Raw genomic sequence first — 144,179 nt, forward strand, 5'->3', positions numbered from 1 at the left:
TTTAGCCTCCATACCAAATAAATCAAAGTTATGGAAGATTCCTAAAAATCTTTTTTTGAGGTCATGCCCTATTGATTTCATAACCAAATTATCATCACACTAATTTTCCACATCTGTATTTCTAAAAAGCCAAAACCCCAAATTCCTAGAAAATAATATTTTAAACCCTAGATATTTCTCTTAGAATGACAAAAGATAAGTGATAGCTTTCTTAGTTTTAGAATCTTCAGCATTTTACCTCTGATAAGTTTGGATATGGTCAAATATTACAAAGATCTTCATCCAAGACAGAAGAGTAAAAATTTCACTAAATACTGTCTCTAAATATAGATATCTTTTTACTGAGCCCTTGAAATCTATAGATATTCCCTTTTAGGAATCGATTTTTGTGACCATGGAAATATTTTCTTCTATGAATCACTGAAAAGATGGTATCTGTTTTCCCTAGTTTATCAACTTTTTCTAACAACTTCAAGTTATCTTGAATATTCAAAATAATGCTGAACTTCTAATATTATTTTAGAACTGTACTATAATAATGATACTATAATATATTAGAATGATAATGTCATTTCTCTGAATAAAATGAGGTCTTCTTATTTTTAAGAAAGATCCACATTATGAATTGTATATTCGTTTTAGTAAATATTATGCTTGATTGTGAAAAGAAATGAAGAGTTAACCTCAACTCGAGAATTTTCAAGATTATTTGACAAGGTTTCTAAAAGTTGCAACTTGATGGAGATCACAAAATACACTTTAGAAATGTGAAAGAAAATGAAAACAAATGGCACTTGTCTTTTGGAAACATAAAGCAAAAGATTGAAATTATAGATGATCAGGTGATCTCTTGGCTAACTCCAAATAAATATTTTATTTATTATTCAGTGAGTACTCACTCTATTGCTATATCTCACATTCATTTCTTCACCCCCTTTTATTCTGGTATATCTCCTGAGTAGATAGCCCAGAGATTTTGCAGGAAGCCACAGAGATAATAGTGGCAATTATAGAGATTCTAAGTGAGTTTTACCAACAACATTCTGTCAGATGGAGTCCTTTCACCCTTTACTACAACTCAGTGAGAACTGGCTCCTAGAGATGTTAAACAGCCTTAGGCAGTCTGACACTTAATGTCAACCAAAGACTGAGGATAGCCATTCCGACCATAAGACTGTGTTTTGCCCTTAGAAACAATGCTCTGTGTATAGCCTGTCATTATTAAACTTTATGGTAAAAAAAAGAAAAAACATAAGAGTGTATGCAAGCTTTTATAAAACAGCAGTGAAAGTCTATATCAATAGTTTTCTCTTAAAAATACTTCAGATTTATAGGTCGAGATCAAATTCATGGGGCTAAACAAATCAATATTGAAAAACCCTTTACTTTTTTTTCTTGTTTATTTACTTTTATTTTGGAAGTAGAGTTGACAGACAATGCTATATTAGTTTCGGGTGTACAACATGGTGATTCAACAAATCTGTATATTGCCCAATGTTCACTATGGTAAGAATAATAACCATATGTTTCCATACATTATTACAATATTTTTTACTATATTTCCTAGGCTGTACTTTTCATCTCCATGGCTTATTTTATACCTGTTTGTACCTCTTAATCCCTTTCATCTATTTCACCTACTCCCACTTATCTCTCCTCTAGCGACCACCAGTTTTCTGTATTTGTCAGTTTTTTTTGGTTTTATTTTTTAAATTCCACATATAAGTGAAATTATATGGTATTTGTCTTTCTCTATCTTGACTTTTTTCACTTAGCATAATATCCTCCAGCTCCATCAATATTGTCACAAATAGTAACATTTCATTTTTTTATAGATATATATCAAATTTTCCTTAAGCATTCACCTACTGGTAGATACTTAGGTCATTTGCATGTCTTGGCTATCACAGATAATGCTGCAATAAACATAGGCATGTATATATCTTTTTAAATAGTGTTTTCCTTTTCTTTGGGTAAATACCAAGTGGTAGAATTATTGAATTATAGGGTATTTCTATTTTTAGGGTTTTTTAAAATTTTTTTAGTGTTTATTTATTTTTGAGAGAGAGCGAGAGGGAGACACAGAATCTGCAGGAGGCTCCAGGCCCTGAGCTGTCAGCACAGAGCCCAACGTGGGGCTCGAACCACAAGCCACAAGATCGTGACCTGAGCCGAAGTCAGATGCTTAACTGACTGAGCCACCCAGGAGCCCCTATTTTTAGTTTTTTGAGGAACCTCCATACTGTTTTCCACAGTGACTGCACCAATTTACACTCCCATCAACAATGCATGAGGGTTCCCTTTCCTCCACATCCTCACCAATATTTGTCATTTCTTATCCTTCTGCTTTTAGCCATTCTGATAGGTGTAGGGTGATATCTCACTGTAGTTTTGATTTGCATTTCCTGGATAAGTGATGCTGAGCTTCTTTTCATGTTTCTGTGGGCCATCTGTATGTCTTCAAATATCTTCTTCCATTCAGTAGTTTGCTTTTTTGTTTTGTTGATGGTTTTCTTAGCTGTGCAAAAGCTTTTTATTTTGGTGTAAACCCAGTAGTTTATTTTTGCTTGTATTTCCCTTGCCTCAGGAGACATAACCATAAATCTGTTTCTAAGGCTGATATTCAAGGGATTACTGCCTATGTTTTCTTTTAGGGGTTTTCTGGTTTCAAGTCTCACATTTAGATCTTTACTCCATTTTGAGTTTACTGTTGTGTGGCATGTAAGAAATTGGTCCAGTTTCTCTCTTCTGCCATGTCACTTTCCAGTTTTCCCAACACCATTTATTGAAAAGACTGTCTTTTCCCCCATTGTATATTTGTGCCTGCTTTATCATAGATTAATTGAACATATAAGCATGGGTTTATTTCTGGGCTTTTTCTGAAAAGCCCACAGGATGAAAGCCTTCGTTGATATTCTTCTCTTAAATATAGTTTAGATTTATAAATCAAGATCAAATTCATGGAACTAAATAAATCCATATTGAAATATCTCTTAATTTTTTAAGTGCTATATTACCCTAGCCAGTTTTGCCACATAACAAATATTCCAAAATCTCAGTGGCTTCCTAAATAAACATTTATTTCTTGCTCATTTTACATGTCAATGACTAGGGTTAACTGTTGGTTCTGTCTCTGCTCCATGTGTGTCCCTATTCCTGCAGCCAGTCTAAAGAAGCAGCACTTTATGAAACAATTTCATATATACTTGCAGAAGAGAGAAATAAAAGGCCTGCCTAACTTAAGCAACACAGTTGCACTTAAAGCTTCAGTTTCGGGGCGCCTGGGTGGCGCAGTCGGTTAAGCGTCCGACTTCAGCCAGGTCACGATCTCGCGGTCCGTGAGTTCGAGCCCCGCGTCGGGCTCTGGGCTGATGGCTCAGAGCCTGGAGCCTGTTTTCGATTCTGTGTCTCCCTCTCTCTCTGCCCCTCGCCCGTTCATGCTCTGTCTCTCTCTGTCCCAAAAATAAATAAACGTTGAAAAAAAAAATTAAAAAAAAAAAAAGCTTCAGTTTCTATGTGGCAAACATCATATTACATTGGACAAAGTAAGCAACATGGCCAACACCAAAGAACACGGGGAAAGGATGTACACTCCTCCCACAAGAGCAAGCAAGTCACACAGTAATGACAATGATATATAATCCTCTTTCTTGGAAGGAGGGAGTAATTGTGAATATGATCTATCTCAGTTCACCTTCTTGGTCAAGATACTCACTTTCTACACTTCGGCATACAAAATTCACTCACACCTATAAGGAAGGCATCCTAAAAGCTTCAGCAAATCAAAACATCTGTCCTGAAGTTCATGATTCTTGTTTTTTTTTTTTTTTTTAAGTTTATTTATTTTGAGAGAGAGTGAGAGTGAATGGGGGAACGGCAGAGAGAGAGGGAGAGAGAGAATCCCAAGCAGGCTCCATGCTGTCAGCACAGAGCCAGATGGGGTGCTTGATCTCACGACGCTGAGATGACGACCTGAGCTGATATCAAGAGTGGGACACTTGACTGACTGAGCCACTCCGGCGCCCTGTTGAAATTCATGATTCTATTTACAGCAAGTCGAAATAGCTCCTCTTGATTTGGACACATGAACTAAGTAGACAAATTATCTTCTCCACATGCACTCAGCATACAATGGTGGAAGAGAGGCAAGATAAACACATAAGCATTCCCATTTGAAGGATGGAAAAGTGGAGAACACACAGCCCTCGCTGGCCCATAAAAGCTCTGAAATCCCACTGGGCAAACAAAAGGGCATTGGAGATAGGGAAAACTATTTTAAGAAAGTCTTTGATTAGAAGTCAATAACCTGAGATTACCTCCTCAGAGAATTGTTTCCAGGGCAGCTGATGCCAACTTCTTCGTTCCTTTTCCTTTACCCTCCTGACCACATGTGAATAGAAATTTGGAAAATACGCCCTCCTTAGAGCTGAGCAGCGATTTTGGCCCACTTCCTGCCCAGAGAGAGCTGGGAGTCCACATGTCATTTTAAGCTATAAAAAAACCCATACATCTGCCATCTCAGGCTGGCAATAATTTTGGCATTAAAACTTTTTAACATTTTATCTAGATCTATATATCTATATCTTTATTTTGTTTGTTCTATTGTATTCCATGTACTAATAGACACACTCATCTTTAAAAAAATAAAATCTGTTTCTCTCTCTAAACTTAAATATAGGTATTTGAGCTTATCACGCTTCATGAGATCACTCTTCTGTTTTCTTTTTTTTTTTTTTTTTTTTTTGAGCCATTTTGTCCAATTGAAAGGATTTACTGAGGGACACCTTAATCCAATCAAGTTTTGTGCACAAGCCAGTAATTTGGTCTTTGTCCCTAAACTGAGTCCTAATCTGCATCTTAATTGGCCTTGGTGGCTCACAGAATTTATCTTTTAACCAGTCAGAGATGAGAAACAGTTTGATTTTCTAACCCTTAGGTCCTGGACTTTCTCAGCTCTTTAGTTTCCTTTCATCTTTTATGTGAAACAAGTCACTTATGCTTGAGCTCATTCTCCTCCTTGCATTACTTTATCAAATGCAGCTTCTAACAACCAATTCACATTAGTAACATTTCAAATCCTCTTTACAGAAAGCTTTAAGTACATTATTATGTAAGTGTATGCCTTCCAAGTTATCTCAGGTAACAGTCTGACCAAATGTTTTGCTACTGCATAAAATGTGTCACCAATTTTTCAGCCTCCAGCAAGTTTCCCAACTGCTAGCTGTCTGGGCCTAAAATCAATGCCACATATTTTAAGTTTGCATTATGGTAACACTCCACCTCTAAGTATCAAATTCTGTACTTTTCAACTTTGCTGTCTAACAGCTGTAAAAATCTCATAGGCCTTCAAAAATAAGCATTTCATTCTTGTAAATGTTTCATATAGGCAGCTAGTAGACAGATGTACCTACATTGGCTCTGTTTGGCTCAGCTGTATGGATCTTATTCATAGACACAGGCTGAGATTGAAACCCTTATGTGGTGCAGCATACCATTTGGGGGGCTGAGAAGAAAAGCAAGAGGTTGAGCCAATTCTTAGAATTTCCTTTAGGGTCACCTGGGTGGCTCGGTTGGTTAAGCATCCAACTTCAGCTCAGGTCATGATCTCATGGTTCATGGGTTCAAGCCCTGCATTGGGCTCTGTGCTGACAGCTCAGAGCCTGGAGGCTGTGTTGGATTCTGTGTCTCCCTCTCTCTCTGCCCCTCCCCTACTCACATTCTGTCTGTCTCAATCAAAAATAAATAAACATTATTAAAAAAATAAAAAGAATTTCCTTTAAAGCTTCTAACTGGATGTAACGTAGTCACATCTGTTCATATCCCAGTGGCCAGAAAAAATTACACTGTTAAATCCAAAATCATATGGCAAAGGAGCGAACATATATACTCCTCACAACAAAAAGCAGGCAAGTCCCGTGGCAATGAGCTGGGAGGTATAAACCACTTATAAGGAGCAGGCACCATGTACAATTGTAATACAGTAATACAACCTACCAAATGCATATTTAGCAACTTCTTCAGATGATTCCAGTGATTTTTTTTTTCTTTGATGCAAGCATCCTCGATAAAAAGTTTAAAAAAAAAAAAAATACACGCATGCCACTTTCCCAGAAAAGCAAATTGTTTATGGAGCCTCTTAAATAGCCTATGTTTTCAAAAATGGTAGTGAGTCTTGTTTTAAGTTTCTATCATTAGTAGGCACTGTTGAGGAGTTTATTTCTCTGTGTAATAAAACCTCCTTTTTCGTTATCTCCATCAGGTCAGGTCAGCATAGCTGAGACTGTAATTACTCCTATTTGCAATGATCTCTGGCACACATCTGGAAGACTAGGGCCACCCAGCAGGAAATAAAAAGGAGTTCAGCGGTCATATCTTGTCATTGCTGTTCATTCATGTCTTTGCAACTATTGCTGACATTATCAACATGGGCACTGCAGTAAGACATGTCAAGACCTCTGAGGCCAGCCAGTGGCTGGGATAAAACAGACATTCTAGAACTATCTGTGGAATGCTATTAAATTATCTAACATTACCAGAGTATGGGATCAAATCTTTAACTGGTCCCCACCATAATGCCAATCTGGTGATTTGAGTATATAAGCAACATAGTTCTATCATGGCCCTCATCCCCTTCAGTCCCAAACCATTGTCTAAAACTCTAATTATATTTGATATTGTTTATTTTAAAAAGTAATTCACTTTAATATATAATTGATTTCACCTTTTTTTTTTTAAAGTTTATTTTGAGAGAGAAAGCACAAGTAGGGGATGAGCAGAGAGAGGGAGAAAGCAGGCTCCACACTGTCAGCATGGAGCCCAAGGTGGGGCTCAAACCCATGAACTGTGAGATCATGATCTGAATAGAAGTCAGATGCTTAGCTGACTGAGCCACCCAGGCACCCCTCATTTCATCCTTTTAAAAGATGTTTTATTTTATTTTACTATTTTTTCATGTTTATTTCTTTTTTAGAGAGAGAGAACACACGCGCGCACACGTGCGCGCAGGCAGGACAGGGGCAGAGAGAAAGGGAGACACGGAATCTGAAGCAGCCTCTGGATCTGAGCTGTCAGCACAGAGCCCGACGTGGGGCTCGAACCCACGAACTGTTGAGATCATGACCTAAGCCAAAGTTGGATGCCTAACCGACTGAGCCACCCAAGTGCCCCAAAAGATGTTTGATTTTAAAGGAAGAAATCTTTTTATTCAAATATGTTTTCCTGGTAAAGGAAATATTTTGGAGAGAGAGAGAGAGCTTTTTTTCCATCCCCAGCTTCAGAGTTCTGTCCCATCAACTTGTTCACGGTACAGGATGTTTGTTTCTGTCTCGACAATGTACATGAAGTTCTTCTGTGTAGAGCATTCTCCTCCACACACCACACTTCCTCAAGTAGTTAATTCCTAGTTATTTTAGAAAGCAAAGTCAAGAGAAGATTTTCATGACCGCTGGATCAGTTTATGACCATCTGATGTAAACTTTGACAGAAACATGTACTTCTTTTTCATAACCCTGAACATACTTGAAAATTTTAAATTATCTCTGTAATTGGTTAGTGATTGATTATCTCTCCAAGTAGAGTTTTAGCTCCAGAAGAGTAGAGTCCATACCTAACTTCTTCACAACTGTATGCCCAATGGTTATTCTACCTGTTACACATTACATGTATCACAAATATTTGATGAATGTATGACTATATGAAGAAATAAATGGGGATTTGGGACTCTTGTTACATAATTCCTCTATTTAAAGAGAGCAGCAACTTTCTATATAGTGTCCTGAAGTGAAGCTCCAAAGAGCTTTCTTACTTCCCTTCTGAATGTGGTGGTCTCTTCCTGTCAGTCTACTTTCTTTAAATACCCTTTATTTTCTGAACTTTTAGGACTTCATGACCGCCCATGACCAAATACATCCTTAGAAATTCCTCCAGTTACATGACTTTAAGTTACATTGTGTGTTTGTGCATGTGGGTGAGTTTGCACTCACATGTGTGCGTGTGTGTGTGTGATTTAGGAACTATGTCTTGCTTAATCAGGACATGATAATGTTAACAGAAACAAATAAATACAAGGGTAATTGTGTTTTTTTAAGGTTTGCAATCTGGGAGGTATTGAAAATGATGTCATTCCCTAATGACCTCATTCATGATGGAATTGTGAAGTGGGTTATGACAATGAAAGCATTACTGGGAGAGTTTCCAAATCCATCTGGCAAGCACAGAACATATATTTTTGAAAACGATTGCTCAGTTTCTAAATGTAATATGCTAGGATTCAATGTCAAATGAGTGGGAAAGTAAACATAAAAGACAGCAAACATAAATCATTAATATAGACCAAAAGCAAGAGAATATTTTGTATTTTGTAACTTGGTTATCAAGGCTTTCATATATGAATATCATGAACACACATTTACACGGCACTTCTGAACTATGCTTCAGGAACTCAAATTATTCTACTCTGTCTAATAACTTTTTAACAGATTTTTCCCCCAGGAAATGTATTTTTTAAATCAGGTTTTGTAAAGTATAAATTATATACAGTAAAATTCACCAATTTTAAATGTTTAACTTAATGACTTATAGTTTTGACATATTTTTTATTCCAACTAAAATTTCAAATTTCATGGAAAAGAAAAATGTATATTATACAACGTCATTCTATTTAAAATTATTTAAGATGTGTGTATACATTTTTATTTCACCTTACTTTGAACATAAATGTTACATTTTCAAATAAAACTAAGAGTGTTAAGTCTCTCATATCAAAAATTCCTTTTTAAAGTGAATTTTCAAAACCACATAGGTCTTTTCCCTATTAAGAGGTTTCCCTAGTACCTCAGAGAAATAGTCAAAAGAGAAGATACATGGAGGAGGTAGGAGAGCAAAAAAAAAAAAATGTTTTTCATTAAAAAAATAAATAAAATGTAGCTTCTGTATTTAATTTCTAAATACTGAATGTGATATTATTCATTATTCATCATGAAATCATTAGTTTTCATATCATCTTGAAAATCAATTGTATATACTAACTCCAAGTCACCTAGGACATCTTCAACCGATTTATCAGACTTGACCCCTTACCCACTAGCTTGCTCAGGCACGGGTCAGACCTGACCTAGCCTGCCATGCCCAGCAGACAACCAACACTCAAAGGGTCTTTCCAAAGCCCTTCTCCACTGACTATGAAGGGGCAAACACCTCCATCCTGCCCACCATAGGTTAGGAGAGTTACAGCACCCAAATACTCCCCTCTCAAAATCTTCCTCTTAATCTTTAATTTTCAATTTTCAATTTTTTTTTTTAACGTTTATTTATTTTTTTGGGACAGAGAGAGACAGAGCATGAACGGGGGAGGGGCAGAGAGAGAGGGAGACACAGAATCGGAAACAGGCTCCAGGCTCTGAGCCATCAGCCCAGAGCCCGACGCGGGGCTCGAACTCACGGACCGCGAGATCGTGACCTGGCTGAAGTCGGACGCTTAACCGACTGCGCCACCCAGGCGCCCCAATCTTTAATTTTCATAAACCTTTTATCTCAGTGCCTCAGACAAAATTCCAATCGAATTTTAGTTGTTTTTGCATACTGCTACAGCTGAGCATCTTACTAAAGACTTGACTAATACCTCCTAAGGACTCAACCAAAACCTTTTTTTCCCACTGCTGTAAAAGAAATCTTACCTGACTATTCTTGAGAAGTTCAGGGTAAATTATTAATGGTGGTTAACTCTAGGAGGTGGGAATGGAGAGGATCAGAGAATCTTCACTTCTTTACTATAAAGTAATATACATATTTTTGTATTTTTTAAATTTGCCTCCAGAAGTACATCTTACTTCTCTAGTATAAAACATGTTGGAGACTTGAAAGACAAGTAAAACATAATAAATGTTTTACATAATAAAATGTTCACAAATAAGGGGTACCTGGGTGGCTCAGTCAGTTAAGCATCTGACTCTTGATTCAGCTCAGGTCATGATCTCATGGTTTGTGTGTTCCAGCCCTGCATCAGGTTCTGTGCTGACAGCATGGAGCCTGCTTGGGATTCTCTCTCTCTTCCTCTCTCTCTCTCTCTGCCCCTACCCTGCTCATATTCTCTCTCTCTCTCAAAATAAATAAAGAAACTTAAAAAAAAAAAGTTTGCAAATAAAACAATAAAGGAGAAAGTAAAATTTTACTTGCAAGTAAAGCATGGAATAGGGATAGAAGAAATAAAAGGGATAACTTTTGCTAATAAAAAGGTGGAATTTTTGTATTTTGAGAGTCATTTTGATGTGGCTTCACCAAAACTACCTGATGAAATGTTCCTCAGTCAAAATAACTGCATCAATATGAATGTTAAAAGTGGTTACATCAGAGTGGTCTGCTTCCCTCACTGTGGAAGCATCTCCCATGAACAAAAGTCATTGGTAAGGCAGCACACCCTCGGACAAGTTTCTCAGAGCCATCCTCGCCTACTTTTAGCCTGCTTCTTTTAATACACATGGATGCCCACTCAGTTTTCTGATGCAGATTTCACTTATCTCCCTGGGATTTGTTCTTGTCTGGTACCTGGCTCCTCTATCTGATAACAAATTTTGCCTGACCCTGGCACAAAAAATCCAGAATGTTGCTTCTATATGTAAGTGCCTCTTATTGCTCTTATTGGTCATTCCAAACAGTCTCTTGAATCTTGAAATGTGAGCCTCCCTACCTACTTCTTTTATTGTCCATACATGGCCCCAGACTCCTTTTCTAAAACTGTTATATCAGTCTTCATCCCAGCTTTTTTCTACCTAAGCAAGGGCACCTAGATGCTATGCATATTCCAGTGTCTTCTTCATAATGTTAACAGGGACATTGTATGATGTGGTCACCAGGCATTGAAATGATATTGCCCATCATTGTTGTCTCCTGAAGATTTACTGCCATTACACAGATATTGTCATGGCCCTGGCCACCAGTGAAGACATTTCAGATTAGGTGTCAAATATAAAGTGAGTCCCACTGAAAAGGACTTTAAAATATCCCTCCCACCACCATGACTCAGATACATATTTAGCCTGACAGAGACCCACAACCTTCAGAGACAGTAAGCTACTGTGCTCAAGTGAAAGACCAAAATCTCTCCTACCTAAACCATTCCAGAATTACACATAAAAAGAACAACCAGATTTACAAAGGATATTAGAAGAAAACAGCACCTTGCTAGAAACCGTTGATGAGATTCAGGGCTTAAAGCGTGTGCTTTCTTAAGCAAAGCAGGTCAAATGTACACAAAAAGATAACTGGTGGTGCTCGATAACTTGAGACTTTATTGAGAATGTCTGAACCCATGCTCTGAGAACTCCCCTTAGGCAACTACATAAATGTATATACCAACTCTGCTATCTTAGCCAAAGTGCCGGAAACTAGAAATAACCCACCTCCTATTACATTTCATGAAGAATTAAGATTTTTTTTAGGGGTGCCTGAGTGGCTCAGTTGGTTGAATGTCAGACTTTGGCCCAGGTCATGATTTCATGGTTCTGAGTTCCAGCCCCACATTGGCTTGTTGCCAATGTCAGCCTATCAGCACAGAGCCCCCTTTAGGACCTTGTTCCCTGCCCTCCCTCCCCCACCCACCCTCCCCTGCTTACACACTGTCAAAAATAAATAAAACATATAAAAAAAAGTATTAAGATTCTTTTAGAGAAAACAATCAATTGGGCAGGAAAACAAGTTTCATTTGATATGGCAGTCACAAGTTGTTTTTTTACACTGTGATGTGAAAAGATAGATTTGGTGAGTCTTCAGTTAAATTAGATTAGAATTTTCATCTCATCTACACTTATTTCAATGTAATTGCTACCAAAGGCAGTTAGTACAGATACAGGTATGCACGCCACCCATCAGACTTCTCCTTGAGTGCCCAAAGTACCTTACTTCTCCAATAGAACTGAAGAATTAAAAAAAAATTCATCTTCACCCCAGTGTAGGAGTGAGGGGAGACAAATAAAACTAAAGATCTTTATGGAGCTCAGTTAATAGAAACCATCCAGTAGAATCCTGAATATGCTCCTTATTTCACAGGCATTTAAGGTATATCCAAAATGTTTAACCTGGCATCTTAAGAAATCCTACTGCTTCCACGCTCTGGAAAATATCAGAGCCAGGACTCTTCACCTCCATCCCTGGCAATTCCTTCAGCCTGCCATGCCAGAGGAAGAGAGACACGGTTGACTGGCCTAGTAGCATGACAGTTTATCTCAAGGCTATCAGACATTTTCATGTAATAAAAATGCCAAACAATTTAGGAGCATCTGCTTTGGTATCAACTCTTAGATCTTTATTGAATCACACTAAATATATAAATATAAGTATAAATATTTAACACACAGAATTACCATAATCTCCAGGGATATTTGGCTAGTCGATTTAATTTCCTACCTTTACAGCCTACTCTGTTTATTTGAAAATGTTCTGGATTCATAGCGGGACACACACAAACCCCAGGAACATGTACTTGTTTGGTGTGAGTTGGGGTGTTTGATTTCCCCTCTGAAAGATCCACAAGCAGCATGAGGAAATAAACGTAGGCTTGCGGAGACCCACTGGGGACTTTTTTTCTGTTTGGTCAGTCATTTCTCTTGTTGGCATATGGCACTACATGTGTGAATTTATTGCTTTGTTGTTGTTGTTTTTTTCTTTTCTCTGGATATCCTCATTACATGAGAAAATGTAATAAAAACCTTTGTTTTCCTGAGAATAGTCCTATCCTTCACTTTCAACAGCACCTGAGGGCTCTTCAAACATTCTAAAGGAAAACTTACAGCCCGACAGATTTCTGAGCTCACACATCCCCACAACACATAGTGGCCACAGAAGACAAATATTTCTTGGTATGAATTACATCCAACAATTCATTTACAACAGCATGCCTAATGAGGCAAAACAGTCAACACGGACAAAGAAAACCCCATGCCACAAGGTGCCAGAAACATAGTTCTACATAAGTAATTCTCCTTTATAATCCACTGACAATATGTAAGTAACCTCCTCAATCACCACACAAACAAAACTGAAACATTAAATTCTAGAAATTGCATAAAAATGAAAAAATTATAATATTATAACTTAACAGGAATTGATAACCAAAAGGAGGAGCTAAAAAGAATGTTCCATATTCAATTATTTTTTCAGTTAGCAAGAATTGAAAATAGCCTATATAATGACTGGATATTTAAAAAGACTCTCTTTGAAATGATGATCAGTCAATTCTTTCTTGATTTGAACTACAGGTTAAATCCATACGAAAGACTGAAGATGAAATAGCGTGTACAGTTTACGTAGTTTAAACATCTGTAACACTACACAAAGGAAAAGGAGAATAAGAAAAAAGTAGCAAGACTAAAGAAGTACTAATAGAAATGAGGCAAAATATTTCACTGCAGTTGACTAAGCTTTTTGGTTTGGGGTTTCAGGCTTTTTAAGGCTAATCTTCAGTAGCAGTCTAAAACATCTGTGTATCACCATTTTCCCAACTCAAAGGGAATCATAAACAAATTGACTGCAACAGTACATTGGGTTGGGCTACCATAACAAAATACCATACACTGGGTGACTTAAACAACAGAAATTTATTTTCTCACGTTTCTGAAGGCTCTGAAGTCCAAAATCAAGATGTGGGCCGATTGGGTTCCTGGTGAGAGATCTCTTCCTGGCTTGCAGATGCTGACTTCTCACTGTCCTCACACAGTAGAGAGAGGGGAGGTAAGCTCTCAGGTATTTCTTCTTATATGGGTACCAATCCCATCATGAAGTCTTCACCCTCATGAACTCATCTAAACCTAGTTACTTCCCAAATGCCCTATCTTCATATAGCATCATATCAGGGGTCATGACTTCAACATATGAACTGGGGTGAAAGGGGGACACAATTCAGTCTATATGAAGCAGCAACAGTTGCTCTCTTCCCACCACACACACACACACACACACACACACACACACACGCTCACACTACAGGCACAGCTCCAGGAAAAACGACTAGAGTTTATCTTTCCTACCATCATCATCACCCCGCAAGGTGTGTAGGCCCTTATCTTCCTTCTCCTGTCTTTACACGGGTCTTAGGCTGCTGCAACAGTATAAGTTAAGGGGGTTTGTGGAAGATCTTGAGGCACAGATGGGCAACACTCCATCTGGTCAGTCATCAAAAAAGTTCTAAAGATCACGGAGTGAAAAATATATTCACGGGACATAGATTGGAAAAACAGCCAGTCTACTTAGTCCCTGGGCACAAGAAATGGACAGTATTTGGAGGCAAGAGTACAACATAAGGAAATAATCAGAAACACAGGCCAAGAATTATGTACCAGGATGTTCATAGAAGCATTATTTAAAATTGCAGAACAGGAAAAAAAAATTGGACTCAAACCAAATAGCTCAAAATAGGGGATGGTTAAATAAGATGGACTATGAAACAGATATTAAATATTATGTTTTCAAGATATATTTAATTAAACGGAAAAACACATATGATATACCGTAAAGTTAAAAAACATGCACAGCTATATACATAGTATGTTTTAAATCAGTGTCAAAAGTGCTATATTCAAAATAAGCTGAGACTTGTGAAAAATACTTAGGACAATATAAGGTATCCATCATGTTTTAGGCAATGAGAAAAGAAAAGGCAGGAAAAGAAGAACCCTACTTCTTGAGGAAGAGAGCAATTGGCTAAGAGACGATAGATTTTTTTTTCTCCAGCAAAGGAAACGAGCTACAAGTTCTAAAAATAGAATATACAGTGAAAACATAAATTTCAACCCAAAGTGGTAAGAAAGGCTAGTCAATAGGCTAGATAAGGGGAAAAATCATATCCGTTTTTGTGTACCATCACATCTATAACACCTGGTACATTGGCACATAGTAGCATCTCAGTTAAAATTGTGACAAAAAATTAAATATAGAAGTGAATACACACTAAGAAATACCCAAAATTGTGGTTATCAGTAGCTGGGGTTTGGGGGAAACACAAAGGTTTTAGTTAAAGGCTGTAAACTTTTCTTACAAGATTAACAAGTTCTGGGACTCTAATGTAGAACATGATGATTATAGCTAATAATACTTTGTATTATTTATATATATTTATATTTATATTATTATCGTTAATTATATACTTTAAAGTTGATGAAAGAGTAGATCTTAAGTGTTCCCACTACAAAAAAGAAATAGTAACTATGTCACAGGACAGAGGTGTTAGCCAATACTATGGTGATAATCATTTTGCAATATATAAGTGTATTAAATCAACACCCTGTATACCTTAAACTTACACAATGTTATAAGTGAACTACATCTCAACTATGTTTAATTTCTTAAATATTTTTTTTAAAAAAGGATTAAGGAATTTATAAAAAAAATTTCAGGGATATCTCAAGTTGCTCAAAAAATGTACAAGTATGTCTTCAGTATTTGTAGATAAGTTTCAAAAGGTCAACGAATCTCTTGAGTGGTTTCAGAAGAGTGTGTAGAGAAAATTTTCCAATAATTTATCATGGAAATTAAAATTGATGTATTTGATACATTCAATCCTAATGCCTAAGGAGATTTTAGAGTAGGTTGCCACATAGATGATTGGTCAGAAAGGCTTTAGGTGTTTAATGTTAAAATAATTACAAATCCTTTTATCCATATGTGACCAAACAGAATTCAGCCTCCACTGGTAATTGTATTTCATTATTTAGTAAAAAAAGAAAAAAGTAAGAAAAAATTTTTAAAACAAAAAAACAAAAATAGGCAACCACTGAAGATTTTTGAACAGGAACTTCACTTTGAGAAGATTAGTCAGTTCTGTACCTAATACACTGGAAATTGAAGAGACTGGAGGCCTAAAGATCAAGCATATGACAAACTGGAATATTCTAGGCAAAAGCAGTAATAGAACAAGAAATACAAATTAAAGTTAAAAAAGAGGGGATTAAGAGTAGAGATGTAAAGGGAAAAGCAGAGGAACAACTGACCTAGCTGAAGACAGGAAATGGAGAAAATCACAGACAATGCCAAGGTCTCAAAATTTGATGGCTAAGTGAATAGAAAGAAGAATGTAGGGTTTCCTAACATAGAGTGAGGTGATGCTTAAAATTCAGTTATTGATGAGAATACGTTGGAACTGTCAATCAAATAGGGCAGCAAGCTCAGGCACCCGCCCCTCTGGAGGGAAAAAAAAAGGGCACATCTGAGAGAGTTCGGCACCTGAGCAGGTGATACCGCTGTCCCCCGCCCGCCCCGGCCCTACGCCGCACCCTGCTCCCAACAAGAGGGAGCCGGGGGCCAGGCAGAGCAGGCCCTCTGCTGTGACTGATGGTGGCAATATGGGTTCATATGTTCTACCAAAGGCAAAAGTCCATTTAGTTTTGAGTGTAGTCCACCTCTCCCAACTGATTCCTCTTTTTCCATTTTTTACTTATGCTAAAAGACCTATCAACAACTAAAGCAGTTTCTCTCTAGAGATTGTTGCATAACACAAAATTTTAGAGATTTTTTTTCAGTATTCTGTATATAAGAATAACAGAAAGATGTGCTGTAGAAATATTTCTATCAGAAATAGTAAAAAAAAAAATTGGTTTGCCATTTAAATGTATATGCTTCAGTTATTTGGGAAATTTACTGACATGAAACATATCTTGTTTGGGCAATGCTGGGAAAATGAGGTGTTGCTGTCTTGATTTAGCAATATTAAATCACAGATTATATCTAGACAGTGAAGTGATTGAGAAGTAATTTTGGTTTCCTCTTCAGAAAGGGGGATCAGAGAGATTTTTTTTTAATAACAATCATCAAGTACAGTAATGGCAAACACTCTGAAAAATATTGAGTGTTGCAAGCAATTTATTATGCCTATGACATTTTTTAAAAGATAATCAGTCAATATTGCAATCTTAAATATAAACTTGCAGAGTGCTAAATCCTCTTCCAAACTAAACTTCAAAACCCTCAAAGATGATTGTCTATAATAAACAAGACAGAGTAGTTTACTTATGGCCCAACGTTAGACTTTGAAGTTCACTTTTAAAGAATGTATTTGGAAACAGTTCTCCAAAAGAATGTTAATTATGAGAATGAAAGGAAATTTAAATCCTTTAAAATTTTATTTTTCAATCTCTCTGAGAAATGCTTCAATTCCTCCTTTGATATGATTCATATCACCCCTTTAAAAGACACAGCAACAATAAAAACTTCTTTAAAATTAGCAACTCAAAAATTCTAACATTTCATAATGTATGTTCACTTCACAATCATAATACCATGATTGTAAGGATGTGCCACAAAGAAAGGAAAAAAACACTGCTATACAAGTTATAAAAGAATGTTTTCTGTAACTCAGAACTTGAACTACATACTTATTGAAAGGTCTTTTTTAAAAATTTTTTTAAATGTTTATTTATTTTTGAGAGAGACAGAGTGTGAGCGGGGGAGGGGCACAGAGAGAGGGAGACATAGAATCCAAAGCAGGTTCCAGGCTCTGAACTGTCAGCACAGAGCCCAATGCGGGGCTCGAACCCATGAACCGCCAGATCATGAACCAGGCCAAAGCTGGATGCTCAACCAACTGAGCCACCCAGGTACCCCTTGAAAGGGCTTTTCAATACTTACTAACCTTAGTAAGTTTAGTTAAGTTTTTTTTTTTCCTTAGATTTTTATCTTGTGTCATTCTTGAGTCTATATAAACAAATATAAACAAAACAAGTTGGTTAGGGTATTCCTAAAGCTTACTCATGTCCTAAGTCCAACATTTCCAAATATTTTCAACTAGACTCATGGGTGACCATGTTTTCCCACATAGTATTATCATCTATGCCATCAAGAGTATTGATGATACAGTACTGTCTCTGCAATTTTATTCCAAGTTGCTGACTTTCATTCCGTAGGTCTTCTTTTTTTTTTTTTTTTTTTAATGTTTATTATTTTGAGAGAAAGAGAGAGAGAGAGAGTGCACACACGTGTGAGCGGGGTGGGGCAGATCAAGAGAAAGAGAGCAAAAGAGAATCCCAAGCAGGCTCCACACTGCCAGTGCGGAAACCCATGCGGGGCTTGATCTGACAAACCATAAGATCATGACCCGAGCCAAAATCAAGAGTCCGATGCTCAACTGACTGAACGACCCAAGTCCCCCTATTCTTCCGGTTTTTATGCGTGTGAACAAACAATGACAACTATATCAGAACCACAAGACACAACCTATTTCCAGAAATGTTAAAATGTAAAATGAGATGTAAATGGTAGAATCTTTGAAATATGATGTATCTTAAGAATTAACATATACTAAAGAAATTTGGTTTTCAGATCTAAGCACCCCCCGCCCCCCCACTCCACAGAAGCAGAGTTGACACACTGTTACATTAGTTTCAGGTGACAACATAGTGACTGGACAACTCTATATATTATGCTGTGCTTACCACTCAGCTCTAATTACTTGTAGACTCTTGGAATTTCTGCACTGTTTATCTTAAATTGTAAATCTGACATTTGAAAAGTGTTAACTTCACTTCAAAGGGTTAATTTAGAACTTTAAAAAAGTAAACAGTGGCCTTCCTGCTGCTTCTTTTACTGTAGTAGTGATGTCAGCACCCACAAAGGAGCCAGCACTGACTGGCATCTTTACCAGCTACAGCAAAACCATCTACTTAGTGACACCTTAGGAGCTATTAAATTTACATAGAACTGAACTCATCCTATTCCCATAGCCCCAAGATTAAAAGAAAAAAAAAAAATCCTTGCTTCTCAGAGGTTATAAATAAATCTAGGAGAGATGGTGTTTTTGTTGGGGTTGTTTGCTTGTTTTGAGAAAATATTTTCTTCTTATTTCAAGTTATGGACTGATTCCTGGAAATTAGATTCAAAATTTTTGAGACTACAAACACTGAGTCAAGCAATACTCTTGAAGTAATCACCCTAGCAGTCAGACTAGTATGATACATATGATTAAGGCATTGTGGTGCTGACTTTTGCAAGTTTATACCTAAATCAGAGAAAATCAGCTACAAGATGAATCTAAACAAATAGTATGCCTAAATACGTACACTGAAATTTTAGTTTTTCAGATTTCAAAATTACTCAGGTCAGCTTTGAGTTTTTTTTAACTTACCAAATATCTCATAAAGTAGGAAACACAGAAATGGCAAAAGGTTTTGAGAATTTCAATGTAAAATGTTTTTAAATGCTAGACTCTGATCCATTTGCCACTGGGAAAAATCACATCATTTGCAACTAGATTTTGAATAAGGAAGATTAGGAAAAAAGGAAAGAGCAAACAATACATTTTACTAGGCATTTTTATTTATGCATATGTTTATTATTTCTTTAAGAAACGTAAGTCTTATCAAACTTTAGTTAAAAGCATGAAAGAAAAGCAACCTAAAATGGGTCAACTGAAAAACACATATAATAACTACAAAACACTAAAAATAAAATTACATTAATGTGTACCTTTAGTTCAAATAAGAAAATAATTTAGCCTGAGATGATATTCAAAGTATATAATAACTGCCGGGCACGGACCCAAATCAATTAGAAAGACACTGTTGTCAACAAGGACAACCATACATACATCCAATCAACTGGATACCGAGCCAGCAAGTCAGTATGTGGTGTGCTCCACAAATTGTTCAACATCTCAATCTATGAAAAAAATAATGAAACATTTCTATTACTTGTTTTACTTACTAGAAGAGTTCTGTATTTTCTTGTACTAAACAGTTAATGTGGGGGGAAAAAAATCTTGATTTTATTTAGAAAAAAATTGTGCACTTTTTCCATTGATAGGAAAGAGATGATAGAGATATGGAGGCCAGTTACTTGAATTACTAGAGATGACAGAGGATCTGACGAGGGAGAAAAAAGGAATTCAGAAAACTGACAACAAAGAAGAAAGATGGCCAAGGAGAAATTTCTAGTAGTCAACATGGCCAGAGGACTTTTAAGAACTACTGTCCTGGGGGTGCCTGGTGGCTCAGTTGGTTGAGCTTCTGACTCTTGGTTTCTGCTCAGGTCATGATCTCCTGGTTTGTGAGTTCGAGCCCCATGTAGAGCTCCGCACTGACAGTGCAGAGTCTACTTGGATTCTCTCTCTTTTCCTCTCTTTCTGCCCCTCCCCCAATACTCTCTCTGTCTTTCTCTCTATCTCTATCTCTCTGTCTCCCCTCCTTGTGTGTGCACACTCACTCTCTCAAAATAAATAAACAAACTTAAAAAAAAAAAACTACTGGCCTGATTTAATTTGCTTTTTTAATTCTTTCTGTCTTTAATCCTCCTATATTAACCATCAAACCTAAGCCACTTACATATATACTCTTGTTGTACTATAGCTTGAGGAAACTAAAATCCAAGGTTGAGTCCTACACTTCAGAGAGAAGCAGAGTAGAAAAAGGACAGAATCTAAAGAAAATGATAGGAATTGAGAAATATACAAGAGCAGTAATTTAGAGCAGACTAGAAATTATCCCACCCAAACCAAGAATCAGAAGAGATACTGAGCAAGGCAGTATGCCTCTCACAATACTTAAAATGGGAATTCATCTATTACATTTGGATATAGAAAAAAATAAACGTAGGTGATATCAGAAAGCTGGAGTACTTGGGACACCTTAGCTTCACTACATAACATTTTACTATATAATAATGGTTGTCATTAGTTTCTTCTCAGTGTCGAAGAATGTGAAAAACTATTTTAGAATAGGTATATTGGGGCTCCTGGGTGGCTCAGTCAGTTGAGCCTCTGACTCTTGATTTCAGCTCATGATCCCAGGATCAAGCCCCACATTGGGCTCTACACTGACTGTGTACAGCCTACTTGAGATTATCTCTCTCTCTCCCTCTGCCCCTCTCTTCTGCTCACATTCTCTCTCTCTCTCTGAAATAAATAAATTAAAAAGTTCAGAATAGGTAGATTTATGAATTACTTGGTATAAATGTTGCTTTTCTTATTTCTATTCTTTCAGAAAAATACACTTCTAAACTATTCATATCTTTGACTCATTGTTTTCCACCATGTTTTATCATTTCACAATATGAAATGTTTCCATCAAAAAAACCTCAAAAAACCCTCCTCTCTCATCCTAAAAAACACAGACAAATAAATCAGTGCTATTCTCACTCAAATGCATGGATAGGGTGTCACATATTTATGCACCATTTGGATGGAAATACAGAAAAAGAACATTCTTAATGTCAGTTAAGCATAATCACTCGTATGGACCATAAATGACACTGAAACCAGTTGCTTTGTCAATGTTTGTGTAGGAGATGTCTTGGAAATCAGCCAACTTTTCAAGGCCCACCTGTGTCAAATCAGACCCTGGGAATTGGTCTAGAGGTAACAATTATGCAATGCAGATAAAATTTTATTTACTTCTTAGAATTCTATTCTACATCTAAATATCTGACATAAAAAATCCTGGAATATTGCTAGTTAGAATATTTGAGTGAAGTAAGCAAGTTAAGACGAAAGATTGAAGGAAATTATGAAACTCCACATCAGACGAGGTCTTTGATTTTTGTGAGGTAATATATTTGCCAATAAAATAGCCTGGAATGCAAGAATTAAGTATCATAAAAGAAGAATAGAATAAATGGAACAAAGTTAAAGAACTGAAGAGTCCTTCCTAGGTATAACTTCAATCACTGCTGTTTTAGAGGACAAGCAATAAACTCAAGACAGAAAACAAAGTAGATTTTAGTCTCTATATGGATGTTAACAGCTTGGTATCCATGAAAAAGTGATATATACAAATAGGGAGGTACCTGACTTTCAACTAATCCTAAAACAATTCAATTTAGCAAAACTGTACTGGTAGAGACCATTTTACAATTGATTTTTTGTGTATTGATTTCGTGTCGTATAAGCTTGCAAAATCCACTTACTAGTTTGAATAAGTTTTTGTAGATTCAATTGGATTTTCTATGGAGACAATCTTGCCATTTGTCAATAAAGACAATTTTACCTCTTTCTTCTCATTCTGTAGGCCTCTGGATTTGAGGAGGGTTTTTTTCTCCCTTTATTTGCTGTCTAGAACCTACAATATTGAATATAAGTGGTGAAAGCAGACAACCTTCACTTTTTCCTGATCTTAGAGAAGAAAATACCCAGTCTTTCATCATGGAATATAATTTTAATTATAAGTTTTTTAATAATTCTTTATCAGGTTAAGGAAGTTCTCTTTTATTCCTAGCTTTCTAAAAGATTGGACATTGGATTTTGTCAAATGTTTTTCTGCATATATTGAGCTTATCTTTGGTTATTACATTGAGAGATTTTCAAGTGTTAAACTAACCTTGCATTCCTGGGTTTATCTTGGTCATGACATAGTATCACTTCTTTATATTGCTGTAATTGATTTTTTTAAAATTTTCTTTGCTAGTTTATGTCTTTCAAGAAATTTTTCTACATCAATTAAGTTATCTTAATTATTAACATGAAATTACACATAATATTCCTCTATTATCTTTCTTTATTGAGATAAAAATGACATATAACACTGTATTAGTTTTAGGTTTACAACATGACTTGATATATGCATATATTGTGAAATGACCACCACAATAAGCTTAATTAACATTTATCACCATACCTAGGTACAATTTTTCTCTTGTGATGAGAACTTTTAAGATTTACTCTCAGCAACTTTCAAATAAACAGTATAGTATTATTAACTACAGTCACCATGCTATACATTACATCCCCAGGGCTTATATATCTTATAACTAGTTTATACCTTTTAACCACTTCCAACTATTCCACCCCCCCCCAACATCTGGCAACCACCAATCTTTTCTCTATATTTATGGATTTAGTTTAGGGGTTTTTTTGTTTTGCTTTTTAGATTCCTCATATAAATTAAATCATACAGTGTATGTCTTTCTCTGCCAGTCTTATTTCACTTAGCATAATGCCTTCATGGTCCATCTATGTTGTTGCAAATTACAAGATTTCATTATTTTTTTATGGTTGAGTAATATTCCATTACTACATAATGTATAGTACTACATAATGCTATATATATATATATATATATATATATATATGCACATACATATAGATACATATACACTACATCTTATTTATTCATCCTTCCATAGACACTTAGGAAGTTTCCATATATTCCATAATGCTACAATGAACACAGGAGTGCATATATCTTTTCAAGTTGGTGTTTTCATCTCTTTTGGATATATACCCAGAGATTAGAACTGCTGGATCATATGGTAGTTCTATTTTCAATATTTTGAGGAACTTCCACACTATTCTCCAAAATGGCTTCACCAATTTACATTCCCACCAACAATGCATGAGGGTTCCCTTTTCTCCACATCCTTGCTAGCATTTGTTATTTCCTGTCTTTTTGATAACAACCATTGTAACAAGTGTGAGGTCACTGTGGTTTTGGTTCACATTTCCCTCATTATTAATGATGTTGAGCACCTTTTCATTACCTGTTGGCCATTTATATGTCTTCTTCCCTATTATCCTTTTAAATATCTGTATAATCTATAGTGATGTCACTTCTCTTATTCCTGACATTTACAATATGTGTCTCCTCTCTTTTTTTTTTTTCTAACCAGTCTGCCTAGACTGCTCCATAGCAGTTTGAAACCTCAATACCACTATCAGATTGGCCTCTCCAGATCTAATGATCTAGCACTGACAGCTGGATTTCCTTGACCTATAACCTCCTTCACCAACCAAACCTAGGGTCCAATGAACGAATGAGTAATAAGCCTGTGGTGATCAGGTAGCCAGATCCTGTTGGCCTAATCCATTAGACTGAGTGTCTGGCTCTATCTCCCTCTCTACTTTCTGTCAGATTAACTGGCCTAGAATTCCAGCCCCACGTTTACCCTATTTCATACCACCCCCCACACAAACTGTAGAATTGGGATGCTATTTTGAACTTCAGCAAGTCACAAGGGTTCCTTAGTCCTTTGCCTCAATTATGATAAGCCCTCTTCTTTACCTGATTACTACACTCTGAACTTGTCCGCCTCTGGCAGAGGATATGCCAAATGGGAAGATGTGGAGGCATGCACTCCGATTTTCCTGACTTCCAAAATTGCTATTTAATATTCTTTATTGCTACTCTGATGTAGGACACAAAGGCAGAAGAAAAAAAATTAAATTTCCTTACAACTGGCAGCCCCTTGACAAGTCCTTGAGGCAGGCAGACTGATTTTCCTTTGAGAGCTCAGCTGCCTCCATGTTGGCACTTTGCTAAGGGCAAAGGGCAATCTTTTTTAATGTTTAATTTATTTTTGAAAAGAGAGCATGAGTGAGGAAGAGAGAGAGAGGGGGGGACAGAAGATCCCAAGCGGGCTATGCTCTGAGAGCAGCAAGCCTGAGGTGGGGCTCGAATTCACAGACTGTGAGATCATGACCTGAGCCTGAGCTGAAGTCAGATGCTCAACCCACTGAGCCACCCAGATGCCCCAAAAGGCAATTCTAACCAGACCCCCCAGGATCCTGTGAGTCTTCTTTAGCATATGAAAATCCCTTTGGAAATTTCCTTTATCTCTACCTCCTCAAGGTACATGTTAGCAATCATCCTACAAACATATTGCCCACTAATAAACATCTGAAGGGACTCATGACTAAGGTTTTACTACAGTACTAAATGACCTTATCTTAACAACACCTAGCCCCTCAAGTTTCCCCTTGTTTCCAAATTCCTTAGAGACTTACACTATCCCTAACCCACTCCCAACCTGAAAGTACATAATCAGTCACCAGTCACAACCCCAGTACACGCTCTTTCTGCCCACAGGTCATGTCCCCTATGCTTTAATGAAACCTCCTTTTTGCACTGGAGACATCTCAAGAATTCTTTCTTGGCCATGGGCTTTGAACCTCACCTCTCCAAACTGCACTAATTCTCCATATATAATACATAAAATCCATACAACTGTCCATTTACTGATGGAACTTGTATGCTTCCATGGACCAGACAATACATGGGGGTCAGCTTGCCAAAGCTGTTTCTACTGCATTTTCCTCCTTGCCTCACTGCTGTCCCAGGATATGTCATACCTATGCCCATCCAAATTTAATATGGCTATTACCCTGCCATTTAAAAGAACTCTTTATTAGCCTCAATACATACTGAATAAAGTCCAAACAACTTGCTCCAAATTGAAGTTTCTCAACAATCTGGTCTCAAGCTTCTTTTTTCAATTATCTATCACTATCTAACAAAGCTGATCATTGAGCTGCTCCTGAAATATTACTGACTTCTCCGTACCTTTGAGGTTTCAGCTGACAATTCTTTCTTAAGCAAGCATAACCAACCACCTCCCCTTCTTATATTAAAATTATATTCAGAGGCAGTGGGAGGTTCAGTTGGTTATAAGCATCTGACTCCAGCTCAGGTCATGGTCTCACAGTTCCTGAGCTTGAGCCCCGCATGGGGTGAGCTCAAGCCCCACTTTGGGTGAGCCCTGCTTCTCTCTCTCTCTCTCACCCTCACTTAACTTGTACCTTCTCTCTCAAAAATAAATAAATAAGTAAATAAATATATAAATAATAACATTATAATCCTATTTCAAGACCCAATTTAAATCCTACCTTCCCTCCAAAGTGATTGACCTAAGGGTATCCTCCTGGTCTGAGGCAACCACAGAATGACAGGTAATAGAAGCTACACTTAAAAGAAAGTTTCCCAAGGGTGTGATCTCAAACATCATAGACTACAAGGCCTCTTGAGAACCAAGTCATAAAGAAAATATCCTTATCCTTTATCCAAGAGGCCTTATAGACTTTTCTCCTTTATCAGACAAGAAATAGCTGTTAGTATGGCCAAAAAGCATTGTTTACATTACCCTAAATTCCCTTTTTTAATTAGTGATGGCAAGATCAGAAGCAGTGCAAATGAAAATGGCATAAAGACACAGCCTGTCACTTTTAGAAGTGTTAATGAATGCCCTGTGGATTTTTTTTTTTTTTTAATTTCATGAGAACAGACAAGGAAATGTCTCCATAAAACTGTCGATTCTCAGGGAAAAGTGTTAATGTTATGTAAATTAAAATTTGAAAGTCTACTTAACTGAAATCAGCAACACCAAGGGCTGGGCATATGGAAAACACAATTCCTCTGTCCAATCTGCTGAGAGCTCTACATTATCTGTAGCTTTGCCATTTTAGGAATTGTTCCCATTTTATGTTACTATGTAAGCAAGGAGATCTAATTGGCTTCAAAGAGATTTTTCCCTGGTTGGGAACTGGTGGGGTGAGGGTGTGTCAGGGAGCAGAAGACAAACCTGATTTCTCTCTGAGAAAATTTCATAAGGGCTAAAGAATTCTTGAGAAATGGAAGTAATTGCACTGCCCTGCATGCCCAGAAGACACTTTTCATCCACTGTGATTTCTAAATTTTTCCATAAGGTAAATAGAATTTTTGTTAAAGTTTGAAATGAACTTTTGGGGGGCATTTGGTTATCAATATTGAAAGATAAATAGCATTCCTACTCTTTCTTTATTTTATTTAAATGTTAAAATGGCAGTTGTATTCCCATTCTTTTTCTCATTCCTTACCAGCTTCAGGCAAAATGTTACCCTCTGGTAGCACAGTTAAAAGAAATCATGAAATTATTAGTCATAGTGCATATAATATTTATAAATTTTTAGCTTGACATTAGCTAAGAAAAAGTCTGAGGCTTTCCAACCTGGAAAAGATAGATTGCTCTGTTAAGAATTAATAGATACAAATTGTGGATATATAATTACTTTGGATGACCAGCTACAACAGGGAAGAAAATCTAAGAAGGGTAGGATTATTTTACATAAAGAAATGCAAGATCAGTAGTTTGAGCTAAAACAACAACAACTTTTTTATTTACTTGGAATAATATTTGCTATACAGAGCGATTCACCACTTTTCAGAAGTACACATCACAGTTTAATTTATTCCAGAAATAGCTAGTGAGCAGGTGCCCTTTGTTCAAGGAGCTGTGCAACTTATTGAGAAACAGAGTCACAGCGCTTGACCTCAAAGAGCTCTGTCCAACAACGAAGACGACAATCTAATATCAGCTGCAGTGCAAAATAATAGGTGCCGTGATAAAAGCTATTTACAAAATACTATGGAGAAGGGGGAAAGCAAACAGTTGGGAAGCTGTAGTGGTGAATGTAATGGGTGTTTGAAGAAAATTTCATAGAGGAAGTGACCTTTGAGCTACATCGTCCTTGAAAGATGAGAATGATTTCATGAAGCTGAGAAATAAGGAAAGGTCACTCTGGAGACAGTAAGACCAGACTAATGAGAAAAGCCAAAATTACAGAAACCCAAAATAAGCTTGCAGGAATGTTATGTACTCTACTGCTATGATTCTCAAAGTGTGGTCCAGAGACCAGCAGAAAAGCATCCCTGGGAGCTTATTAGAAATGCTGAACCTCAAGCCTCACCCAGATCTCCAGAATCAGGGTCTGCATTTTAACAAGATGCCCTGGAAAGCTGTAGCCACATGAAAATTTGAGAAGCACTGCTCTGGAGCCAAGAGTAACTGGGGGAAGAATGGTGTGAGAAATGAGGATGCAAAGACAAATAATGTCGTTGGTGTGTGCCACGAAGTTTATAGTAATCAGAAGGACTGCAGGAGCATCTTAAGCAAAGGATTGCTATCTTCTGTAACTTATAAAAATATAGTTCCAGTGGCCCCATGGAGATATGTTTGTGTGAAGAGAGCACGGGACACAGGAAAATCAGTTATGGACTACGACGACATGATACGAATGACAGCTACTACATACTGAGTACCTACTACATGCCAGACATCGTGGTATAAATCTTACATTTTATGCGTTGTTTTAAACTTCCTATAATCCCCATTCTGCAGGTGAGAATAAATATAAGAAAACTTTTTAAAAAAAATTTCCAAAGTCATATGACAAGATGCAGAATTCTAACTTCAGTCTAATATCAAAATTTGAGTTCTGTCTCCAAAATATACCCCAAGTTCATCTACTTCACTTCATCTCCACCCTAGTGTAATAACACCATCTTATGAACTACCTCAATAGTCCATGAGCTTCTGCTTTTGCTTTCTATAATCTCTTTTATGCAGCAGCCTAAATGATCTCTTCTTATTATTTTTTTATTTTTTTAGAGAGGTGCACACGTGTGCAAGTGGGGGGCAGGGGGAACAGAGGGAGAGAGGGAGAGAGGTGGAGAGAGAGAGAGAGAGAGAGAGAGAGAGAGAGAGAATGAATCAGCTCCTCGCTGAGCATGGAGACTGAGGCTCGATCCCACAACCCTGGGATCATGACCAGAGTCGAAGTCAAGAATCAGACCCTTAACTGACTGAGCCACATCCAGGTACCCCAAATGATCTTTTAAAAACAGAAATCCTTTATTTATCATCAGAAACAGAATAAAAGGTCAAATTTTTTAACCAAAACCCACAGGTCCATAACAATTTGGTTCCTGCCTATATCTGAGATCTCATTTTGTGACACAATCCCACATCACTGTACTAATCACACTGTACATTAAATAATATCAAGCTTTATTCCCCTTTCAGGATTTTTCCCAGGTCACTCTCATTTCAAGTTTTTTAAATTATTACTTAATACTTTAAAAATACAATCAACTACTCAAAGTAAAAAATGACAACAATGTATTAGGGGCTTAATAACATACGTACAAGTAAAATGTATGACAGCAATAGCACAAAGACAGGGAAGTAATGGAAGGACACAATATCCAAAGTTCTTATTCTATATGTGAGGTATTAGAATATCACTTAGAGGTAGACTGTGAGAGGTTACAGATGTATAATATATACTCTGAAATAACCCCAAAAATAAATAGCAGAGAGTTATAATAAACTGACAAAAGGAAGTAAAATGAAATTCCAATAAATTAAACTATTAGAGTAACAATCTATTAGATTTTTAAAAATGGGGAAAAGGAATTGTATATATCTGATATAACCAATTAATTTTGGAATTTATGATATTAATTTTTTGCTCCTAATAGACTGAATTATATTTACAATAATATAATTTTCTCTTTACCTATTATATTACAATCACTTCAAATGCCACAATCAGTTATTTTAAAATGCAAATTAATACATCTTGTTATGGACCACATTATATTTTAAATTGTAATATTTCTTTCCAAGTATAACCAATGGTTCTTCTTTTTGTCATGATTTTCAAACATTCTTAAACAATTCTTAAGTTATCTCTAAAGAAAATGAAAAATATAAGATAGATACGTCAATGCCTCATAAAATAAGAACATTTTCTCCAAGTTATACCTACCTTCCACATAATTTGGAAGGAAGATTCCTTAGTGGCATGAAGAATGCTAACTGGTTGTTCCCATTTCTTTTTCTGGAATTCAAACTGGAGAAAACAAATGAGAGTCAAGTGGCAGGAAATTTGCTTTGACCTTTCTAACTAAACCTTCTGTTACATAAATTTGAACTTTTCCACTGACTGGTAGGTTATATATATATAGAATATCATCAACTGTCATTTCTTTTCAGGGATGAGACTAGATGTGTTCCTGGTACATTCCTCTGAGGTCTGCTCAATCTACTGAATTAGTTACCTTTATGCTGATTATCCCAGAGTTAAGATTGGGGGAAGGTTGCTGAAATTACCTCTCACATATTGATAGAGAATATATCTATCGGGAGGAGAGCTCCATTTATCTGGGTTTAGGTTGCATGTGGAAATTTATCCATTGTAGGAACCTGACTGTTGTTCCAACCAGATGAAGAGTGACTTACCTGATTGAAAATTTTAGGAGAATGAATTTATTGGTTCAATATAGACCACTCCTCTCTCAGAGGCAACCTGACCTTGGAAAGTATACATTGGGGTCAACTTTCTGTGATAGACAGTTTTCTGCCATAAGAAGGAGTTTGTGCCTGTCTAAATTAGAGGTGCATATACCTGTTTGGCATAGATTATAAGAAATCCAAATTGTTATTTTACCCAGGTAGAAGTAGTTTAATGAATAAATAACAATTTATGAATGAATAAATAACAATTAGGGAAAGCTTATACTATGAGAAGAATAAATTACATTTTGGGGTTAAGAAAGGTAGAAATACTCCTCAATGAACATATGGAATCCAGAGCCTAAGAGTCAATTTAAAATGCCTATGCTGGAATACTCTGATTCTAAAATTCAGCTTTCTCTTTAATAAAAGTGATATATTAAGTGATTATTTTCTTCTTTCAAAATCCTGCATCTGTCTCTGGATTGGTTCCAGACTTAGGGTAAGGACAAAAGAGTAGTACTTATTGATCCAGTAAACCCCAACACCTTGGTAAATGGGCACGAAACCTTGAGAATTAAGTAAGAGATGGATGAGGGAGGGGGCAAAATTACACCGGAAATCAGTGTTTTGATCAGGGCTGGGATATAGTGTATTGAGCTAAGTGAGCTTTGGATCCTGGGTGAGACATGGAGTCAGGCAGGTAACTTGAGATTCTTTTGACAGTGCTGGCTGAACTTGCAGGTGTGGCTGAGGCAGGGATTAGATATTTTTAGGCATTGTTGGATGTAATAATATTTGCAGCTTTTATTGTGTCTTTGAGTCAAGACACAATTCAAACTTGCATTTTAAGATCCAAAGGCAGATGTGTGGCATGGTCTTAACATGTGGCTGCTTGCTGGGCCTTCTCTGCTTCTGAGATGTGTGTCACCAGCTCTGGGACCCTCAAGTATATAGTCACTGTTCTTGGGATGAGCACCATATAGTTGCAGAATGTGGGGAGTGGAGGAAGCCCTTTCTAGAGAGAAAAACTGCATCTTTTCACATGGTCCACTCCAGTCAAAGGGTCTCTAGCAGCAGATGCAAATGAATTCCAGAGGGTTCTGTTGCCTACACAGCAAGTAAATGATGAAGGTAAGCAAAACAGAAGAAGTTATGGAGAGTTCTTTGATGATAATTATGACTACTTACAGTGTCAGACTAAAAGGCTGTGTGTGTGTGTGTGTGTGTGTGTGTGTGTGTGTGTGTGTGTAAGTTTACTTATTTTGAGAGAGAGAATTAGGAATGGCAGAGAGAGGGGGACAGAAGATCTGACGTGGGCTCTATGCTGACAGCAGGGAGCCCGATGTGGGGCTCAAACTCACAAACCGTGAGATCATGACCTGAGTCGAAGTCAGACACTTAACCCACTGAGCCACTCAGGTGCCCTATTAGACTGAAAGTTTTTAAGAATTGTGTGATTTAGAAAGACTACTTCTGTACTAGTGTGCATGATGTATTGAGGACAAGAAAACTAGATTGTGGAAGGAGTGGAAAGGCCATCACAACAGAGCAGACATAAAACAGCCAAGGTGTGAGCTAGAGTGATGGTAATTGGGATGAAAACCTGCATCCTGAGTGAGAGACCTGATAAGACTCAGTGACAGCAAGGAGGGAGGCAGAACAAAAGTTGGAAGAGCAGTGCTTCCATGATATAAAGAGCAAGCACAAGGGGTCAGTTTGGAAGATGCCATAGACCTATGGGCTTCATAAAGATAGCCATCTGATTGGAAATGTACAGAGAATACCTGGAAAATGCAGAACCATAGTGTAAGGGAGAGACTGGGATTGGAAATTTAGCTATGGAAATCACAGAGGTTATGGCTAATTGAGAGAAAGTATGTAAAAAGAGAAAAATAGTAAAAGACAAGACAGAACTTCCTGCTGGCCTTAAGGAACTAGAAATTAGAACAAAAGGCCATGGAAACCAAGAAACAGACTCTTAACTCTAGAGAACAAACTGATGGTTACCAGAGGGGAGGTGGGTGGGGGGATGGGTGAAATAGGTGTTGGGGATTAAGGGATGCACTTGCTGTGAGGAGCACTGGGTGATGTACGGAAGTGTGGAATCACTATATTGTGCACCTGAAACTAACAATTCACTGTATGTTAACTGACTGGAATTTAAATAAAAACTTTAAAAATTAATAAAATAATAAAATATATGCATAAGGGGGAAAAAGCCATGAAAGAAGACAAGAAAGGAAGAGTCAAAGAGATGAGAAAGAAACAACTAAGATTTGTCACAAAATCCAATTAAGAAGGATGGAGAATCTCAAAATATAAAAGGTTCAGGAAAATATTCTGGAGAATCTAAAGTGCATCAAATGTTCAATGGCATTCATTTAGTCATGTAATCAGCAACTGTTACAGAATTCTTAACAGGTGCCCAACACTGTGCAAGGTCCTGGGCATAAAATAGAAAAGCCTCAAACTCTTCCTTTTTAGATCTTACAGTGTAGTAAAAGAAATGGCTATTAATCAACTTGACTGTATAAATAAATAATTACCAACTGCAGTGAGTGCAATGTATGGAAATCCAAGGCTGTAGAAATGAGTGTGCACAATAGGGGAACCTTATCTACTTGGGGAGAGTAAGAAAGATAAAGGATGGTTTCCTAGGATCTTGAATATATTTGATACCCACATGTGCAGGAATCCTCTGGTACTGCTATTGGGCTTGCAACCAAAGAGTGACATCATTGTTCTCATCATTAAAAAAAAAAAAAAAAAAAGAACATGAAAACATATATACATTTCCTAGTGGAAACAACTAGACCTCCATTTTGAAAGAAAAGCAATATTAAAGAATTTTTATAATTCATTCATTGTTAAGACATTTTGCACCAATGTTTACAAGGAAAAGACACATCATGAAAAGCAATGTGTGGGAACATTCAAAATTATTTTTTAATAATATGTGACATATTATATGAGTGCCATAAAAGGAAACGTGTATTTTGGCTTTGATTTCTGCATAAAAATTTACCACTGAAACAGATATTTTCATTTGGAAATCAATATTTTGGTTCTTAGGGCTAAAGCAAAGGCTTTGCTTGGAAATTACTTTTTTTTTTTTTTAATGTTTGTTCATTTTTGAGAGAGAGAGTAGGGGAGGGGCAGACAGAGAGGGATCTAGAATCTGAAGCAGGATCTGGGCTCTGAGTTGTAAGCACGGAGCCCAATGCAGGGCTGGAACCCACGAGCCGTGAGATCATGACCTGAGCCGAAGTCAGACACTTGACTGACTCAGCTGTCTAGGTGCCCTGGAAATTACTTTCTTTTATACTTACTGTGAGGACAGAAATCTAGGAACATAGAGTGCCATGACAACAACCATTGATCAAACACTGATATTCCCATGCAGTTCCTATCTGTTTAATTCATAAAGTTATCTCACAAAATTTGAAAAGCAAAGGCTGTAACACCTCATCCATGCAGTAAAAGTACTGAAAGTTGATTCACCTAAAAATTAAGAAATCAGGTTCAGAAATTTGAGCAGTACTTGTCAGAAAACAACTTTGATGCAAATTATACCATTACCCTCAGAATGTGCTGAAGATTGTGTTCTTAGTATTGCAATATCATAATTTATTTTTTAAAAGCAAAGTTAGACTCCTTTTAGAAACTTTCTTGCGAAACAGATATTAAAAGTTTGTTGATGGAGTTTCAGATTTCACATTGCATGTGATGTTCAACAGACTACTACTTGTTGAGATTTGGTGTAATATTAAAGAAGAATATCAACAATTACCTGCAAAGGTTATTAAAATGTTCCTCTCTTTCCTAACTATACATTTGTAGGAAGCTGAGTTTTCTTCATATACTTCAACCAACATAGCACATTGTAACAAATTGAATGCAGAAGCAAATAAAAGAATCCAGCAGCCTTCTGCTATGCCATACACAAAAGGCGTTTACAAAAATGGAAAACTGTGGGGCACCTGGGTAGTTCAGTCAGTTAAGCATCTGACTTCAGCTCAGGTCATGATCTCGCAGTTTGTGGGTCTGAGTCCTGCATTGGGCCCCATGCTGACAGCTCACAGTATGGAGTCTGCTTCTGATTCTGTGTCTCCTGCTCTCTGCCTCTCTCTCTCTCTCAAAAATAAACAGTAAAAAATATTTTTTTAATAAAAAATTGTGCTGTCCTCAACAGATCTTGTTTTGTATTGGAAAAACTATATTACTTATGTTAATATATAATGGTGATTCATCGTTATTTTTAAATGAATTAATTTCTCAGATTTAACATCTAATGTAATAACCATAGATGTAATATAAAGAAAAGGCCTTTGAGAGTCTTCAATAATTTTTGAGACTACAAAGTTGTGCTGAGATCCTGGATAAATACATGGTTACTATTCGTTATTTGGGATCATTCTTGGGATGCTTTAAACACAACATACTTCTCACAGTTTAGGATGAAACTGTAACTTTCAGTGAGTGGTTTACTTCAACAGCATGGCCAAATTAGTAGTGCCAAGGAAAGGACAGAGGATTTGTCCTTGCAGGTATTTGCCTTTACAGAGATTTCAGAAGACAGGGAAAAATCATTGTCAAACTACACATTACCTATGCTGGGATTGTGAAGTATATGTTGTTTGAAACTGAAAATAGCTATATTTCTTCCTAATTATAAAAAAAATCATTAAAAATGTAAGCCAATTCCATAAAAAAAAAAGAATTTATCCATCACCCAAAGACAGTGTTAACATTTTAGTATATTTTCTTTCAGACACGTTTTTTCATATTAGTGTTTGTGTGTGCATGTGAATGTGTGTGTATGTCTAAGGAAGAAATAATCCATGTGCAAACTTAGCTATAAGAGTTCTATGATAAAAAATTTCAGCTTGGAAATCTCTGGATTCTGAAAATCACGGGGGGTTGAGTAAGAAAGCTATCATATAAAGTTAAGTGTTAATTCCACTAAATCAAATGGAAACTGCCTTAAATGCTACAATAATAAAATTAAGTTTTAAAACTAAAATGTAGCTGAGTAACATATCTGGACATTAAACTACTTTCCAATTAGGGGCGCCTGGGTGGCTCAGTCAGCTGAGCATCCAACTTCGGCTCAGGTCATGATCTTACAGTTCGTGGGTTCGAGCCCTGCATCAAGTTCTGTGCTGACAGCTCAGAGCCTGGAGCCTGTTTCAGATTCTGTGTCTCCCTCTTCCTCTGGCCCACCCCCACTCATGCTCTGTCTCAAAAATACATAAACATTAAAAAAAAAAAAAACTTTAGGGATCTTAATATACAGAAGCCATTCTAATCATATTTAAATGCTATTACAAGTTAGAATAAGCACAAGTGAATTGTCACAGTATTATTCTGGTATTTGGTATTATTAAGAATGCATATATTAAAAAAAAAGAATGCTTCTATTTTAAAAATCTTATCTCACTGGATCTCTACCTTATCTACCAAATTTAGCTTTAAAATCTTACTTAAAAAAGTAATGTAACCCTATACATTCACCGACATTTAAGTCATGTGAAAGGTAGGAAGTAATTAGTATCAAATGTTTCTTAAATTAAAGACCATCTGCTTTTAATTTTTCCTCAGATGTCTTATCCACCTTCACTATGGAAAATATTAACTTTCTACAGATTAAGCATGATTGAAACAATTTCTAAGAAGGAGAAAAACTGGTAGAACTGACCATTATACACTAAAGTCGAAATGATAACATCCAAAAATGTGCAGGTGAATGCTTTTTTCTTAACTACCTGGCAAATGTTTCAACCCAAGGACTGCACTCCTAAAAAAGGAAATACTCAAGTGGCCTTCTGAATTATTTTATGTATCACATTCAGGTGTTACTGATGAGTTCCAGTAATCAGATTTTGAAGAACAATTATCTGAAATAATTTACTGAAGAGATTTTTTGGTTATACCATAGTAAAAAGTATCATTGTATTTCAATATATCTTAGATTAAATGAGTTGTTTTGAGCAAAATAAACTCAATTCATAGTTTTAACTGAATACAAAGTTTATAAATTTTAATTTTAAATGATTTCTTCTTGGGGCGCCTGGGTGGCTTGGTCAGTTAAGCGTCTGACTTCGGCTCAGGTCATGATCTCACGGTCCGTGAGTTCGAGCCCCGCGTCGGGCTCTGTGCTGACAGCTCAGAGCCTGGAGCCTGTTTCAGATTCTGTGTCTCCCTCTCTCTCTGCCCCTCCCCTGTTCATGCTCTGTCTCTCTCTGTCTCAAAAATAAATAAACATTAAAAAAAAATTTAAATGATTTCTTCTTGATTTCAAAGTTGTCTTGCACATTGCTCATTTACACATGATATGTATATGAACCGAAAAGGCATCAGACATGAAGAAAGGCATTTACAGACTAATGTAAACAATAAAATCAGAATCATGTTAACTTGCCATTGTATTTTCAGCTTAAAAAATACTAACTTAATAATTAAATTATTGTCATTAAGGAGCATATTTAATTAATATGAAGAGCACTTACTAAAAACATTCACTTGTTTTAGATGTTATCAAAATCACAGTTTAATCCAAATGGACATAAAAATGTTGGACTTCAAATAATGCCATTTATATGCATGTAGATGTTCTCACAGGCTGTATAAAGTCCCCACCATGTTCATTTTAAGATGGATATATACAGCATTTACTTCAGTTCACAAAGTGTGGGCATAAAACAATCTACAGAAGCTTTTTATAGGGTTTAAAAGAGTTCTAATCACCCATGCCAACTGCACTCCTCTCTCAACACAAAACTGCTTTTGAAACCAAGCATTCATTTGCTAAAACAAGGCATCTGCTGTTAAAGAGATTGATTATCCTGGGGCCTGACCTAATTGGGAGATTAGATATGCTTCTCTACTATGGATGGCATGGTTTATAAAGAAAAAAAATTAGACCCAAAAAAGAGCAAACTTCTTTTGGACTCCAGTGTACTTTTATTTATTTCTAATTTTCTTTAAACAGAAACAAACAATATTGTGAGTATCAGGTTGGTGAAATTAGTGTGTTATGAGTTAAAAATTCATTGAGTCTACCGTGTTGTTTCTTTAGTAACAGGTACACATTCACTTTCACCACAGAAACCAAACATTACCAAAAAATGTCATTTTGGTCATATCCTACTGAGTTAAGATCATTATACAATATAGCACACACACACACGCACACTCACACAAAATCTGGCCTTTTACTGATGCTATCATTTCAGTGTTTTCTATTGCCAGTTAGGTGTCGGTTTTTCCCCCAAACACAGACATCACCTCATTGCTGTGGCTAATTGCATTTTTCTTTCTAGTCTTTGACAACCAGACCTTTGTTAATGCTATTCACCAATATATCAGACTCAGGTCATCCATCCAAAACATTACAAAAGACCCAGATGCTCATGTAAATTGCACTCCCCAAAAGTACTGCCCTCTTCCTCCATGCGGATACAGATCTGTGACCCCCTCCCATTTTTGTACACTCCCTTTGTTTTCACTCAATCTTTCGTGGTTGGAAAAAGTGGTTTGTATAGGCTTTAAGAAACACTATACTTTGTTTACAAAATAAGTCAAATAATCAAGTTAATCCTGAAATTAGATAAATTTTCCATACAAAATTTAAAAAAACGCTTATTTCAGTTGAATTTCAAAATGGGGATTCATTTTCCACAACGAAGACATTTTCTATCCACTTTTTAACCTTTCCTGAGCTCTCAAGATAAAACTAAGTTTGATTGTCCTCTTTCACTGAATAAAAAAGTTTTCACGTAGAAGTGTCCAAGCAGAAGTGCAGGGCTAAATCATTTCCAAAATATCTCTTAATTGAAAAGTCAATCTTATGTACTTGATGCTTTCTTATTGCCTTCAGCATAATTTGCATCAAGCATTAATCACTCAAAATTTCTACTTTCCTAAAGCCTTAAGTAACTCAAAAATAATTTTAAGATACTTAAAAATTACTATAATTCTGCCTTTAAAGGAAGATTATTAGGGATTCAAACGGCATAGGCAACACACTGTGTGTGTGTAGATACATCCATATTTCAGACTCAAGACTTCTTTCCATTCCTTTTCCACCTTTTATATATTTTCACCTCATATACTTAAATGCTCACCATGTTTTAGATATGAAGTCACTGGAAGAGAAAGCAGAAACTGGTAATTTATTAAGTAGAAAAACAATGTATCCAGATAGGAACCAACAGCAATATTCAGTATTTTAAGGACAGCAGCAAGATCAAGTTAATATATATGATATTCTGACTTTAAAGAGTTTCAATTTGAGTAAAATTGAGTGAAACTTACTAAAATGATAAGAAATCTGCAGGGTTACTAGAGCTACTACTATCCTTACCTTCTACTCACAAATACAACCACACTAAATTGAACATGCTCATCTGTTAGTTATAATACCAAGGGGAAAAAAAGGCAGAAATACTTTACGGAATTTATATAATAAAATGACATAAAACATTAGTAACCATTAAACCTTAGCAAATACAATGAAATATGGCAGTAAAATTAGGAACTGAATGACTCAGGAATGACTCAGGAACTGAATAACATGAGTTTATTGGAATCTTCCATGGTAAAGCTGAAATGTGCAGGCCTACTCTTTGAATCAAGTCAGAACTTAGCAGGGCTCACACAAAAAGAGCAGTGGGAGACAAAATAAACAAGGCCAAAAGGAAAGAGTAGGAACTAAGAAGAAGACTGAACGTTTGGGGGAATTAAAGAACCAGAAATCAAAGTCACCAAAAATAGGGGAAAAGACAGGGGAAACTGATGAATCTAAGAAAATGAGGCAAACCCAGGGATTCTCCTGATAGAGTACTCACTGCAATTTAAAGTGAAGAAAATAGTCTTGAGTTCTTCTCGCCTAGACTGTTACTATAGCTTTCCAATGTGTATTTCACATCAGCTACCATCATGTTACTAAAACATGACTTTAATTATATTTTCCTCAAAATATAAAACTTCAAAAACTTCCAGTGGCTTTCTCATGTCTCCTGGGGAAAGCCTCAACTTGTCAGCCTGCCACACAAGACTCCCTAGAACCCAGATGTGATTTAAGTACATGAAGACTGCGTCCTGGGTAAAGTGGGCTAGTTTGGGGCTTACACACTTTTGGTCTATTAAGTACTGTGTCTGTAATGTCTACATCCAATGTCTACCTAGATGTCTATATCCAAAAACGTTATTGTCCTACGTTTTCTTTATGACCCACATCAGACTTAATGTTCTGCATTTAACCTTGCCTTACCATCACCTGTCTTTGTCTGATGAAGTTCCAAGTACTCTTCAAGTTCTATGTCCTTCAAGAAATATTCCCATAGTTATCTTTGACTTCATTTTCTATTTACTGCATACATTCACTTGATTTATCTTATACCTCCTTGTTTGTAGCTATTTTAGTGTACTGGCTCTGCAACTAGATTTGCCTGGAAAAGACTGTTTTTCCCCGTTGTCTCCATACAACTCTACATCATGAGGTAAGTAGTACTCAGTAAAGCATCCTTCAAGGAACAAGGCTCTGTACTGTTATTTCTCCTTGGTTGATTTCTCTTTCAATTCCCCATAATGGCTGCTCCAAAAATCTTTCCAACCCTTTTTTCTTGTCTGCTTCTCTTTGCTCTTCCCCACTTCCCTATCTTGCCTCCTCATCTGTTGAGAAACTGAAGGCTATTTCTCACTTCACTTAAAGTTCCATGAAAAATAAGAATTTACTTATATTCTGCCTCTCTTTTCTTGAATATTTTGATTTTGAAAGAGGGAAATGTCTCTTTTAAGGCTTATTCTCCACTTGGGCCCTTGATGCTACCGCTTTCTGTGGTCTCCAATGTCTGGCTCTATTAGTTACACCTTTCCAACTTTCAACTTCAATTTTTATATTTCTCTGGCTCTCCCTTCCTCTTTATTTTATTCCTAAAAATAAAATTCCCCACACCCAGAAATCACTCATATTATTTCCCCACTCTCCAATTTTCTTACCAACAGACCTTTTGCTGCTGTCTCCTTATCCCTTCCAAACTCCTGGTGAAAGACTTCTGTCCCCTACCATGTGACCCAAATTACTTCCTCTTAGTTCAACAAAGATCTTCTAAGTATAAAATCTGATGTTTTCCCAGTCATTATTTGTGGTTTGTGTACTAGACTACTAAAATAGTATTTTTTCCCCCTAACTCAAATAGGTATCCCAGGTTTCTACAGCATTCATTCCTCTCATGATTTGCCTTCTACTTCTCCACTTCTGAGTTTCTGTCATTGTCTCTTCTTTCTCCACATATCATTTTATTAGTCATTACTCCCAGATCCTTCCCGGAGTCTTTTCTCTTCCTGACGTAAACTCACTTGAAGGAAAACTAATCCAACTGCACAAACCTGGTTATCATCTCCATGTATACACTTCCTCTATGACCTCTAAGATTCCAGACTTTATTCTTCAGAGATCAACCAAACACATCTGATCACATTTTCAAAATGCCTCTCAGATTTGTCATCTCTTTGCATTCTTACAGTACTGGATATTCTTTCTTGTTTCCTTTTGTCAGGATTATCCAGAGTTGGTAAGCTGAGCAGTGGGCTGGATTTCAATTACCATTCTGTCCCTTGGCCAGAGCATTTATAAAGTGCACAAAATATGAAACTACTTCTATTGTTGTAATCCTAGTCAGGGTACCCATTTTGGCTGCCTACTCTTAATCAGAAGAGCCAGTGCTCTACCCTGGGCCCTACCTCTTGTCTCTCTTCCTCCATTTTTGGCCTCTTTTCTTGCTTCAACCTTTATCTTAAACTGACAGTCTTCCCTCCTACGTTGAGTATCCATTAGGTTTCCAGCCATTCAGTTACACTGTATTCCACTGTTAGATGAATCCTAGAGTTTCACATCAGGAATGGAGGGAGGGTCAGGACATAAGGACCCACTATGGATTACCTCAAGGTAGATTATCTAAAATATAGCCCAGTCTTTTACACTTTCAGAACTCACATCCTGCTACAGTCGCTGGCAGAAAATAAGTGCTCAATGAATGTTAGCTATTATAATTATCTCTTGCTTGCGCTAATGTCAACAGAGTGTCTGTCTGTCCTCACCTTTTCCTTAAGCTGCATTAACTAAGGGCTTCTTTAGTTATCCTAAACCAAACATGTACCAGACTCAAGAAAGGTGCTTGGGAAAGTGGGGGAAAGCTATCTAAATAGTTATAATAACAATCATTAACACTAATTTAACAATAACAATATATTAACCATAAACCAAATTTTTGGTTATATTATCTCATGTAATCTTCCAAAAACTTTATGGAACAAGTATTATTGCTACTTCCAGTTTACAGATGAGGAAAAAAGTCCTTATATAATCCTTCTTAAATTGTCCAGATATTCTGCCTCTAAAATGTTTCTCTAGAACATGAGAGGATGATGACGTCCTTTTCTTGCACACCTGTCTGTGAACTCTGCTTATGGTAGATTGGTTGGACACTGCTGCTTCCTCAGACAATTCCATGACTCTCCACCTCTATGCTACCAGTAGTAAAGTTTTTTCATGTGATCCAAGGGGACTTTTACCATATACGAATTTGTTGAAACTCCTTAGAGCGCTTTTATTCTGTGCCTTCAGCAGGTTTAAGTGGAAAATGAATGGTGTTCAAAAGTTTGGGGCACCCCTTCCCAATGAAAATAATGTATTTTCCTCACAGATTTGGTGTGGCAGAAGCCAGCATGGAAAATGATAGTTCAAATTTCCACACAAGCAAGTCAGCCATCCAAGCTACATTTATTCTATATCTACCTGGGAGAGAGGGCAAGCCAGGAACACCATCATCCCCAATTCAGGGTGCCTTATCCTTCAACCAATAGGGTTTATGCACACATACTTTTTTTTTCTTTTTTTTTTAATGTTTACTTATTTTGAAAGAGAGAGAGAAAGGAGCACAAGCACAGGAGAGAAAGAGAGAGAGGGAGACAGAGAATCCCAAGAAGGCTCTGCCCACCAACTCAATTCATGAACCATGAGATCATGACCTGAGCCAAAACTAAGAGTTGAACACCTAACTCACAGAGCCACCCAGGCATCCCCCTGCATACATACTTTTAACTGATGATTTCCAGTGGAAAATGTGCACAAAACAATCCGTTGGGGGGCAGGAAGAACTGTTAGAACTTCTATTTACATTGACTTTTTTAATCTAAGAAAACGAGCTGTGGCAAAATGTAGCAAATGGATTGGCACCACTACCTTCACACGGTCTACATATCAGAAAGTCACAGATCACTCACTACGGGTATATCTTGAGGAAATGAAGGCCAACCAGTTCAAATTTAATTGCCCTCCCTATGCGGGTAGCACTCAGTACTGTGCTAACAACAATTTCAGAAAAATTAACACTCAGGATGTTCTTTCGAAGAAAGAGTGACTTTTTTACATGAATAAGCAAATGTTTTTCAAAAGACAGTCACACTGCTGAGAGAGCATGTTTGTATCAATTTTTTAAAAAAATATCTATACAATTGAAAAACTTGGAAACCAATTTTTCTAATCTATTTATAATTTTTCTAAACTACAAATTAGTTCCGAAGGCTATTAATTTTTTTTTTTCAACATTTATTTTTTTGGGGACAGAGAGAGACAGAGCATGAACGGGGGAGGGGCAGAGAGAGAGGGAGAAACAGAATCTGAAACAGGCTCCAGGCTCTGAGCTGTCAGCACAGAGCCCGACGCGGGGCTCGAACTCACGGACCGCGAGATCGTGACCTGGCTGAAGTCGGACGCTTAACCGACTGCGCCACCCAGGCGCCCCCTGAAGGCTATTAAAAGATAGAAACAATTACTTCAATTAGTTCCAAACTAATAGGAAAATGAGTTTTCGTATTTAAGAAATGGGTCAAAACTGCTTTAAACCTTTGTTTAGACCCATTTATTAAAATTATAAAAATACAGACAAATTAAAATAAATAGTAAGTCAACAATGAACTTCTTCCATTTGCATCTTCATGTTTTTGTGATATATTCTTTTTTAGCTCTGATGGTCAAAAAGCCAAAAACAACAAGCTCAAAAACAAACAAACAAACAAACAAAACCCCAAGTATTAAAATAAGCCGAACTAAGTATCAGACTATTATTTATTTTTTAATTGTTTTTAATGTTTGTTTATTTTTGAGAGAGAGACAGAGAGCAAGCAAGGGAGGGACAGAGAGAGAGGGAGATAGAATCCAAAGCAGGCTCCAGGCTCTGTGCTGTCAGCACAGAGAGCCTGATGTAGGGCTCGAATTCACGAGCCATGAGATAATGAGCTGAGCTGAAGTCAGATGCTCAACCAACTGAGCCACCCAGGTGCCCCTAAGTATCAGACTTTTAAATCATTCTTTACAAAAAATTAAACTAAATTTTAAAAAAATAATGAGGCGTATTAACCACATAAATTTTAAGTCATTAATACATTTAGTGAAAGTAAAATAATTTATGTTCTAGTGATATAACAAGAATAATTTTATTTTTTTAAGAGAGAGAGAGTGCACGTGTTTAAGTGGGGGAGAGAGATTGAATCTTCAGCAGTCTCCATGCTCAACAAAAAGCCCAACATGGGGCTCAATCTCATGACTGTGAGATCATGACCTGAGCTAAAATCAAGATTCAGACACTTAACCAACTCAGCCACCCAGAAACCCTACAAAAATCATGTTTAAAAGAAACATTTCTTTATCTCATCTTTCTTAATTTCTAACATCTGTGTATGTTTTAAATATATATATAAATATTTATTATGCTTATATACATAAAATATAAATATAGCTTAGAAAATGTTTATAATTTAGAGATAAATAAACTTATATTGATGAGTATTCATCACTTTTTCGGTTACTGATGCCATACACCATAAACAACAAGATCTTGGAGAAAGAGGAGAGTACATGCACATTTCCAGAGTCCTTCAAATAACCTTGCTTCAAGTTCAGATATACTTGAGGCATTAGGTAACTTCCTGCCCTTCCCACACTCCTGATCTTTTTCCTAAAGTGGCAACCATCCTAGGTATAGAAACACATAACTTCGTAAGTCCTTAAGATGTTCAACCATATTACAACGGTATATTTGGCTGCTTTTATGAGTTAAATATTATAATTTCTTATTAACCTAATGGAAACTAAAGATAACTCAAATTTAATAAAACTCTTAATGTAAAATTCCAGAAATAAAAAGGAACATATCTTATTAATAATTCTTTAATTATACAAACTCATAACCACACCTCACTTAAGAATAACAAAATTCTGTGAATACATTTTAAAATATCTAAATGCTAGTCTGTTGTTCCTCATACTAGGACTGCAAGAATACTCTTGGAGATACACAAATGAAACTTCAAGTTTCCTTTTATTTTGATATCAATGTAACACAAGCTTAAAAAGGTACATTCTGGGGTGTCTGGGTGGCTCAGTCGGTTGAGCTTCTGACTTCGGCTCAGGTCATGATCTCACAGTTCGTGAGTTCGAACCCCACGTCGGGCTCTGTGCTGACAGCTAGGAGCCTGGAGCCTGCTTTGGATTCTGTGTCTCCCTCTCTCTCTCTGACCCTCTCCCATTCATGCTCTGTCTCTGTCTCAAAAATAAATAAATATTAAAAAAAAAATTAAAAAAAAAAAGGTACATTCTGGATCATCCAAAAGACTACACTAAAAAAGATAATTGCCATCTATTTCAGTGTGAAAAGTTAGCACCTTTATTTACAACTATACTGAGACTCAGCAATAATAAAAAGACACCATTTGATTTTTAATCCACTTGGTCTCTAACACTAAACCTGCAACTCTAGAGTTCAGGAAGCTTTTTTGTTGTCAGTTGATGTTAAATAGATTATGTACCTTACTCAAGAATAAAAAACACTGTCATATTCAATTTATAAGTGGGAAATCCCAGCAGAAATAATAGAATTAATGTGCATGACTGATCTGTAACCTGATAAATATGGCTTGACTACTATATTCTTTGAATGAGCTATAAACACAAGATACAAGTCAGGTTATAAGAGAACTGTTCCAATTTAAAAAGCCAGTTTATCTAAATAGAAAAATATAACCAAATTTAAAGTAAGGTGATTTTTCATGCTTTCACAAAGCTTTTTCTTCCCATAAATACTTCATAAATTGATATTCATAAATATTTAAGAAAGATCCAAACTTACTGTTTATTTATTTTATTTTGTTTATAGCACTCTTCAAAAAAATATCTTCCATTTAGTTAAGTAACATCGTGGTCTAATTATCAGTTGATAGATTTAGCACAACTAATTCATCTTTATTTACATATTAGACAACAATACAAATAACCCTACATACAGAATATTCAGAAACAACAAACTAAAAATATACAATAGGCATAAAATGTTAAATCAAATTTGATATATAATTATAAAATCATTTAAGAAATTAAATCTATTTTTATTAATTTAATAGCAACCATGGCTTTTTAATTCTTCACAGAGGCTTTGTGTTGGTAGTTTTATATCTGAAATTGTTCTAAGTTGTTTTGAATTTCAATTATTTTTTTTTAACTTTTTTTTTTTTTTTTTTTTGGGACAGAGAGAGACAGAGCATGAATGGGGGAGGGGCAGAGAGAGAGGGAGACACAGAATCCGAAACAGGCTCCAGGCTCTGAGCCATCAGCCCAGAGCCCCACGCGGGGCTCGAACCCACAGACCACGAGATCGTGACCTGGCTGAAGTCGGACGCTTAACCAACTGCGCCACCCAGGCGCCCCTCAATTATATTTTAAAATACACTGTGCTATCAAATCTAACCGATTGCAGAACTCATTCTTCATATATATATTACACACACATATTCTATCAAACAGTCTCTGGGGATTAAATATGAGTAAGATTATCACCTACCTTTCAAATTACACCTTTTGTTACCTAATCATGATTGAGCCATGAAAAGACTTCCAAGTGACTATATGCCATTATCATTAGAGAATTATAATAAAATACCAAAACAAAATCATAACAAAACATGGTAATACTTTCTGGTAAAAACTGCTCATAATTTTCATTACAAGAACTTATGGAATTATTAATATGTTTCAGTAATATTTTTTCCTAACTTTTACTAAACATAAGATTATAACATTCTATATGTACAACTGGATCATTAAAAATTATAAATTACACCAGTATAGAGATACATATGTTCACTTTATTAAGCCATTGCTTATTAATAAAATGTCATAATTCAAATTGTTGTGTTATCTTTTTGAATATATGAGCCAACAATCAAAGAAAGTCCTTAGGAGGAAAGTATGTGACGAAAATGGGTCTTTATGACAATATCCTTTTAAAAAAAAAAAAAAAACAAAGCCAGTTCTCCAAACTGACATAATTAATAATTATTACCTATATACACAATAATTTTTTTCTCAAAATTTAAAGATTTTTTTTAATGTTTATTTATTTTTGAGAGAGAGAGAGAGACAGAGCACAAGTAGGGGAGGGGCAGAGACAGAGAGACACAGAATCCCAAGAAGGCTCCAGGCTCTGAGCTGTCAGCACAGAGTCTGATGCAGAGCTCAAACTCACCGACCTGGGCCAAAGTCCTCTGCTTAACCAACTGAGACACCCAGGTGCCCCAGTTTTCCCCAAAATTTATTAAATGAATTTCTGATTAAAATTATCATAAAGATAAGTATCCCTCACTGTTTTATCAGATTTAGAATAAACTGTTCTGTGTCAAGATATTGGCCTCGAGAATAAAATAACACCTAGTGATTTGAAGGAAAACGCTCATAAGTCTGTGAGAATAATGATTCAACTATTTAAAATGTTTTCTTTTCCATGTACAAAAATACACAAGTTAAATGTAAATATGAATAGTGATTTATTACTATTACTGGTTACTATTTATTACTGATACATTAAATGTTTAAAAGAAAGATATGAATTCTATAATATATTATGATTTAACACTTCATTCTGATGTATTCCACATATACAAATACCTTTGAAGCCACTGAATACATTTTTCTTTTATTTTACTTTGAAAAGAAGCACAAATTGAAGCATATTTACACTGAATTTTTAAAAGGTATTATTTCATATGCAAACAGTGCCATCTTCTGGCAGCTGAAACTATGTGTATTGACATAAAATTCATTATGGATTGTAACTGCCATTTTCTTGACAAGTTATGTGTATAGCTTATTGAATAAAAACCTTTAATCTAAAATCAGTTGGTTTTTGTAAAAATAACCTTTAAAAACAAGAGTATTAATTAGCATGTCTTCAAACTGATAAAATTTTAAAAAAAGACTAAGAACCCTAGATTCTACCACTCAATCTTCTAACTAGATATTGAATCTTAGACTAACCATGTAGCCACTCAGGACCTCAGTTTCCTCAACTAGTAGATTGTTTAAATCATCAAATTACTTTCAGTTTAAGGTTCCATTTGATTCTAGCTTTAGAAATGTTTATTTCTGGTTTTAGCAGTCTAATATGGACTATAGGCCTGTTTATGACACACTTTTTCATAGGTATCTCTTTTATTAACATGTGTTTGGTTATGCTCTCTGCTTGAATTTTCTTCAGAAATAAATCTTAAGTTATGTTTATACTTCTCACTGTCCAAATAGCTTTCCTCTAAACATCAGAAAGACTTCATTGAATTGTAAATAAAACTAAACTCAGGTAACTGAAAATAAGGGTTTTTTTTTTAAGTTTATTTATTTTGAGAGAAAGAGAGGGAGCATGTGTGTGCCAGAGAAAGAGAGGGGGCACTAGACAGAGAGTGGGGGAAAGGCAGAGTGAGAGGGGGAGAGAGAATCACAAGTAGTCTCCTTGCTGTCAGCACTGAGCCCTACATAGGGCTGGATCTCATGAACTGTGACATCATGACCTGAGCTGAAATCAAGAGTCAGACACTTAACCAACTGAGCCACCCAGGCACCTCCCAAAAGCAAGTTTTTAAAAAACATTCTGTAAAGATAAGATGGTTTAAATAAAATAGGTCAATATCAAACAAAACACTCAAAAATTAATAGGGGGACTCTTGGGTGGCTCAGTGGGGTAAGTGTCTGACTCTTAGTTTCTGCTCAGGTCATGATCTCACGGTTTTTGGAGTTCCAGCCCCACAGCTGGCTCACACTGAGTGTGGAGCCAGCTTTGGATTCTCTGTCTCCCTCTCTCTCTCCCCCTCCCCCACTTATGCTGTCTGTCTCTCTCCAAATAAATAAACTTTTTTATAAAACTATTTTTATCATTTATTCATTTTTGAGAGACAGAGACAGAATGTGAGCAGGGGAGGAGCTAAGAGAGAGAGGGAGACAGAGAATCCAAAGCCATGGGATCATACCTGTGCCAAAGTTGGACGCCTAACCGACAGAACCACCCAGGCATCCCCAAAATAAATAATTTTTTTAAAAAGTTAAAAAAAATTAATAGGAAATAAATCTCTCCAAAGCTTCTAGAATCTTAAGTGTTATTGTGTTAAATAAATAGAATAGGCTCAGAGTTTGGGCAGCTCTTCCTAATATCTCCATAGATTTGACGAACACTATCCTGTTGGATTTATCTATACTCCCAATTCTTGCCTCCAAATACCTTGCTCTGATATAGATCTTCTTATTCAAACTTTTACACATCCATCTAGTCCAGGGTCTCAACTTCCTAGGCCTGCATTACTAAAATATCCATTGTGGTCTACTGTTTTTCAAAAAGTAACATAAGGATCATTTGGGATGCTGATTAACATATGTCATCTCCTAGAGCCCATAGAGTAGACTGTCCAAAAGAAATCTAACATGAGTCACACATGTAATTTTAAATGTTCTTGTAGTCAGATTAAAAAGCTAAAATGAAACAAGTGAAATTAATCCAATGCATGTAAAAATATCATTTCAATATGTAATCAATTGAAAAACATAATATTTTACATTCTTTTTCTTTTATACTAAGTCTTTGAAATCAGGTATTTTTATACTTATAGCATATCTCAATTTGGATAAGCACACTTCAAGTGCCTAAGAGCCATCTGTGGCTAGTGGTTATGGTATTGGACTGCATTAGATTTGGAGAAGGTGGAATAAAAGCCAGGAACGTACATATAGCAAAATACCAAAGTGATTCTTTCACACTCTCAAGTATGAGGGCCACCACTCTAGACTGTCCTGTACATAATCCATTCTACAACCACTACTGAAATTTACACCTGAGAAATGCCCCTTTAATTATGTCAGTTCTAAGAAACTACATATCCCTGGTACCTCCAATTTAATCAACTCATGTGGATATTCAAATCTCCCAAAATGTGGCCTCACCTCATTCATCCAATCGGTTCTCCAATTTGAAAATGTCTTGGGCTCTTCCATGAAATTTTCCTAGGGAAATATTAAAATGATCATTCAATCAACAAATATTGATGAAGTACCCATAAAATGTCAACATGGATCCTCCATGGTAAAAGGGAAGATGTAACACAAATCGTTACATAATTATTACAATTCCACTGTTTTCATTGTAACACTGAAAGCAGTGCTCTGAAATAGTGCTAATGAGATGCTAATATAGAGCAGGACCTTACAGAGAGGTCAAAGAAAATTTCTAGAATACAGTTACATTTAAATAAAAAAATAATATAAATATAATTAGAAGTCTGAACAGATAGAAATTTCTAGGCAGAGAAAAGCACATTATGAAAAGCCCTGAGGTGGAAAAGTGACTAACAGAAGAGGCAGATTGGGAAAATAATCTGAAAAGGGGCTGCTGAGTTAGGCAGAAGGCTGATAAGGCCAAATTTATGAGACTTCAATCTGTCCCGTCCCTTCCCTTCCCTTCCCTCCCCTTCCCTTCTTTCTTTCATTTATTTAGAGACAGGGGAGAGAGAGAGAGGTGGTGGGGAGGAGCAGAAGTTAAGGGAGAAGAGAGAATCTTGTGACTGTGAGATCATGACCTGAGCTGAAATCAAGAGTCGGACCAACTACCACAACTGCCACGCGGGTGCCGCCTTTATTTTTTCAACTATGCATTTTTAAACAAAACTAGATTACAAAGTCCTCAAAAAGTACAGACCTGGCCTTTTTTCTTTTTGGAAAGAGAGACACAGCGTGAGCCAGGGAAGGGAGAAAAAGCAAGGGAGACAGAGAATCTGAAACAGGCTCCAGGCTGTCAGTGCAGAGCCTGTCTTAGGGCTTGAATCCATGAGCCGTGAGATCATGACTTGAGGCGAAGTAGGACGTTCAAAGAACTGAGCCACCCAGTGCCCCACAGACTTTACCTTCAAAGGTTAATTATTTCTTACATCTCTTCATAGAGCACAAAAAACGTATTTAATAAATACTTCTATACATGGAAAACATACATTTTTCTAGCCATTTGAATTCTGGAATCTCCAAAATTATACCAACAATTATTTGCATCTTCAGATAATTTAAAAACTATATTACTATGAAACTGAAGGAAGTCTTACCTGAAGTGCTGAGTATTAATATAAAATTCCTTAGAAAGACAGACAATTTTTATTCGTAGTAAGGTGGGCATCATGCTCTACCAGTCTTATCCCAGAATTCTGACTCTAAGTTCCTGGTGGAAAGAGTGAAAAGTTGGTGATTTAAACACACAGATGAATCCTTAAAAGGGATCTCCATGAAGTCAGAGACTGTAAGTATGAGAAAGCTTATAGAAGAGCTATTTGGCAAAAGCCTCTGGCCAACAACTAGCAAAACAAAGAGAACCTCAGACTAAGAAACACAAGGACATTAATTCTGCTAACAGCCAGGGGCTTGGAAGAGAAACCCAGATCTTCAATGAGATTCCACTTGCAGACGCCTTTACTTCAACAGTGTGAGACCCTTAAGCAGAGCACTCTGCTATACCATACCAACTCCGGACCTACACGACTACGATAACAAATGGGTGATATTTTAAACCATTAATTTGTAGTAATTTGTTACAGAACAATAGAAAAGCAACACACTCAGGCACTTCTCATATAATTAAGTAGCAAAGTATGTCTGGAACAAAGTTTTTGAGACTTCATTTTACAAATAATTTTGCTAGCTGCTTCAAGGCGGATAAAATTTTTGCGAAAATTGTTTCACAATTGACACGAACATTAATTGTGCACTCTCTGAAATATTTCTCATCCTAATGTAAAGTCATTGAATTTGTGAGTCAAAATTCCCCTGAAGGTTCTTCAGTGTAGATGGGCCTTTTTGGTGCAATGAACTTACTCCTCACCACCTTGCCCGTGGGTGCAAAGTGCGCGGGATGGACGGAGCACAAGCTAGACTGCCAGATGCAGCCTCCAGCCGCTCCTGACCGCCTTACAGTGAGGCCGGGTGGAAGTAGGCTGAGCCCAGGACAGACATAGACACAGGACAAAAAAGGTTGCGGCTCATCCCTTTAACCCTAACCTAATTTCTCGGGAAAAGCCGCTCTCTCATACAGTAATCGGGCTCTCCAAGGCCGTGGCTTGGCTACCGCGCACACGGTTTCTTTATGAACTGCCAAAGCGTCTCGCAAAAGTTTCAAGCACCACTAGGGATCACTGGTGCCACTTAAGGTGCAGCTGGCGAACGGTTCATATCGCTTTGAAAATATCTATGAAACTCAGAAAAATTGTGCTCCCTGGCAGGCCTAAGGAGTGGCAACTAAAACCATATCGCCTGCCTCCTTCCTCGACGCAGTCTAGATTCCCACAACTAGAGGAGCCAGACCGGGACACTCCAGACCCGGACTACCCGGAAATGCGTGACCACGCCTACCTACTGCGCCTGCGCGAGGAAACAGCTCAGGCGAGCGCAGACAGGCCCGACCCCGCCCCGTGGGGCGGGACCTAGAGGTTTGTCACGCCTGCGCAAAGGACCCGACGGCATGCTGCGTCGTTACTTTTGAAACGAGTGGCGGGGAAGTGTTGTGGAAGTCCCTGCTGTAGCTGTCTGCCGGGTGGAAGCGCGGTCCTTCGCTGTAGGCCTGGCAATGGCGCTGCAGCTCTCCCGGGAGCAAGGCATCACCCTGCGCGGCAGCGCCGAAATCGTGGCTGAGTTCTTCTGTAAGTCTTCCTCGCGCAGGCCGGAGGGCGGGAGAACTGAGGCCAGGCCGCCCGGTAGGCCCACGGCTCGGCCACGGAGGCTGGGTAAGCGCGGGGGCGAGGTTGCGGGGGTGCCGAGAGGCCCGGAATTCAAGCCCTCTCTGCCCCAGCCTCCTGCCCGGCTAGAGAATCTAGGAGGAGGCGCATGCAGGCGCCGTTTCCGGATGCGTTGCTAATGGAGCTGGAGGCCTAGGTACTGCTGAACCGAGGCCTGTCTCTTGTCGTAGCCCCATCACCTGCCGAATTGCTTTAAACTGCTGATCATACGCACTTCCTCACCTGCCCCTCCCACCCCACCACCACCCAGGTCTCAGCGACTTGAGACGGAACACGACCGGGGTGGAGACCGTGTATGTTTTTAAGAACCCGATCTTCACGCTTTGATTTTGGTGTTGGGGTGATGAACTAGACTTTAGGAGGCTCGCTGTTCTGGACCAGGCCACTTGTACCTTCTGATAGAAACCGGCAGGATTTGTGAGGGGAAAAGGAAAAAGAAAAGAGAGGGTTGCCTGGAGCATTGGACCAGTAAAATCAGTTGCTAACTCAGACGCAAAAGCCGATCTTGACATCCTCTAGCCCGAATTTGGACTTGGATTACAGTGAGCTGAAATTTGACGGTAGTAGATTAATATAGTTTGGCGTTTTTTTATTGCCACATAAGTGCAGGTATCGCGTTCTTTTACTAAGAAGCAAGATTTTAAGGATTTTTAATTCCACTTTTTACCTATTCTAATTTCAGCGACACACCCATAAACACGTGTCTAGGCATTTACAGTTTTATACCATTAATGAAATCATAGCCACAGCTAAATATGTTTTATTTTACGGAGTTACAAAGTGATAATAACTTTTCTTTAACATTCCTTTTGTTTTCAGCATTTGGTATCAACAGCATTTTATATCAGCGTGGCATATATCCATCTGAAACCTTTACTAGAGTGCAGAAATATGGACTCACCTTGCTTGTAACAACTGATCCTGAGCTCATAAAATACCTAAATAATGTGGTGGAACAACTAAAAGGTATTTAACTGTTGGAAACAATTTTGAGTTTTGCAGGCCTTCTATGACCCTTCCTTCCGGGCATCTTGGTGGTCGTTTTTTCGCTCTGTATATAAAAGTGTAAAACACTACAATCTCAAATATAATGACTCTCAATTGGAAGAAAGCAAAAATATATAAATTGAAAGAAATTCCACTTTTACCCTACATTTTGAGTGAGTTGAATATTTTGATGTTAGGTATCTGATACAGCTTCACAAAACAATCTCCATCAAGTCCCTTAGAAATGATTTTTGCAGTTCATGTGGCCAGATGGAACAAATTAGAATTTAATGTACTTATGATGGTGTTCATTGTCTGAGAAAAATCCACTGTATTTTTAACACGATATATTTTCTGTAGCTGCCTGGAGTTTAAAGCCATCGTTATGTTAGAATAAAGGAAAATAAAATTAGATCCAACCTGGGAATTAAACTTAAAAAAGTACAACTACTAAGTAATAGGACACCCAGTAGAAGTTTCTTATTTTTACCTATTTCCATTTGTTTTTGTTTTTGTTTTTAAATCCTGGGACGCCTGGGGGGCTCAGTTGGTTGAGCATCCGACTTGGGCTCAGTTCATGATCTCAGGGCTCCTGAGTTTGAGCCCTGCAATGGGCTCTGCTGTCAGCACAGAACCCACTACAGATCCTCTGACTCTTGTCTTTCTCTCTTTCAAAAATAAATAAACATTAAAAAAAAAAAAAAAATCCTGCCTGTAAGTCAGTAAGCCTTTTCTATCTGAACAATCATTGTTTTTCCTTAGCTCAAGAAGTTACTGTATTGGATCACAATACTTATTCTCCATCTATTCCTTTTTTTTTTTTTTTTATCTTGTTTTTCTCCACTTAGGATTCTCATTTCTATTTTTTCTGTGTTGTAAGATGTTTCTCCCTACCTCCCCATTTGACCTCCCAAAATAATAGTTCCAAAAAACACTGCAGTTAGTCACCTATTTTTTTCTTTTTAATTCATAAGCCATCTATGTTTTTTCAAGTAGCTTTATTTTTAAAATTACATTAATTGTGGGGAGCCTGGGTGGCTCAGTAGGTTAAGTGTCCCACTTCTGCTAAGGTCATGATATCATGGCTTGTAAGTTCAAGCCTGCATCAGGCTCTGTGATGACAGCTCAGAGCCTGGAGCCTGCTTCAGATTCTGTCTTCATCTCTCTGCCCCTCCCCTGCTTGCGCAGTGTTTCTGTTTCTCAAATATAAACAAACATTAAAAATTTTTTAAAAATAGCATTAATTATATTTCTATTGCCTTTAGAACTAAATCATCTGTAATCCTGTATTAGGGCTGCCCTCAGATTATTTAGCCTGAAACCTCTAAGTAAGTATGAATCTATGTCATCTTAATTTGATAGAGAAGCAAGCCTGGCCTAAGCTAATGGTTTTGGGTTTTCTCCTTTAAGATTATGCTCATGACATTTCACCTCAGATGTAGGTAGACCTTTCTATTTAACTTTTCCCATTTATTTTAGTTAACATGGAGGAATTGTTCTTAGAGGCAAATTGTTCTGTCTATTTGAACCCCATCCCTCTTGCCTTCTTAAGGACTTTACCCTATTTCTTCTGTGATATTTTTGACTCCTTTGTTTTGAGTTACTTTCATTGGTTTAGTCAGTCTTTAGTTTTAAAAGAAAATAATTCCACCTACTCCACATCTTTAACTTACTAACCAGTCTCCTTTTCAGAACTAAATTGATAAAAAGTTGTTGATATATGCCAAGGGGTCAGCAATGGTGCCAGGCCATATCTAGCAAGTGGCCTATTTTTGTACAGCCTACAAAGAATATTTTCAAATTTGTAAAGGGTTGTTTTTTAAAAGAGTATGCAACAGAGACCTAGGTGGCCCACATGCCCTCGATACTACTAAATTGTTTTGTCTCTTAAAAAACAACAACAAACTGCTGATTCCTGAGTATACTGCCCCAATATCTAAGATTAATTCAGGGCTCATTCTGAGGCCTTCTCATTATAACCTCTAGATCTCTGACATACATAGATAGCTTCACTAATCTTTGTGTAGTTGACTCACAAACGTACATCTAGCCCAACTCTCCTAACTCTGTGCTCATATATTAAATGAGTCCCTTGATATCTTCATGTGACTATCCCAGTGATATTTCAAACTCAGCATATGAAAAATGGGGCTCCTGGCTGGCTCAGTCAGTGGAGCATGGGACTCTTGATCTTGGGGTTATCTCAGTGAATGTATCAGTAATCCAACTAGTGATAAAAACCAGAAACTTAGGAGGTATCCCTGAGTCTTTCCTCTTCCTTACTCTCAAGTATTCAATAAATCGTAACAACTTTAACCATGAAATCTCTTGAATGTATCTACTGATCCATCTCTACCAGTTTATCCTTCTATAAGCCTTCATTACTTCTTACTTGAATTACTAATTAATTTTAGTGACCCTAGATCCCCTCTTTACCTCCAGTCTACTTTCCACTTCACCGCCAGAAGGATAGTTTTGAAATATAAATTTAATTACATCACACCCTCCTTCAAACACAATAATGACTTCCCTCATTCTTGAGATATAACTTCTTTAATTTGGCCCATGTGGCCTTGAATGGTTTGACCCCTATGTGTCCTGCTAAACTTGCCTTCGTTCTCCCTGTAACTGCAGTTGTATTGGCTTTTTTTAAGTCCTCTAGTCAGATGCTCTTCCCTTTTTAATATTTAAGACCTCTACCCTTTTCTGTATATTTTTGCATATTTAATAGTATTTATTCTTAGAACTAAACTCAAATGAGAACTCCCTGAGTGAACCCAATTTTCCTGTATTCACTCTCTGCATCAAATACCGCACCTTCATAGCATTCATCACAATTATAATCTTACATTTATTGGCGCAATGGTTAGATTAATCCTCCACTCCTACATTTTACCTTAGATTAGGATGGAAGTACTGCATGTTCACTACTCTGTTCTCAGCACTCAGTACTGTATCTGGTACAAATACGGAGAATTCAAAAACAGGAGCTAGGTTATTGTGGGGCAAGTTTCCTGTACAGGTTGGAGGAGTTCCAAAATACTAGGGGTAGGAATTTGCAGACAATAGGAAGTGAGACCTGAGAAGAGAACTGCTTTGTGATGCAGTGGATCAAAAAAAGATGCCTTGTTATGTATTCCAGATTGGTTATACAAGTGTTCAGTTCAGAAACTGGTGGTAGTCATCTCAAATATTGAGAGTGGTGAGGTCCTTGAAAGGTGGCAATTTGATATTGAGTGTGACAAGACTGCAAAAGATGACAGGTAAGTATGAATTAAATTACTTCCACTTTTATATATTTTTTGCAAAATTTCTTTTCCTTACTAAAGGAGTTCTAATTATATTGAACTTAGTTTTATATAAGGTAATTTGTTTCTAAGTATGCTTGATTTGACCTAATCCCCTGTGGAAAAGAATAGGGCTCATAAACTGTGCTCACAAAAAAATTGTGCATATCATGGACATAATTGCCTTTAGTCTAAATCCATGAATTACAGACTTTAGTGTTTATGATGCTATATGAGAAGCTACACATGATGGACTAGGTGGGCCATTTAATGAATTGTTTAAAGGTACTTTTAAGACCAGGAAGTATTATCCTAGACTTTTCTCCCAGCTTAACATGCAGCTCTACTGGGGCGCCTGGGTGGCTCAGTCAGTTAAGCATCTGACTCTTGATTTCAACTCAGGTCATGATCTCATGGTTTGTGAGATCAAACCCCATGTCTGGCTTTGCGCTGACAGTGTGGAGCCTGCTTGCGATTCTCTCTCTCTCTCTCTCTCTCTCTCTCTCTCTCTGTTCCTGCCCCGTTCACGCTGTCTCTCAAAATAAATGAATAAACAAAAAATAAATAAATAAAAGATGCAGCTCTACTGTATTTCATTTAATGCCACAAACTTCCTGCAACACTTCATAAACTGAAGTTTGCGGATCCCCCAAATGGGAAATGCCCATCATTATAGGCTAATTTCTAGCATTGTCTTAAGCATGCTTATCTATAAACTGAGAACTGTTTCTCATAATGAAATATAGATTGTTTCTGAAACCTTTGGTCTATTTTAGAAAAGTTTTAACTTATACAAATAATTTGATGCCCGATTAACGTCTTTTTTGAGGCAGTAGGGAATTAGACATTTAGGCAATACTAAAAATGCCAAAATGATTATACTGATTAAATATTTTAGATACTACTTGTTATCTTTATTTTAGGAAGTACTGAAGTTTTTCTAATTTGAAGCACTTGACAGGTTTTCTAATCATCTGCTACTGAATAACTTGATACTAAGATCAGCCCTAAAAACGATTGGGAGGATAAATGAAATAACAGAGATAATACTGTGCCTACTAGGTTAGAGATTCTAAGGATACATATTATACTCCTGTATATTTAAACATTTAAAAAAAAAAACCTTTTGAATGCATTACTTATTTGATTTGGGAAATATTTAATCAGTTAAATAATCTTACCAATGTTTTAAATAACTTGTTAAAACTTAAATTAATTGATTTGGTTCCTTTGATAGTGCACCCAGAGAAAAGTCTCAGAAAGCTATCCAAGATGAAATCCGTTCAGTGATCAGACAGATCACAGCTACAGTGACATTTCTGCCACTGTTGGAAGTTTCTTGTAAGTATTATACAAATTTCACATCCTTTTATTAAATTTTTTCTTAATTATCAGTGTCCTGTAATACAAATGAGAAAAATGTTATAAAGCAAAAGTAATGCTATATGCATCTTATTTAGAAGTGCGGTAAAGGAATGAAAGTAGTCTACACTACTCACTCTAAAATATTTTGATGTAATTCCGTTCATTTTTATTTTCTACACATGTCTATGTATATAATGAAGACTTTTAGCTATAATTGTGTCTTTTTTTTTTCTAACTTAGTTACTCTTTCATTCATCAAATATATCCTGCATACCTGCTATCTGCCAGACACTGTTCTGGGCACTGGGATACATCAGTCACAAAACCAAGATGTTACTATCGTTTCTATGGCTTACATTCATGCTACCTCGTGATTAATTCTTTCTGCAAATATTTTTAACGGTTCTCTCATTAAAGGAAAAAAAATTCAATTTTTTTTCATAAGATAAAGTAAAAGGAGTACAATATTTTCTGTAAAATTTCCATTGAGGAAAAGCAGTTAGCTAACAATTAACTGATTAGAGATCCGACTAAAGTAGCTTTTCTGACACTATAGGTGGTTCAAATGTGAGAGGAACACGGAGAGTAGTTTTACTTTTGAAAAAATAATGGTACTTTAATGATCTTGTCCCCAATTTAGGTTCATTTGATCTACTGATTTATACAGACAAAGACTTGGTTGTACCTGAAAAATGGGAAGAATCGGGACCACAGTTTATTACCAATTCTGAGGAAGTCCGTCTTCGTTCGTTTACTACTACGATCCACAAAGTAAATAGCACAGTGGCCTACAAAATTCCTGTCAATGACTGAGGATAAGGACTGTGATGTACTTGTAATTCTCAGATGTGGTTTTCCTGGAACCGAGTCAACTATAGTTGATACGTTTTGTTTCATTGGTTAACTTTTAGATGGGGAAAACTTAACATTACGCTTTCACTGAACTGTGCATAATTGTTCCATTTTTTGGTACCTGTATGACTTTATACAGGGTTGACCTACATTATTGCACACTATTCAAAAGGGGACTAGGAGATTACATCAGCATTGTTATGTCAATTCCTTTGAGAGTGGTAACCATAGATGGCAAACTTTTGTTATAAAGCTAAATGCCTTCTTAAATCAGACCTTTTTTGGTCAAGTACCTTGACTCAGAATATAGGTAGGGAGATGTTTAAATATAAAATATAGCAAAATAAGTCTGAATATTCAAAGTCTTTGTTTAGATTCTGAAATTACCCAATAAGAATCTGTAAGTAATGAAATATTGCTCCTATTAGGTCCTTTTGCCATTTATTTCACTTGTATAGTTTCCATATTGAAAACATTTCCAATTATTTGATTTTAATTTATATAACCTGAGCCTACAAAGGTATGAATATTTCTACTTCAAATTCCTATGATACAGAACTCTTAAAAAGTTTTTTTTTATGGTTTATAAAATCAAGCTTTAAATGATGATGAAATAAATGTGTATGTTTTAAATTTGTCTTAAAATATTTTTATTTTCATATTGGTGTGAGTGCTTAGTCTAACTCTTTACATGTATTAACTTCCACTATTAAGTAAATACACATAGCATCCATTCATTCAAAAATTATGGTGTGGACCTGTTAATGTGCCAAGTGGCCAGGATGAATGAAACAATCCTGGATGCTCATTTTCATAACAGTGCTATTCACAGTAACCAAGCAGTGGAAGGAACCCAAATGTCCATCAGATGAACGGGTAAACAAAATGTGATGTATACGTGCAATGAAATAAAATTCAGCTTTAAAAAGGAAGGAGGGGTGCCTGGGTGGGCCTGGCCTGGACTCTGATTCAGTTTTGCTTACCATAGAGGAATGAAAAACAGCATGCTCTAGTAGAGCCTATCAGGGTCTGAAATAGAGCCTCAGAAGGGACTGAACCACACCTGGTCTTCAGGATCCTTCTCCCAGTGTCCCCAGCTGGATAGGGAAATCAAGCTTCCGTGATTACAATGTTTACGATAGAGGTAACAATCTCCAGTATTAGTTGACTTTTGCTGCTTGGCAAACAACCATAGAATAATGATAAGCACTTTTTCCCCTGTAAGTCTGGGTCATCTGGGGTGCTTATCTTATTCTCAGGCAAATCTGCAGGTCACATGTCTTACTCAACTAGTGGAGGAGCAATGGCTATCCAGGATTCTTCAAGCTTAGCTTCAGAACTTTAACGCTGACATTTTTTCCCACATTCCACTATATGGGCAAGTCTTATTGGCTAAGCCAAACTTCAATAGGGCAGGGAAGTATGCTCCCATGGAGTTGGAGAGAAGGGTGTGTGAAAACCTGATGAAAGTGATACTATACAGCAAAGATCAGAATAGCTATAATAATCCTATATTGTAACTCCCGTTTTCCACCAGATGTCACTAATGCTGCAATACTCAAGGTGAATTTCTTTTGACTCTAAAAAACTAGACTATTCAGCTTTTCTTATTGGAAATTAACATTGGGATTTCTGGCTACAAAAATATAAAGACATCAGAGGAAGAAAGCACAGCATCTGTTACTTGTTAGGCACTTTACATGAATTCTTTCATTTAATTTTGACGATTTAGTGCACAAGTAGAATTGTGGGTTTAATGAGCAAGCAAACCACTACCTTTAAAAGTTTAGGTGGTCTCTTCTGACCATGACCAAGGAAGCTCAGCTGACCCCTCAGCAAGCACATCAAAAGGAGTTCCTTCACCCTTTTCCGAATGGCTCTTACCTTTCATTTATTTATTTTTTAAGTTTATTTATTTTTGAGAGTGCACGAGTGCAGGAAGGGCAGAGAGAAAGGAGACACAGAGAGAGGAGACAATCCCAAGCAGGCTCCGCGTTGTCAGCACAGAGCCTGATGTGGGGCTCGAACCTACTAACTGAGGTCATGTCCTGAGCTGAGGTAACCACCTGAACCACCCAGGTGCCCCAGCTCTTAACCTTTTACATCCCTTTAGCCATTGAGTGTCCAGAACAAATTGGTTTTCATTTGTAAAACTCCATGTTTCATTGGGTGTATTTGTATTTACACTTTCCTCAGATGAGTGACCAATGAATGGTAGGAACCAAAAGATAGAGGGCTTAATCCTCTAACTTAATCTATATAGTTCAAAGAATAAATCAAGTGTGAATTTGCAAGCAGTTGTGAAACAGTTTTCCAGTCAATCAAAAGAATTATTAAGTGACCTCATTTACTCTTTAGGGAATTAATTTTGGGCTAAAGTTGCAAATAATTTCTTATTCCTTTTTCATTAAATATGTGAAATTATAAATTATTTTGTCCAATGTAACTGATAAAAATTTGTGTTGGCATAACTGTGGAATAGAAATGCTACTAAAGTTCAAACTTTATTAGTTATATGCTCTAAGAACAGATCTTTAAAGATCTTTCCATTCTTCATGAATATGGCTTTTAAAACTAGCAGTATTAACTGATGCTTATTAAAAAAAATCTAGTTGGGAAAGCTACTTAATCTTCATTAGAGTTGACAGTCCTATTCCAATCTGGCAAAAACATTGTAGCCTTAGCAACAAAACTATTAGAAAAGGCCTGGAGAGGAAAATGTCAGGAGTTGACCCTCTGATTACACAAGTCCGTTTATGTTACCATTTCACCTATTTTTTGCTCTTACTATTTGATCTATTTTTATACTAGAGAAACATAATATAATTTCATTTATTTGTATAAAGTCCATTTTCATCTGCGTTTATCTGCACCATTTTGCTATGCAAGCTTGTTTGCACAAAGGAACTTACATCAGATCAAAATCTTTATTGTTTTGACATTTTATCTGTGCTAAAAAAGGCCTCTGAGTATAAGCACGACCACTTGTGCTCCACTTCCATGCAAGGGAAAGATCTCAAGCCTCTTTAAAAACTATCTAGATATGGACATACCCAGTGGATACCTACATACAGATGGGAATTTCTTTATGGATGGCAGTCTCACTGACCAAGTCTAGGAGTTAATGGTCTTAAAGAATGAGTCTGTGCTGTCCAAAATATTTAATGTCAAAAATACAGTTCTTGGATAACTGTGTACTTAATCATAAAAATTCTTTTTTTTTTTTTAAGTTTATTTATTTATTTTGAGAGATGCAGAGACAGCACGAGTCGGGAAGGGGCAGAGAGAGAGAGAGAAATAGAATCCCAAGCAGGCTCCACACTGCCAGCACAGAGTCCGACGTGGGGCTTGAGTCCGTGAAGCCATCATGACCTGAGCCAAAATCAAGAGTCAGATGCTTAACCAACTGAGGCACCCCGGCACCCCATGTGTACTTAATCATAATAGCCAATACAACTCTGCAAAAACAGAGTCACAGCTTCCAGGACTGGGAAAGGAAATTTGTGGGTAACGATCATCTACTGAGTGGCAAGCACCAATTAGGTGTGTTATACCTGTTCAACCTGGTTCCTTCTAAGTGAATGGGGGTTGGGGGTTGGTGGGGATGAGGGAAACTTGGGCCACAGCCTATCATCTTAGAAACTGGTGATGGGACGTGGGGAGAGCGAGGAAGCAAGGAAAATGATGAAGGCTGAGTCCCCAAATGAGACCTCTGGAGTAAGGAACAGACCCCCCATACCTTAGTTCGGGGCCATGAAGGGACAGAAGGTGGAGATAGAAGGACTGGATTCAAAACACAAGTTTTACAACTCTGCTGATGCCTGCTGAGTCTCAGAGGATAACCACTAAGGAAACTTTTCATTCCTACCTAGGCAGGTTGAGTAGGACCCAGCTAGGCAGCAGTTGACCAGAATCAAGATTCTAAGAAAATAAAATACCACGATCACAGTAACAGCCAACGAGTCAGGATTACTCTTTGTCAAGAACAGAAGGATAACAAAGTTTAGCAAAACTTTAAGGAGAGTCTAGATATCACAGATTAGTCAAAAGTTAGTATTCCAAAGAGTTGGGCCATTGCAAAGATAGAACACAAGCGCAAACAAACAAACAATATTCCAGAACACTTAAATTTCAGAGCAGAAACTTTTCTGCTTTTACTCCTTCCTGTCTCAGTAGGATCTGACCATCGGTTTAAAGAGAGAGACTGCAGCTGGGAAGGAAATGGTGCCAAGAGCTGCAGCTGCAGAAAGTTGTTGTTTTCTTTTAACTTTCAGAGTGTAAAATTAATGCATATGCGAATTTTAAAAACCAAGCAGTAGACAGTGGTACCACGAAAAGTAAATTCTCTACCTGAACTCGTTCCTCCACTCCCCATTTCCACCCCTCTATTTTTAAGTAGTTTTTGTTCAGCGGGTGGTTATCGCCATTCCTCTGAAACATATGTTGATACTTTCATTTCTTGTTTATCAACGTGAGATAGTATCTACTGAAAGATGAGAAACTTAATTTCTTTTATCCATCCACTTCTCAGTTTTCCCAGTTGATACTGTTTTGGTTTTTCTGGTGATCATGTATAATCTTAGAGTATGCTTCAACTCTATATTTTGTTCCATCAATTTTAGGCAGTATATCTTGATCTTTTTGCTATATTGAAGTGAGAAAGATCTGTGACATTTTCTTCCACGTCTCTCTGCTGCCTCAATAGTCAGACTTCCATTTTTTTTATATTATCAGTGGTAATATTAGTCAGATTCTCTTGTATTGTTGTCTTGTATTGTTGTCTTCCAAGTTTTGTTTATATGTTGATTCTACAAATTAAAACAGCATTTACATTATTCCAATTATTAAATTGCTTCTTACTGAAGAACTGAATAGCTCTACTTATTGACAAAGAAAGGGTAATCTTATGTTATTAAAACTGAAAGATGAATGTTCCAAGTGTCAAGGTCAAATGGCTTCCTTAAACTCCATCTTCAAGACTTTCTATTAAATTTAATTTGGTCAATGATACCTTTAATTTCCAAGAACTCTTTATTTGTTCTTGTTTCATAGCCACCTATTCTTTGGCTTCTTGACTCTGAAGATGTTAGTTTTTTTGTTGTGGGTTGTTGTTTATTGGTTTGTTTGTTTGTTTGTTTTCCCTCTGTTCTCTTACCTGTTTTCTTCAGGAGTTAATTGTTAAATCTGTTCCACTTGGACCTTCTCATTTTTGTTGTTGGTTTAATGTAAATTTTCTGGGATTTTTTTTTCCCGTATGTGTGAATGATGAAAAAGGTTGGTCAATATTAGTAGCATGATTTTCCACTGTAGTATTTGACTTCTTTCTTGAATGAAATGATGAATGACAGGGTCTATGTACATATGAGCTATTCTAGGGTACTATTTTAGGTACATTTAGATATTTTCTTCATCATGTATTGTTTGAAATTTGGCTTTTAAAAATATTACTTTAAAATATCATATCTTATTTACTAAGTGTTTTGGTGCACCCTCAAATTTTGTGTGCTTGTTTTCACTGTAGTGTCTGCTTTGGGCCAGGGGCCTGAACGGTTACATGTAATTTCCAGATATGGTCAGCAGAGGGCAGCAAAGGGTAGTGGCGTGAGCGCTTTCTGCCAAGGTCTGGGCATCCCTCTTTTACCTTTCTTTATAGAGGTAAAAGTCAATTCGTGGTAGAAAGTCCAGAGTGCCAGAGTCAGGAGAGAAATTACCTATAGGGATACTGACCCAGGATGGGGATCGAGCTGAGGAGGCACTGGAAAGATTTAGCCACAATTCACAGCTTTGGTATCATAGAGATTAGAACCACTAGACATCTGGAGAACCATTAGAGAGCACTTTCACAGTCCTGATCCTACTCCCAGTCTGTCTAAAGCCCAAGGTCTCTCTCCTTCAAGTAACAGGAATCTCCTATCCACCTTGAAACTGATGCACACTTACTGTCTGAGAGTTAATACATGCTATGGGCAGTGGTTATGAGTTCACAACTAGCCATTTCAGGGAGGAGAGATTGAATGGGTTAGGGACACTATAAATATGCAAATGTAGGCAGTTGATGAAAACACATATGTGTCAATTAAGTAATTTGAGAGCCAACCTACATCAGATGTGGCTTAAAATATATTTTCTTTCCTCCTCCAGAAGGGAAACATTGTCTAGGCATGGAAAAACGATATGACTTTGAAATTAGACAAACTTGACTCTATGAATTATTAGGTATGTGGTTCTCAGTTACTGAATTTTATTGAGCTTCAGTTTCTTTATCCATAAAAAATGGAAATAATGATTTTTATCTCATAAATCTGCTGCAAGGAAATGAGATGATGTCCGTAAACTGCCTGGCAAAGAACTTGGCAGTGTGTAGTTATTCAATCGATATTAACACCTGGTGTCTCTCCCAGGCTTTGGTAATGGCAGAATACATGGATGGACTAGAGGGAATAATGCTTAGTGAAATAAGTCAGAGAGAGACAGAGAAAGACAAATACCATATGATTTCACTTATACATGGAGTTTAAGGAACAAAACAAATGAATAAAGAAAAAAAGACAAACCAAAACACAGACTCTTAACTATAGAAAACAAACTGATGGGTTACCAGAGGGGTAGGGGGATGGGTGAAATGGATGAAGGAGATTAAGGGTATACTTCTCATGATAAGCACTGAGTAATGTAGAGAATTGTTGAAGCACTATATTGTACAATTCAAACTAGTATAACACTGTATATTAATTTTACTGGAATTGAAATAAAAATAAAATAAAATTTTAAAAGAAAGAAAGTAAATTAAGAAAATAGTCCTGTCTTTGCAAAGTGCTTAAAAATGTAATTATTGGCACAGGGTCACCTTATACTATGTCTTCTATTTGATATTTAAGATGAAAAGTTAAGTGTTCGAGGAAATAAATGAAAACAGACCCTATCAATGTTATTCTGTTTAGAGCTCATTCGTCATATTAAAATAAATAGCAATGGTATTTTGGAAGAAATTAAGCTTTAGCTATTCCATGTACGGGTAACTATTACGTGACTAAGGAAAACTCCCTCGATCGTTGTAAGAAAAACTTTTCTCGCCTTTGCGCCACTACAAGGGGGAGATGGTATCAGAACACTACATCTGTTTCAATGAGTTCCTAAAATACTGTCACTCACAATCCTGGTTACATAAAAGAATCACTCAAAAAAAGTTTTTAAAAATACAGGTTTCCCAGAGCTGATGTGTCAGAACCTCTGGGGGGGAAGTGCCTGAAAAGCTCCCTCAAGCGAGTCTAATGCATATCAGAATTGATAAACAGGGACTGGATTCTAGGAGGAGAGAAGTTTTCCTGGTCTTTAAATCTCTAAAATCTCTGAAGGGGAGAAGCAGGAAATGGGACGTAATCTGGGAGTTGGGGAAGGTGCAGAGATAAGTCTGCCTATGTTTCTTACCTTAAATAGATTTTGACAGATGCTCGAGGAAAGGCCAGAAAGTGTTGCCCAATGAGCCTCCATGGGTCTAAATACAGCCAAGCATGCCCAGACTAGCACTTGTTGCCTGTAAAAGTGGTGAGAAGTCTGGATGCCACTATCTACGTGCCAGTTTGGTTTTAAGATAAGAGGCCTTACCACAGTCTAAAAGGACCACAAGGACCTGTGCTCTGGCCTCGAGCTACCTCTGCAGGCATGTCTCACTCTCCTGTACCTTCTGCCTGTGTCTCCAATCTAGCAAACTCTTTCGTGTCTCTGAAACGCATATATTTGCATTCTGTCCCTTCAGCTGAAAAACGAACCTTACCCTCCAACATACTTCTCTTGTCTCCTCTTCCCTTCCCCCTTCCTTCCCCTTCCCTGTCCTCTCACTGAGTAATTCCAAATTGTTCTTTAAAGCTCCATTCCAAAGAGCTCTTGCTTGCCGTCTTCACAATTGAAATCAGGTGGTTCGAGTCCCTCTTTTAATTTCTCATTTCACTCTTTTTCTCTGTGGTACTTTCCAGAGTCTGCTGTTACACAGTTATTGTTGGGATTCTGTTTAATTTCTGCTCCCCTGCCCCCTCATTTAAATCCAGGTTTTGTGAAAGTTGGGCCTGGGTCCCTATTGCCCAGACCTATCAAGTGCCTTTCTCCTAGTACAGGTTCAAACACTAGCTGTTGAATGAATGAAGTAAATGAGAGACAGACTATTTTAGGTCATGCTTTTTCCCCCTCCATCGGTGCCAGAAAACTATTTCATTCACTCATTCAATAAAATGTTTGCATTGCTCCAATGTACCAGTGCTCGTGAGAAGTAAATGATAAATCAGATATAGACTTTTCCCTTGGGGTCCATAGAGTCTAGTGGGGAATAAAAGACATGTATTCAAATACCTGTCATAAGACCCTGTAAGGGAAACCATAAACTTTGTCAGTAGGATCAAATTGCAGTCTTCCACAGTTGTCAAAGGAAAGAGACTGTCCCTTTGAGAAGACATTGGGGGAGGAGGAGCTTACAGGAAACTGTGTGACCTCCTGAGTCAGCTGGATTTGAATGCCTCATGTTATATCATGGCTGCCTGGATTTAAAGTATCTAACCTGTCTGTGCAGCAGCCTCCTCACCTGTAAAATGGTCAGTTTTCTAGTGGAAAGGGAACACCATCTTTCATAAAATGTTTTTGAAATTTAGAACTACAGGTTCTTATGGCACTCAAGATGTCCAGATGGCAAATACACACATGAAAAGATGTTTAGCATCATTAGCATCATTAGAGAGGGCAGGGGGAGGGGATACAGGGTTCAAAGAACCCGGAGACCTGAGCAGCCTCCAGCAGCTGGGGAGGGGTCTCATGGCAGGTGGAGGTTTGCTATAGCTCTGACTCCAGCAACCAGTTGTAATACCAGTCGTGAGGTGGGATGCTTACCCTGTGCCCTGCAGACCTTAGCTGTGCCTTTGAGTACCCCGTTGTCCTAGTGAAGCAGCTGAATTAGTGATAGCCAAAACCTGGAAACGATCCAGAACTCCTTCACCAATTGGCTAAGCAAACTGTGATACATCCATATCATGGCATACTACTAAGAGACACAAAGAAATGAACTATGCCTCCAGCCATCTGGATGAATCTCCAATTACGTTGAATGGAAGGAAGCAAATCTAAAAATGTTACACACTATATGATCCCCATTTTTATAACATTCTTGGACTGGCACAGTTACAGAAATGGAGAACGGATTTGTGATTGCCAGGGATTAAAGAGGTGGTGGGCATGGAAGGAAGTCTGTGTGGCCGTAAAAAGGTGACACGAAGGACCTTTATGGTGATGGAAGTGTTCTGTATCTTGATTGTATCAATGTTAATATCCTAGTTATGATACTGTACTATAGTTTAGAGAGATATTACCATTAGGGGAAAATGAGTAAAAAACTGATACAATCTCTCTGTATTATTTCTTACAGCTGGATATGAATCCACAGTTAGCTCAAAATAAAAAATCAAAAGGTAGAGGCCAAATCAGGGAAACAAGTGTGTCAGTTTGTCAGTTATGACCTAAGCCTTAGAACCGTGACATCATAATGGCAGTGATCTTGACTACTGTGGAATCCTCAGGCTTCAAGCATTTTACAGTACTCCGCCACGTGCTGTAGACTCACTTCGATTTTCAGTGCCAAGAACTGAAGAAAAATGGATGTTCACATCAATCAGAAAGCATGCTGAACTTTTAGGTGGCCATTCAAGGCTTCACCTTATAAGGTAGTCTTTTAATATACTATTTTTGATCATCAAAACAGACTGACAGTAACTGGAAGTGTTGTGCTCTTTTGTTTCTTCTAATGCATATGGACTAATTCGTAACTTCAGCACTGATTTCATGAAAAGCTACTCATGTTCATAAGATTCAGTGCTGCTGAGCAGAAGGGAGGCAGCTTTACATTCTGGGGGGAAGACACTTTCTTGGCTCCATGAGAGAAAATTTTCTGGTCTGTGAAATAATCTATCCTATTTATGAAAGAATTTTTGCGTTCTGTACAATTTAGCTGTTTTACCCATGATGACCAGAAAGTCCTGTCAGAGTCATAGCTCAACCAAGTAGTAGCTAAACTCTTATGTTTAGAAACTTTTTGATGTTTCCGTGATTTTTGCTGGTGTTTGAGAATTTCCCCCAAAGTTTGAATGTTGATTAAGGTAAGGCTGGGGTCAATTTTCCAGGATCTTCAGTTATCTACATTTTATGTTAACATGAAGCCAAGTTGTACTTAATTCTTCACAAACATCATTTTGTTTTATATTAGGCCACAAATTGTCTTGTTTTTTGGTAGTGGTCTACCTTCTTATAATACTCTCTACCTTTGGCCTCTTGGTTCTCCCCTCCCAAATAACAGCTCGTGATTAGCTCTGTGGCTTTCTCCTCCCCACCTCTAAAAGTTGGCATGCCCCAAGGGCTTTGTCCTTGAAACTGTCTCCATCTGTATCAACTCCCCAAGTGATCTTATTTATTTTGATAGCTTCCTATAACTTGGTGATTCCTGAGTTTGAGCTCTGGAGTCTTGCTTTGGAGGTTGAGACTAATTTTTAGTGTTGTGTGAACCCTGACATTTAGCATAAAACTATATTGTATGTATTTGACTCAGTAACTAGCTGCTCCATGGTGTTTGATTTATTTGCAGGGAAAGCTCTTCTGTTGACATGGACGCCCACAGCGAAAACACTACATCATCTGAGGGTGCCACCCATACCCTGCTTATCCATGGCCCTGTTGAACTCAAGCAAGGCTGGAGGAGGCAGAAACGGCACCTCTTCTTGTTCAATGATTTGTTGCTGATGTCTAATACGGAGTATGTATACTATGCTATACACCTTTCTGATTATCATAAAGTTACATTTCCATTAGCCTTTACTGTAAGAAAACATTGTGTTTTTCTTTTGTTTATGCAAGTGTTTTGATCCTTCATTCATTCAATTATGGAAGTCTTGTTTTGTACTGTGCACCTGTAGAGAAGACAGTTGAGAACGTGACAGGTGGTGTCTCTCTTGCCTGGGACCTACAGATAAATGATAAAAATAAGAGGGGGGGATGTATAGATTGTGATTAGTGCTTCCGGCAGAAGGGTGCCACGTGGAGAAGATGGGAAGGTATTAGTGAGGGGTTGTCTAGGAGGACCTCTCCAAGATGGCAGCATTTAAACTAGATTAGATGAGAAGCAGTCACAATCCTAGACAAGATGACTGAAACTTCTAGGATGATGGGACTAAGCGGGCCTAAGTGGGTGCCAAACTGGTCCCTTGCGGGGAGCGGCTCAGGGAAGGTGGATTTGACTGGAGCCTAAAGTATGGAGCATGAGATCAGATGTATTCAGGGATCCAGTCAACAGGGTCTACACAGGCCATGGCAAAGGGTAGAAATATTATCCCAAAAGATTTTTTGTTTAATGTTTTTATTTATTTTTTGAGAGAGAGAGAGAGAGAGAGAGAGTACATGCATGTGTGTGGGTGCGTGTGTGTGTGTGTGTGTGTGTGCGTGTGTGCATGTGTGAGAGAGAAAGAGAGAGCAAGCAGGGGAGGGGCAGAGTGAGAGAAGGGGACAGAGGATCCTATGCAGGCTCTGTGATGACAGTAGAGAGCCCAATGCAGGGCTCGAAGTCACGAACTGCAAGATCATGGCCTGAGCCAAAGTCTGGCACTTAACCATCTGAGCCACCCAGGCACCCTGACAGTATATATTTTTATTTAAGGTTGAAAATAACTTAAATATTTCTGATGCAAGCTTATGTTTTGTTTTTGGTTTGTCTCTTGTAGGAAAAAACTGTATAACTATTTTTATCTGGGAAGCCTCAGTGGCCCCGTTGGTTAAGCATCCGACTCTTGATTTCAGCTCAGGTCATGATCTCACAGTCATGAGATCAAGCCCTGAGCCAGGCTCTATGCTGGGCATGGAGCCTCCTTAAGATTCTCTCTTTCCCTCTCCTTCTGCCCCACTTGTGTTTGTGCACTCTCTCTCTCTCTCTCTCTCTCTCTCAAAAAAAAGTAAATAAATAATGTATTGTGTATTTTTGTTCAGCCCTCAAATACTTTTTGAAGTAAGCAAGACATAAATGAATAATTAACTGTAACAATAACCATAAAATTATATGTAATAATAAGTCACAAATCTAACAATAATAAATGAATTAAGGGTTTTCTTTAAGTGCTTTAAAATACATACTCTCTACTTAATACTCAACATTCAGAAAAATGGCTAGGGAAAGTGTTTTGAGGGTTTTCCTAGGCCAGACTTTGCTCAACACACGCTTCGTAAAAGCCCATGTAACCATTTGCTGGGCTGTGCACAGAGGGTAGTAGAGATGAGGGAGGCACACCGTGCCCTGGAGCAACGAGCCCTGGTGTCTCACGAGCACAGCTGCCCCCATCACATTTATGAAACAAACTAACAGACGTCTTGTGTGGGTATTTTTTTTTCTAGTTATAAAAACACCTTTAAGATAAAAAATCAAATACCACTGAGCACCATGTGGATAACCAACTGTACGGACAAAGTGGGAGATACCAGCATCAATGCTGAGAGGTCCTTCATCTTGGGCTGGCCCACGGTGAACTTTGTGGCCACCTTCAGGTAAGACTTACAGCTTGGTCTTGTATTTACATGGGTTAGAAAGGAAAACATTTTAACCTGATTGTCTATCAAGCCAGTGACTCACTTTTGAACCTCCATCAATGACACTTGTTTGCCTTGTACTTTCTCCAAAAAGGTTTTTATGTGCAAATGTAAGGAATAAGATAACATAGAGTGGGGACTACTGGAGTCACTTCCTTTGGTTTTTATCAGTGGTCTTTCAAGTGGGCTCTAGGAGCCACTTGAGGAGTTGGGTGTTCTGGGTATGTGGAAAGAGAATCAAGAGAGTGTGGTTCTAGGGCCTCACTCCAATATCCTGCCCCCTAATTCCCAGGGAGTTCTCTGTGTTTGTAAATCACAGGAATGTTTCTCTTGAGCAAGTACTATTAAATAGTCCAATTAAATTTGAAAAATTGCTTTTATATTCCCAAGTTAATCCATTTAAAAATAAGATGTAATTACTACAAATAAATTAATTATGCCATCGAATATGAGATTGCCTGAATTGCCGTGTACAGATTATCTTAGTTGGTATCTATAGAGAGGTGACAGTCTAAAGCAAAAGTTTGATTTCATGGAGTAGGGATTAGTTGTGCAAGACACATTTTCAGGCTGACATGAGGATGGGGAATGTGGCATCCCAAGAGACATTCCTGGTTTTACAGGGGTCATGCAACATTTACATCTGTTGTTTGAAACAACCACACCCCAAGTCTCATTCTTGCTTTACACAATGAGTGTTCATCACATCAACACATCACCCTTCTTTCTTCTCCTCGCCCCACTCCACCAAAATCTCACGTGTCATCATAAAGATGAGACAACGAAAATGTTTACAAGTTGTTAATATATTAAATTCCATAATGCAGCTGTTGACATAATGAAAAATTTTCAAAACTTACTGGGAAGAAATGTGAATGTATATCATCTTTGCATGTCTTCTTTTCCATGACATATTTCTGAAAAGATTATCAGTTCCTATTGCTTAATGGCCTCTCCATGTTGCAAATGGAAGGAAATAGTTTCAGTTGATAATATATAAAGTCTTTGATTAGGGAATTTCCAAGAAACTTTTTTTTCCTAATGAGAGAGAAAATGCGGAAGCCAGGTTTGCACGTTAGGTTAGTTAAAAAGCTGTATAAATATATATAAGGCATTTATAAGAATGCCTGGCACCTAGTGCTTTTGTTACTTGTTATTATTACTGTTCTGCAGATTGGCATACATATTTAGAAGCTATGTCCATGCAGGTTGGGATGCTAAATGGGTGTTCCATTTTTCTGATGAAACAGGTCTTGAAAATGGTGATGGAGGGAGTGGGGAGCAGTGTTGCTGGTAGGAGTATAAGATGTGGCAGCCACTGTGGATAGTTTGATGGTTCCTCAATAAGTTAAACAGAATTATCATATGACCCAGCAATGACACTTCCAGATATATACCCAAGAGCAATTAAAAACATGTTCATACAAAAATTGATACACAAACGTTCATAGCAGCATTGTCGATAATAAGCAAAAAAAAAAAAAAAAAAAAAAAAAGGAAACAACCCAAGTGTGTATCAGCAAATAAACAAAATGTGGCATAAGAGCTGGAGACAGTGGGAAATGGAGAGCGACTACTTAATGGACACTGGGTTTGCTTTTGGGTGATTAAAATGTTCCAGAACTAGATAGTCATGATGGTTGCACAATAGTGAGAAGGTACTAAAGGTCACTAATGTTCAATGTTATGTGTAATTTACCACAATAAAAAAAAAAATGCTAGTAAGTGATAAGTCCACATATGAATGGGGTTTAAAACATTTGCATTTTTTTGCTACTAAATCCTAGGGAAACTTTAGCACAGAAAATAACCTTTAGTAATTTAGCCGTAGATGGACTGATTTTCTCAGAGGATCATAGTAATGAAGAATAAGTTTTCTAGGAACTAATTTAACATATTACAATATGCTAATATGTATAAAGAAATAAAATATTATGGGTGTTTTTTCCTAAAAAGATATTCTTATTTCTAGGCCAAGATAGTTCCATCCAAATGCCAAATTTCTTAAGTACGATTTAATTTGAATGATAATGTTTCTTTATATTTGAATAGCACTTGCAGGGGCAGGAACACTCTGAGGTAAAATTAACTTTTTCCAGTTCTGGAAACTGAAACTCAGAGTGGTTAAGCAACACGCCCATGATCGCATAGCTTGCATCACATAGTTACAATTAAGCGTTTAGATTAGAAACCAACCTTTCTTCCCCTTTAGGATCTATTTCCCATTATTGTAATACTGCTCATAAATGAGCAGGGTCCATCAAAAGCTCGATTGTGAGGAGAGTACAACTTACACATGCAACCACATCAATAATAACTGGCTGCTGCTATTTTTGTCTGAATGGTGATCTTAATAGTTTGAGTTTGATTTTTATTCCCATTTCTTAAATTGCAGGTCTTCCGAACTAAAGGAAAAATGGTGCTCTTTCCTTCAAAGGTATTTTGTCAGTATACATATTTTAAATCTTTAACCCATGATAAAAGAATGCAAATTTCTTCAAAATCATGCCCTCAAACTCTTCTCCTTCTCCTTAGTATTATTAGACTATTCCAAATAATTTCTTATTTAGATTTACCCTGGCTGCCACTGCAGATAATGTGCTCTCATCTATGTATATTTTGCTTATTTTTGATGAAGTTCTGGTTATCACTCTCATCTTCCCCTTCTTTCCAACCTAATGATTGGAGCTAGCATTATTCCCAAAACATACATTTCCTTAAGTGCAGATTACTCACTGATTGTCAAAGCAACTGCTAATTCCTGCCCTGGAGCCCAGGAAGGGGCTGGGCCCTCCAGTCTAGGTAGGAAAGCTTTGACCATTGGATCTGCTGCTCAGATCTCACATCATGACAGCGATCTGTTGTTTTCTGAGTCATGTCTCATTTTCCTGAAATATTTTTGCATGTTTTCTTCCAGCCCATAATTTGATTTGGCTATTTATTTATATGCTTTTTTTTTTAATGTTTATTTATTTTGAGAGAGGGAGAGAGAGAGAGAGAGAGAGAGAGAGACAGTGAGTGGGGAGGGGCCGAGAGGGAGGGAGAGAGAGCATCCCCTGAGCAGGTTCCATGCTGTCAGCACAGAGCCCAATGCAAGGCTTGATCTTATAAACCACGAGATCATGACCTGAGCCAAAATCAAGAGTCAGATGCTTAACCAACTGAGCCACCCAGGTGCCCCTACATGCTTTTAAAAAATGACACAGTATGTTGAAAATATTAGCAACATAGATTGATTTGAAAGTAAGCTAATAGCTAATTCATCCTACTCAATTTGGGTTATTATTGAATTTGATTAGGTACATCAATCTAGCCAAGGAGAAGGACCAGCCAAAAAGCATTCCCCTCCAAATCTTCACTGGAGACATTGAGAACTGTGGCGGTGTAAGTGTTTTTAAGACTAAAAATTAAATTCCAAGTTCCTGATTCAGACAGAATGAAAGAGATGGAGATGGAGGGGTAGATAGGGAGGGAGGGAAGGAAAAAAAAATGAGGTAGAAAGGAGAAAAGAAAAGAGAGGAAGAGAGAGTATTTAAAAAAGTGCCATGTGGGAAAATGGATTTCCCTGTCTACACGTATGTCTTTGTATACATAAAAAGTGAATCTTAAGTAATATGAAGCAAGAGGAATCCATGCTAGCTACAGTGCATAAGCATGGAAAAATATTGCATGTTAAATGCCCATAATATTTCTCTGAATCCTTCTAATAGCAATTACAGTGGCTTCTAGTAAAGTGATTTTCACACGCAGGTATATCTTACTAGAATTAAAACATTTTGTTCCAATGGTCACTACTTATGTACAGAATGGTTTGGATTGTTTCCACAGTTCTTTTTTCCCCATGATGTTTTATTTGGTATAATTGTAAACTTACAGAAAAGTTGCAAAAATAAAAATAGTACAAAAACCAACCCCTGTACTCTTTACCTGGATTCACCTATCAGTAACACTTTACTCCATTTGCTTTACCATTTCTTTTCTTTCTCTGTCTCTATTATGTGTATGTATACACTTATTTTTGAGGCTCATACAAACACCATGGCCCTTTATCCTTAAACCTAAGTATTTCCTAAGAATAAGGGTATTCTCTTCTATTACCACCCTGTAGTTATCACCTTTAGTAAATGTAACATTGGTATAATGCGTTACCACGCCATTAGTGTTCCCATTTTGTCAGTTGACCTTGATAACGTCTCCTTTCTAGTACAGGATCCACTCAAGAGTCAGGTATTACATTCAGTCGTTATGTCAAATGCAGGGGAGCTTTGAAAGGTCTTTCGTTCCAAGGAATATCAGGATTGACTTGAGCTCAGAGGGATGACACTTTTAAGGGATCAGCAGATTTCTATCTCACTTTTTTTATGCTACTGGAGAAAAAAAAAAAATCAAACCAATTGCCCCAGTTATTTGTATAAAGTTTGATTTCTGAAATTGTAGTGCAGTAGCCAAGACATTTACAATGATATTTTTGGGTATTTTTAAATGACACTTTTTTTTCTGTAACACTTTACAGTAGCTCGAGATCACACAAAATAATATTTGAAGGTGGAAAAAGACGTAGTTGAAGACAGTTACTTCCTGGCCAAAGGAAAGGCCATGCAAATATTTTGATCTGTTTCCAAGCACCAGACAGATGCACTGAATGGAGAGGAGAGCAGAGACACAGCAGAGCACATTCTCGTCTCTGCCCGCTTTGATTTCAACTGTGGGAGTGGGTTACACTCAGAATGCTTCATGGAAAATTACTTTGAAATTTTTTAAAAATCAACTTATGTATAATTTACACAAAAGAAACATTTCTAATGGTCTTCATTCATTCCTGAGATCCAAGTTTCCCCCTAACACAGTTTCATTTCATCCTAGAGAAACGATCCTCAGCATTTCTTGTTGTGCATATGTGGTGTAGGCAGATTTCCTTCTTTTATCTGAAAATGGCTTTATTTCACCTTTACTCTTGAGAGATAGATTTGGGGATACAAATTGTTTGCAAATTGTTTTCTTTCAGCCCTTTCAAGGTTTTGCACTCTCTTTTCATTTCTGTGCTTTCTGATGAGTAGTCTGGGGTCATTCAAACACCAATCCTCTGAAGGTCATTTGTCATTTTTCTTTATCCACTTTCAAGATTTTCTCTTTATTTTTGGCTTTTCGTAGTGTGGCTACGAAGTATCAAAGCATGGTTTTCTTGAATCTGTCCTATTTGGCATATTCTGAACTTCTTGAATTTATAAACTTGTCTTTCATCAAACTTGGGGACTTTTAGTCATTATTACCTCAAATATTTTCTTCCCCATTTTCTTTCTTCTCTCCTTCCGAGATTTCAATTATATGTGTATTAGACCCTTTCATACTGTTCACAGGTCCCTCAGACTCTGTTAATTTTTTTCAATCTTTCTTTCCCCTTTTCTTCCTCAGACTGGATAATTTCTATTATCTATTTTCCAAAATCACTGACTGCCATTTGTCGTCCCCATTATACGATGTTCCCTAGCCAGTAAATTTTTTCTTTAATATATTTTTCAGATAAAAAAATTTCTATTTTTAAATATATTCAATTTCTATGCTAAGATGCATCCCTTTTTGTGTATTATGAGCATATTTTCATTTGTATCATTGAGCATTATTGTAATTGCTGTTTTTGCCTAACAATCTGAATATCTAGATCACCTCAGAGTTGGCTTTAGCTCTTGAGAATTGATCACATTTTCCTGGTTTTTCATATGAGAAAAGAAGGCAACATTTCCCTTTCTTTTAAATAATTTCAAAAAACAGTTTATTTCTTTAAAAGTTATTTGTTTATAAAGAGCTCTATCTACTGAAATTTGTGTTTTGGAGAACATATGACATGCAGGAAAATTTACATACATCCTTGGAATTACTATTTTGAACACAGTGTGTTCCTTATGCCTTGAAAACCATTATCTGGCAGACCAAATAAATTAAGGAGTGATATTAGCATTTCAAAAGAGATCTTTTTTTTTTTTTACATTAAAAAGATTTCATGGGAGACTTGTTAAGTTGTATTGAAAGGTTTTCAGACATCTTAAAAAATAGCAAAACCATTACTTCTAATTAAATCTCAAGCTAAGACCCAGTCAGACTTTTGAATCCTCCTAGATAATTTAGCATAGGAAGCCCCTTACATCCCTGACTTTGAGTGCTCTGATCTCTGCTGCTGGGTTCTAAACATTTTTTTATACTCCTTAAAGCTACAGGTAGTTTGAAATCAATGAATGCTTTTGTTTATAAAAGTCTGATTACCAACTTTCATGGCCATCTGACATATCAAATAATTGCATTCCATTCATAAGAAGAAAAATACAATGAAAGGCCAAGTAATGAATTATGGAAGGGTTTCTTTTAACTCTGTTCTTAGTATTTTTAAGGCCTATGAGTGTCCACTTGTGCTGTTTGCCTTCTTTAAGCACTCTTTATCAAAGGACATAGGCCTCATTGCCTAATAATATTATATATTGTCTTATTGGTTACATATTGTCTTATTTTAAAAAGAATTTTTTTAACATTTATTTATTTATTTTATTTATTTTTTTTTTTTTGAGAGACAGAGCATGAGCTGGGGAAGGGGACAGAGAGAGAGGGGGAATCACAGATTCCGAAGCAGTCTCCAGGCTCCAAGCTGTCAGCACAGAGCCTGATGCAGGGCTCGAACCCATGAACCATGAGATCATGACCTGATCGGAAGTTGGCTGCCTAACCGACTGAGCCACCCAGGCACCCCTCATATTGTCTTATTTTAAAATGTCTTTTGGAATTCAGATAGTCTTATAGATAATATCTCAGAATCCCATTAATCCCTTTCAGGTAAATTTCTGTAAACTGTTTTCCTAGTTTTGTAGAGCAGTTTCTCAATGTAAGGTATGGTAGAGAGCTATTATAAATAATAACCCACTCACTGGCAGAGTTGGGAATGGAATGTAAATTTCTAAACTTTTCAATCTCATCTCCTAGACTCCTTGGTTTTATTTGTCTCAACAGATTTCAACAATGAAAACCTTAGTAACTATGATGCCTGACACAAAGAAAGTACTGACCAAATAGTAATTTTTTAAAAATGTCTTTTATAGCTAGTTCTTATTGTGATTTTAATGAAACTGAGTGTGTAATTGCAAATGAATAAAGCCATACTATATAAAAACACAACTCAGGAAGAGAGAAAAACATCCAGCTCCTCTTTTTTAAACTATCCACTCTGCTCCATTTTGGAACTAGCTTTATGGAGCTGAGGATCAGCCCATGCATCTTCTTGGGATTCTCAGTCTTTTTTTTTGTTTGTTTTGTTGCTTAAGCTGCTGTATTTTGTGTGCCACAAATCCGTTAAGAGAAATATATGTTTTACTGCTTCCCACTAGCTTCATGTTATATAAAGAAATGAAAACATAATTAAGAGTGTATGCTCTTCATGTGCTTTATTTTGTCATTACCTGAAAGCAAGCTTTGCCTTTAGAATATGGGTAATAATTTGACAATAGTCACATGGTTTCAATTTTTTTCAATTTATAGCAATTTTTCTTTATTTCTTTTCTATAGTCTGTAACTGTAACAGTGGCAAATTCAGACACAGCGAATGACATTATCAACATGTCACTACCAATGCTAGGAATAACTGTAAGTTGCCTGCAAACTATTTTTAGTTAAAAACCAACCTTGACCTTTGAGATTTGTGTGTATGTATGTGAGTGTGTGTTGTGCATCTCCCATTATAAAGCAGCTGATTATTAAACATATCATAGCCATATTTTGCCCCCCACCCCAAATTGAGAAATTGAAGGCAGTGAAGCTATATACATGGGCGCTCTTCTGGTATTTCCATTTTCAATTTTGTGCAAATTCAAAATCAGAGCAAAAAATTGGGCTATAATTTTAGAGTGCTAATAACAACATGCAGTTCACTGTAGACATTCTATACATAGACAGTAAAATATTTCAAAATTTCTAAATATTTCCTTCTCTAGTGGACTCTTCTTTCTGTGTCATCTTTCCTGATTCCTCCTCATCACTATTTACCCTGGTCATCACCCAAGGACTCAATCTCAGCTTAATGAGTCTTAAATTACATGTTTTGCTGTAAATGTTGACATGAAGACCACATGGCTAGAAGCTACATCCCCTTGATATAGGTCCTAAGGATGAGACTGCTAATGCCCCTTTGGAACTAGTAAAGAAGACAAGTTCTGACTGAGACCATGGATCTGGGGGCATCTGTGTACACATCACTTTCATCCAGTTTTGTTTCAGCTCCTTACGTTTTGATGGGGCTAGTATGAGTTGCTGATTTTTTTTTTTTTAATGAAAGAAATGGGTACATATATATTTTTTAATTTTTGTAATGTTTATTTTTGAGAGAGAGAGAGAGAGAGAGAGAGAGAGAGAGAGAACATGAGCAGGGGAGGGGCAGAGAGAGGGAGACACAGACTCTGAAGCAGGCTCCAGGCTCTGAGCTGTCAGCACAGAGCTCGACATGGGCTGGAACTCATAAACCACAAGATCATGACCTAAGTTGAAGTGGGATGCTTAACTGACTGAGTCACCCAGGCACCCCAGGGTATATTTGAGGGGATGCTTTGTAAGGGAAAAGAGAGGGTGACAGTCAGGTTGACAAAACTGAGGGAGCACTTATAAAGCACAGCTTCTTATATAAAATCCTCTGTAAGTGTGAAAGTGTCTTGCTATTGTGACATGACACAATTACAAGATTTGTATTGAAATTCTATCTGAACCAATGGTATAATAAAGGCCCTTAAAAATTCAGGGCAACCAGAATTTGGCATAAGAACTCAATTATTTCTGTAAAAACAAAATTTAATAATACATTTGAAATAAAATTGAATTGATATGTAGTGAGTAAAACACATCTCTACATTGATTTCTAACAATGCTTATGATTGTATATCATACACATCTCTGTATGATATATACACCCTGCATAAGAATTAAATCTTGGAAAGAGAGTGAGTGGTTTTAGAGATGAAGTTGGGAAGACTGATTAATGATATTGTTCATTTTATTTCATGTTTATGATTTTCCTTTGCTTGAAGTGACCCATCTCACTAGACAACAATTTCCATTTTAATGAAGAACTGGGGTTATTTGTCTTATGTATGTCTGATTTAAGGGATTCCAACATATGTTTCTGAACCCCACCTTAACAGAAAAGATTCTTATTAGCTCTTACTTCCTATTTGCAATACAATTTTGAGCTGATTTAGCTGTGTGCGTGTGTGTGTGTGTGTGTGTATGTGTGTGTGCTTGTGATTGTTTCCATACCTCTGACCCTCCTCAAGGCAAGGCCATGATTTTTAATCAGAAGTCAAAGACAAGCATAGTACCTATCATCAACAACTCCATTTCAAACATATTTTACTTTATCCTCCTAGAAGACTCTTTAAAATAGTTCAGCAATCTTTATAATTTAGACTTGTTAGTTTCAAGTGGGATTTCCAATATTATTGGGCAATAATTCTTCACAGAGTAATTGTTTTCTGCCTCTGATTTGTTCTCTAGGTTAGAGTTCTTGTCCCTTCTCTCCCTGTAGTGGGGCTTGACTTCACTTCCTATCTCCTCAAAGCTTCTTGGGCATTTGTCTGCTCAGGGCTGTTGAGCTATTATGGCCTTTCAAGTTACTTTGCTCAGGAATCATCATGGCAGGGTGTGTGGCTCTCTGGACAATATGCGTGTCTGTGCAGGGACATTTGGAGGCAAAAGCCAACATTATCCAAGGAGTCTAGAGACAGCAGAAGGCAGGACTTCTGAGATTAGACTTTTCCTCCTTGGTGAAGGGGCACAACTGTGGTTTCTTATGCCAAGGGCCACCCACAAAGTGAGGGCTGGATTGCACTGTGGTTCTCCAGCCTTTATCAAGAAATGACAAGAATCTGAGAAGGTCTACTGGAGGCTGTGAGGGGAACAAGTTAACAAGTGTTGTTAACTCAAAAATTGCAGCTACCTCCATAGACCAAATAGCATTTATACTGGCCCTAATTCTTTCTTTTTCAAAACATAGAAATGCTAAGAAAATGTGTTCTTCAAGTACTGTGAAAGATTTGTTGTGATGCATAATCTTTTTGTTTCCAAGGGCTCTGAGAAAGACTATCAGCTGTGGGTCAGTTCTGGCAAAGGAGAAGCCCCACAACCACTAATTGGTAAGTGTCAGGGACAATCTAAGATGGGATTGAGTAGGTTCAGAATTGTAACTCAAGTCTCAAGGTAATGATTGTTCTGTCTTTAGCTTAAATACCCTTAAAAGTGAAAATCACATGCAGTATTCACTCATACATTTATCAAATAATTCCTGGGTACTTACTCTTTAGCAGGCACTGATAACATGTCTTCATTCAGCAGCTTATGGTCTAGTTAGGGAGAGAAATGTAAATTTTTCTTCTCTATCGTTTTTTTACCTGACAAATAGACATGTATTGAAAGTTTTTGTTTATTTTTTATTTACTCACTTATTTACCCACTTACTTAGGTATGAAATCAAAATGGATTGGAATTTCTTTTTCCCATACATTTATTTTTCATATTTCAGTCTTGAATTCCATTTCCTAACTACTAAGTAGCCTCTATTTTGAGAGTCCTCTAAAATCCAGTCATGTCTCTGAATCCAGGTATAAATATGTACCAAACACTTGTCCTGTGCCCATAAGTTTTTCAGCATAATAAAGAAAATGAGATAATCACATTTAAACTCGTCCAGTCTTCACTGACTAAACCACCTGTACTTTGCTGTTTCTCAAGCTTTTTCCAGCATGGTTCTTAAGGTTGTTGATAAACACATTGCACCTCTCCTAAAATAGTGATTAGCATGAGTGATCTAAAAAAGAAAAAAAGAAAAGGAAAAAAAAATCTTTGGATTAGCAAATTTATTCAGTGTTTACCAGAAATAGAAAAATTAAAACAAGAAGACAGGATCTGTAGCAGACCTTGAAGTACAGTAATGTATAGTAATAGTGACAATGATTTCTGCTTGAAATCTTAGAGCATTCCCTCTTATATGCATTTTTTATCCTTTTAATAATCCTGTGAGGCTATTACTCTTTTTCAAGTGATCTAAAGAATATCTTCAACTGACCTGGAAATCTAAACAAACAAATTTTTTCTATGAAACATATATTCTCAGAGAATCACCAACCACATAGCTGACTCCACCATTTAATGTTTTTGTGTTAACGTTGACATCTTGCAAAAGTAGTTCAGCAATAAAAGGGGAAAAAATTAAATACTTAAATATATTTATCTTAATAAAGTGCATTGATTTAGATAAAACAATGTAGATGATAACTTTTGAGACTTGGAACAGCTTCACGCATGAAGGCAGCTCTAAGGAATCCGAAGAGCCTGTCATTCATGATAATCCTTTAGCAGCATTTGAAACGTCTTTCTTAACATGCTCTCAATTCTCAATTGCGGATTAACTCCTGGCTATCTTGGTGATTTGGTTGTACTGCTGTCATAGAAGCTTCTTTTGCCTTAAAGGAGGGAAGTCACTGTGGTTCTCGTGAACCGAGCATTGATGTTTCATCTGTGCCAGATGAAAAGGAGCAGCAAAAGCTCCCCAAGTTACATACAATAATAAATCAGAAATGACAGAAAGAGAACTTTCATTCTATTCTTAAAAACTGAAATCTGTATCACAGCACAGGGTCTTTTGAAAGTTCTATGGAGAGGAAACAATTTAAAACATGAAAGAGCAAAACAAATCCCTTGGCAGGCAACTGTTCATGATTTGGGGTGTGGTTTTCCACTTTGTAAACACCATTTTGCACTTTGCTGCTGAGTTTCCAACACAGTACAGCCTTCCCTCTGATCCTTGCTTGCAGGACAGCCCTGGTAGGGAGGGTGGCAGTGGGAGGGAAGCACAAAGCATAAAGGCCACCCATCCCATCCCATCACCCTTGAGTAGCTCTGGCTCTAGAACTGACAAAAGGAAATGAAAAATCTGTTTGACTGATATCATGTGTGAGAGAATAGTGACCATAGCAAGTCTTAATACTGTGGCCAACTGGGGCACCTGGGTAGCTCAGTGGATTAAGTGTCAGACTTCAGCTCAGGTCATGATCTCGTGGTTTATGAGTTCGAGCCCCGCGTCGGGCTCTGTGCTGACAGCTCAGAGCCTGGAGCCTGCTTTGGATTCTGTGTCTGCCTCTCTCTCTACCCCTCTCCCGCTCATTCTCTCTCTCTCTCTCTCTCTCTCTCTCTCTTTCTCAGGAAATGAATAAATGTTAAAAAAAATTTAAATACTATGTTCAATTGTTCAAAAAATATTAATCACCAATTTTTATTAATATATTTACTCATTTCCTTATAAGTTTGTGGGTAAGCATTTCAAAGGATGAATGTAAGACTCAGAGGGGTCAAGTAGTTTGCCTAAGGTGTACAGATCTAGTTAGTGTCAAGGCAGAAACTAGAAGGCCTTAAATATTCTCAGATGGAAAGAGCAAAGCCAACATTGTGCAGAGCAATGCACTGATGAATCTATGTATTCCAAGCAAAGGAACATGATTTAACTTTTCTTTTCTCTTTTTAAAATCTTCTCCTTGAGCACCTGATTTCTGTAGCGTGTCCCCCATAAGAGGGTATATGGTGTATATGGGTATATGGGAGAGGAATCCCCAGGAGAATAGCAGCATATACCAATGTGATGCATACACTCATGTTAAGGTAGGTTTGATGACAGCCATCAGCACCAGCCTGAATTTACATTTAGACTTTTCTCCATTTAGGACATGAACATCCCTATGGAATTAAAATGAGCCATCTTCCATCTACTCCACTGCTGCCACAGGGACCAGAGGCCTCCATCTCTCCTTCCACCCTCCAGGAGCCCCTCCTTCCAAAGGAGGGGTTCCCAGAGATGCAAGGCCAGTTCATCCTGAAGCCCAGGCACCCAGTGCAGAACCAGCAAGGGAGAGGTGAGCCCCTTCCCTTCCTTCAAGTGCCTTCTTTTAGCTCATATCTCCACTCTTGAACACAAATTCATGACACAGAGCTTATTCTCCGTGTGGGGGTGGGGAGGGACAGTATAGGCAAGAACCCAATACCCACCCAGAATCAGGCTTAGAGAAACTCCAAAAGGTCTGAAATCAAGACCTGACTCACTTCTCGGAAGGCCGTTTGTTTTAATTCTTCTAGGTAGACCCTTACTCTTTTCTCTGTATCCCCAGAGCACTTTCCACATAGTATTGTGTGTGTGCACATCTGTGTGTCTTCTTAGAGCACAAGATTTTTATGGTCTAGAAACATGTTTTCCCTATTCCAGGGTTTTGTCTAGTATCTCAGGCCATCACAGGAGGTGTGATGTCTAGTCTATGTGGCTTAAACACACCTGGAACAGAAGAACTTCAGTGGAGTAAAGAGTTACAGAATTGAATTGCATTTATTCTGGGCTTAGGCTGAAGTGGCCTTGGGTTCTAGTTAGAACTGAACTCTTAATTCTACCCCCACTTGCCACGTCTGTTTCAGACCCATGTCAAGACTGGAACTAGATGATCTTTATGGTTAGGGCTTTTTAATCTTCTGTCTTACTATTTTTCCCTACCATGCCAATATTCCCTCATTGATATTTCATTCTCTGATGAAAATGTGATGTTAACCTGAGAAGCACTGGGGTCAAAAAAGGAAGTATTTTTATTGTTATTATCATTATTCTATAACCTCAAAGTTTCAAAAATTTTATTTTTTAATATTCATACTCTAACTCGATCATTAGGAAGTGCTAACCCAAATCTTGCCAGTACTGTTTGAGAAAGGATAGATTTCTATCGAGTTAGCTTGTTTAATCATTCCCATATTTTTCATGTCTATAGCATATATTTTTATTAGTCACAGAGGCAACATGAACTCTAACACCAAATAATGTACATTACAAAAGGTCCAGCTAAGCCCAAAAATGTCTTTGAGAAAGTATAGGACTTCAGATATACTTGCTTTTTTGTTTTTAAATGTTTGTTTATTTTGAGAGAGAGAGAAAGAGAGAGACAGAGAGTGACATGAATGGGGGAGGGGCAAGGGGAAAGGGGAAGAGAGAATCACAAGCAGGCTCCACGCTGTCAGTGCAGAACCCCACATGGAGCTCAGTCCCATGAACCATGAAATGACCTGAGCCAAAATCAAGAGTCAGATGCTTAGCCACTCAGACTCCCCATGTATTTGCTTTCTGTATATACTCATGGAGTAGCTAGATTTATGGCTTTGTATTAAGGGATACGACACTCTTCTTAAAAGCATTCTTAATTAAAGCTCAATAATGGAATATATTTGGATAGTTTTCCAAAAAATAAAACTAGGGTAAGAGTAGGGAAACCAGGTTGCATACAACAACTCAATTTATATATTAACTTGTATCTTAAGCAAACATTTGTACGTTTTGATGTACAGGAATCTCCTTCCAGATTTAAGAATGTATTTGCTTTCTTCCTTCACTCCTTTTAAAATGTCAGGGGTATGGACTTCAGGGTGGGAAGAGAGAGCCTTAGTTAGGCAAAGTGGTGGCATTCCTTCATGATTGCATACCTTCTAGAGGTTGCAAAATGAAACCGAGAATGGGAGTGAGGTCTCCTTTGGGGGGAAAAGACTGATATCTAGACTGCCCTAGGCCCTCTCAGCAAGGAAATTACTTTTATTAAGGCTGCCATGAGCCAAGCCTTGTGCTGAGTAGTACATTATATTTAGTTCAATGAGTTGTAGGTAGCATCATTTACGTTAAATTTCAGCAACCCGAAGCTTAAAGATTTTTGAGCAACTTGCCTAAGTGGCAGAACCAGGACACTTCTGGTTCTTAGATCTGGTCTCTCTGATCGAGCACCGTGAGTGTTGCCACCCATGTAAGTGGACATGGTGATGCCCTCACTACATCCCAGAGAAGCCAGTGGATGGGTGTTTAAGGGTATTTGGTGAAATGTTGCTCATCTGTTTATCCAAGTTGTAACTTGACTTTTCTCTGGACTTTTAAAGAGCTCAGTTATTTAAGCAGATTATTTAAACAAATGTTAAGGTACCTTATAAGGAAAACATTGATAGCTGAGCAGTAGAAACTTTGAACTCAGCTTTTCCACTGCTGATCACCTTTTCTTTGTAAAGCTCTTCTTCTGCATGCCTTTGATAGGGAGTGTTGGATAATTAAAAACCATCTCTAGGTAGCTTGGTGGGGTGTCACAAGAAACACAGCCACCTGGGGGCGCCTGGGTGGCTCAGTCGACTAAGTGGCTGACTCTTGATTTCGGCTCAGGGTCATGATCTTACAGTTCAGGAAGATCGAGCCCCAAGCTGGGCTCTGTGCAGGCAGCGTGGAGCCTGCTTGGAGTTCTTTCTCTTCTCTCTCCCTGCAGCTCCCCCTGCTCACATGCACTTGCATACACACACTCTTTCTCTCTCTCTTTCACAAAATAAATAAACTTGAAAGAAAGAAAGAAACAAACAAACACAGCCACCTGGATAATCTTCCCACATAGCCAGCGTGTAAAGACTACTTCCCATGGACCCCCTCTCCTACCCCCCGCCCCCGCATAAAGCCATCCATGGAGATGGCTCAGCGTAGAGGAGCCTCAGGCTGGCTGAGAAGTGGGGTCAGGCAGATTGTGTCATGAAAGGCAGATCCTTTTGATCAGAGACAGTGGAACATTCAGAAAACCAAAGAGGAAATCTAAGTCTGGGAGAAGACTTACTGTGAAAGCAGATGATTACCAAACTCTGCTTGATTTGAATACTCAATCTTTTTAGCTTTTAAAACTGGATCTGACACTTGAATCCACTGATCATACTTAACAAGAGGACACTAACAACTACAGGCTAAGTGCCCCATGATGCAGTATAATAGGTAGTAAATGGCACCAGAAGTATTGACCCTGAGTCTGATCAAGTCTCCAGTTTTAACTATCAGTTTGCTGGATATGGGGAAGAACACAGTAGCACCATAAGGATGGTATTAGCCAATTTCAGAATGTGGAGAATACTACACAAATGACTCAATTTCCCTCTTCTAGCCATAGCAATGAACATGCAGTAAAACATAAATGGAAAAAATTAAGGTTAATTAACTTCTACTACTACTCCTCTCATTTCTTCCTTAGGTTCAGGCCAGAAGACAGTTAAAAGGAATCCTTTCATAAACTGGGCCTTTAGGTGGGGCCCCAGAGCTTGCCAGGACAGCCAGTGCACAGCTCCACCTTCTGCAAAGCCAGCACAGCTCTTCGGAGTTTCCCTCATGGATGTGTGTGATAATGACCACCTGCCCTCCCCCATTCTGGTAGGTCTCATTTTGGTCTCTTGTTAGCCCTCCTGAGGAGGGGGAGCCCTGAGAGGCCAAGTGTTATCATCCAAATCTACAACCAAATGGAAAAATAATTAGCCAGTTCCTGGATTTGGCTGAGAAGCTTTGTTTCTATTACTTCAAAGAATAAAATCTGATTTAGGTACTGCAAAGTCATGAGGCAAATACAACAGGAAAAGATAACTCTTGTCCATTCTCCTTGTTTCCACAAAGATCCACATAGGCCTGTTCAGACCAGCCAAAATATGGACTGTGTGCATGAATCTCTGAGAGTCTATCTCATCTTCACATTCTCTTTTCATTGCCTTCCTGAGCTCATATTAGTCTCCTTCAGCTGAGTCTACTCAATCGTACAACTCAAAATATCTCACGAAGCATAGTGACTCATCTTCTGGCAAATATGAATCTGTTAATACTAATAGAATATGTCAAATGAAAGCCACAGACTTCGGCCTGTCCTATCTCAAATTGGTGTACTGAATTGTCAATGTTAACATTTATTGAGTATCCAGGGTTTCTCTGAGCACTATACTAGATGTAGGGAATGTTATGCTACATATGAAGAAATTTATGATGTTACTTACATGCTAGGTACTACCCCAGTCCCTGCATTACAGCAAATTTAGGGGGTAGCTATGAATATCATCATCCCAACTCACAAATGAATTAGAAAAGCCTCAGTAAAAATGTCTGTGCCCTGGGTCACACACCAGATAAGTAGCATAATAGAGTTCAGATCCTTTGGATTACCTGGCTCCAGCCCCTATTATCTTTCTACACTGCAGACAGAGGACATGAAGGTACAACTAAAGGCAATGAAAGACTCATGGGAAGGGAATGTAATCAGAGAAGGAGGAGAGAGTTTTTGAGCCTGATTTTAAAAGAGGGAAAGAAGGAGAAGAAGTAGGAATGGAGTATACAGTCACTTAAAGAGGAATAAGCAAATGGAAAATGAGCGTGGCAAAGAGATTCCCACACTTGGGGAATAGCATGTATGTAAGGGAACAATGGAAGAAGAATGGCGGGGTAGGAGAGAGAAGGGTGACACAGAGACTAACTTTTTAAAAGTATAAATTCACTGAAAAGGAAAAAATCTGATTAAAACAAGTGTTTAAAATGGTTTAGTGTATGACTGTAAAGTGTATTTTTGGGTAGACAATATATTTAAAGACACTGAAAAAACAAATCCAAATTTACTTTAGTCCTTCCAGCTCTAAAACACGGTACGGTCACATTCCCTAGCTCTTTCAAAAAGGAGGCAAGCTTGTGTTCTGAACTTATGGATATGAAATGTCATGTACTTTTCATTTCTTTCTATAGGATATGCTTTGCTTTATCAATCAAAAAGGGCCATTCACAGAAGGCATCTTCAGAAAATCAGCCAATATGAAATCATGCAGAATCCTGAAGGAGAAACTAAATTCTGGGGACAAAGTGAACTTGGACAGTGAATCTGTTCTTGTGGTAGCATCTGTCTTAAAGGTAGGGAAAGTTCTAGCATTATCTACACACGAGTAACTGAAGCTATTATTGGTGTCCTTCATCATGATTGCCCAAGAACCATAATAGGCATAATAGATTAAGTATCTGACAAACTGAAATACACGTCACAAAGTCAAAATTTAAAGAAGCTACTTTAGGAGTTAAAAACCCCATATTTCATCACACCCCACCCTCCCCACCTTCACTCCTGAAGACACCATGCAAAGTACTAATACTAGTAATAATAAATTTAAAAAATATACGCTTACACACACAGAATATTTACCAAAGCAAATGTCCTGCTTTTGATGACTTTCTCACCACCCTCATAACAATGAAGGCAAAGTTTCCAAAAGAAAATTCATATTAAACATTTGAAAATAAGTTTATGATCAAAAAAGGCTCAATGAGGCCACCAAAATTTCTGTCCACTTAATCACTCTTTCCCATGTTTTTTAATGTGTTGTACTTTAAAAGCATAGGAACGACTTTACCAATTGTGCCTTTCACCTTTACCATCCTTGGCATCCTTTGTTAATATTTGTCATGTTTTATCCACCATCCCAAGGTTAAAACTACATGATAACCATTTCCTGCCACATGCCTCTTCTTATAAATCTAACTTTTAAACTGGGTGCAATAGACAAAATTAGTTTGGAATTCTGAAAATTCAATGGATTTACACAAAAAATAGATTAATTTTGAAATGCTACAGCTAAATCACAAGTATCCAGTTACATTTCTATAAGAGGAATAATAGAACAGAGAACAAACTTAATCCATCTTGACACTTGTTAACAGCTCTGAACAAAAATATGTTAATGTAGTAATGACTACAAACAAGTTACTAAAATTATCTTAGAATCTCAGTCACGTTTGGTCTTTCCTGATCCCCCATTAATGTTTGACCATATGATAAATAGAAATAGTCCAGAAATGACTTAGCTACCACAACTACACTGGGGCCATAGTAATATATACCAGTAATATACATAGAGGCATCAAGAAACAGGGGAAAGAATGATGATACACCAGGTATGCAAATAGTAAGATGAGTGTTGCCTTGCTTTTCTACCAAGAGTTTGTAGATTCTTTCCTATTTCCATGTTATAAGCACAGACTAGGAAGGGGGTGGCCACTTATGGATATGGTTCATAGACATTTCTAAAGTTTTTTCTTCCTAAAGTTGACTGATCTTGGTGGAGAATCAGGCTTTGCAACCTCGACCTTCATAATATCATGTCAAACTAACTGGAGAATTGGCCTAAACTAGAAAGGAATATATCACAAGGATGACAATGAGTTTGCCATTAGACTGTCTACTTTTATACAGTTAAGAAAAGGAAAAATGATGCAAGTATGAGAGTAGCATTCTCCCAAGGAGCACATACACCTCAAGTCAGAAGACTTAGTTCTTTCTTGATATGTATGCAAGAGCACACGTGTGGTTTTTTGTTTGTTTCAGTACTTTTCTTGCTAGAATTAGGAGCTAGCACTGTGTCTAAAGAGCTAGCACTGTGCTATTTGCTATTTGCAAAAATGGGTATGTGTATTTCTGTACAAGAAGCAAATAGAATTTAAGATGGTCTATCTCTGGACCTGTCACTTTGTAGTAGTTTGTTAAAATGTACACAAAAGAGTAAATTACAGATGATAGAAGGGAGCTTTATCTTCATTTCTACCAAAGCCTCGGCTCTGCTTTTATGCTCTTAAGTTTTAGTTGGGAAAAAATCCAAGCACTGCTTGTGTGTGTGCAAGTCAATGGAGAGTGAGAACCGAGCTCTGTGTGGGTCACAGTTTGGGTATCTGTGAAGGAATGGGGACTGAACTCAATTTTTCAACTAAATGTTTTCCAGTATATATTTTCTATAAGAATTATATTTATTTACTTATTTATTTTTATGTACGTAAGGATTTTCTTCGAAATATCCCAGGAAGCATATTTTCATCCGATCTCTATGACAAATGGCTTGCTGTTGCTGATCAAGGGAATGAGGAGGAGAAAGTAACTGCAGCCCAGAGGTAATGATGTAGTAATTACTCTACTCTGGGCATGTCTGAAAAATACAACCAACGTACTATTAGAAAAATATTGGCTTATAGTTTATAGCTTTGTCCACTAAAATAATGCCAAAGAGTTTCAATTCTTCACACCCATGGAGGCCAACTTAAAAACAGAGGCATGCCTTAATGCTATTATTGAATTCTTATGTTTCTCCTGATCTTATTAATGTGGAATCCCTGACCATGTTATAGCTTCTGAATATATGAAACTGGTAGACAAAATCCACTGAGCTAAAAGGGCTGCTCCAGCATCAACTGCCAGTGATACGAACTTCAGTTTGTCAAACATTTAACCAGAGAAGTTTTATCTGGTTCAGGAACTGAATTCAGTGAAACATTATTGTATACGTTCATGCCTGGCACTCCGTTACAGTGGGTTGTGTTCTAGATACACAATGAAGTACTCTGTTCCCTGTCTTTATATTTCCAACTTCCTAAGTGAAATGACTTGCCTTATTTGAAAGTGCATTTTTCTAACTTTAGGCTGTTAGACCAGCTGCCAAGAGTGAATGTTGTTCTCTTGCAATACCTTTTTGGAGTGTTATACAATATTGAGCAGCATTCCTCATCCAATCAGATGACAGCTTACAATTTATCAGTGTGTATAGCCCCAAGCATTCTTTGTTCATCTAATTCCTGCAGCTCGGGATTAGAAAGCAACTTCATAAAAAAGGTAATGAGAGCTTTCATTTTTATCCTCTGCTGAGTAGAATCCCTACTTTGAACCTGAAATTTGCAGTAGCAACTCTGATGGATCAGTTTTGTAAAGTGCACATTTTTGTCATGCTGCCCTGAAGTGGCAGGGTCCATTGTCTTGCTCTGGTGGGGTATGGCAAGGGGTGTTGTTAAGTGGGGAACTCAGAGCAGTTGAGTGGCTTTGTCCCCATCCAGGAGACTAAACACTAGATTGCCTGAACAAACCAGAGAGGAGTGCCATGATACAACAGAAAAGAGCCTGGGCTTTGGAGTTTGACAAGTCAAGGTTCAACTTTTAGCCTAATCCTTGAGGGACATGCAACCTTTGGGCAAAGCCATGGTTTCCTCAGCACACAATGGTGACCACATCCAGCTCCTCTGGTCATTACTGGCACATCTTAGGTGGCTTGGGCAACATGAGCACCCATGGCTCCAAATACATCGGCCTTCCTCTGCCAGTTGTGGTTCATTTAGAAAAATACATGGCTACTATTTTGCATCTGCTATGTCATAAGGAAACTGGTAAAAGATTCCAGAATATCCTAATGGAGCCACAACATGCTTAATAAGATCACAGCTCTTCCCCAAGCTCACCCAGAAAGTGAGCGTGAAGCAAGGTGATACATGAGGAAGTACTGCAGTTAGACAGACAGCCATGTTTTCTCTCCAGCTGCATGAGTTTTCCTTCACACACACACACAAAAAACGCAGAAGTCACTGCTTCCTAAGTTTAAGATACTTCTTCATTTAAGAAGTGGATTTCATAAGTTTTTGTCAATGCTTTGTTGTTTTATTTTTTTAAGGCTTATTTATTTATTTTGAGAGAAAGAGAGAGAAAGAGAGCAAGGCAGGGGCAAAGAGAGAGAGGGAGAGAGAGAATCCCAAGCAGGCTCCTCACTAGCAGTGCAGAGCCTGACTGGGGCTCAAGCCCACAAACTGAACCATGAGATCATGACCTGAGTCAAAATCAAGAGTCAGACGTTTAACCGACTGAGCCACCCAGGCACCCCTGTCTATGTTTTATAAATTTTAATAAGATGTTATATATGTCAGTTACAGCTCAATAAAACTGGAAACAAATTTTTTTGAAAAGAAAAATTTAATAAGGTAGGTTATACTTTGAAAATTATCCTAGTTTTCAAGATGTAACCATTGATATCAAAATGTTAGCTATTAAACAAGGTCACAAATTATAACTTTAGCCCACTTTTGAACAGCATTTTAAAATTTGTACCCAAATTATACTGGAAAGTATCACAGTTATTACTTAGAGAACTCTGCTTTCTATATATTTTTATCAACTCTGAATTTTTCCTCAGAATTCTTTCACATTTTTTGTTAGAATCCAAGATTCACATACAAAATGTGACTTGTAACTATGCCATATGAAAAAAAGTGCCTCATTTTTGTCTTTTTGTGTTACAGGTTTCTCTTGTACAATTTCTCATTGAAAACTGCCTCAAGATATTTGGGGAAGACATCACTTCCCTCTTGGGAGAGAGCTCAACGAGCTGTGATAACAGCGAGAATGCTGTAGGTACCGTGAATAATTTAATTGGCTTTGGTAAGAAACAGACAGCAAGGTTGTCAGGGTTCATGGGAGATGCTTAGCCAGTGCTGTTCTAGAGCCCAGAGCACATCCCCAGGGCAATGATTTCCATCTGCGCCTTCTTCCGAAGTCTGGTTCACAGGTCAAGGGAGGTCTCACCTTGTTGTGAGACCAAAGAAAGGATAAGATGAGGTCTCTGGCTTCAAGAAGTTTCTACTGTGGATCATGATAGCATTAGGAGACATGATGGTATGATATAGTGTTTGGGAATTTTTTCAAACAAAATTTTAAATGGGTCCCGTATATATATATTATATTTTTATATATGTAGTTATGTATAATACATAATTATGTATTTATATTTATAATATATAAAATATAAAAATATTTTACACATATATACATGTGTATATATATGTGTAATATATATGTAGATATAAAATAGATGTGATTTGGTCAAAACCAGAGTGAGTGGCACGGAGCACTGCCTGTTTTATTCCCTCCTCTTTCCTTTTTCTGCCCAGTGATCCCTGGGGCACCACAGGATTCCAGTGCTCTTTGAAACAGGTTGGAAATAACTGGCATCATTGAGAAAAAAGGACTTGACTTGATGCTAAACAGCCTTTCCAAAGTATAAATTCCTGTGCCCCTGTTTACCAACTATGTTACCTTTGGCCAATTATACTAGCTCAGTATCAGTTTATTCATCTCTAAAATGTGGATGGGGGCACCTGGTGACTCGGTTGAGCATCCAACTTTGGCTCAGGTCATGATCTCATGGTTCGTGAGTTCGAGCCCCACTTTGGGCTCGCTACTGTCAGTCTGTCAGCACGGAGCCCAATTCGGATCCTCTGTCCCCCTCTCTCTGCCCCTGCCCCCTTTGGCTCTCCCCAAAATAAAATAAATATTTAAAAAATAAATAAGTAAAGTGTGTATGAAAATAATGTCTAAATCCTAGAACTGTTCTAAAGATTAAGTAAGAGAATGGATGCAAAATAAATTTGTAAATAAGGAATTAACAGGGCTAGGAGAAGTTCCCCTGAGACTAGAGCTAGTATTATTTTGAACCTAGTGAGTCACAGCTACCTGGCGGCAGTCCATTTTATAAGACTGCTTAATTTTATATATATTTCTTATATTTCTTTAGGAACATACATGTCTTCAGTAATTACGATGAGTCTAGTGTCAGGTCTGAGAATGTACTTATATAAGACAACTGTGTGTTTTTTATTTCATCAGTGACAGCACAACAACCTCTTGAATCCAAGCCAGCGGCGGTGATAGTGATTTACAAAAAGGCACAACTGCAGGATAATACCAAGACTTCATCTGGCATGGATCCACATAGCCACCTGTCTACAGTTCTCAAAGTCACTGAAGACTAGAATCTCCATAATGACACTTGATCCTTCCTTTTCCTCTATTTCATATAAAATAGGAAATATAAAGAACTCTTTCCAATGAATGAAAAATGAGCCCCTTCCAAGGCCCCAGTTTATCCCGTTTGAGTTTTTCTTTTCCTCGATCCCATTTGTCCCTATTGAGGTAAGCTTCCCACAAAATATCTCTTCTATCTTCAATGCCTACCACATCATATTATATATTTATTGTATTGTTTTGCATTGTATAGTTTTATATTAATACAATAAAAATCACTCCCTAACTCAGTGGATCAAATGACCGTTTTATTTACTTATGATTCATATTATGAATTCCATGTATCTAATGGATTCATATTAACACTTCAATGGAGGCCATCTGAGCAGTTCTGTCTCCTCTAAGGTCATTTGTACACTTGAACTAAGCTTGCAGTTCATCCTGAGTTAACTTAAGTGTCTGTATATTGGTGTTGACTCTCATGTGGTCCCCATGTCTTCAACAAGCTAGCCTGGCCTGCATATGATAGAAAACGAGCTTCCAGAAGCAAGAAGCTAATGTGGGAGAGGACTGTGCAAAGGATCATGCAGAAGACAATGATTTTCAAGACAAAGAGGCATTATTTATTGAGATCACACATGAGCATCAAAACTCAAGGCAGCACCACTACCACTCACATCCTTTTATCCGTCAGCTTTTTTTTTTCAATCTTTATTTTTGAGAGAGAGAGAGCATGAACAGGGGAGGGACAGACAGGCAGACACAGAATCTGAAGTGGGCTCCAGGCTCTGAGCTGTCAGCACAAAGCATGATGCAGGGCTCGAACTCCCGGACCGCGAGATCATGACCTGAGCCGAAGTTGGATGCTTAACCGACTGAGCCACTCAGGCACCCCTACCCATCAGCTTTTAATCAATTCTGTACACTGGAATTTCCTAAAGGGCATTCCAAGTGTAGTAGGAAGTATCTTTGAAATAATTGATTTTTACTTCAAGTATTCCTTGAGTATATCCTTCCCCCTGTCCCAAGCTGTCTTAAGAGACATTTCCCTAGGGAATAGAACCCTAGCAGAATATGAGGAAAAGGGAGCTCTTTGTTTCTTCTGAAATTTTAAAAATATAGCTTTTTAGGAAACAAAAATGACTCATGGCATAGAGTAAAATATTTGTGTGGAAATCTCATGGGAAAATCCCCAAACCATTAGATACATGGACATCAGCCCAATTTCCTAGAAACCTAAAGAAAGCAGGAAGCACTCATAGAATAGCTAAATTTCATGATAAGAAAGATGGGGCCCTGTATATTCACACAGTTTCTTGTATATAAACATGGAACAGATCAGTAAGTGGTATTCCCATCAATCTCAGAATACTATGAAAGAAATAGAACCACTGGATTTGAAAGACATGTCTCAGCAACAATAGTACAAATCAACTCCCCAGGACCAGATAGCATTTAGGACATCACAGCAGATACTAGCATATATCAATGACACTGAGCACCAGATACACACCACCCCACCATTTCACAGCCTCCTAAAACCTTGGCACTGGAAGACCCCAAAACACAGACACTCACAGAGGAAATTAAGAGATCCTGAATTTCTACCAATCTGGGAACAAAGGACCAAACTAGATACGAAGTGAGTTACTTAAAAATACAAAACTGTACACTTCTTAACATATTGGTCAATGTATAGACCAAGATTAGTCCCAACACATATAGAATAATTGATCCATGCATTGTTTTCCCAGAAAGGGTTCTCTGGTCAAATAAGGTTGGGAAATGCTGGATTTTCCTTTTGGCAGTCAAATGTCCATTAACATATTAAAGTCTTAGAGAAGACCCACAGTAAAAGCAAAAACAAAAACAAAAAAACAGCATTTTCCACATTTATTTGATAGTACTTGACCCTTTTGGAGGAGCTCCATTAATTAATGATGCTGGGAACATACATTAATAAACATTGCACTAGGGTCAGCTGGGTGGCTTGGTTGAGTGTCAACTCGTGATTTCAGCTCAGGTCATGATCGCAAGGTCGTGACATAGAGCCCTGCATCAGGCTCTGCACTAAGGGTGGAGCTTGCTTGGAATTCTCTTTCTCCCTCTCTGTCTGCTCCTTCCCCCACCCCCCCCCCCACTCTCTCTCTCTCTCTCTCTCTCTCTCTCTCTCTCTCTCAAAATAAACATTCAAAAATAAATAAATAAAAATTGCTCTAAATTTGTTTCTCCTTAAGTCACAGATTTTATCATTTCACTCTACTAAGAAACCATCAATGGACTTCAAATAATCTTTAGATTTTTTTCTTTTTTTCAGAAAAATGTCCTTTCAAAGAGCCTCCACAACGCAACCTCCTCTAGTGATCAGTTTTGTCTTTACTCTTTCCCTCTGTAAATCCTTTGCTTTAGCTAGGTCAGACACTTCACTGGTCCCTGAGCAAGTCACACTCATTTTCCTAACTATAATTCTCACCTCTCCCTCATCTCTACATTTCCACACACTAGCTAGGTAGCGATTTGGGTTCTCCACTCCCAGAAATTTCACAAAGCCTTCCTGATTTCAAATTAATTGTTCTTTTATAACACATGAGCACTTGACCCTACTACATTGGCTCATATGCTGCTTTGCACCATCAGGATTTATGCTGGTAGGTTCATATATCATCCAGCCAATCCAAATTCCTGTGGTAAACAACTGTATTTTGTGTTAGTTTTATATTACTTTTAGGGACACCTGGGTGGCTCAGTCGGTTAAGTATCGACTCTTGATTTCAGCTCTCTTATGGTTCGTGAGATTGAGCCCCATGTCAGACTGTGCCGAGTGTGGAGCCTACTTGGGGTTCACTCTCTCCCTTTCTCTCTCTGTCCCTTTCCCACTCATGTTCTTTCTCTCAAAAATAAAAATAAATATTACTTTTTTAAGAAGTTTATTTATGTTGAGGGGGTGAGAGTACATGCAGTCTCATGCGAATGACGTAAGGGCAGAGAGAAAGGGAGAGAGAGAATCCCAAGCAGGCTCTGCCCTGTCAGTGCAGAGTCCAGTGCAGGGCTTAAACTCATGAACCCTGAGATCATGACCCGAGCTGAAATCCCAAGTCAGATGCTTAGCGGACTGAGCCACCCAGGTGCCCCAATATTATATAACTGTTAATGCCTGGGTTTATGTCTACTCAAAAAATGAATGAATGAATATGTTCAATTCTCTAAGTGTAGAGATTTTACACAGATTGGTAACAACTGCAGATTTTTAAACTGAAGAGGTAGAACACAGCACATATGAAATTTCAGTGGGTGGCAATAAGACATCAGTTTGACTAATTTTTTTTTAGCTATGACTTCACAGCCTTATTCACAAGTTCTGAGATATACTATTTTTACTCATTATGCAAAAATGTGATATTGATGTAATATGTTTAAGAATAATTGCATGTTTGTATGAAATCTCTTTTAAACATCGATAATCCAGAATAAAAGGGGCAAAAAAACATGAGTAGGTAATGTATCTGTGAGTTTTTAAGCCCAGGAAGATATAAAAAACATTGAAAAGAAGACATACAAACAACAGGAAATAAATAAAAGCTGAAATTTAACTGATTTGTCAAATGCAACTCATAGAGGAGATTCTTGACATGGGGAAATAGTTCATAAATGTTAGTTTTTCCCTCAGGGTACTCAAACATAGTATCTCTCTGAGAACAGCAATTTCTTTATTTTTTTATTTTTTTAATTTTTTTTTAAACATTTATTTATCATTGAGAGACAGAGAGAGACAGAGCGTGAGCAGGGGAGGGGTAGAGAGAGGGGGAGACACAGAATCTGAAGCAGGCTCCAGGCTCCAAGCTGTCAGCACAGAGCCCTATGCGGGGCTCAAACTCACAAACTGTGAGATCATGACCTGAGTTGAAGTCGGTTGCCCAACCAACTGAGCCACCCAGGCACCCCACAGCAATTTATTTCTTAATTTTGAGGAAAGACCCTAGAAATGCCAATAAACTGTAAAAGGACTTACCTGCCTAATCTAGAATGAGTACAAGGCAATTAGACTTCTGATATTGGCCTTTACCATACCTGGAAGTAAGATCTGTGTCATCATCAGTCAGTCTGCACTTAGTGATGTAATTAAGGTCAAACATCTCCAAAAGTAAAATAAAGGGACTTAGCATGACTATCTTATTCCAGAAAGAAAGCTACTCACAGGCTATCAATATCAGAAAACGATTCTCATGGATGGTCAGGGTTAATTATCATGATAAAATAAATGGAATATATATAAAATCATTCAATTTTTATTCCAAAAAAGCAACATGTAAGAATTCAGTAAATGGAGTATAAGTACAAGAAGCCACCTTTTTTCAGTGAGCACCAAGCAATACCTTTTATATTTTTCTATAATTGTTTCCATGCTAGCTGAATCATCCAGTAAATACTTGAAAGATTTACAGTGGATGGTGACTCTATTTTCCAGTTTTGTTTTCTTTTGCTCATCCATAGCATAATTGGTGCTAAGAAAAAAAATTGGTTTCTTTATGGTCTGGGCCTAAATATCAGTATTAATTTAATTGGCTTAGTTTTTTAAAGAATGAAATCATTCTTTTGTCAAGTAAAAGAAATGACTAGAAAACCAAATTGTAAATGGAAAGTTATAACTTCCTAAAATGGAAAAAGAAACTGCTTCCTAAGAATGGGAGTTTTTCCAAAATGTAAAGGTATAAAACTAGTTGGGAAAGAAAAAACAAAACAAAAACAACACTGTCTTCAGGATAATGGTTACCTCTGTGGAAGGAAGGGAAAGAATGGGATAGAGGAAAGGTGACAAACTTCAAGCACACATAATATTAATTTATTTTTTTAATATAATTTATTGTCAAACTGGCTAACATACAGTTTCTTGAGAGATTTGAAAATGCTAACATTTTGCCATGTGTTTCACATTTCTTAAGATCTTAAGAAAATGTTATAGGTAACTTTATTATGTAAATATCCACACATACCCATGCATACACACACACACACACACACACACACACACAATTTGTAGATATAAACATACAAAACATTTTGAAATGAAGTAAACTACAGAAATTTTTATCATTCGACAATTTTCTTTTTAACATGTTTTTGTGATTCCACTATACTGATACATGTTGACCTGGTTCACCCAATCTAGTCACTGGATAGTATTCCATTATGTGATAATGCACTTATGTATGTACACATCTATCTTTATCAAACTTTCTAGAGGCTTGCCTAGTTTACTAGCTTTCAAGTAAATAGATTTTAAAAATTATCTCCACTGATGTTTTTCCTAAGTCATTAACTTGTGTTTTGTTTTTATAGTTCTGTTGCTTCAACTTTCTTACTGTTTTGATTTCTTCATCTTGCTTCTTGGATTAAATGCTATATTTACTTGTAGTAAATGTATTTAAGACTTCATAACTTCTAAGTACTGACTGCTTTAGCTATATCTCACAAATTTATTTTTAGTATTTTAGTTTTTTGATAAAACTATTAGTTTATGACTTTCCTTGTGAAGTATTTTTGAACCCATTCATTGTTTAAGCTTTTGTTTTTTTTCAGTTTTCTATCTGTAGGATATTACTATTTGTAATAATTAATTTCTAATTCAATTGCATAGTAATCAAATAATATGGCTTGAATAATTTTGACTCTTTGTTACTGAATTACACAGTTAATTTTATAAATATTTTAAATGTTGCATGGACACTCTAGGAGAATGTGTATTCTCTGTTGGGTTCTCTTTTGAGTGCAGGGATATGTAAATTCACAATTATGTTATATGTGTTATTCAAATTCTCTATATATTCTCCAAATATATAGTTTCTGAGAGAGGTGTTAAATTTGGCTATTATGTTTATATGAACTTCTTGATTTTATTTTGTAATTCTGAGATTTTGTAGTTGTTGGCTTTTGGTGTTTTATAGTTTAAGTCTATATTGTTAGACACATATAAATTTATAATTTCTATAGCCTTTTCATAAATTGTAGCTTATTTGATTTATTTATACTAATGCTTTGACTTCATATTCTATTTTGACAGATATTGTTGTACCAGCTCTTTTAAGGTTCATATTCTTAGTATATTTCGTTTTTTTCCTTTTTATATATTCTGTTTTAGGGTGTGTGTGTGTGTGTGTGTGTGTGCATATGTGCGTGTGTAGCAGTGTTTCTTATAAGCAGTATATGACTGATTTTTTATATTCATGCTGATAATTTCTGATTTTTAATATTCATTTAACCTATTTACATTTATTGTCATTATAACGTGCTTAGAGTTACACTGACCACCTTATTTTGTTTTTAAGTTTATTTATTTTGAGAGAGAGTACAAGTGGGGAAGGGTCAGAGAAAGAGACGGAGAGAGAGAATCCCAAGCAGGCCCCACACTGTCAGTTCAGAGCCTGACCCAGGGCTCAATCTCACAAACCGTGAAATCATGACCTGAGCCAAAATCAAGAGTTGGATACTTACTTAACTGACTGAGCCACTCAGGCACCCCGGTAATCACCTTATTTCATATTTTTGTTTCATCAGAGATTTCTCTTGGTTTCTTTTTTCTTCCTTTCCTAATTTTTGTTGGATTGGTAAATTATAGTTTAGTGTTTTCTCTATCAATTTTTATTTATATATGTTAAAATTTATCAGCCATTATCTCTTTGACTATGTTGCTCCAATATTCCTCTATTATCTTTTCCAGACTCCTATTAAAATTTTATGAAGAAATGATTCTCAAAGAATACTCCATATAAGCAACTCTTTCCATTTTTCTTCTTACGCTGCATTCTGGGTAAAATTCTCAGTTTTGTCTTCCATTTTATTTATTCTTTATCTTTGGTCATTCTAGAGTTTATAATTGCAGTTTCATGTCTTTTCCTTCTTTTTTTTTTATGCCTATATGTTTTCTGGGATTACTAATTAGATCTTTTTCCTATTTCATATAGTTTTATATTTTTTTTCAATACATATCATTCATTCATTTTCCTCTCAGATTTTGGTACCAAGAAGTGGGGTGCCACTGTGATAAATACCTAAAAAAGGTCAAAGCAACTTTAGAAGTGGGTAGTGGGTAGAGGCTGGTGGAGTTTGGATGGGCATGCTGAAAAAAGCCTGCATTGCTATGAAGGGACTATTGGTAGAAATATAGATGGTGAAGGTGATTCTGGTAAGTGTTCAGAAATAAAAGTGGAGAGCTTCAGTGATAGACTATATTTTCTTGGAGAATACATAACTAGTCAGAAACTGTTAGAAATATGGGTGTTGAAGGTCTTTCGGAGAGATCTCCGATGCAAATGAGGAACGTGTTACTGGAAACTGGAAGAAAGAAGATCCTTGTTATAAAGTGGCAAAGAACTTGGCTGACTAGTGTTCTGGTGTTTTCTGGAAGGTCAAACTTGTAGGCAATAAAATCAGGTATTTACCTGAGGAGATTTCTCAGGAGAGTTTTAAAGAAGATCAGTTCTTCCTGACTGCTTATAATAAACTGCAAGAAGAGAGAAATGAGTTGAAGAAGGTATTAAACAAAAAGAAATCAGAACTTGAAGATGTGGAAAATTCTCATTTCCCCTAAACCAGGTTGTCATTTCCATCCAGCATTGTGCTCATGCTGTTGCTGCTCTGAGATGGCTCCCTTCTTGTCCTCTTCCCTGTCCAAACCCAACCTATTGAGTGTCTGCTTCCCAACAAAGTCTGTCTTGATTTGTTCAGTCTTGTTGCCATTTTCTCTTGTGAATATCTATAGCCTTGTAATCATTTTCATATAACTTTTATAAAATGTAGTATTTAAGGCATGTCTTTTTATTAAATTTTACACTTTCTGAAATTGAAGTGCCCCTTTCTTTATGTATATATGTATATGTTCTTCAGTGATTCTCTGTCCACTTCTAAATGCTTTTAAATGGATACCACATGTATAATCCATGGGTTATAGAAAATGAGGAAGTAGGAAATCTTGACTTCTCCATGCTTCTCAGATGGACCTCCATGGCACTTCTGGAGCTACCAAAAGATGGCTGATGTGGTGGGAGATGTAAGTAAACCAGAGGAGACCTGCTGTAGTCACTCCTACAACTTTGAACGAGCAGCTCAATTTTTTTTTTTTTTTGGTAAATTTTGCTTTATTATTTTATTTATGGATCTGAACAAAAAGTTTTGCGAACCTGAAAATATTAGCATAAACGCGAAGTACATTTTAGACATTTGTCTCTCTCACTTAGACCACAGGATTCTGCACCCAAAGGGACAGGCACAGTTATGGCTAGATAAATGGGTCAGCTTGTTCTTGATTGGTTTGTGTGCAAACATGCAGACTACATCCACAGTGATCATTCCTCTTAATCTTTTCAAACAATCCTGTGCCAATCTCCTAAACGTTAGTTCCTGTCTGTGTCCTCATTTTCTTAAAAAATGTTGCCTTAAGTCTCCAAGAATAAACACGAATTATAGCTCTAGTATGTCTTTATAGACAGCAAGTTTTAAATTTCTTTCCAAAGCACATGCATAGATTTTAAATGGCTATAATTTAAGATCAGAAGGTATTCTCCTTAAGATAAGATTAGAATTTGGAAGGAGAAAAACACAACCTTTATTTAAAAACTTTTTATTTTGAACATAAAATTCTGTTCCGGCAGAATTTCAAGTTATACATCTAGTTTGGATGCAAGAAGTAAATGTTGGAAAACTGGAAGTAGGTGAGGTTTAAAAAGACTACATGGTGAGTGAGTTTACACTGTTATCTACTTCTTCCCTTTACTGGGGAGGCCAGGGAGAGAGAGAACAGCATACATTTTATTGTAAGAAATTGGCTCATGCAATCACGGAGGCTGGCGGGGCAAGCTAGCAGACTAGAAATCAGGTACAGTCTTGAGCCTAAATTCCACAGGCTGGTCAGGAAGATGAGCAATCCAGGCAAGATTTCTGTGTTGCAGTCTTGAGGCTGAACTCCTTCTCTGGGAAACCAGTCTTTGCTCTTAAGGCCTTCAACTGATTAGATAAGGCTCACCCACACTAAGGAGGGTAATCTGCTTTACTCAAAGCCTACTAATTTAAGTCTTAATCACATTTAAAAATTATCTTCACAACAACATCTAGACTAGTGTTTGATGAAACTACTGGATACCATGGCCCAGGCAAGTTGACACATAAAATTAACCACTCTGCTCTCTCACTTCTTTTCCTCAGTCACCTCTATTCAGTTTCACCTTACTCCACCAAATAAAATGCAAATGACTTCAGCTTTGTAAGGGTCTACAGTTTGGTGCAGACCTGAAATCCCTGAACTAATCAAGACTTCGGAGAGCTCTCTAGATAACACAACCACAAAGACCAAATCGCCAGCATCTTTGTGTGTCAGAGGCTTTCCTGCATGGTAGGTTTGGTGGAAGACACAATGAGTGAGAGAAGTGGAATCTGTGAGGCAGGTTGATCTCAAAATGTTAATACAGATTTGTCAATGAGTTGACATTATGGATGGTGTACCATTTGTGTCATTATTGGCAGAAGTAAATTTTCGTGAAGTCTTTAAAGCAGTACTTTGGCCAGATACGTTATGTCAAGTCTGATGGGGTGTGGGAAAATAAGGGTGGATCTGAACTGCTCTTTAATCCTACATTTGGAATTGCAGTGGTCATCTCCCAGATTTGTTTACAGCAGAACTGGGGTGTACAGCACATTTCAAGCTTTCAAAATGACATCTGAATGCATTCAAATGAGCGCAAATGGCTGTATAAAGTAAGCACTAAAAAATGAGATTAACCAGTGCTATGCCTTATGAGTGCTTGCATGTTCTTCTTCTAGCACCATGGTAATAATAAAACTTATTTATAGAGTTCTTGGTGGTTTAAAAGCAGCATGCATGCATTTCCACATTTGATTCTCCCTCCCAATAGCACTATGGCCAAAATATTGTTGTTCCACACACATGAAGGACATGAAGGACAAATAATAAATACTGGGGTCAGAACTAGATCACAGCTTTTTCCACTACATCATCTAGTCTGTTAAGCATTCTTAACTGCTATTCTGGGAAATAAAAATCATTATGTTTCTAGAGTAAATTATGAACCAACAGCACTGACTACTTGTTTTAGAGGTAGGGGTTCTTACAGGGAAAAAAAAAAAAAAGCAACTATTTGAAACATTACTATGAAAGCCTCTCACTGTGAAATGTCAGAGAAAAAAGTTAAATTTACATGAATATCATTGATTTAAAATGTAACATTAAAAAAAGCTGGAAGTAAAAAGAAATGGTGTTTTCTAGTTATGATAATAAGGGAAGTAATTTTCTTTTGTGCCTCTTAATTACACTGGAAAACAACAACAACAAAAAAAATCCTGCAATTCGAATTTAACTGGATCTTTGAAGAAGTGGAGGAGGGAGGAGATTCATTTGTGGATTCTGAGGACCAGTTTGATCTTTCCTTCTTCCACAGAGATCAAAAGATTTATTGTTACTTGAGAAGGAAAAGCAGAATTCAATTACACATGAGAAGAAGGACGCTGGAAACAAAGTAGCTGCCTTTTCAATACTTCCTAATTGGGTATCCTGTCTCCAACTAGATATTATTTTAATTGATTCTTCAAAATCTTAATTCCAATAATTAAGCTATTCAGACATCGGAAGGATGTTAACAGAGTCCAATAAGAGCAACAGGATTCAAAGTCACTGCAAATGACTACAGTGGCAAAGAGGAATCAGAATTGACGAAGGAACTGTAAAAGAGGAAACTTTTTTCCTGACCCTCCAAGGTTAATCTGCAAAGCCTCACATGAGTTCATTTATCCTTCACAGGCCAGACAATAGGTCTCAGAAATTTCAGAACTTGTTCTCTCCATATAAATCCATCCTTCGTTTTAGGCACAAAACCTAATTATTCTCATTCTGTCATCAGCAGCACTGTGACTTCTGGGCCCTGCCCAGCTCAGGAAATTTACTGATTGAAAATATATTTAAGAGCCTGAATTGTGTGGAAAATATTCTTAACTTTCCCAAAATCAAACTCATCATGCATAATACAGTAACTTCTAAAGTTGTTGGCTTTTTTTTCTTTTATAAAAAAGTACAACTGGGGTGTCTGGGTGGCTCAGTAGGTTGAATATCCGTCCGACTTTTGATTTTGGCTCAGGTTACAATGTCACAGTCATGAGATAGAGCCCTGGGTCAGGCTCTGCTCACTGAGCATGCAGCCTACTTGGGATTTTCTTCCTCCTTCTCTCTCTGCCCCTCCCTCACATGCACGCTCTATCTCTCCCAAAATTCATAAACTTTTTTAAAAGAAAGAAAAACCATGGTGCGCCTGCGTGGCTCAGCCAGTTAAGTGTCTGACTTCGGCCCAGGTTATGAGCTTGCAGTTCGTAGGTTTGAGCCCTGCATCGGGCTCTGTACTGACAGCTCGGAGTTTGGAGCCTGCTTCGGATTGTGTCTCCCTCTCTCTCTGCCCATCCCCTGTTCAGGCTCTGTCTCTGTCTCTGTCTCTGTCTCTCTCTTTCTCTCCCTCTTTCTCAAAAATAAATAAATATTTAAAAAGTTTTTTTTTTAATATTTTTTTTTCAACGTTTATTTATTTTTGGGACAGAGAGAGACAGAGCATGAACGGGGGAGGGGCAGAGAGAGAGGGAGACACAGAATCGGAAACAGGCTCCAGGCTCTGAGCCATCAGCCCAGAGCCTGACGTGGGGCTCGAGCTCCAGGACCGTGAGATCGTGACCTGGCTGAAGTGGGACGCTTAACCGACTGCGCCACCCAGGCGCCCCAAAAAGTTTTTTAAAAAAAGCACAACCATGACAAAAGTAAGTGATAAAGCCTCAACTGTATTTAATTTCCATGACATGAACCATGAAACAGTCTCTGTTTCTGAGAGGATCATAAGTTCTATGGAACGTAACAAGAAGGCAAATCTTAGAGGAGTCTCTACTACTTAGAGCAGTACAGACGTTTAAAATTTGGGCCATGTATTTAATTGTGTTTTAAATTGCAATTGTTACTCATTCTCAGTCTTTCACCCTTTGCTTATCTCAGCTGACAAGCATATTCTCAATAGTCTTCATCTTTTTCTACATATGTGAAATACCAACCATATAGAGGTGAAAATCAGGAAGGAAATTAGCATTCCCTGAACACCAGTCACTTTCTTTTATAGTGCCACATTTTATTTATTTCAGAGCTTCTATCAATATTGCCTGGAATGACCTTGCTCTTTTGTTGAGTTGTTCATGGTTGATTTTCGCTGAACAGAATGTAAGTTCCATGAAAGCAGAGACCTTCTCTGTCATTTGCTCTTCTAGATCCTGAGCACCAAGAGGTGTGCTTGGCACACAGTAGGTGTTTATGTTTTTTAATAAACTCCAGGCCTAAACTAGACACACTGTGGACATTACCTCCTATAGTTCTCAAAGTCATCTTGAAAGGTAAATATCGTTATCCCTCTTGCACAATGAGGAATCAAGTAACACGTCAAAAATCAAACAGTTACGAATTTAGGTCTGATATGTGTTCATGGTTTGGGGACCATGTTCTAAGGAATGTTGCCCAAAGTGGGCCTTGGCTGTAAGCAAAATGATCATGGGAAGTAAACAAAGTGGTGTTAAGTAACAATAGCATTAGACCATAAAAATTAGTCCCTTTAAAACTTCTTTGCAATTAATTTTATTACATTAAGGGCAAAATCTCAGATTGGTGCCAGTGACGTATTCAATGGTTTCTCAGTAATTGTTACTCTCCCTCTTTATTTCACTGAAGGGCAGGTAAGAATATAAAGCAGAGTGTCATTTGCAGCGTATCAATGTTTTCACAACTTATTTAAGGCAAGTGGTTCTCCTTGCCCATTTGCAATAGTTATACAGTGCCTTCATCAATAAAATTTTAGATAAGAATCCTGAATTTATTTAAGGAAAATATTAAGTAATATTTTAACAGCACAGGCGATATATTTGGCAAAAATTGTGGAGGTGGCACACGATGTCTGGTTTAGAAAACCCTGCTCTAAAGCAAATTTACAAGGCCCTGAAACAGAAACTAGCAATAGAAAGTATTGCTGCAATAGGGAAACTCAAGACACATAACATAATTATCTCCAAAATGTTTTTAAAAGTGATGCGCTTAGGGGCGCCTGGGTGGCTAAGTCCATTAAGCACCTGACTTTGGCTCAGGTTATGACCTCATGGTTCGTGGATTCGAGCCCCATGTTGGACTCTGTGCTGACCGCTCAGAGCCTGGAGTCTGCTTTGGATTCTGTGTCTCCCTCTCTCTCTGCCCCTCCCCTGCTCATGCTCTGTCTTTCTCTCTCAAAAATGATAATAATAATAATAATAATAAACATTAAAAAAAGTGATGTGCTTAAAATACAAAAAACTAACTTGGCATAACTGGGGAAAATACCACATATAATTGCTGGATGTACAATTAAGTTATAGCCCCTGACTAGTGGTGCCAAAAATACGGTGGTAGACATATAAAAGTAATCAGAATACAAGTTAGGAAATAATGTCCAAAAGAAGAAAAAAACACAGGTGATGTGAGAAATCATAGTTCTACAGTGTTGATTACCTCCCGTTATCATTAAATTTGTTCATTATAGTTAATAGTTATATTAATTATACATTTTGTTTAAAGTTATAATATATAACATATAAATATTATAAATTAATTTACTTAATAATGTGCGTGCTCAGAATAATAATGAATATCCTTGCCGATTCTAATATATAAAAAGAGAAATAAGAACCGATAGCTTGTAATCTCATTTTAGATGGGTATACAAATAAGAAATATTCCCACTTTCAAAATTGCTGGGCACTCTGTTTTATTATTTCAAGAAAAGCCTCAGTGGGTTTGGCAAACACGACCCGCTAAATTGCCAGCCATTTAAAAGTAATCAAACTCATAACCCTGGTAAATCTTCCACGTCTTTAATACGGCACCACGTTTGTGCTTCATTAAGATAGGGTGCTGCCCAAGAAACTGTCATCACTGAATATGCTCTCACAAAAACCTTTAACAATGAAGGGACTGGTTTTCCTCTTATATTCTTTATGCTGACATCTGTTTATAGGGAGTATTACAGTAAATTCACGTGTTCCAAAAGCTTGGGCTTTCCGGGACGCCACCTGTCAGTCGCTTGCTACTTTCTGCAAACAGCTTTCAAATGTGTAAGCTTCACAGGACATCTGCTGCTCTCTTCTTCAGAAAAGGCTATCTGGTAACGTGGAGAACCGGGACCTGACAGCACAGACACAACATTCCAATTCTGATTTTTCCCATTTATTTAAGCAAGTGGCTTCATTTCTCTAGGCCTCAATTTCTCCATCTGCAAATTGGGTGAAAGAATCTCATTAGGTGATTTTGAAAATGAAGTGAAATAAAGCAAAAGAATATTCAGCGGGGTATCTGGCACATTAGACCTCAATTACCCTCAACTACTATCAGCCTGTGTTAGGAAGTAGACAATGTTTCCTCTGGGCTTTCCAGAGCCCTCCAGGAAACATGAGCCTTTTAATCTTACTGTCTTGTGCTTGTACCTACTTCAGTGCTTCAGGCAAGCTTCACACACGTCATTTTGGGCTGTTTCCTCAGCTCCTACAAGTTCTCTCTCTCTCTCTCCCCCTCTGCCTCCCTTGCCAGAAGAGTGAATCTTGAAGCACTACTTCCGTCAGCGACTCAAATCTCTTTCCTTCTGCTCTACAACCAAAGAGAAAGCCTGTGTTAAAACTCAAAACAGGGACTTTTTGATTTCTCCAGAGAGGTGACCTTCACCATGTCTTCTGCAGTCAGTCCCGAACATCCTTCTCATTTGCCATTCTTTTCTTTAGCTGGCTAAGAGTAACATTTAATAAGCTTGTCCTAATCTTTTTATAGCCACTAATTGCTGCTCCCTGGAAACTTTTACATTTTGTTTCTGACAAACATTTGCCCAAACAAAACATAAAGAAAATGTTTGAACTCAGCCTGTGCTATTTTTGCATACCATTTCTTCATAGTCAAGTGCTATGATAAAGCTGATGTATGAGTTCAGTGAGATAGAGTATATAAGGCCCTTGGACTCATTCACCTATGTATAGAACAAAATGTTTTAATTCTTTAGATGATCTATTCAGAGGAAGAATCATTCCCAAATGTTATGTTTTCACAGTTGTGTATGCTGAGTATGAATGTTCTTTTCTGTGGCCCTGCCAGTCTGGCTGAAGCTGACTGATTCAACAGCCAATTGGCTTCCTGAGAGCCAACTGGAACTGAGAGACCACAGAACTCTTACTCGTTACCTTGGCGTTTACTTATCCTGAGGCTCGATTGTTCAAATCTCCTTGGATTCTCAACACACCCCAGTACCCTTATTATAAATTACCTCTTTTGGCTTAAGCAAGCACAAGTGGAGATCTGCTACATATAACCCAAAAAATCCAAATTTAAAACTAAAATTAAAAAAAATTTTAAGGATATTAATTAAGCTTGTCAGCAATATATTAGACTTTTGTATGACTTAGTACATATTTTTTTTTACTATAAAACTCACTACTTGTTTCAACAGCCAACAGGTAAGGTTAACTACCTCTAAAAATATCAGTAAAGAAAAACTCTCTTATTCAGTAAATTTCTCAAAGTAATGAGACCTATAAAACACACACACACACGGCATTTCAGATTTTTTCATTATAGCCTCACCACAATTATCTTCTTATTAAAATGACCTTAACCTTTGAATTAAAATAACAGGAGTTTCTTTTTTTTTTATTTTTCAGGAATTCTTTTTTTTTCCAATATATGAAATTTATTGTCAAATTGGTTTCCCTACAACACCCAGTGCTCATCCCAAAAGGTGCCCTCCTCAATACCCATCACCCACCCTCTCCTCCCTCCCACCCCCCATCAACCTTCAGTTTGTTCTCAGTTTTTAAGAGGAGTTTCTTATGATACTCAATATTCAATATTCTTGTGATATTAGTACTATATGTTAGCGCTAGAATTTTAAGTGGTGATACGATGCACTTTTGCAAATGTGTATCATTTATTTTGGCAGCAGATTTTAAGCAAAGTTTTACTAGGAAGTCACAGTAGCTGTTTTACTTCTTTTTGTAATATATATGTTAGGAAATTCATCCCCACTATACTTCCTCAGGTTCTTCTTCGACTTTTACACATACCCTTCTAACATACCGCACTTTCTTATCTCTGCACTTTTTCTATGATGTTGATGCTATTTAAAATTCTATCTCCACGTCTCCCCCCAAAGATAATTTGCAAGGAAAACTCTCCATCTCAGCCCAGGTCATGATCTTACGGTTGGTGGGTTTGAGCCCATCATTGGGCTCTGTGCTGATAGCACAGAGCCTACTTCAGATTCTCTCTCTCACTCTCTGCCCCTCCTCTGTTCATGCTCTCCTCTCTCTCTCTCTCTCTCTGAAAATAAATTTTTAAAAAAATTTTAAATAAAATAAAATAAAATTAACATTAAAAAAGAAGTCTTTTTAAGAAAAAAAAAGAATTAGTAAAAGTTATTTGTTACCATCTGTGTAATCTGCCCAGATAGGTGAGATTTTTTTCTCACCAGATTAATTTTGCTTATGCTACTGTGTTATGCCCTGATTGCTTAAAACAAACAAACAAAAACAAAAAAAAACCCAGAAGTTCCTTACTTCTGAGAGAGCTAAGATTGTTTACACTTAACCTAACTTCTGCTTATGTTCATTTATAAATATTGTGCTGTCATTTCAATTAGCAAGAAACCAAGCTATGACTGTTCATTGTTCTCAGGTACCTATGCATCCAAGTTAAAAATCAAATGACCGGTGTGCCTACGTGGCTCAATTAGTGAAGCACCTGACTTAGGCTCAGGTCATGATCTCACAGCTTGTAAGTTCCAGCCCCGCATCGGGCGCTGTGCTGACAGCTCGGAGCCTGGAGCCTGCTTTGGATTCTGTGTCTCCCTCCCTCTCTCTGCCCCTTCCCCACTCACACTCTGTCTCTCTCTCTCTCAAAAAATAAATAAACATTAAATTTTTTTTTTTAAATCAAGTGACCAATCTCCTCTGCTAATGCTTTTGAATTTGTCATCTCAAAGTCAGCCACAAAATTCAGCAAAATCAAAGGTAAATTAATAAACAAACTCAAGATGTCTTTTTAAACCATTTTGTTTTCTTTTTTTTCCTTGCCTTACAAAGGAAACACTACTGAAAGTAATTTTTTAAGTATATTCCATATTTCATAATTAGCTCAATACCATCATAAAAGCTGCAAGGGAAGAATTGTGAAATCAGAGTCGTTTCACCTGTATTGGTTGTCACATTCTGGTAAAAATGTTATTATTCTAAATATATTTCAGAGATCATATACTTTTTAGGAAAGTACTCACATATCATACATAATATCTTAGTACCCAAAACAGAAACTGATTTAATCCTTATGTAACATGTGTATATTATAACCAAGAAGAGGATTTTACTTTCCTCCATTCTGATATTGTTGGTTACTGATATAATTAAACACAGTCATTCATCCTTATCCTTAACTTATAATTCTGACTTCCTTTCCTGTTTGTCCAAAAGCTCTGACATGACGCAGAGGCCAAACATTGAGTCCTCTACAAGGTAGAACAGTTTCAGAGCCTCATGAAAAGGATTGTACCAGGAACTCTAATGATGCTTCACAAAATGGACTCACAATACAGCACAAAAGCAGCAGTTCAAAAAGACACCTGGAAAGAGATTGATTTCCTGATCTCCCAACTTGTGCTGGGGGTGTAGGATCTTTAGGAGACTTCTCCAAGAACAAAAGAGCTGGTGGGTGCAATTTCCATCCCCTCACCCCCCCGCCCCCAGCCTAGAAACTTGGACACCTTCAGGACGCAGCACGAATACTTTCTACTTAGCTTGCTAGCATGGCATGATCACCCCACCCCCACATTCTCTTGCGGACCTGCCTGCTTCAACATACCCTCAGCAGAGGTCAATCCAAAGCTGTGTCACAAGTCTGGCAGCATGCAAGCAGCCCCAACAGGGGCCAGCACCACTCCAAAATGACTCCTGTTCCGGGGGAGAAGAGAAGAAAACCACACACACCAGTTTGACTATGGCCCCAACAGCAGACTGGGGGTGGACGTCTGGTCTGAGTGCAGGTCCCCTCCACCAATGAAAGCTTCTAGGGACAACACAAGGAAAGTCCCTTGAATTTCATGAGACTAAGTTCTGGCAAACTGTTGGTCTGAGCCTATGGTGGCCCATTAACAACACAGGGACCAAAACCTGCCCAAAACAGGCAGAGAGAGCCATTGCAGATGACTGGACTAAAGGTAAACATGGCTCAGCCACAACGGTAGGGCACATACAACACACATAGGAGACACCTCTGAGGCATCAGGTTCTGATGAATAGAGGATAATGACTACAGGGCACTACAGAAACTTTTCTTCATAAGACCACTACTTTCAAGAGCAAGAGATGTAGCTGACATCCTAACACATAGAAGCAGACACAGAGAATTAGACAAAATGAAGAGATAGAGGAATATGCCCCAAATGATAGTACAAAATCACACCAAGAGAGCTAAATGAAATGGAGATAACTAATATGCCTGATAGAGAATTTAGAGTAATGTTCATACGATACTCACTAAACTTGAGGAAAGCGTGGAAGAACTCCGTGAGACCCTCAACAGATAGAAAATAAAAAAGAACTAATCCAAGATAAAGAACTCAATAACTGAAATTAAAAATACACGAGATGAGGGGCACCTGGGTGGCTCAGTCAGTTAAGCATCCAACTCTTGGTTTCGGCTCAGGTCATGATCTCACAGTTCATGGGATCAAGCACTGCATTGGGCTCTGTGCTGCCAGTGTGGATGGAGTCAGCTTGGGATTCTCTCTCTCTCCCTCTCTCTCTCTGTCCCTTCCCCACTTTTTCCTCTCTCTCTCTCTCTCTTTCTCTCTCTCTCTCATAAATAAACTTTTAAGAAATACACTAGATGAAATAAATAGTAAACTAGAGGAGGCAGAGGAATGGATCAGTGACCTGAAGGACAGAGTAAGAGAAGGCAATCAAGCTGAATAGGTGAGAGCAAAAATAATAACACAAAATTAAAATTTTTTTTTTTTTTTTCAACGTTTATTTATTTTTGGGACAGAGAGAGACAGAGCATGAACGGGGGAGGGGCAGAGAGAGAGGGAGACACAGAATCAGAAACAGGCTCCAGGCTCTGAGCCATCAGCCCAGAGCCTGATGCGAGCCTGACGTGGGGCTCGAACTCACAGACCGCGAGATTGTGACCTGGCTGAAGTCGGACGCTTAACCGACTGCGCCACCCAGGCGCCCCAATAACACAAAATTAAAATAGACTTAGGTAGCTCAATAACACACCATCAACTGTAATAACATTTGCAAAATAGGGATCCCAAAAGAAGAAAAGAGAGAAAAAGGGGAAGAAAGTGCATTTGAAGAAATAATAACTGAAAAGTTCCCAAATCTGAAATCCAGATTTAAGAGGCATAAGAGAATCCCCAACAAAATCAACCCAAGGAGGTCTACACCAAGACACACAGCAATTAAGATGGCAAAAAAATAGTGATAAAGAGAATTTTAAAAGCCGTAAGAGAAAAGAAAGACAGTTACATACAAGGGAAAACCCCTAAACTATAAGCTGATGGTCAGCAAAAACTTTGCAGGCCAGAAGGGAGTGGCATGATGTATATTTGAAGTACTGAAAGAAAGAAACCTGCAACCAAGAATACTCTATCCAGCAAGGCTATCATTCAGAATAAAAGGAAAGATAAAGACTTTGCCAGACAAACAAAAGTTAAAGAATTTATCACAACTAAACCTGTCTTATAAGAAATGTTAAAGGGGATTCGTTGAGTGAAAAGGAAAAACCATAAGCAGAGCAAGAAAAGTAGAAAGCACAAAAGCAGTAAAATCAAGTATCTACGAAAAGCACTCAAGGGATTCACAAAATAAAAAGATGCCAAGTATGTCACCATATACCTTAAATGTGGGGGGAGAGAGGAGAAAAATTTAGCACTTTTAGAATGGGTTCAAACTTAAGGGGACCATCAATTTAATAGAGACTGCTATATGTATAAAATGTTATAGGTAAACGTAATAGTAACCATAAATCAAAAAACTGGTAATAGATATGCAAAAAATAAAGAGAAAGGAATCCAATTATATCACTAAAGAAAGCCAGCAAACTATGAGAGAGAGGAGATATGTTCCCTCTAGACCTACTTTGTTGACGATTTTTATCATGAATGGATATACTTTGTCAAATGCTTTTTCTGCATCTATTAAAATTATTATATGGATTTTATCCTTTCTTTTATTTTTGTCATGTATGACATTGATTGATTTGCAAATATGAAACCACCATTGCATCCCAGGAATAAATCCTACTTGATTGTGGTGAATGATTTTTTTAAATGTATTGTTGGATTCTGTTTGCTAATATTTTGTTGAGGATTTTTGCATCTATGTTCCTCAGAGATATTGGCCTGTAGTAGTTCTCTCTCTGTCTCTTTTTTTTTTTTTTTTTTTTTTTTTTTTTCTTTTTCTCTTTTTTTTTTTTTTTTTTTTTTTTTTTTTTTTTTTTTGTTTTTTTGGTTTTTTTTTTGTTTTTTTTTTTTTTTGTAGTTTCTTTATCTGGTTTTGGTATCAGGGTAATACTGGTCTCATAGAATGAATTTGGAATTTTTCTTCCCTTCTATTTTTTGGAATAGTTTGAGAAGAATAGGTATTAACTCTTTAAATGTTTGGTAGAATCCGCCTGTGAAAGCCATCTGGCCTTGGACTTTTTTTTGTTGCGAGTTTTTTGATTACTGATTCCATTTCATGATAATCAGTCTATTCAAAATTTCCATTTTTTTCTCATTCAGTCTCCTCAGGTTTTGATGGCTAAATGTTTATCAATTTTGTTGATCTTTAAAAACAAAAACAAACAAACAAACAAAAAAACCAGCTCCTGGTCTCATTAAGCAAAACCTTCTGAGGAGGCAACTTTTGAATACATATTTAAAGAATGAGAGATGATATCCTATGTGAAGACCTGGGCAAAGTATATTCTAAGCAGAAGGAATAGCAAGTATCTCTGAAGCAGCAACACGTTGAGGGAAGAGCAAGAAATCTGTTATGGCTGAGGCAGAGTAACAAAAAGGAGTAAGTAGCAGGTTAAGTTCATTAAGGAGGTAAGGATGAGATCATATAAGGCCCTGTTTACCGTGGTAAGAAATTAGAATTGTATTCTAATTTTACTAAGCAAGATTTAAACAAAGGAGTAACATGATGCAATATAAATTTTAATAACATCATCTAGGCTGTTATGTGGAGAACATACTGCAGAAAAACCAAGAGTAGAAACAGGGTTACAAGTTAGGTAGTCTAAATAAAAAATGATTATGAACTGAGCCAGAGTGTCAGCTGAGTAGATGATGAAAAGTAATTATATTAAAAATGCATTTTGAATATAGACCTAGAATGGTCCATTCTAGCCATAAAGAGGCCAAGACATGAAGAGCCCCATCCCAAAGAAGAAGAATCTTGAACTCAGTTCTCTTCTCCTGGCTTACAGGACAGCTTTGTTTTCATAGTAGATTAAGGACCAGCTTAATAGGAGCGGAATTTCCAAAATATCTGGGTTGGCCAGTGTGTCCTCAAAGCTGGGATAAGTGTTCCCATAGCTGCATGTTTGACTGAGTGACTAACATTGTTTCTAGGAGTACCAAGAAAGCAGTTCTTTTTCCTATCATTTGTCCAGGAGGATCCATTATTAATACCTTATCTTTTTCAAACACCTTGTTAATTGGCAGAGTAAATGATTTTGTAAAAAAAAATAATTTTCCTTTTCTTGGTAATGAGAAACTCTTTTCATGTTACCCAAGCATAATAATTATCATTTACTAGTGTTTACATATGTCAGACTATACTAGATTCCTTACATATATTATTTCATTTATTCATCTCAATATACCTATAAAGTAGGTATGGTCATGACCCTATTTTTTTTTTTTTGTTTTACACATGAGGTAACTGAAGCCCAGAAAATATAACTAATCCACCCACAGCCACTTGGCCCATTATGGTAAGGGCCAATATTCAAATCCAGAACTTTTTCCTAAGTCCTTGCTCTTAACCTTTATCATATGCATAGGCAAGAGTATGCTGTGGATAGAAAGAGGAGACCAGTATAAACTATGAGAGACAGAAGAATATTCTAGCTTCCACCTTTCACTCACATGTTCATCCAAGACCATTATACTTAAAAAATCTTCCATTTTAGATCTGTGGGGGCCTTCTGGGGATTCTTTTACCTACTAGAAACCTTTCCCTACAATGGTGATTTTTTTTAATAAAAGAGCATGATAGAGAATAGTTTCCCCCATCCCCCTTCCATGTCTAGGCAAATGGCATTTCTTTTTACAGCTCTCTTGAATCTTGGGTAAAAGAAAGAGACCCTGAGCCAGTAAAACTAGTGCTCTTTCCAACACCTGCTCCCACTGTATGAGAACTAAGGATGATCAGGGGAGGAGATCCAACTCAAGCTGCATCACATGCTTCACTAGACCTGCATTGTTCCAGAGCAAATAAATTACTTGACTATAGAAGGAACAGTTATAACGGGATTTCAACTAAATAATAACAATAATAATAGCAAAATTTGTAATATGAACAACTATGGATTTATTTGCTTACTGACTTGTCCAGAAATGTGAGGTCCACAGCTCTGATGTGTCTGTTGTCCAATGCTTGATCTATGGTATATATAGATCAAAAACTCTTCCCTGAAAATCCATCTGAAATTTACATACAATGAGATTCACAGAACCGTTTTTTATTGTCCATTTGGTCAGGGACTAATTGCTATATTAAAATCATCCTCTGTCAGCTACTTTAAAAAAATGTATGCTGGTTTCTTATTTAATCAAACTTACACATTTTATTTTCCTTGGATATTAAATTCTAACTCAATATTTAACTTTAACTCAAGCCTTACTTTTTTTAATATAAATTAGAACACACCAGTCTTGTAAAAATATTATTTCTGATTATCTGCTAGTACATTCCTCTCCTTTCCTTCATCTGACAAGTGAATCATATAATAACTCAATCTTTATGAAAAGATATGTGATGATACACATATAGAATACTCTATATGTTGTTTCTATTGCATAATTCATCTTATTGTTTGCATCCATCAAAATACAGCATTCATGTAAAGTTTCTCTAATAATTTTTTTTGCTCCCTATGAACAGACATATACAAAATGAAGTAACTGCCTTGCAACATGTAATTGGGCTGACTTATTTATTTGTATGTGGGGATTTATACACTGATTTATCTCCAAAGAGCAATTGAAGTAATTTTTTAAAATGGAAAACATAAACATTTTAATATGAATACGAGAGGGAAGGTTTTAATTAAGGAGAAGTCTGATATATTTTTCTGGCGATGACAACATAGACATTGTTAAATTTCTTTGTGAGAACAATGAGAGAAAAGATAGGAGGGTGCTTTTATAAAGTCATTGTTCTTATTACTCAAGTCAATGAGCTGTTAAGGACAAGCTTAATTATGACCTCTGTTCACCATCTTGATACTTAATAATGCACCAGATGCACTTTTCTTGTTTTGTCAATTGCCTGATCTGTCAGTTGACTGAGAATTCCCTGCCAAATGTGTGACTGTCTTCCATCTCTGGAGGAGATGGATGGTTTACCCACATCTAACCTCCAGGTCAGAGCCAACTCATTTTCTTCCCAAAATATCTTGTTCCCTGGGACAGGTTCCATCAGAAATTAGGCTGGAAATTTGCTTGCTTACTCACATCTGAGGTCAGAAGAAACATAGGAAAAATACCTCATCTTGATAAATGATTGAGATATATCAGATGACAGAATAATTTTAAAAGTTAAACAGTTATTTTTGACATGGATGCTTTCCAGAAGGTTCACTAGCTCCAGGAACTAATGAAATGATTGTGTCCTGCACAGATACACCAAAGGAGCACAACGAACTCAAGTTCTGCTCTGCAGCCAACAATTCCTTCAAAGTCTTCCATTTATTTCTCAGAAATGATGATCTCAAGTTGAATAAATAATTGTATTTTTTAAGATATAATGAGAGATTATAAAAAGGAATATTTTAGATGCTTATAAATGAATGGAAAGATGTAAATAATTACTTTTTAATTTTAAACTATCCTCTTACTAATGATATATACAATTCTCCAATTTTCAAAGAGTAAACATTAATAGTAAATTCCAAATTTACTTATCAATTGAATTACCCTTCAGCTATTTTAGGTGCTCATCATTTTTTATGTTTGGTTTTCACAGGAAAATTTAGGCAACACTTTAGGTAAGCAATAGCTTACAATTTTTTGTTTTGTTTTGCTTTGGTTAGGTAAAGTATTCTTTCCTTAAAACTCAAGAATTAGTCTTCAGTACTGTACTGACAAATATGGCTTAGGTAACATATACAATTATTTTTGGCTTTCAGAGTAAAAGACCTTTGTTCTTCAGCAGAAACACACACACACACACACACACACACACACACACACACACACACATCTACAACTTGAAAACTGAGCTTCTGTTAGGCCTCTTTGCCATCTGTCTGTAGAAGAAATCAGTAATTTGATAGGCTTTGTCACATAGACTAACCATCTGCAATCCTGGTAACAGTATTTAAGCTATGAGATCCCAGTAGGAAATCTGTCCAAATGTGCTTCCTCAGGTCACCCAGTGCTTTATGTTTTCAAATATTTTAAAAGTAAATAAAAAGGAAACTTTGGTTATACTGGGAGAAATTTCCTTTTCAAGCAGAATGATTCAAGAAAGCACTTGGAAAGATTATATCCAAATGCATACAATTTGACATTGTGATTTCTGGAAAAATATGAAGTTAGTTGAAGATATCAATCCATAAATAGGGATTATGAAAAGTTATGTTCAATAAATATAGAAGTTGACTTTGGTACATTCCTAGAATTAATACAATTTTGGATATAATATTAGACAATTATAATTCTTTAGAATTAACATAAGTTAACATATTTACTTCAGTAAATTAAAAAAAAATTAAGGTTCATTTATTTTTGAGAGACAGAAAGAGAGAGAGAGCATAAGTGGGGGAAGGGCAGAGAGAAGGAGACACAGAATCTGAAGCAGGCTCCAGGCTCTGAGCTATCAGCACAGAGCCTGATGTGGCGTTCAAACCCACAAACCATGAGATCATGACCTGAGCTGAAGTCAGAAGCTTAACTGACTGAGCCACCCAGGTGTCCCATCAGAGTTACTTTTTTTTTTTTTAATTTAAAAAAAAAAAAATTTTTTTTTCAACGTTTATTTATTTTTGGGACAGAGAAAGACAGAGCATGAACGGGGGAGGGGCAGAGAGAGAGGGAGACACAGAATCCGAAACAGGCTCCAGGTTCTGAGCCATCAGCCCAGAGCCTGATGCGGGGCTCGAACTCACGGACCGCGAGATCATGACCTGGTTGAAGTCGGATGCTTAACCGACTGCGCCACCCAGGTACCCCATCATCAGAGTTACTTTTAATAAATTTAGTCCCAGAGCTGAAATAAGGCTGTCTATGCTGCATTATTAAATATACATCTAACAAAAGCAGGATGTGCTATAGAACAAAATTAGAAGATGACTTCATGAAGCGTTCCATGGCAAAAGTCATTTCTACAAATTATAGAAAGAACTATTAGTCTCCTCTCATAAATATACAGTAAGAATATTTAGTTGGTTTAAGCTGTGAAAGACATACTCACACAAAGGCTATCCATTAAATATTTAATTAATTATAAGGCGTAGTTTACAGAGGTACTTTTTTTTTTAATTTTTTTTTGTTAACGTTTATTTTTGAGACAGAGAGAGACAGAGCATGAACGGGGGAGGGTCAGAGAGAGGAAGACACAGAATCTGAAACAGGCTCCAGGCTCGGAGCTGTCAGCACAGAGCCCGACGCGGGGCTCGAACTCACGGACTGTGAGATCATGACCTGAGCCGAAGTCGGCCGCTCAACTGACTGAGCCACCCAGGCGCCCCCAGAGGTACATTTTTATGTCCAGTATCTAATTCAATATTATAAAGATGCCTTACTGTTCTTCAATCTTATAAAATTTAATATTCAAGAATGGGTTTGATCTCTCTGTTTGTTATTCATAAAAACAGGAAACACAGATAGTTGCAAATAATCCAAACATGTTCTTTATATTATTAGGCATTACAGAGTCACTGAAGCATCCGTGGGTTCAACAATCCTGCTTTCTAACTGGAGGCAATCACCATGGACCAGTAGATACCTATATCCAGTAGACAACGTAAGGTGGAGTGGAAAGTAAACACCTGCTCTTCAGGATTAGCACTCACTAGCCCGGGAGCCCTTTCTAGCAATTCTCTGACCCCTTCCACTCTGCATCTGGACTTTACTCCTCCCTTACTTCAGCCAAGTTTCCTGAAGGTTACTCTTTGTCTCCTTAAACTTTTTACATAAAACTCTCTTCTCCCAACCAGATTCCCTATTAAATCTTCTTGGGCATCTTGTCCAAATGTCACTTACATCTCAGAATGATAGTCTGTATCTTGTCTCTCCTAGATTGAAAGTTCCTCGAGGGTATACACTGTCTTTTATGCCTCGTTGGGATCCCATGTAACCCTACAAAGTATTTTGATAATTAAACACTCAAGTTTACATTAAGTTGATCCTATGGTTATCCAATTTCAACAAATTCATTGGACTGTATCAGAAAAAGGCAGGAGATTTTAATTTACACAGTGTGTTGGAGTTGGCTACCTGAAGAGTTGTGTGGATAAAGTCTGCACGGCAGTATCTGCCGTGTCTGTAGGACATGGGAATGATGGCACACGTGCAAATATTTGTGCCCCAAGACTAAATGAGCTTAGCATGAATCCAGTGCAAAAAGTTGCAGCTTCTCATCTTAAGTTTTCAAAAGATTTTGCAGAAGTTGTCTTTGCATGAACTTCTATTGGATTGTATGTGCTCCTGGTCTTGTTCTGCTCCTGTACGGGTCAAATGAATATTTATTTCCTTTAGACCAGTGATGCCATTTTCTGCTCAGGAGTCTGGGAAATGGGCTGAGTGTAGCCCAGAATAAATGCTTACTTTGGGGGTGCAGGTGTTTAGGATTTCATAATACTATCCTTTATCCTTTATAATTATCCCCACTCCTAATCTGTAATGATAGGCCATGTTTATCCATGAAGAATGTTCAGCCTCCACAGAAGACTGACTCTCCATTGTTTCATATTTTAGTAGTAACAGTCACAACAATGAGAATTTCCTGATTCAGAAACGGAGAATAAAATTCTCCAATTTTCAAAGAGTAAAAATTAAATCCCATATCTTCTTACCAAGTGAATCATCCTTCAGCCACTTTGGGTGCTCACCATTGTTTTTATTAATTCCTTGCTTCAGGCTTAATTTTATAATATTTAATAGCAATTATTGACATTTTTTATGACTTCTCATAAAACTGGAGGCTGAAGCAAGTGGCCTCACTTGCAAAAATTCCAAAAGTAAAATAAACAGTACTTTGCTCATCCCAGTACTTCCTAATCCCACATACACTAAAGGAACCTGAGTGTCACTAAATGTGGAGCTTGGGCCCTCATCTCTCCATCTCACATCTTCCAACGGCACCAACAGTTAAAGCCAATCTTGATAAAAGTTCTTTAATAGTGTGTTCTCATCTCATCACAAAACACCATACATTACACTGAAAAGCTAAGAAGTCAGCCAAGTTACATTGGCCTTTCATCACTGTCTTAAATCTTGTAAGTTTAGATTTCAGAAGACCAAACAGTTCTCCATTTGGAATTATAAAGCATTATGAAACTAACACCATTACCTAAGAAAGCAAAAGCCAACGTAATAATTGCCTACCTGTGCCAAATGACGCACAGGTGCTTTAATTTCACTCCATTTACTTTCAGGACCTATCAGCTGCTATTTCTCAGTAGTTGCTGAGAAACACAGTTTTTACTGTATCTACAGAGCATTTAAAAAAGGGTGTAATTTTCCTCCTACAACATGGAGTGTAGAGAAACTAATCAAAATCAGGCTCTTTACTAATGTAAGAGTGATACAAACCAAATTAAACATAGTAAGTTTTATTCTTGGAGAAATAATCATTTATGAGCTATAGGGAACAAACACATAAAAAGTATAAAAAGTAACTGCAGAAATTTAAAATATTAACAGCACAAACAAATGGGTTAGCCCATATTGTGAAATGGTAAATGGACTGAACAAAATATTATGTTCCATTTTCTCTTATATACCCTCATCAAAGATAATATTGTGCAAATTTTATATGGGCTATTTTATTGTTCCCACTTGTAAAGAAGACTTCTGCACACTTTTCATGCCCTTTTTTTTTTCTTTTTGATAGGCATAAAGTTTCATATATACATTTTGTTTATTTCTCTGTCAATAGTTTCTGCAGGTCAGTGTAACAATAAAATGATTTATTTGATCTTTTTAAAAACGTGCTGCTTTTTGACAGAACTTTTAAAGAAAATTTTTATTTCATTTGTTTATGAGAGAGTTGGCACTAGAAATTTAGAAAGATTAAGCACACTTTATTCAATGTACTGACGTGATTTTATTTATCTTCTGGTTCACTGGGGTATGAGCCATTTAATTACTCCATTGAGGTGATCCTGTGGATGGGACGACAAATACCTTTTTAAACAAACATCTCATTATTGCTTATTAGCTTTAAGAGGAGAGTACAAAACTGAAGGCAGAACTAAATTACTTTTTCAACATATACATTAAGAAGTAATTGTACATCATATCCTTTAGAGTCTTTCTAGTTTCATGGTCCTGTTGTTCTACATATACAACATATGGTTTGTCTTCTAAAAGAGCTTAACTCTAAGACACACAAATACTTACAAATTTCTGCCGGCACCATCCCAGTCACGCCATGTCTCTCCCACTTAAATGCTTACATCAGGTTAACTTTTAACTGAATTTGAGAATGTTGGTACTTTGTATGCATGTGATGTTAATTTCATAGAAAATTACTTTACTTTCTCTGTAGTAGAATGGGGAAGGGGATAGGAGAAGTGGCGAACATCTTTTCCGAAACTGGATTCAAGCTCACCTGCACCTTGAAACTTACCAGTCTTGGGAACTTACTTGTATGAAGTGACCTCAATTTTCTCTGTTGAGGACCTATCAGGTCAATTTCATTTGGAGTCGAATACATTTTGCAAGTGAATATTTGCAAATGTAAATGATTCCATAAAATGTAAAGTTATACCAGATATGGAGGGAATTTTTCAGCAGGAGATGAAATACACTTTGATATAACTACCATAACGTTTGTACATTGGTTTCATCTTTTTCAACTTTAACAGAATTTATCTTTTTTTCAACGTTTTTTTTAATTTTTTTTATTTATTTTTATTTATTTTTGGGACAGAGAGAGACAGAGCATGAACGGGGGAGGGGCAGAGAGAGAGAGGGAGACACAGAATCGGAAACAGGCTCCAGGCTCTGAGCCATCAGCCCAGAGCCTGACCCGGGGCTCGAACTCCCGGACCTCGAGATCGTGACCTGGCTGAAGTCGGACGCTTAACCGACTGCGCCACCCAGGCGCCCCATAACAGAATTTATCTTAATAGCTATGGCTTTTACCTTTCCGAGAAGATTGAGTAATTATTGGGGCTCCTGGGTGGCTCAGTCAGTTGAGCATCCAACTTTGGCTCAGGTCATGATCTCGTGGTTTATGGGTTTGAGCCCCGCGTTGGGCTCTGTTCTGACAGATTCTGCTTCAGATTCTGTGTCTCCCTCTCTCCCTGCCCCTACCCCTCTTGCACTCTGTCTCTCTCTCTCTCAAAAAATAAATAAACATTTAAAAAGTTTTTTTTTAAAGATTGAGTGATTATTGATAATAAAAATGTTAGAAACTATCACTATTCTATAAAAAATGTAACTTGCTTTAGGTATATTTTGCACATGCATGAGATGCTTTGCCTGTCCCCCCTTTTTTTTTACCATTGTTTTAATGCTAGGGATGCTTTGATAGTGTGTTTATGGATGTAAATATTTAAACAAGAATTATATCTGCATTGGAATTTTGTTAGAAAATATTCTTCAGGTATAAATTACTTTCTATAAACATTTTTACATGAAGCTTTTCTTTGATTAATCGATTTGTTTTTCATACTCACTTTTACACTTTATAGCTTTTGACTTTTTGAATGTGTTTTTGCAGCCATAAATCTATCAAATTAGAATTTTTCCGTTCAAATTTTGTAGTTTTGCTGTGTGCTGTCTTTAATGTCAATTTAAATTTTTTTGGTTTATTTTTACTATTAATTTATTTTTTATTCTTAAAATAAAAAATTTTATTTTATTTTTTGTATTTTTACTATTTTACTATTAATTTGTTAATAGTAAATTAATTCTACTTAATTTTTATTGAGTAAAAATTATTATTACTATTTATTTATTTTTACTATTACTATTCACTGTGAATCTTTTCATACAACTGAAGATTTCCATATTTATCCAGGATAAACATACTATAATACTGTTTAATACAATCTACCCATTCTAACATAGGCTTTGGAAAAAACTGTTTTCATTGTGACATGAAATATTGGTATGTCTTAGATCGACTCTTTTTAGAGTCAATGAAAGTAACTTAATTTTCCATACACTTATGTTCACTTTGGATATAATGTACAAACTTATCATTTAGACCATTTAGACCAGAATAATTCAAAAGCAAGTTAGAGTTTGCAAATAATGGCAAAGGGCTCCTAATGATACAAATCCTTAGGGAGGGGTTAATGTCTTTGAGAGGGTGTGGACAGAAACAAATAGGACAAACCCTGAGAAAATAATTGAGAGGTAGAATGATAAGTTAAAAATTCTGGGAAAGAAATTAAGAGGGAGAGAGAAAGATAATGATAACTATTATTTGATGATAAGAAATGGTAAATTACGTATGCATTAGATTTCTTTAAATGTTTTAAGTTTTTATTTATTTATTTTGAGAGAGAGAGAGAGACAGAGACAGAGCACGAGTAGGGAGGGGAAGAAAGAGGGAGAGACAGAATCCTAAGCCAGCTCTGCACTGTCAGCATAGAGCCCAATGTGAGGCTTGAACCCACGAAGCCATGAGATCATGACCTGAGCCAAAACCAAGGGTTGGATGCATAACCAACTGAGCCACCTGGAGCCCCTAAAGAGATTTTTGTTGTTACTTGTTGCTTGCTTTTTAAAGTAAAACATTTCACAGTTGATATGTACACAGGAAAGTTAATAGATGTACATTATTTTGATAAACCATCTCCAAAAAATTTTCTATGATAGTCCCTCCACATGTTTGATAAAAGACTTAAGACTTGCGCTGGGGAAAACATTTTAAAGTTTATCTGCATTTTAAGTTCTGGTCATGATAGAATAATGCCATAAACAACTGTGGAACTGGAAAAACTATGTAAAGCAATTGTTTTCAGGCATTAGACAACAGAAAAACACTGGAAATAATCCTTCAGAGAAGAGAAAGCATGAAGTAAGCTACACATTCACTCTGATTCTCTCCTGGGAAGTCCTATTCCCAAAATGAAGTGGAGGGAAGCAGAGTACAACAAGAAAGCAGCAATCATGAAGAAAGCAGAAATCAGTGTTTGGGGCTGCCAAGGTAACTGGAATTTTCTGGGAAGGTACCAGAGAGGAGAAACATGTTCAGAGAAGGAACATCAGAAATCTTCATAGAGAGCCACTAGAGACAGTTTGGGCCAAATACTATTTTATGGTATATATGGAGCAACATTTTACAAGGACTAAAGCATAACAGTTACTGGGTGACTGTGAGTTGAATGATTCTGGAGATAACATGGCACTGGGAAAAACTGGAGTTTTCAACTATTCACAGTGGAAAGAACTTGCTGAACATCTTGGGCATTCAGCTGAGAGCATAGAAGGATATACTTCAGGAAGGTTACACTAACACTGTTCCAATACAACTAAGTAGAGTCTTTTTTTTTTCAATGTTTATTTATTTCTGAGGGGAGGCGGTGCAAAGAGAGAGGGAGACATAGAATCCAAAATAGGCTCCAGGCTCTGAGCTATCAGCACAGAGCCTGACACAGGACTCCAGCCCACAAACTGTGAGATGATGACCTGAACAGAAGTCAGACACTTAACTGACTGAGCTACCCAGGCACCCCCAACTAAATAGAGTCTTAAACCAAGCCTCAATAGGATCAAGCTGATCCTCTAGTAAACTAACTACCTAGTACTACAAAACTCAATGATCTTTACAGGAAGACAAGAAAACTAGATTCTCAATAGCATGGCATCCACAATTCCCTGCAGACAATAAAAAAATACTAGATGTGTGATGACCCAAGAAAACATAACAATCTAACTATGAAAACACCAGATGAAAGATACAATCTCACAGAGGGTCTCGATTTTGAAATTGGAAAAATAAGGTCTTTAAAAGAGTTATTATACATAAATGAAGAGATAAAGATGTACAAATCAAAAGAGTAAAGGGTCAATCATCAAGAAATCATAATGCTCTTTTACATATACCTAGTAACAGAGTTTCAAACTACATGAAGAAAAATTGACAGAATTAAAGGGAAACACTGACAAATCCACAATTATAGTTAGATACCATAACACTTCTGGCTCACTAACTGATAGAATAAGTAAACTGAAAAATCACAAAGAATATAGAAGAATTTAATGACATTATCAACTAATTTAATCTAAAAATTGTTTAATGTTTATTTATTTTTGAGAGAAAGAGTGAGAGAGAGAGAGAGACAAAGCAAGTGGGGGAGAGGCAGAGAGAGAGGGAGACACAGAATGTGAAGCAGGCTCCACGCTCTGAGCTGTCAGCACAGAGCCCGCCATGGGGCTCGAACCCATGGACCGAGAGATCATGACCTGAGCCGAGGTCAAATGCGCAACCGACAGAGCCACCAAGGTGCCCCTCAACCAATTTAATCTAATTGCCATGTATGGAATACTACACCCAGCACCTTGAAAATACATACTCTGTCAAAGTTGACATGTAATAGTCACCAAGACAGATCATGTACTAAGTAGGGCAAAAAAAAAAAAAGAAAAAGAAAAAGAAGTCTTAATAAACGTACTAGAATTGAAATCATGTAGAATGTGCTCTCTAACCAGACTAAAACTAAATTTAAAATTAATTAACCCAAACCTATAATGATGATACCAAATTTTTTTTAATTAAGCAATACATTTCTAAATAATCCATGGTTTTAAAAAGTAAACACAGAATAATTAGGAAATATTTTGACTTGAATGATAATGAAACCACAAGAGGTTCAAATTTGTGTGATACTGGCTAAAGTAGTAAAGGGAAATATACAGCTCTATATTAGAACAGAAGAAGACCAAAGGCTATAAAAACAAGACTGAACTTTTATTTGCACTTAGCAAATAAATAAAAGAAAATAATAAATATAAGAGCAGAAATCAATGAAAGAGAATACAATCAAATGGTAAATGTGATCAACAAAGTCAAAGTTGATTTTTTGAAAAGATTAATAAAATTGATAAACCCATAACTAGAGTGACCAAAAATAAAAGAGGGAAAATCAAATATTAATATTAGGAATGCAAGAGCATATAACTAGGAAAACTGCAGACAAATAATAGGGTAATATTATTTGAAAAAAATAAGGTAAAATTATTTGAAAACAAACAATAAGGTAATATTACTTGAAATTTACACTGAAAAACTAAACAACTCAGATTAAATGTAAAAATTCCTTTGGAGAAAACACAAATTGCTAAAAGATATGTTAGAGAATTTGAATATCCCAATATCTGTGTGAGTTTGTAAATAAAATCCTTTCCTTAAAGAAAAGTCCAGGCCAGTCTAGACTGATGAATTCTACCAGCACATAGGACGAAATACATTTTTTTTCTTTTTTTTTTCAAAAAATACAGGAAGAAGGGGAAGGAACACTTTCCAATTCATTTAATGAGGTTAGAATAAGCTTGATACCAAAACCAGGTAAGAACATTACAAATAAAATATTTTACAGACCAATATCTCTCATGAGCATAGACAGAAAAACCTCTAACAAAGTATTAATAATTTAAGTCTAGCATTGTATAAAATATATATATATCACAACCAGGGCGTGTGGGTGGCTCAGTCGGTTAATCGACCAACTTCAGCTCAAGTTGTGATCTCATGGTTTGTGAGTTAAAGCCCTGCGTAGGGCTCTGTGCTGACAGCTCAGAGCCTGGAGCCTGCTTCACATTCTGCGTCTCCCTCTCTCTGTCTACCCTTCCCCTGCTCATGCTCTGTCTCTCTCTCTCTCAAAAATAAACAAACATTAAAAAACATTTTTTTTAATATATCATACCAAGTAAAGTTTCTCAAAGGAAAGCAAGGCTGGCTCAACACTAGAAAACTAACTAATATAAACATTTTTACTAAAGAAAAATTATATAATCATCTCAATAGGTACAGAAAAAGGATTTGAAAAATATTCAACACTGATTCATGATAAAAAAATTTTTTAGCACATTATATTCGATGGGAAAAGACTAAATGCTTTTGCCTTAGGATTGGAAACAAGAAAGGACACCACACCACACCTATTCAACATTTTTGTTGAGGTCCCAACCAATATATCAATGGAAAAAAAAAAAAAAGAAAGAAAGAAAAAAGAAAACATAAATATTAGAAAGAAGAAGCTAAAATTCTCTCAATTTATATATGATACAATTGCTAATATAGAAAATACCAAGGAATCTATATAATGACTAGAACTATTAAGTGAATTTATCAAGGTTACAGGATACCAATACAGGTCAAATACAAAACTAAGTTATTTTTCTACGTTTTAGCAATGAATAATTAGAAAATAAAATTTATTTATTTTTTAACGTTTATTTATTTTTGAGACAGAGAGAGACAGAGCATGAACGGGGGAGGGTCAGAGAGAGGGAGACACAGAATCTGAAACGGGCTTCAGGCTCTGAGCTGTCAGCACAGGGCCCCACGCGGGGCTCGAACTCACGGACCGCGAGATCATGACCTGAGCGAAGTTGACCGCTTAACCGACTGAGCCACCCAGGCGCCACCCTAGAAACTAAAATTTAAAACCATCCTATACACAATAACAAAAAATTAAAATATAAAAATATACTTAGGAATAAATTTAAGCTAATGAATACCTGATGTAATAAAAAGATAAATACCATACCTATGAATTGGAAAACTCAGTATTATTAAGATGCTATTGTTCCCTAAATTCATTTGTAAATTTAGTGCAGCCTCAATCAACCCCAGCAGGCATTTTTTAAGTTTGTTTTGTGTTTAGAAACTGGTAAGTTCATTCTAAAATGTACTGGAAATGCAAAATATCTAGAAAAACCAATTTTAAAAAAAAGAAGAACAAGACTGGAGAATTTACACTACTTGATTTCAAGAAATACCATAAATTTATAGTAATCAAACTATTGTAGCATTGGTGTAAGGACAGACAAATTGACAAAGGAAAAGCAGACAAATTCTAGAAATAAACTAAGATTTATATAGTCAATTGATTTTTTTTTTTAACGTTTATTTATTTTTGAGACAGAGAGAGACAGAGCATGAACGGGGGAGGGTCAGAGAGAGGGAGACACAGAATCTGAAACAGGCTCCGGGCTCTGAGCTGTCAGCACAGGGGCCCGATGCGGGGCTCGAACTCATGGACCGCGAGATCTTGACCTGAGCCGAAGTCAGAGCTTAACCGACTGAGCCACCCAGGTGCCCCAAGTCAATTGATTTTTGACAAAGGCACTGAAAGTATTCAACGAGGGAAGTAAAATCTTTCAATAAATGATGCTGGAACAAATAGGAATCTATATGAAAAAAATTAACAAGATTTTATCCCACACAAAAATTAAACTTTAAATCATAAACCTAAAAGCAAAGCTAAAACATTAATACATCTAGGAAAATGACAGGAGAACTTCTGTGCCAATGTGAGTTAGGCAAATACTTTTTATGACACAGAAAGCACTAACTGTGAAAAAAATGATAAACTGATTTCATTCAAATTAAAAACATCTACTCATCAGAGACACTACTAAAAATATTCATAAACAAGTCACAGACCAGGAGAACATATTTGCAAAATACATATTAGACAAAAGACTTTCTTCCAGAATATATAAAGAAGTGCTACAAATGACACAATAAGACAACTTAATTTGAAAAAAAATAGCAAAAGATCAAAGAGATACTTCACAAAGGAAAAATCTACAAATGGCCAGTAAGATATGAAAGGTGCTTACCATCATTAATCACCAGGGTAATTAAGATTAAAACCAAATGCAATACCACTACGCACATACTAGGGTGGCTCAACTGAACACAATGACAATACCAAATGCTGGTGGGGATGGAAACAACCAGAACTCTCACACACTACTAATGGGAGGGTAAAATGTTAAACTTTGGAGAACAATAGTGAGGTTTCTTATCAGTTAATTAAATACCCACCTATGTCCCAAAGATTCCCTAGATATTTACCCTAGATTAAGGCAAATGTATGCCCACAACAATATGTACAAGAGTGTTAATAGTTAATTTATTCTTAAATTGTTATGCAGTTAATATTTGTAATTCATATTATTTATTCACAATGAGTCCCAAATGGAAACAATCCAAATGTATGTCAAAAGGAAAATGAATAAACAAATTGTGGTTATCTTTAGGCAACAGAACACTGTTTAGCAACACAAAGGAACTGCTGATGTATGCAGCAACATGGATGAATCTCCAAAACATTATGTTGAACAAGAAAAACCAGACAAAATTACATACATTTACTGTATAATTTCATTTATATGAAAATATAGAATAGGCAAACTACTCTATGGTTTTAGATTTGGAAATGATAGTTTCCCGTGGGAAAGGGGATTGACTGGAAAGGGACATGAAGGAACTTTCTGGGATGAAGGAAAACTTCTGTACCTCGAAAATGGTGTGGATTAGAGTTATGTCAATTTGTCAAAACTCTTCAAACTATACACTTTAGGTCTGGGCATTTCACTATATGCAAATTTTATATCAATAATTTTTTTTTTAAAGGAAAATACATATACCCGTGGTTTACTCTCAGAACACAATTCTTTCTGAAAAACTAACATTGTTGGAGCGCCTGGGGGGCTCAGTCATCTAAGCATCCGACTTCAGCTCAGGTCATGATCTCGGGGTTTATGAGGTTGAGCCCCACATCAGGCTCTGTGCTAAGAGCTCAGAGCCTGGAGCCTACTTTGGACTCTGTGTCTTCCTTTCTCTCTGCCCCTCCTACTCTCTCAATCTCTCTCTCTCTCAAAAACAAATAAAACATTTTTTTAAAAAAATTTAAAAACTAACAATGTCATTGAACACTCAGACAAGGTGTTTTTTTCATTTCTGTCAAGGTTTTTGGTTTTGCATTAATACCTGGTCTTGACCATATTTTATACAATTATGAAATATATTTGTAACATTCCTAATTTTTCTCTGTATTATTAGACTTTTGTCTCACTTTTTAAACCACTTGATAAACAATAAACCATTCTTGTTGAGCATCTGGTCAGTAATAATGGGGTTGTTTTTAGTGGGGATTAGTCCCTTTCCTGAGGCACTAACTCCTTCCTGTACATCATGCAGCTTAGTAATAAACTGTCATTTAAACACAACTTCTTGTATCCTTGAACTTGGACAACTCTTTTCATTGCTGCATTTTGGTCTGCTCTGTGCCCGCAATCTGAACTAGCATCTCTTTGTTGTATTTCTCATTTATTCAATACCTATTTATCACACAGTTACCATGTGTCAGGTGGTGGGTGACTGTATGCAAGGCAGTAAGCATTTAATGCTTTAAAAAATAAGCAAATAAATTCCCGTTCCTTTTTGAGTTTACAGTCTGGAGTATTGTTTTCAGACTGTAGTCAAGTAATCACACAGGTACATGTACAATTAGAACTATGAATCAGTCCAACTTAAGCACTGGGAAGAAAAGTGGTACATGACAATATTTAGGCAGATCTCACAGCACAAGTGGATTCTGCCTAAGAAGATATATTTTGAACTGACGTTAAGAGGATCTGTAAGATCTAACGAGGGAACACAACTGACATGGTGGATGGAATGGGTTTCAGGCAGATGCAGTGGCATGTTCAAAGGCGTTAAAGCAAGAGAGAGCATGGCACTGTACGAGAGACAAAGAAGGCCAGGATAGCTGGAGTACAGAGAGTACAGGACAAGATAAAATTAGAGAGGCAGGCATGCTAAATATTTTAGCCATTGTTCCTAAAATGTTCCAGGCCACCAAAGGGTTTTAAGAATGAGTTGGAGAGAAGAAATAGTTTTGTTTTGTTTAACAGTTTTGGGTTTTTAAAATATCACTGTAGGGGCACCTGCGTGGCTCAGTAAGTTAAGCGTCTGACTTTGGCTCAGGTCATGATCTCCAGGTTTATGAGTTCAAGCCCCACATTGGGCTTTGTGCTGACAGGTCAGAGCCTGGAGCCTGCTTCAGATTCTGTGTCTTCCTCTCTCTCTGCCCCTCCCTGACTTGTGCATGCTCTCTCTCTCTCTTTCTCTCTCTCTCAAAAAAAAAAAAAAAAAAAAAAAGGAAAGGAAATATCACTATAGAGGTCACAATTCATCAAGGTTGTTTCACAAACAACCCATTAAGCCCATTAAGCCTTTCCTCTCGAGTTGAGGTGTTTCTCTCCCTTTTGAACAGCATAGCCATTTATTGTATCCCTTGTAGAATCCTTGCAATAATCTTGTCTTGTACTATTGCTCAGTTGTTTAATCATCGCTAAAATGGAAATTTTATCTGAGGGTCTGGAAATTTTTATTTCACCTTAGAATACTCTGCTGTACCTAAAAGTATAGTAGGGGTCCAATGTATTTTTGTGAAATCTAAGAAAAACAGTAAGGGAAAAGGTACTGATTTATTCTCATCCAATGACCAAACAAGATGAGACTGAGCATGCCCATACTTGGGGTAATCAGTATTGCAGGGCAAACGGAAAATACAACATTGCAGTCGATTGTCTCTTGGGAATCTGTTGGATTCTCAATAGGCCCACACAGTCAGTAGGACCTTGGGGCTGTCTTCTCATCTGGTTGGACTTCGGAGGTCTGGGAATTTAATTTCTGGTACATCCGTAATATAACACTATATGTTAACTAACTGGAATTAAAGTAAAAACTTAAAAAGCACCCCCCAAAAAAATTCCTGGTACATCCAAAAGGAATCACACTCTGGCGAGCTGGCTCACAATAACCAAATGGAAAAGCAAGTGGCATTAAAAAAAGAAACAAAACGGATGCTACTCATTTTTCAGAGGACAATACAATTATAACTTGTGTTCCTTGATTAGTAAATTGTTTCCCTATAGGTAGGGTATACTTAAGAAGCCAAATTATATGCAGAAAAAGCAAGGAATCAGAGCAAACTAAGTTAATGGTTTCCTCTTGGCCAGTTATCAAGCTATCCCACTGGTATGTAGCAAGGGCTATGTAATCACATTTGTTGACCAAGGCAAGCTTTACCTGCTCAATGCTAAGGGACTCTGAAAGGGGCATGATATTCTTTTGCATGATAGTCTTTTTCTTCAATGTGTTAAAACTTTCAATTAGGCTCTGGGTAAGTCTTAACTGGGAAGTATGTATACGTAACATTTAAAACCATGCCTAATAATTATCTGATTCATTTAGAGTAACTTCTTGAATATCTCTTCTCTGATCCAGTATGAACCGATTTAATAATTTAGCTGTGAGGGGCGCCTGGGTGGCTCCGACAGTTAAGCATCTGACTTTGGCTCAGGTCATGATCTCGTGCTTTGTGAGTTCGAGACCCGCTTTGGGCTCTCTGCTGACAGCTCAGAGCCTGGAGCCTGCTTCGGATTCTGTGTCTCCCCGTCTCTCAGCCCCTCCCCTGCTCATGCTCTGTCTTTCTCTGTCTCTCAATAAAAAATAAATGTCAAAAAAAATTAAAAAATAATTTGGCTGTGAGAGGCAATTTTATTTCTCTACTTCCATGTTGCTGGGAAAGGAGAAGGTCCCTGACCATTCCTCATTGGGAGCAAGCATGACATTTTGACTAAGTATAGCATCTTTACAGCAGTCACCCAAGCAATATTTCCTAAACAGTGCAAGCTCAAAAGAGGTAAGAACTCGAGAGTGCCTAAATTACTTCAAACTTTATTAGAAAGTGGGAACATAAGATTGCAAGAACCTATACTTTTAAGCTTCAGCTTTATGAAGGTTAAACTCTTATACTTTACAAAATACCTGGCATTGGTAATAAAAGCACAAGCACATCTCTAGGTCACAATTAAAACAAGTTTGTTTATTTTGTTGTCCACTTGTCTGGGAAACTAGCAATTACTCAGAGATATGTGTTAATATATTTCACTATGGTTATGTAGTTATCAAATTTGTCATTATATATTTTGAGGCTATTTTATTAGGTACGATATAAGTTTAAGATTGCTGGATGTACCTGGAGAATATTATAATATTGTTATCTTCAGTAATGCATTTTGCCTTAAAGCCTACCTAGCCTGATCCTAACATATACATGCTTATTTGTCTTTCCTTGTACTTTCTTTTTTTTTTTTTAATTTTTTCCTTGTACTTTCAACTTGCCCTTATGTTTTAGAAATTTTTCTTTTCTTTTTTTTAATGTTCATTTATTTATTTTGAGAGAGAGAAAGAGAACAGGGAAGGGGCAGAGAGGGAGAGGAGAGACAGAATCCCAAGCAGGCTCCACACTCAGCATGGAGCCCGACATGGGACTCGATACCATGACCATGAGGTCATGACCTGAGCCCAAATCAAGAGTCAGATGCTTAACCGATTGAGCCACCCAGGAGTCCCATAGACATTTTTCTTTTAAATGGCAAATAGCTATGCTTTTTTTAGTTTAATCATATAATCTCAGTCTCAAAGTATGATTTTCAAACTGTTATCTGAGCCTCTGAGGATCCCCCAAAATTTTGGTAGTAGTGGGTGTCTTAGTCTGGGCTACTATAATGAAAATGTAATTGACTGGGTAGCTTAAACAACAAACATTTATTTCTCACAGTTTTGGAGCTGTGAAGTCCAAGATCAAGGCACAAACAGATTTGGTGTCTGGTGAGAGACTACCACCTCCTGGTTCAGAGACAAATGTCTTCTTGCTGTGTCCCCACATGGAAGAGAGATGTCTGGAGTATCTTTATAAGGGCACTAATCCCATTCATGTGGGTGCCATCCTCATGATCTAATCACTTCCCAAAGGTTATCAAATTATTAAGCTTCCTAATATTATCAAATTGGGGATTAGGATTTCAACATATAAATTTGGGGAGAACACATTCAGTCCGCAACTGAGGGGTATGTAAAATCAAAACTCTTTAGTATTTTTCCCAGCTTTATTAGATATAATTGACATATAGCATTGTAGAAGCTTAAGGTTTACAATGTGATGATTTGATACATGTATGTATTGCAAAATGTTTACCACAAAAATAAGGTTAGTTAACACATCTTTCACCTCACATAATTACCATTTTGTTATCATTGTTGTTGTTGTTATTGTTATGGTGAGAATACATAAAAACTAGTCTTTTAGCCATTTTCAAATATATGATACAATATTGTCAGCTATAGTCACCAGATGTACATTAGATCCCCAGAACTTATTCATCTTATAACTGGAAGTTTGTACCTTTGAGCAACATCTCTTCATTTCCCCCAATTGCCAGGTATTGGCAGCCACTGTTAATTCTCTGCTCATGTGAGTTCATTTTTTTTTTTTTTTGGATTCCACATATAAGTAATATATAGTATTTATCTTTCTCTCTATGACTTATTTCACCTAGGATAATGCCCTCAATTTCATCCATCCTGTCACAAAGGTCAGGATTTCTTTGGGGTTTTTTCATGGCTGAATAGTAATCCATTGTATATATGTAACATTGTCTGTATGTATATACACTCACTACATTTTCTTTATTCACTTGTCCATTGATAGACATTTAGGATGTTTCTTTCTATGTCTTGACTACTGTAAATAATGCTGTGATAAACATGGGAGCACAGATATTTCTACAATATAGTGCACTTCCATTTCCTTCAGATAAATGCCCAGAAGTGGAATTGCTGGATGATATGGTAGTTCTATTTTTGTTTTCAAAAGTTTATTTACTTATTTTGACAGAGAGAGAGAAAGAGACAGCACAAACGGGAGAGGGGCAGAAAGAAGGAGAGACAGAATCCCAAGCAGGCTCTGTGCCATCACCATCAGCACAGAACCTGACATGGGGCTGTGAGATCATTACCTGAGCTGAGATCAAGAGTTGGATGCTTAACCAACTGAGCCACCCAGTAGTTCTATTTGTAATTTTTCCAGAAATATCTATAGTGGAAATTTTCCATAGTGGCTATACCAATTTGCATTTCCACCAACAGCACACAAGTGTTCCCTTTTCTCCACATCCTTGTCAGCATTTGATATCTCTTGTCTTTTTGATAATAGCAATTATAACAGGTGTGAGGTGATATGTCATTGTGGGTCTGATTTGCATTTATCTGAAGGTTAGTGATGAACATTTTTTCAAGTGCTTGTTGGCTATTTGTATGCCTTCTTTGGATAAAAGGGAAAATTCAAATCCTTTGTCCACTTTTAAATCAGATTGTTTGTTTTTGTTTTTGTTTTGCTATTGTGTGAGTTCCTCATGTATTATGGATATTAAGTGTTTACCAGATACATGGTTTCCAAATGTTTTTTTATGAAATCTTTATTGGTTAATATTTCAGGCTACCAAATCCATCAATTGTCAAATTATCCTCAAAAAAATTATGTTCAATCTTCTGGCTTTATTTTTGGAAACCATTCATACTATGTAATTGGCAGATAAGAAATAGAGATATAATTCTATTTGTTCACCTCTTAAAGATATGTTCAACTGTTTGATTAATTTTTTTATAGATACTTATAGAAGTAGATTGGAAATTATGTCATGACAAAAGTTTGGTGTGACAAAAGTTTAGTGACATGTTGCAGTATTTCTCATAGTGTGTTTGGTAGAACAATTTACAAAATAAACTCATATTTTAATTCTGAAAATAAGTATTTTAAGATGAAGTTAGTGAAGTATTATATTAAATTAGATTAAGTAGCTTTCCTTTTTTAAAGTTTATTTATTTTGAGAGAGAGAGAGAGAGCGTGTGTGTGCACACGTGCAAAGGTGGGGGAAGGACAAAGAGAAGGAGAGAGAGAATCTCAAGCAGACTCCAGGCCATCAGCGCAAAGCCAATGTGGGGCTTGACTCAAACTGAGATCATGACCTGAGCCGAGATCAAGAGTCAGATGCTTAACTGACTGAGCCAACCTGGAAGCCCCTAAATAGATTTCTTAATTGCAAGACATATGTAATGTACATGATGAATCTCTGAGAAAGTATTTCTCAAACTAATTTTCTTGGAGCATCACATGGTTCTAAACATTTAGAGACATGCACCACACTGGAAACCCTGACTTCCATGTTTAAAGTTCAAATTTCCAATTTTTTTCATCAAATTATATATATCAGGCCATTATCATATTTTAGATCATGATATATAAATGATTTGTTAGTTTATAGAATTAATAAAAGTATTGCTAGCTACAATATTAAGATATCTTAAACAAAGCTAAAGTTTGATTTCTTTCTCATTTTTAATATCATAATCTGATACATATTTTTATATAAAAATAATCATAATAAAATTAAAATTGGAATACTTATATATTTTGGTATGTAAGATTAAAAGAGTTTGCAAAAGGAATTAGAGATCTCAATACAAAAAGGAAAACACATTTAAGAAATAAGTTTTCCATAGCAACAGAGTCATATTTACCCCATAGTGATTGTACCAAAATAACTTATCTGAAAGCCCTGGACACTTTGAATTAATGGAAAAATTGAAGAGAACATTAAAGTCTCATTACCCTAGATAGTGATTCATGAATTAGATTTAATAGCCTAAGTATTCTCCCATCTGCTGAGAAATATATCTATAGAGGTTTAACATTAATTTTAATAGTTCTAGTTTTAAATGTAGTTTTTCACAAACAGAACTTATTAAAAGAATTTGCAGCACTTCTGTGGAAAAATCCCTAAAGTTTCATGATTGAAATCTGCACAGAAATACAAAAACAAAGAGACCATTAAAATAGATGTAAATGTCAAAGGAATGAAAATGACTTCATAAGAAACCACACAGTTCATTGTCTATTAAAGGACTGATTTTCCTGTTTGTAGATTATGGTAATTTCTAGATTTTTCTTCTGATATTTTTCTATTAACTAGTCGTATCCCTGTTTATTAACAATTGGATCAAAATGTGGACAAAACTGAAAATTTTTAAAATCACAAAATATTTTAATAGAAATGGTCCTCAGAGGGGATCTAAAACTATTCAATTTACAAATGAAGAAATTGATGGCAGGTAAGGTAAAATATTTACCCAAGGTTACAGTGACAGTGATTTTATCCCCTATTTAAGCATTTCAATTCCATGACATAGAGCAATTGTTTATTGTTATCATAATGTTGAGGTTTCCAGTGATAGGTAAATAGGTGGATAGATAGATAGATAGATAGATAGATAGACGACTAATCCCTCCCTCAAAATATTTCAGTGTGTGTGTGCACATATGAGTGTGTATACCACTGACCCTCCAAAATTTTAAATCTAAATAAGAGTCTGAGTATCAGGCATTGTACTATATGACCAACTAGTTATTCTCCCTAAAACAAATTAAGTTTTCTCTCTTTTTATCCACCTTCATCCATCTCTATTCTTTCAATCTCCTACTTTCTGAATTGTTTGAATTTAGTAAATTCCATTCTCATAAATGAATAAAACTCAAAATAAAATGACCTTGTGAGAAATCTCATTTTATGGTAATTGCAACCAGACAATACTAAAGAATCACAACATTGTTCTAAAAAAAATTCTGTATTTGCAAAATATATGACTGCCATTGGTCACATTCCTTTAAGAAGAAAGACAGCACTTACACTAAGAGTATCACAGATGTTTCAGGTTTTTGGATGGTTTTTGTTCTAAATCTTGTTCTAAATTTTTGTTCTAAAATCTTGCCTTTCTCTTAGGGCTATCACGAAAACTAAATGAGATAATGGAACCAGAGCACTTAGCTAAGAGCCTGGGGCATAGTAGGTAGTCAAAATAAATATTGCGTTACTTAACTCTCTGCTTTGTAATTGTATAATTATTTTAATTCCATAAAAATAGAAAAAGTGTGTTTGGTTGAAATGTAATAAAAGTATAAAAATAGAAAAATATATAACCCACTTGAAATTACTTTCTCCAAGCTACTCAGGAATTCAAAATGAATTGAAACATAAACACAAAAGAAAAAGAAACAAAGAAATGTCCCATCTTATTTGTGCTTCCTTGGAAGAAATAAGACAGGTTATGCTAAGGCTCCAGTTGGTCATTGAAAGCTCAGGCCAACTGTACATCTTCTTTAGTACCAGAAAGTAATCTGAGGGAGCATTAGACATTCAGAGATTGCCCAGATTTGGTCAGTTTTCGTAGCTCTATTTTAAATCAGGCACTTAATATACATACATTATTGAGCACCTGTTTGTACTACCCCTGGGATAATTGTTAGTGGATATAAGAAACTAATAAAAATTGTCTTTGCCCTCAGAAAACTGGCAAAACTATTGCTCCTATTTAGCTCAGTGTAGAAAATAAAGTATGAGGGAAATGAATGGTATTGAAGCATAACACATGGAGACCTCAGCCTGCGTGGAGATAGGAGAAATTAGGTCTGAGCTTAATCTTACCCTATTCTAAATAGGAATTAGCCAATTCAAAGGTTGACTGAAAGAAGAACATTCCATCCGTGGACAGGCAGAGACAAGATATCATGTGTTGTGAAATGGATGAGAAAATGTGACTAGTGCAAGTCTGTGGGACATATGAGAACTTCAGGCTATTATTGTGCAGACTTCTTTATTTTCCTTAACTTTCAATGACACTTCTTGGTTTTGTTTTAATGTTTATTTATTTATTTTGAGAGAGAGAGAGAGAGAGGGCACACATGCATGGGGCGAGGGGCAGAGGGGCAAGGGGGAGGGGGACAGAGAGAGAGAGAGAATCCCAAGCAGGCTCCACACTCAGTTCAGAGCCCAATCATGACTTTAGCTGAAGTCAAGAGTTGGACGCTCAACTGACTTAGCCACCCAGACACCCCAGTGACACTTCTTTGTGATGAGAGTGAGAGATATTCAAAGAAGAAACTTGCCACATGCAAATTAAAACAAAAAAGCAACTGAATAACTACAAATACAGATAATTAAATAAACAAAGAAAGTGAGGTGACAGAAAAGGTGGTCAGGACAGGCTTCATAAGGCAAGAAGGATAAAAGAAGACACACGCATGAAGCCATGGAAATAAGAAAGATGTAAAGGTATTGGAACCAATGGAAAGAGGCTTTTAGGTAAATAAAACAAAATCAGAAGACTGACACTACTTGACTTCAAGACTCTGTAAAGTTACACTTTAGGATATTGGAAATAAATAAATAAATAAATAAATAAATAAATGGAAGCAGAGAACAAAGAAAGGGATGGAAGGGAGACCCCAGAAATAGACTTACCTAAACACAGCCAAACTGACCTTTGAGAAAGGAGCAACAGCAATAAGGCAACATAATGGAGCACAAACATTGTTTAAACACATGGTACCGGAATACTGGACATCCATATGCAAAAACATGAATCTAAACACAGATCATACACCCTTCACAAAACAGAACTCAAAATGGATCATAGACCTAAATGTAAACTGCAAAACTATAAAACTCCTAGAAGATATTATAGGAGAAGATCTAGGTGACAGGTATAGTGATGCTATTTTACATGCAGTATAAGAGGCACAATCCATGAAATACATAATTGATAAGCTGGACTTTATTACAGTCAAAAACTTTGGCTCCGCAAGAGAATAAGAAAAGCCACAGATGGGAGAAAATATTTGCAAAAGACATATGATAAAGTACTGTTACCAAAAATTTACAAAAATATCTTAAATTTCAGCAATAAGAAAATGAATAATCTCATTATAAAATGAGCAAAAAGCCTTAATAAACACCTCACCAAAAAAGACATAAAGATGGCAGGTAGGCGCATGAAATGGTGCTCAACATCATATGTCACTAGGGAATTGCAAAGTAAAACAACAAGATGCCAGTACACAACTATCAGAAGGGCCAAAATCTGGAACACTGACAACAGTAAATACTGGTGAGGATGTAGAACAACAGGAGCTCTGATTCACTACTGATGGGAATGCAAAATGGTTACAGCCACTTTGAAAGACAGTCTGGCAGTTTCTTACAAAACGAAACATACTCTTATCATATCATACAAGAATCACACTTTTTGGTATTCACCAAGTTAGTTGAAATCTTTGTCTACACAAAAACCTAAACATGAAAGTTCATAGCAGTCTTGTTCATAACTGCCAAGACTTGGAAGCAACCAAGATGTCCTTTAGTAGGTGAATGACTAAATAACTGTGGTACATTCAGACAAGAGACTATTAGTGCTAAAAAGAAATGCACTATCAATCCACAAAAAGACATGGAGTAACCTTAAATGCATATTACTAAGTGAAAGAAGCCAGTCTGAAGAGGCTATATACTGTTTCATTCCAACTCTATGACCTTCTGGAAAAAGCAACACTGCAGAGACAGTAAAAGGATCAGTGGTTGAAAGGGATTAGGGAGGAGAGAGGGAGACAGGGAGAGCACAGAGGATTTTTAAGGCAGTGAAAACACTCTTGTATTATACTTTCGTATAACAGTCGATACATGTCATTATATATTTGTCCAAACCCATAAAATGTACAACATCAGGAGTGAACCTTAATATAAACTATGGATTCTGGATAATAATGATGTGTCAGTGTGAGTGTATCAAGTATAACAACATACATTGGTGGGGTATGTTGATAATGGGGGAGGCTATGTGTGTGTAAATGATATACGGAAAATTTCTGTATCTTTCTTTTAATTTTGCAGTGAACATAAAACTCTAAAAGATTAAGTTTATTAATTAAAAAAAATAAGGTATAGATACATACACATATACACACATCTACAGTCCTATTTCCAGATGTTGAGACACTGACTACTGAGCTTTCTTAAACTCCCCAGCTCATGTAATTCTTTTTTTCCCTCAAAGAATGTTATTTTGGATCACTGACCACTTTAAAATATCTGAGATATTTGGCTGCTATTAATTTAACCCCAAAATGATAAGTACCTCAAATTACTTGAAGATAGACTAGACAGAAAGAGTTATTTTTATATTTCTATTTAACACAGACTGCTTATTCTTAGAATACAGTTAATGTCTCTAAATGAAAAAAAAAATTAGGTTGCCATTGATGTAGGTAACAAAATTTCATTCATAACTGTGTGATCCTGAGAGGAATTTAACATATGTTTTAGTGTCACTCTGTATATCCAGCTTCTCTTCCCATATGTATCAATTAAATTCCCAGGAATGTAAGGGACATAATAATCAAAATTATTGTCCAATTATAAAATATGAGTATACTTTTCCTACGTTTTTAATCCTTGAAATGCAAATGTGAATACATTCTTCCCAAATTGAATCATATTTTAAATATTCTATCAGGGAACTAATACTGAAAAAACTTTGTTAAATTAACTTGTTAGAAGTTAATATGTAATATTACATAATATATAATATATAATATTGAGATAACTGAATGTGTGACTAGATTATAATTTTTTCCCCAGGGCTACCTAGAATAAATATGAAAGGAGAAAATTGTCTCAAAATTAGAACCTTAACTAAATCTACAGTTAAATACACGTCCTATTTTGTCCTCTTGGCCTGAAGAAAAGTTAATTCTATACAAAACACACCTCAAAAGCATGACTACCACATTCAAACCTATTCTCCTCCATATATTTCATGTGCATCTGAGTATATACATTCTGAGTATATGACAATATTTATATATTTAGCTCTAAGGATCCAAACTGAAGAACAAACAGTAGTAAACGGGAATAAATATAACTTGAAAACCCATAAATTATCATGTCTATTTGTATTCTGTTATAAAAAGTGGCCATTATTTTCAATATGACTTCTGTCTTGATTTAAAGGGTTATTATAAACTTCCAAGTGATAAGGACCAAGATTCAGGAGAAGAAACACAGAGAGGTGAGTCAAGCACTTCCCATTGTAGTATCTCCTGATTCCATTCAAGATGAGGAGAAGCTGAAGAGTGCTTTTGGCAGCCTTTTGGGGTCATAGTGTAAGAATTCAGAATAGTGGCTTTTTGGAAGTAAGGGGGGAGTAAGAATAGAGAAGGGGCAATGATCTTTTCATTGACCTTAGTGATGGTTACACTGGTGTTCACTTTGCCCTAACTCACTGAGCTGCACATTAGTATCTGGTGCACTTCTCTGCATATGTGCTATACTTCAAAGTAAACAAATAAAAACATTAACATGATAAGAAATTTCAGCTCATATTTACAACCTTAAATTAACTTCAATAAACACACTGAGCATCTTTTCCATGCCAGCCACGGTGCTAAGTGCTAATGTTACAACTTTAAATAAGAGACAAATACCATATGATGTGGAATTTAAGAAACAAAACAAACAAA

At 36.9% G+C, this 144,179-nt stretch overlaps 2 protein-coding genes and 1 long non-coding RNA gene across 3 annotated transcripts; 2 read left to right on the plus strand and 1 right to left on the minus strand.

Moving 5' to 3' along the window:
- Positions 1-29,264: 29,264 nt before the first annotated feature.
- Positions 29,265-50,959, minus strand: LOC121030415 (uncharacterized). The gene is made up of 3 exons (XR_005790192.1): positions 50,203-50,959; positions 49,055-49,114; positions 29,265-29,350 (listed from the first exon to the last, which is right to left on the minus strand). It is a non-coding gene; the product is annotated as an uncharacterized LOC121030415 (long non-coding RNA).
- Positions 50,960-51,593: 634 nt separating this feature from the next.
- Positions 51,594-59,010, plus strand: MAD2L1 (mitotic arrest deficient 2 like 1). Its single transcript, XM_040474803.1, has 5 exons — positions 51,594-51,786; positions 52,702-52,848; positions 56,012-56,132; positions 57,394-57,497; positions 58,162-59,010. Exons 1-5 carry the CDS (start codon positions 51,714-51,716, stop codon positions 58,332-58,334), a joined length of 618 nt encoding a protein of 205 aa, XP_040330737.1. The 5' UTR covers positions 51,594-51,713; the 3' UTR covers positions 58,335-59,010.
- Positions 59,011-67,783: 8,773 nt separating this feature from the next.
- On the plus strand, positions 67,784-94,713 carry LOC121030425 (rho GTPase-activating protein 20-like). The gene is made up of 14 exons (XM_040474823.1): positions 67,784-68,074; positions 68,989-69,156; positions 70,782-70,931; positions 73,369-73,410; positions 74,273-74,357; positions 78,519-78,596; positions 81,064-81,130; positions 83,711-83,899; positions 87,056-87,231; positions 88,576-88,737; positions 90,650-90,759; positions 91,285-91,474; positions 92,923-93,034; positions 94,286-94,713. The coding sequence occupies exons 1-14, from the start codon at positions 68,010-68,012 to the stop codon at positions 94,429-94,431; spliced, it is 1,740 nt and encodes a 579-aa protein (XP_040330757.1). The 5' UTR covers positions 67,784-68,009; the 3' UTR covers positions 94,432-94,713.
- Positions 94,714-144,179: the final 49,466 nt, after the last annotated feature.

The sequence above is a fragment of the Herpailurus yagouaroundi genome, unplaced genomic scaffold (genome assembly GCF_014898765.1).
Source record: "Herpailurus yagouaroundi ecotype Mexico unplaced genomic scaffold, PumYag 28, whole genome shotgun sequence".
NCBI lineage: Eukaryota > Metazoa > Chordata > Mammalia > Carnivora > Felidae > Herpailurus > Herpailurus yagouaroundi.

Excerpts from the sequence above, each read along its gene's own strand:
- MAD2L1 (XM_040474803.1), top strand. The coding sequence starts at position 51,714 with ATGGCGCTGCAGCTCTCCCGGGAGCAAGGCATCACCCTGCGCGGCAGC. Across the intron at positions 51,787-52,701 it reads AATCGTGGCTGAGTTCTTCT|CATTTGGTATCAACAGCATT; the intron begins GTAAGTCTTCCT and ends TTTTGTTTTCAG. Across the intron at positions 57,498-58,161 it reads GCCACTGTTGGAAGTTTCTT|GTTCATTTGATCTACTGATT; the intron begins GTAAGTATTATA and ends TCCCCAATTTAG.
- LOC121030425 (XM_040474823.1), top strand. The coding sequence starts at position 68,010 with ATGTTCACATCAATCAGAAAGCATGCTGAACTTTTAGGTGGCCATTCA. Across the intron at positions 69,157-70,781 it reads TTGCTGATGTCTAATACGGA|TTATAAAAACACCTTTAAGA; the intron begins GTATGTATACTA and ends TTTTTTTTCTAG. Across the intron at positions 73,411-74,272 it reads TGGTGCTCTTTCCTTCAAAG|GTACATCAATCTAGCCAAGG; the intron begins GTATTTTGTCAG and ends GAATTTGATTAG.